The sequence below is a fragment of the Ochotona curzoniae genome, unplaced genomic scaffold, assembly GCF_017591425.1.
Source record: "Ochotona curzoniae isolate NIBS_2020 unplaced genomic scaffold, NIBS_Ocur_1.0 contig_3520, whole genome shotgun sequence".
Classification (NCBI taxonomy): domain Eukaryota; kingdom Metazoa; phylum Chordata; class Mammalia; order Lagomorpha; family Ochotonidae; genus Ochotona; species Ochotona curzoniae.
The window spans coordinates 11,450,643-11,593,503 of NW_024465894.1; the positions used below are offsets into that span (position 1 = coordinate 11,450,643).

Here is a 142,861-nt window from a genome sequence, read left to right on the forward strand (position 1 = left end):
AAAGCTCCTTTTCAGGCCAAGTAATGATGTGATATTTCTATGTGTTTACTTTTTAGCTTGTCCAGTGGTAGTAAGCAGCACACTATCTACAAGTAAATTCCATACCACACTACCCCTCCTGTTGTGGGGAATACCACATAGGTGATATTTTTAAATGCCAATGGTAAGCTGTATGAATATGGCTAGAAAGAATGAACTTGGTCCTGCAATTGGGGTCAGTGGTAGAAGACTCTAGGCTCAGAGTTCACAGTTGATTGGAAACCATCATGGCCCTTTTAGGATGTTTCCGAGATAAACCCCATGCTATGTGCATCCCCAGTTCCCATCTCATGTGCTTGAATGCCTTTTGGGCACTCAGTGCTTTCTGAGAGCTGGAATCCAGCTCCGACCAGTTCCAGAAGCCAGCGAAGCAAATCTGTGCAAGGAGTGACTTAAAGCCAGTCCCATTTGCTTGCTCAGATGAGCCTGTGAGGTGGAAAATGTAGATAATAAAGAGAGTTAATGACCGGCCTCCCCAGCTGCTGGGCTGGCCCTTGGGGAAAAGCAGTCAATGAGCTCTTGCCACTGTGTGCTGGATCCTCGATTTCTTCATCTTCTTGCTCCAGCATAGCTCTTTCCCTGTCTGGCTTGCCACCTGGAATGTGGATTACAGCAGCTCATGCAGTGAAACAAGACCACAAGGCTCTGAGGAGCTATCTCTGGGTCAGAAGGCAGGAGCTACAGGGGAGGTCAAGGCAGCTTGGCTCTCTAGGCAAAGACTTAACAATTCTCCAGGTCTCCCAAAAGGGATTGCTCAGAAATTTCATGGAGGATCCTACTTCCAGAAATGGTTATAATGGCACTAACATCACAGAGGGGTAATGATGTGTCAGCCCTACACCAAGTGCATGACATGCAATGCCCTGATAGATCTTGGCAAACGTCTTTTAAGAATGATATTGCTGTTATTTCCATGTTAGGGAATGAAGAGACTGAACTCACAAAAGTAAATGTTATTTTCCCAAGATCACAAAATTTTGCTTCATAAATTTGGGATTCAAATCCAGGCTAATAGTACTCCAAAGTCCAGGCAGCATCGCCGTCCTCCTTGTAGTTTGTCACATAAGACAGTCAGTTTAATCTATTTACTACTCGTAATTTAGTTAATCTGGCAAGAGAAGTGGTTGCTAAACCGAGTGCTGTTATTTTCTTTGTTGAGGGGGTAGTATTGTGCCTTTATCCATGAAACCTTGGATGGTGAATTCTCTTGATGCTAGATAAATCACATGGTTGGTAGTCTTGAAATTCAAATAGAATTTCCAATTAAAAAAATATGAATGGGGTTCATTCACATAACGACAATGGTTTTAAGAAGTTCTACAGCCTTGAAAGATACTATGTCCCCCATTGAATAGTTCATAATAAAGGTATTGTATATAGAAGGAGTTTCAACTTTTTTTGTTTTTACTTTTTAAAAAATGGTTATACTGATATAATTCAAAGCCATGCACACACACTCACACAGAAACTTCCATTTGCTAGTTTACTACCCAAATGGTCACAACAGCCAGGGCTCGGGCAAGCTGAAGGTAGAAGCCAGGAAGTCAATCCAGGTCCCTGCTACGGATGAGTGGCAGAGGCCCAAATGCCAGAACCATCTTCTGTGGCCCCACCATGAGCACTGGCAGAAAACTGGATTGGAACTGGAGTGGCCAGGACTCAATCCTTGGCATTCCAATGTAAGTTGTAGGCATCCCAAGGTATCTTAACTTGGTATACCACAATATCCACCCTGACTTTCAAATATTAAACATTCACTATTACAAATTATCAATGCAAAATGAGATTTAAAGGTGTAATAGACTCTTTCCCTGTGGGCCAATAAAAGTGTTCATTTGGGGATTCGGGGCGGTGGCCTAGTGGTTAAAGTCATCGCCTTGAACATACCAAGATCCCATATGGGTGCCAGTTCTAAATTCCAGCAGCCCCACTTCCCATCCAGCTCCCTGCTTGTGGTCTAGCAAAGCAGTTGAGGACAGTCCAAAGCCTGTGTGGGAGACCCAGAAGAAGCTCCAGGCTCCTAGCTTCAGATAGGCGCAGTTCCAGCCATTGTGGTGACTTGGGGAGTGAATCATTGGACGGAAGATCTTCTCTGTTTCTCCTCCTCTCTGTTTATCTGACTTTGCAATAAAAAATAAATCCTTTGTTAAAAAGTGTTCACCTGGGCCCAGCATGGTAACCTAGTGGCTAAAGTTCTCGCCTTGCATGCACCAGGCTCCCATATGGGCACCAGTTCATATCCCAGCAGATCTACCTCCCATTTAGCTCCCTGCTTGTGGCCTGGGAAAGCAGTCAAGGACAGCCCAAGGGCTTGGGATCCTGCACCCATGTGGGAGACTTAGAAGAAGCTCCTGGCTCCTGGCTTTGGATTTACTCAGCTCTGTCCATTGCAGCTACTTGGGGAGTGAACCAGTGGATGGAAGATCTTCCTTTCTGTCTCTCCTTATTTCTTAATCTAATTTTCCAATAAGAATAAATAAGTTTTAAGAAAAAAGGTGTTCATCTTTTTTCAGCTGTTTCCAAGTTTTAAAATATTTTTTCCTTCTAAGATTTTATAAATATCCAAGTATTTTCTGTTTTATTTTCTGCTTAAGCAATCTATATACTTGTATTATATACTTCTAAGTATTTTACTAATCTGATCTGATGAATCAGTACCTCTAGCATCTGTCACAGTTTAGGTTCTGACATACAACAGTTGTATTGGGCTCCCAACAGGTGTATTTTCTTCTGTTTCCATTCCAGAGATGTTCCTCAACTTGTGGTTAAAAGACTGCCACTTTGGGAAGATGATCTAATGGTGCAATAAGCAGATCCTGAAAATCAGATGCAGAGCTGGAAGTCAGGTACCCTCTGCTCAGCTCGTTTATATAAAGATTTGTCTCTTTCCTCAAGGCCTGGATCAATGACTCCTAAATGCCATTTTTGAAACTGATGCCAGCTTGTGGTAATATTTCCTGTGATTCCAAGGGAAATGAGAAAAAGAACAAAGAAGTACGTTTTTAATAAAGTCAGTTCAAATCCATTGTTCCTTAGTTGGCCACTATAGTCTTACCCCTCTTTAAAGTTTTTACATATATATTTAAATATTTTGATGAATATTGCATTATTCTGGTGTGATAGATTCATTTATTTCCTTCCATTTTATTTGAAACACACACACACATATACATCTTTTCTCTTCTGATTCACATCCCAACTGAACCTTTCAAAGGCCAGGACTGAGTCAGACCAAAGCTAAAAGCCTGGAATTCAATCCAGGTCTCCCACGTAGGTGGCAGGATCCCAAGTACTTCAGCGATTATCTGCTTTTTAAGAGAATTTTTATTTTTTAAAGGCCTTCCTTGTATTCATGAAAAGTAGAGAACTATCCTCCTGGAAGCTCAAAGTCCATGCATGAGCAGAGGGAGCACTAGACAGTCATACAAGGGTGAGAAAGGCGGTGGCAAAATGGCTTAGTGACCCCCACACCGCTCACCACAGACCCCAACCAGAGAAAGGGGGCGCAAGGCTGATGTGTGGAGACAGCTATCACAGGGGACCTTGTGGACTGTGGCTGTCCTTAAGCCACGATCAAGCCTTTGTGCCAATAGAGGTGGATGTAATGTATCACTTTCTCGCCAGTATAAAGGTGTAAATGTCAATTTCTCCTCCTTTTTGTGAAGATTTGACAAAGCACTTAGAGCAGCACCCATTTTAATCAACAAAGCTGCCACAGAGATCACAGGGCAGCAAGTGTGCCATATCCTATCTGAGCTTTGGATGGATTTGAAAATTGCACTTTTAATTAAAATTGGCATTTCTGAAGCTCAGATTGGGGCTAGTCATTTTGCTAGGGAATTGCAGGCTGCAAGGCAAGCAATCTGAGAGGGAGGTTTAGCAAAGAGGAAAGCCTGTGTGTGAACAGGAGGCACTTGTTTAAATAATGAAGTGGAGAAAAGATAATGTTAAAATGCCTGTGTGTTTAGTCAGGCTTCCTCGGAGACCCTGGTAATGACTGTGGAAGTGTCCGAGGTGCTGACGGCTGGGTGAGAGGAGCTGTTGAGTGGATCCATGACACTCAGGAAAATGTCTGGTCTGCAGTGCTTAGACCAGTCAAGTTTGACCTCCCTTTGGGTTTCTTTCCAGTCAAGGACAAACTCAGTGCCACATGTTTTGTTACAATATTATTCATTCCTGATCAATGAAGACTTTAGATTATACTCAGGAAATTTGTACTAGCAATTCCCAGAAAAACCAACCACAAAGGTCTGGACTATGGAGTGGGGGCACAACGAAGCTTCGTGCTGGGAACCTAGAAGCAAGACCTCGTGCAGTCCTGGCACTGGAATCCTTGCTGTTCTCAGGCCACTTACTTTTCCTCCACGCTACCACTTCTTTATCTTGATACATGAAGGATCATGCAATGGACAACTCTTTAAGGCTCTTAGTAGGCAAATACACTCTGCTAACCAATAACAAAAAGAGAAACCATTTGAAACAAAGATAGATAAATGAACAAACACTTCATGGAAAAGAAAGCATAATGAACAACATTTGAGAAAAGAATCAACCTTAAACACAACCAGATAAGTGAAAGTTTAACCAATAATGTGAAGGGCAGACATTTGGCCTAATGGTTAAGACATGGGTTAGGATGCCTCTGTCCCACGTCCCAGAGCACCTGGGTTCAGTACTCACCTTTACCTCCTGACTCCAGTTTTCTGCTGATGAAGATGCTGGGAGGCGACAGTGATGACTGGAGTGTTAGTTGGTTCCTAACACTCACACAGGACACCTGGATTGCGTACTAGCTCCCAACTTCTGCTCAGCCCAACCCTATTACAGATGTGGGAGAGTGAAACAGCAGGTAGGAACTCTTAATCTCTGTCTTTCAAATAAGTAAGCAATTACAAAATAAAATTCTATGCTTTTGAGGTATTGTTTTCATTTCTGCTTTTTTTTTCTCCTTTCTTTGTCATATTTGGGGAAGAGAATCTTATGAATTGATGACAGCCCATGTTGAGAGGTGATGGAAGCTTGGAATTTCCAATATAGGGAAAGTGAGAATGATGAATGATAGCAACATTCTGAGAGAGTAGCCTGTAAGGATTTGTTCAAATTATAAGTGTACTCTTCTACTCAGCAGTTTGGCTTTGGGAAAGAAATGCAATGGAACATGTGGATATACTGATAATTATTTACAATGGAAAAATTGAACATTACTTTAAGGTCTATTCACAAGGGACTGGTTGAATAAATTCTGCTGCATCCGAACTGACAAATATTCTGCAGCTACTGAGAACAATCTATTAGATCTGGAATGGCTGATCTTGAATGATGTCCACAATACATTATAATGGGAAAATGTCAAATCAGAGTAATGAGTCTAATATGACTCTGTTTTGAAAAAAGAGAACGCTCCATAGTGTGTTTGCATATATGCGTATCAGCTTGCCATGGTATTTCAAAGAAATACCAAGGCTGTTAATATGGGTTTCTCAGAAGATCAGATTATAAGGGGGATGGGAAACAGTGTAAAAACCAAACACTTCCACATTGCATGAACTGTTTTGCAATTATGCATCATCCTTATAAGTGAACAACTTTCATAACAATGACTTGAGACTTAATCAAGAGCCAAAGGATATTAGGACCCAGAACAGGCCTAGATGCCCATGGTGGCATCCATTCCAGTGCACCCACAGCATAGTCCATGTGAGAGGGATACAGGACCCTGAAGTCAGAATCTGTGACCAGATTGCACCTCTATATCCTAACCCACCATGAGGTCTTGCAGATAGAAACAGGCAACATGGGGCCCAAAAGTTAAAAAAAAAACAACCTGTCATTATAAGAGCTACCTACTGAACTTGTGGGCATGCATGCACAAGTTAAACACACACACACACACACACACACACACACACACACACACACACACACAACGATCTTGCTCCAGACTGAGGTCCACCAAAAGCCATCCTATTGCTGTGCCAGGCATCCCATGGTCATGGCTGGAGTAGTGACTCAGAACTGGGGCTAAACGTATGCTTTCATTTCAACCTTTTCAAATAAAAATTTATAAAATATACCACAATTCTGTAGAAATATATACAAGTATACAAATGTAAGTAGTTCAATAATTTTAAAGCAAATGCCTGGGTGGCTACTACTCAGATCCAGAAATAGAACAAGGTCTGAAATGTCCCACACGAGTCTTCCCAATCATACCCTTTGCTTCTCTTAAACCACTATTCTGCCTCCTATCACCAACCACTTTCTTTTATAGTTTTACCACCTTCATATGCACCCGCAAATGACACTGGAATTTCACATTCTTATATTCAGTATAAATAGAACCACCTCATATGCATTTGTCATTGTCAATGTAAGAAAGATTAACCATGTTGCTATGTTGAGCTGTGGCTCCTTTGTTTTCATCGCTACACAGTATCCTGTCGTGTGATTATGCCACAGGTAAGCACTTTGTCTTTGATATGTATTTGGGTGGTTCCCAGTTATTGGTTGTAAAAAATCACACTGCTATGATCACTGTGTTTATGTATCCTAACATATGAACAAGCATTTCTGGAAAGAAGTGGAATTGCTGGGTTACAGAACTTTCATACCATCATCTTTGCTGGACAATGATCAACTGTTTCCCAATAATTTACATGTCCCCTGTCCTAGTGCTGACTTACACTTTTCAGTACCCTATCATCTCACCAGACTTTCATAGATACTTTTCTATTCCTAGAGTCTTTGAACGTACGAATCCTTCTTGCCTGAACACTCCCTTTCCCTCTTGTTTATTTGGCTAGCTCTAGGTCATCACCAAGGACTCTTCCTCCTGGAAGCCCTCCCTACTTCCCATGCCTCCCTGCATTGTGCTCTACATAGTAGGTATCACATCTGTATTGCCTCTGCCTACTCACTTCTCCATCTTGTCACCACCTGAAGGGGAAGGTGGTCTCTGAACTGAAGGGGTGCTTCTTCTTCTTCTTCTTTTTACTAGAAAGTCAGATTTACAGAGAGAATCAGAGAAAGACAGTAAGATCTTCCATCTGTTCATTCGCTCCTTAAGAGACCACAATGGGCTGATCCAGGAGCTTCTTCTGGGTCTCCCATGTGGTTGCAGGGTCCCAAGACTTTGGGCCATCATCGATTGTTTTCCCAGGCCACAAGCAGGGAGCTGGATGGAAAGTGAAGCAGCTGGGATATGAACCAGTGCCTATATGGGAACCCACTAGGCTACTGTGCCAGGCCCAGGAGTGCATCTTGATGAAGTCAATTCCTGGCACACAGCAGGTGCTCAGTCTAGGTCTACTGAACAAACAGGTAAAAATTCATTTCTCTTCTCAACCTTTGGGAAGCCAAGTAAGTATTAAAGCTTTTCAAGAATTGTTGCCAAAACAACAAATAATAACTCCCAGGAAATTAATTGTCAGATCTGGCTCTTTCATTAGTAGCTCATCAAAGGACTGTGAGTCCCCAGGGGAACTCTTAAAAATAAGTAACCGATCAGCATGAAAGGAAAAGCATCCTCTCCCCAACACACAAATAGACACACCTCCTGCGAGTTGCTGGGCCTGGCTATTTAACAGTTATTACCAACTCCCACTTAGTGAATTATGAGCAAGAGCCTCCAGAGAGCTTTCAAAGATCTTCAAATAGATGTTTAAAAGCCTGTGGTTGCTCAGACAGGCTCAGCTAATGACATTTATTACTTGGAGGATAGGGTATTTACATAAAGCTGGATTTTTATTATAACGGTTGGAAGGTTTCTGAGAAGGAGGGGAGAAAGAAGGAGGGGAGAAGATGCAACTATTCCAAATAATCAAATCTGAGTAAATGTCGCATCGTTTCTTCACATCGGTGTCAGCAAAACAGCCAAGTCCCTAGGGTGGGAAAGCTGAATAGGATGTCTTAGAGGCAGGTGCAGAGAATGGCAAAAGATTCAGAACCCTGGACAGCTCACAGCGTCCACCATTGATCTGCTGGTGGATGCCCACTGGGACACTTTTCTCTCACATCACTGATCAAGTACAGGAGTTAATCTGGGGAAACTACGCTCTCCTGGCTTTGCCCAAGTGCATATAGAGCCCCTTACATGCTCCTGTTTGACAACAGGCAAGATGATGGTGAGTTGAAGACAGTTGCTCCTGACCTCAAAAGAATTGTGTTAGCTGTTCACTGTGTAACAAACCATTTCCTAAAACAACAATGATGCATTATTTGGCATGGTTCTTTAGATCGATTGGGCGAGTCTTCTACTGATCTTGCCCAGGAAACTCATGCAACTGCAATCAGCTGGTGGACCAGGAGGGGCTGGAGTGCCAGGTGGTGAGTATGGACTTAGGAAAGAAGATGATCCAAAGGAAGAGGCTGGGAAATGCAACTGTGATTTCCAAAGTGAACAACACTAATGTGATTTTAGGAGAAGAAGCATAATTAGAGCAACGGTATGAAACAGCGGCAGGCTATTGGGAAGCCTGGGGATTGACATGTAGCTCTTAAAAAAAAAGAGATGTATTTAATATTTTTTATTGGAAAGTCAGATTTACCTAGAAACAGAGACAAAGATCCTCTGTCCACAGGTTCACTTCCCAAGTGGCTACATGCCGGAGCTGACCTGATCCAAAGCCAGCAGTAAGGAGCTTCTTCTGGAGCTCCCACGTGGGTGCAGGGCCCCAAGGCTTTGGGCCATTATCAACTGTTTTCCCAGGCCACAAGCAGGGATTTGAATGGGAAATAGAGCAGCTGGGATATGAACCAGCACCCATGTGGGATCCCAGTGCATGCAAGATGAAGACTTTAGTCACTAGACTACCTCACCAGGACCAACATGTGGTTCTAAAGAGGCAGATCATCAGAGAATTGGGGACAATAATTGCAGATGACTGAAGAGGTGAGCAAGGTGTTGATGACTATGTAAGGTACTTGCGATTGTCCTGCAGGCTTCCAGGAGCTTGGAATGATAAGTATTATTTAACTGAGTCATTACTAGATTTGAGGCACAATACGGAGCATTGTAGATTTAGTGTTATTCTGCTTTAACCTTGCCATTGTTCTCATCCTGCTGGCCAAAAGCACCCAATGGAGTTTTTCTGCACGACCCTCACGCTGTCAGTGAAGGACGATCATGAGGACTTACATGGGGATGATCTCCCTGTCTTCTCTGCCATTGTTGCTGCTGAAATGCACGTTGCCCCAGCCCACTTGCTCCCTTGAAGATGGGTACGTGAGGTCTAAATGCCAAGCACTGGGACCTTTTCTGAGGGCTCCTTTGCCTTCCCCAGGTAGAAGACTGGTGTTGGTGCCCAGCTCTCCTCACTCTGTCCATTCCCTCACCCACCAGGTGAGGGACTGTCCCTGGTGAGACAGGCACGGGGCATACAGGGACTGCATTGTCATCAAAGAGCTTCTGAGATAAGTAGAAGACAACCACATGATCACCCTTAGGTTGGCAATACCTGCCTCCCCTCTTCTCTCAGAAGCAAGGCTAGAGGCACAAAAACCAGAGACTTTTTCTTTGCCATTGCACCCTGCCAATGAGCTGATGGCCTTGAGCCAGAATCAAGTCTTTCAGGTTCAATTCTTTGCTCCCCAGAGGTTGGGCAGCCTCCACCTGTTGTATGACGTAATGGCCCAGTCCTTTCCCTGGTTTCTCTAAGGAAGGCTCAGCCCTTTCCTAAGAGAACATGTGGCTGTGTTAAACCTCTTCTACTGCCACAACAGAACATGCAGCACTGGATAATTTATAATGAACAGAAATGTGGCGCCCAAAACCCTGGTGGCTGGCAGATCCAGGAGCATGGCACCAGCATTCATGAGGGTAGCACCAGCCAATGGGAGAAGATGGAGAGGGCCAGGATGAGGAAGCGAGCAGAATGCCAAACTCACCTTGATCCCAAACGCACTCTTGTAACAAACCACTCCCAAGATGCCACTGACCTTATGAATGAGGGCAGAGCCCCTCCTCCCAGCTGTGCTGTCTGGAAGAGGACGTTTCTAGCACATGCACTTTGGGGAATCCCTTCAAACCTTTGCTGTGGAATTCCTCAGCAGTCCCCATTCTGCAGAATGTCACGTGGACCCTTCCTCTTAGGAGACCTTTTAAATGATGTCCTGGAAAACAATCGGTTAAAAGGAAAAAGGCCATTGAAATATTCCTTGCTTTATCAGCCTGTTTCTCCAGCGCAAACTGATCAACCCCTGCAGGCTTCATTCAAATGAAACTCACGTTCTGAGAGCTATAAAAATGACTTTATCACAGTCAAGAAGAAAACGATGAGAAGAAATGAATCCGGGGGTGATTGAGTACAGGATGTCCAGTGGCAGGGATGGAGGACTTGGACGCTATCTTGGCTCAGCCTCAGCTGGGCTGACAAGCCCACCCCTCACTGCGCAGGATGGCCATGCTGTGCCGGTCCCTCCTGGAAACTACTGGAAATGGTCAGCCTGGACTGGACTGGTCTGGCCACTTGCAGCCGGGACAAAGCACAGCAGATAGGCCCTACAGGTGGCAGCCTGGGTGTGGACACCAACTGTCCCCCTGTCAGAGCCACATGGTTCACTTTCCTATGCCTCACTTTCTCTACCCGGAAAATGGGAACAATAATAATGTGGCTGGGGAGGGCTTACTGAGCTTACTGAAGTTGCTGTAAAGATGAAAAGTTCTAACACAGAGTGTTTCACGATTCCCCACAATCAGGCCAGACAGATAAGGTGTTAGGTCCTTAGCTCTGCTCTCCTGCCTATTCCTGCTGCTACTGTATGGACCCGGCCAGGGTAATGTGAGGGGCAGGAGCCACAGCCACCACCTGGTGACAAACACAGCCTGGACAACCAACCAACTTCTTGGGCTCAGATGCTCTCCTTAACCCTTGCTGGCTGAGTGAACTTCGGTAGGTCATCTTGTGTCTCTGGCCCTCAGTTTGCTGATCTTTGAAATGGGGCTACCAACAGTCCTTACTTCCTAGGGTTGATGAGAGGGCTAAATGGAAAAACCTGCCTGTAACAGGTGCCTCAGCCCTGGGGTAAGAGGCACTCAACAAACACCAGCTGTTAAGGGCAGCTATTTGGTCTTGTAGTGTAGGCTCCCCTCTGATTCCAGCTTCCTGCTAACTGGCACCCTGGCAGGCAGAAGTGGTGAACAGTTATGTTCCTGCCTCATGACCCACTCTCTTTCTCTCCCCCAAAGCAAGCCAGAGGGATCTCCCACGTCCCTGGAGGGGGAGGGGAACCCAGGGGCGACAGAAAACAAAAGCAGGGTAGTGGGCGGCTCCTGCCGGAGTCCTGCCCTCTGCTCCCTGTACCTTACAGCTGCCGTGGGCACTGAACCTGCGCTGCGGCTGGAGGGTGCAGAGCTTGGGTCCCGGCTGTGCTTTGCGCACAGGGTCTGGGTGCTGCCCGAAGGAAGTGTCCGATCCCTTGGCCATCGTCGCCTGTCCTGCGCCGTTTGAGGGAGCGGTCCCAGAAAACTGGATCGCGCAGAGAAGCAGTGCTACTGAACAATGTCGGGAAGGGGTGCTGCCTGCGGAGAGCACAGAGCCACGCCCCCGCCCCGCACAGGACCTGCCAGGCAGGTGCTGGCTTCCGATGTGGCCAGACAGGCAGAGTGACCTGTCCTCTCGTCCTGGCTTCGGGCCTTCTTACCGGCTCCCAGGGTACAGGGAAAAACCCAGCCCTCTCCCGCTGTTCTGTCCCAGCCTTATGCCAAGCGACAGCATCTCGCAACGGTCCCCGACACAGTCATAGTCATTTCTGCTCTTCAGAGGAGCCAACCGCTTCCCTAGGTCCTTCTGCCTGGAAAACTGCTGACCTGTGTGCGCCCGCCTCCTCCCAGAGGCCCACCCTGGTCAACTTCCCACCCATCAGGCATTTGCTGTGAAACCTTGCTGGTTTCCTTCCCTTTCCATTTCTAATTCTGCAATTAGATTGTCTTGTAAGTATCATTGAAGCAGGGTCCTCTTTCTTGTTCACATTGTCATTCTCTTTCCCAAGCCCCCTGGCAGAAGCCTGGCACCTCCCCGCCTCTCCCAAGGATGTGTCTTTCTTCCAGCAGGATTTACATGTTAAAAGCCAGAATGTGGGTCACTACCTGGTTCAGGGAATTTTCAACCCAAACTTGGAGGTGGTGGATCTTGCAATCATTTAGGACTGGGCATGATGGGCATGGATGTCATAATGCCAGTCTGTCACCAGTCTGTGTGACCCTCAGGGTCTCTTTTCTATCCGCCCCCATAGCAGGGACCCACCTTGTTCAGGCCTAGAGAGAGGAGGCTGGTACTTGCATCTGCCAGGCAGAAGTTGCTCATATGAGCTTCTGGAAGAGCTGGGAAGGTGCCATGGCTGCCACACTTTCAACCTGGGATTCAAAAGCAGGCTCTGCAGCAAAGGTCAAAGCCCGTCCGTGGGGGATAGGCAGGGCCACCCTTCAACTGGGTCCCTCAAGGCCTTGTGGGATGCTAATATCCATCCTTGTCTCTGCCACTGGCAGACACTTCTGCTAACCCTGATGTGCCCCCAGCCTCGCCTGTGGATGCCTGCCTTCCCAGGGGCTCCAAAGGCAGTAGCCATGAGAATCCCACCATGATTCTCAGGGTGCAGGAGGCAATGGACATGATCCCAGCCAACCTCTGGGCTTGGCTCGCCATCTTTCCTGGGGTTCAGGAGCCTCAGGCCTTATGGGGAGGATGGGGGAGGCCATAGCTCCTCCAGGCAGGGAGAGGAGGAGAGGCAGGACCAGCCGGGGCCCCTTTCCTAGCTATGAATAGTCAATAGGCAATTACCATGCTAATTTGCAACCCTAATGGCTACAACAGCAGTGGAGTGAGGGGGAGCGGGCTGAATGGTGCTGCCAGCCGAGGACCTGCAGGCGAGTCACAGCATAAACACCAGCTCCTGGGAGCTAGAATGCACACCCCTGGGCTTACATGAAGCTCGGCTCTTTCAGAACCATGGGCTCTGAAGCTACTCAGCCAAGCCTCTCCCGCTTTTGTCCCCTTCTCCTCCCTCGCTGCGATAGATTTGTTAGAGGAAATGCTGCCTGCAGCTCACCAGCCATGCCTTTTACTTCTGGTGCCTCTGTCTCCTCATCCGTTGAATGGGCACGAAAGCCATCAGATCCCGTCTCATATGACAGTCATCAGTTTTCAGTGGCACGGGGTTTGCAAGGGAGGAGGAGTATTACATAAGCAGTCAGAGGAGTGTAAGAGGGCGCAATGAGGGGCAAGGCCTACATGGTAGGGGGAGATTAGAGTGAATTTTGGAGTCCTGGTTTCAGCCTGGCTTAGCCTCAGTCATTGCAGGACATTTGGGAAATGTACCAGAAGATTGGAAATCTCTGTCTTCTTTCTCAAATTATCTTAAAAATCCCATTGTCAGAGCCAGCACAATGGCTCAACAGGCTAATCCTCTGCCTGCAATCGCCAACATCCCATATTGGTACCTGCTTGTGTCCTGGCTGCTCCACTTCCTATCAGCTCCCTGCCTGTGGCCTGGAAAAGTTTTAGAGGATGACCCAAAGCCTTGGGCACCTGCACCCATGTGGGAGACCAAAAGGAGGCTCCTGACTTTTGGCTTCAGATTGGTTCATCTCCAGCTATTGTGGCTATTTGGGGAGTAAACCAACAGATGAAAAATCTGTTTCTCCTCTCTGTAGATCTGTCTTTCCAATAAAAAAAGAATTCTTTGAAAAAAGGAAAAGATCCCATTGTCAGGACTAGCAGCAGCTCCCCAGCTCATGCCTTGTGTCCTGGATCCCCGGCCTGGCCAGCTTCCCAATGAACAGTTCCAGGTTGCAGGGGAAGGTGCTGGCTGAATCCGCACTTAGCCTGGCTCATGGTCGTGGTGGTCGGGGAGTGGGGAAGCAATGGGAGGGGGCTAGGGAAGAGGCAGGTGATGTCCTTAGGATAGAGCACCTCAGCGGGGGCTGGGGTGGGGGCTTTCCTGAGGCTGGGCTGCCCCAGGCCCATTTCCATCTCATGATGTGGAATTGGAGAAAATGCTGATTTTTTTTTTTTTTTCTGAGCACTGGAGACAGAGAGCAATCTGGGTTGCTATGCAACCAGCGCCTGTGCCCAGCTGATAACACCAGAGGAATTAACTGTCCTTGTCCTGCCCGGGCTCTAGAGGAGGGGCTGCTGCCTCCTCCCCTGCCCACCTCCTGCAAGCTGGACCCCTGGCCCAATAGGCAGGAGGAGGTCGCCCTGAACTAGGACCACTGCCCCCTCCCCTTGCTTCACAAACACCTCCAGAGGAGCATCCCAGGTCACTTAGGAGGGGGCTGCTTGAGGATGCCTCTGATGTAGGATGCCTCTGTCCCCTCTGATCTGCAAATGAGCTGTGAATTAAAGGCTTGGCGGATGACAAGGCTGGTGAGGGGCCCGGCCTGGGGGAAAGTACAAGATGGGCAGATTGAGGCCAGCTCCTGGGGCAATGGACAAACGCAAGCACTGCCTTGCTGGGGACCTAGCTCAGCGCTGCCCCTACAAGCCCCTGAGGCCCCTGAGGGGAGGGTCAGGAGGAAACAGCAGAGCCAGGACAGAACTGCATGCCTTGGCATCTTCAGGGGTTGAAGAGCTGAGGGTAGCCCCTCTGGGAGCTCGGGAGCTCCTGTCTGGGAGACTCCTACAGGGCAAGGGGCATGTCGCATCTGGATTTTAGGGTGAGATGTGGGTTCAAATTCAGACACTTGCAGCTGTGTAGCCTTGGGTTAGTCATTTCACCTCTGTCCTAACATGAGCAGGATAATAAAGGATGAGAAAGAGATCAGAGACAGCCCTTTCTGTGGGTGGAAACCTAAATTCTCAAGTGCTGAGCGCATCTAAGGTGGTTCCAGCAAGCAGGAGTACCTGTCGGTGTTTCTTGTGTTGGGTGCTGGCACGTGTGTGCACGTGCATGTGGTTGTGTGTGTGTGTGTGTGTGTGTGTTTGGGGAATGAACGAATGAAGACAGCCAGAAGTAGGGCTGAGCACGGGCCAATTTGTCCCAGGTAGCCCGTGTTCTGCCACCTCTCTGCCAAAGGCCCTGTGTGTTTATTTCTCAGTCTTGTCCCACTTACTGAGCAAAACTCTTGTTTTCAAGTTGCCATGGTTACCATTTACTTGCATGTACACTGTGCTGGGCTCCCAGCTAAGCACTTTGCAGGCATCCGCTCATTTCCTCCACAGCAGCTCAACTTTATTTTTAACCCTTAGAGGTAGAGTTTTAAGACACAGCAAAATGCACCCACTGTTTGAGGACACTGCAGTGGCACATGTGTGCACCAGCCCAGGAAGTCCCTTGCACACTCTGCACTCTCCCCAGGGACCCACAGATGTGCTTCTTCGTGTGACCTGGCATCTCGTGGGAATGGGTGTAGATGTCTTGTGACCTGCTGCCATCTTGTCGGCGCAGGTGGCATCGTGTTTACAGCTGGCTTCTTTTGTTCTGCACTTCCTTGTTCCAATTCATCAGTGAGCTGTTGTTATGGACTCAGTGGATCTCTCCCTGCAAATTTGAAGATTAGCCTCCTCACTCCTAAAGTGACTGTCTTCAGAAACAGAACCTTTGCAGGGACAACTGAGGTTGACTGAAGCCAGAAAGGTGGCCCCTAAACAACAGGCGTCCATACAAGAGGAGGAAGAAGAGGCTGGTGTTGCTGCAGAGCAGGTTATGTTAGTGCTAGTGATGCTAGCATCTCCTGCTGTAGCACCAGTTTGAATCCCCGCTGTTCAGCTTCCAACCTAGCTCCCTCCCTACACTCCTAACCACTTGAGTCTTCATCTGCTGCCTAAGAGGATGTGTTAACAGGAAGCTAGATTGGAAGTACAGCGGCCAGGATTCAAACCAGACACTAATGTGGAATGGTAAGTGTCTAAAGCGGTAGCTTCCGTCACAGCACCCCAATGCCCAATGAGAACTGTGTTTTCAAATGAATGAATGAATGATGGAACACACAGATGAGTTGGGTTCCTGTTTGCTCCAGGGTAACTTGCATTTTCCTCTGCCCTTAAGGGCACTTAGGTGGGAAAAACATTCAGAAACACTGTTTTCCACCTGTTGTGGCCTGGGGAATGCCAAGATCTTCTAGAGCAGAGGTCCAGCCCCTGGACTTGGCACAGCCTTGAGTAATGGCGCAGCCCCTTGCCTCCCTGTTCTTGGATCTGGGGGTCCCTTCATGGCAAATCCTGATGTGGTTTTGTCCCACAATTAGAATAACACCAGTGCCCCACCCAGCCCAAACCAGAAACCCCAAGACTCAAGCTTCAGTTCCTGCTGGTGTCTGTAACTAGAAACTGTTTATGGTACACATATTTGTTAATGGTACACACATTTTTTCCGAGATCAGACAAGATCGGGTGTGTTCAGGGTGGTATGGCCATAGACAACCAGTGGTACACACATTTTTAAAGCAAGAAATTATTTCATACCTTCTGAATACTCACTCAAGAGCAGCTTCCATGTCTATACCATACCATGGTTTGATAGAAATACAGTCATACTGTTGACTTCCTAATGGATCTGATTCTCCACTTAAAAGCAATCCAGCCAACCCTGATGCAGCCATTTCTTCCTGGGTATCTGCCCAAGAAAAATGAAAGTGTGCCTACGTAAAAACACAGATTTCCATGGAAACCTTGTTTGGAATAGCCAACAACTGGGAACAACTCAGCGTCATCATGGGATTAGTGGATAGGCTGAGGTACATCCATTCAATGGAACATTACTCAACAAAAAAGCAGCCAGCTCCAACTCCAAGACCCAGTTAACACAGATAACTTCTCAGGTGCACTAGGTGGAGGAAAGAAACCAGAAGAAAACAGAGCACCATTTACATAAGCCTAGAAAACCCATAATCCTAGAAACACCAAACCCACACAAACACAACACACAGCTGTATTGTTAGAGATTATTTTCTCAAGCTAGGAGTCCAGATCTATCATGTGGAAGAGCCTGAATGACTTTATTCCTCAAAGGTGCTGAGATTCTAATAAAATATGGTTGAAAACTAACACATGATCAGGAAAGCTACTAGAGAAACTCTTGGCAAAGCTGAGTCTTGCTTAACCGGACCACTGAGAAGTGGGCGATGGCCAGCATGTAGAATCAAGGTGGCCCGAAACTCAACCACTTTGAAATCACTCCGAGGGGTCCCCTCCTGTCTTACTGAGGTGGGCCTGTTGGTCCCAGCCAAGTGTCCCCTGCTGGGTGACTCCCATGGGAGCACCAGGTGCTACCCGTGTCCAGCCTGGAGTTTGGACAGAGAAGTCATGAAGGGCAGGACAGGATAACGTAGGGACATGAAATGTGAAGTGACTTCTCTTATAATGTTCATTTCTTTCCCATCTTTGAAGTGTGCATCAAGCATGGCTCGCAGGCAGAGCAGAGCTGGGGGGACAGAGGAAAGTAGGCCCTTAGTCTCTACAGTGTCCAGGGCAAGGGGGCATGTGTGCTGGGCACATCTATAAGAGGAGACCAAGCCTGCTAGAGTCAAAAGCTGGGAAACTTGAAAAGTTCTTTGCAGCCTGGCATGGTGACAGGACCAGGGAGATGCTGGCCGTGGTACTGAACCATCAGTTTGGCACTCTCACAGGAGGGGCGAGTCAGGTGGGGCCTCAGGTGTGGAGTTTTGTGAAAGCAGCCAAAGAGAATTGTTACTCTGTCCAGTATTGTTCATCTTCCCGTGAGCCGGGCAAGTGGGGTCCTGTGTACTCATAATCTTTTGGCATCTCACCCCGACCCATCCGGAGCCTGGCTTACGGGCAGCTGCCGCCCCTCCCCCATCCCAGTCCCATGGAGGCACGTGACTCACTCCTCGGAGCCATCAGAGCTTGATTGTTCTCTGAGCCTCCTCAGTCCAAAGCTCTTGATGGATTTGGTAATTGGAGTAATTACGGTAATTTTACCTTAAAGACAGGCAGCTGCAGATACCCTAGTTGTGAGCTCCCTCCCCGGGCCTCCTGCCAGTCAGTGTTCAGGGACAATGAAAAGTGGCTCCCAGTCCCAGTCCCCTCCCCCAGGATGCAAAGTGGCCGGCTGGGGGATGGGGTAGGGAATTCTCAATAGAGGACCCCTCCTACCCTCTGGGTCCTGGGGAGAGGGGGAGAGACACAGGAGGGAGGGTGGTTTTACAGAAATCATCCTTTCTCCTTTCTTCCTTTGGGGACTTGCAAAGTACAGCAGCGACATTCAAAGATGTTTCCCCCCTTCCCCACTCAGGTGTGAAAACCAGAAAGGAGGGATATGTGTGTGTGATGGGGGTCGGGGGTCAAGCACATTCTGTGTACAAAGACCGTAATGGGTCCCACGAAGCCCCAATCACCCACAGGTGTAACAGGAGGTAGGTACGATGGGCCCTTGGACATGGCAGAAGCGTTACCTGCCCACGCCCAGGTACCCGCAGCGCCTTCACCTCCTCTCCCTGAGCGGAAGCCTTGGGCCGGCCTGTCCCCAATGGCAGCTGAAGGAATTCCATCCAGCTGCCCAAGCGTCCATCTGGGAGGACAATCTCCTGGCGTCAGCTCCGAAGGCTTCTCTGGGGTGCCCTGAAGCCAACCAGGACCTCGCAGCAGGAACAGGACCCTGGACAGCCCCTGGGGCACTGAGCGTCCCCAGCCAGCCCAGGGAAGCCTCTTACGGGGACATCTGGGGGCTCTCTGTTCAATAGGGCAGCTGAGGACATTCCCAGGCCAGTGGCTTCCTGTCCTCACAGCGCCCCCTGGCCTTGGTTCCCGATCCCTGCCCATCCGGCACCTCCCTCTCAGGCCTCCTGCTGGAGGCTCCTCTGCAAGGCCGGGGTCCCTCTCACCTGCTCACTGGTCGCTCCCTCTCCCCAGAAAGCTTTTGTGAAACCACAGACCAGGTCTGTTCCCCTCCCTGCTCCCAGTCCCTCTCTCTCCTCTTGATCACAACTCCAAGCTCCAAAAGGAAGGTTTAGGTTGACTCTATTCTTGCCCTGTTGCCCAGCTCACGAAACGGATGCTTGGGATCCTGCTTTGGAGGTTTCCAACAGGGGGCTGGCGCAATGGCTCAACTGGTTGCCCACCAGTTCGTGGTGCAGGGTTTGCTTGCAGGGACTGCCACCCCAGACCCACAGCCTGTCTTCTGACTCAGCACAATGCTGCTACAGTGTGGTCTGTGCACTTCAAGGGGCTCCCCTTCCAGCATTCTTCCTTCCTGGCCCCACTCACAGCCAGGCACCTGGCGGCCCTTGTGATGATGGTCAAATGGCTGTAAAGGCCTTACCTGGTCCCCAGGCCCCTAGGGCAGGGAGTGGGATGATGGAGTCCAGGCCCATGTTGATCCCGCGTGGTCACTGGGAAGTACCACCTCTCTTCTTCTGGGAAGCAGTCACCTGCTGACCTCTGCTGGCCGCCCTTCCTGCCCTTTACAGGACTCAGCACCACCTTGTGAAGACAGCCCCAATTTCCTGAAGCCCTGCCACCTGCTCCCAGCAGGTGGAACACAATTCAGTCCATTAGGAGGGCTTACAAGAAATGTGTCCCCAGCCCAAGCCAGCCCAGAGCGGCCGCCATTCACCCCGCCCTGGGTGGGGCGGGAGCATCAATCGCAGCGATGCCACCGCGAGGCAAAAGATGAGCCCGAGAAAGCTCAGAAGATGAATAGGGAAACTGACAAGTAGTTACACAGGCTTGGCTGCTGGAGGGGCGCTGCGCGCCTGCTCTGAGTGCAAAGTTAGTACAGCTGAGCCTGAGCACGCGCGAAGCCCCCTGCTCCGTCGGCCAAGGATAAGCACCCAGCTCTCAGAACCCCTGCCCTGTGCAGGAGCACGTGAGACCGACCGGGGGCCCAGGGTGAGTGCTGGGGAACGCCCGAAATCATGTCTACCCCACAAAGCGATCCCTGCTTTCCCAAGTCTCAGCCAGGCCCGCAGGACCTGCCTGCAGGAGAGGTGGCTGCGCTCCCAGCATCTGCCCCCCAAGACTGCCTCAAGTCCGCCTCTGCGCTCGCTGTGATGAGGCTGGGGCGACCCCTGGTGGCCGCAATGGCTGCTTCAGCCGTCTAGAGGGGACTGCTGCAAGGGACCGCAAGCTCAGAGGGCAAAAGGGTCACTTATCCTGGCTGCCCCACTGTGAGCAAGTTCCCCAGCCTCCCTGAACCCGCAGCCGACGGAACTGTACCGGAATGTGGGCACTCAGAAGGGCACGCGCCTCGGGGGGCTGGCCACCCTGAGTCATCAACAACCGACATTAAAACATTGGATTTGAATAGCTGCCTGGGTTTTCCACTTCTGATTCAGCTCCCTGCCTGTGGCCTGGGAAAACAACCGAGGATGGACCAAGTCCTTGGGACCCTGCACCCACATGGCTCCTGGCTTCAGACTGGTCCTGCTCCAGTAGCTGTGGCCACTTGGGTAGTGAGCCACTGGATGGAAGATTTCTGTCTCTTCCCCTCTCCCTCTGAAACTTTGAAGTAAAATAAATACATCTTTTGGGGGAGGAAACTACATTAAAAACAACAACAACAACAGTCAACTAACATTGAGGCCACTCAGTAACAGGAGGAAAACAGAAATAAAACGTATTTGAGAGTAAAATGCTTGCCATCCCGTGGCTTCTCACACATGTGCACCACATGCTGATGTGTGTGTGTGTTGGGGGGTTGGTTTAGAACCAGCCACAGCACAGGCCCTTCCCTACTCACTCTCCTTTCTCTCCTATGGCTGGAGCTGCTGGAGGCAGTGTTGGCATCGGAGCCCCGGAATAGGCCCCACCCTGAGCAGAAACAAGGAAGCCGGGGACAGTTCATGAGTCCAACCAAGATCAGGCTGGATCTGGAGCTGGTAAATGACTGGGCATGGCCAGGCCTAGCAGGTGTGTCAGGGGCTCCTGAGCACAGAATCCCCCTTTTAATGCAGACCCCACCCGCTCCCTGACCCAGCTCCATCCTCACACTTTCTCTGAAGCCAGCCGGTCCCCATTTTTTAGCGTGCCTGCACAGCCTGGGAGACCCATGGTGTCAGCTGAGGAGAGCCAGTTCCTTCCAGGGCTTTTGTGTGACCACATGAAGCAGACAAGTCGGGAGTCCCCGGGCAGACCTCTTCCATTCCTGGCAATTCCCATCTATTTAGTCCATTGTTGCAGTGCAGCAGACTCCAGGAAAGCCAAAACGTATGGTAGGCTGGATCTGCAGATGACACGGAAATGACAGTAAGAAAGAGACAAATGCCAGGGTGGGATGGGGTTCTGACAGGGTCTGGACATCCCACTTGATTGTACACACACACGACAGGCTACATAATTTACAGGTCCCATTGACCCATGAACTTCTGGCCCCAGAGCTGTGGCATAGTAGGTAAAACCACTGTCTGCAGTATTGACATTGGGCTATGGTTTGTATTTCAGCTGCTCTACTTCCCATCTAGCTCCCTGCTTGTGGCCTGGGAAAGCAGTAGAGGACGGTCCAAAGCCTTGGAACCATGTGCCCACAAGGGAGACCTAGAAGAAGTTCCTGGCTTTGAATCGGCTCAGGCATTTGGGGAGTGAACCAGCAGATGGACCATCTCTCTCCAGTTTCCAAATAAATAAAACTTAACCTTAAATGAACACCAGAGTACAAACCCAAGTATGTGGCTCTCCTGGTCATGGGAGAACTATGGGGCTGAAGATCATGCCCACAAGAAGATTGCCCTGGGCACCCAGCTCTGGGTGTGTGCACACATGTGGGCCTTTCTGGGGAAAGCGGCCCTCCATGGTCAAGGACGTGACCCAGAAAGACTCAGGCTGATGGTGGCTGAGGTTGAGTGAGAGTCCTGTCTTTCAGCCTCTCTTCCTCCCCGTAGCTAGATGGGCAGGGAATGAATGAGGAGGGACTGGTAAACTGGCTGCCCAGGCTGACATCAGAGGCGGGCAGGCTACGGAGGCCAGGAGATGGAGAGGTGCTGTCCATGAGGGAGGGACATGAGCAGACACCTTGCTCTTGCTGACGGGCAGGGCCTGGAGCGCAAGGGCAGGGCGCAAGGGCTGATTGGCTGGTATATGGCTCCAAGCGGATCCATCCGAGGTGGTGGTGGTGCACGTGGAGGTGAAGAACAGCTGGCCAAGGACCAGGCTGTGGAGTCCAGTGTGTTGGGGATCAGGGGGAATCAAGAACCCCCACTGTGGTCCTGAAAAGATGTCAAGCAGACCACAGATCCTGGAAGGAAGACTACAGCGAGACACACTTAAAGGTCATGGGCAGAGAAGGTGTGGGACCTTGTGGGAGGGGACGGGCCATCCCAGATGTCCAATGGGTGCAGACAGACAGCTGATCCAAATGCCCTGACACCAAGATCCGTAACTGGGTGCGAGAATGACAACTGCCTGCGTCAGGATGAGTCTGGACAGGTGAGATGCTTCGTGTCTCTGTGGTACCTATATCATCCAGCACGCTGGGCGCTCACCAGGGCCATGGCAAAGGAACAGCCAAGCAGAATGAGGGGCGAAGTGGCGGGGTAGGGAGGGGAGGAGGTGAAGCAGCAGCTAGGGCAGGCAGGGTACCCTACTGAAAGGGGGTGCTTGACTGGTAGACCAAGCAGATGTCTGAAGGTTCCTGGCAGACAGAAGAGCTGATGCTAAGCCCAGAGAGTGGCAGCAGGAGGCGAGGTCATCTGGTGAAGGGCCGGGGGTGCTGTGCAAGAACCCCCACTCTCTCAGGGTATCAGTCTGGTGCTTGAGCATGGCTAAGCCAGATCTGACCCACACACTGTTGGCCAGCTCTCTGTCAGGGGTGCCTGGGACCTGTGTTGGGGTCCCCTGGCCCAGCCCGGAACCCCAAAGCTGTCTCACCTGGCAGGGCAGGCTCACCAGGAGATGCTGTGTTCTTCAAGGTCCTGCAGGGTCTCCTCCCAGAGGAACTCGACTGGACCTTGGCTCCAGGGCTCCCAGTCGATGCACAGTTCTGCGGTATTCTCCTCTGGGTCTATGGGGATGCAAGACAAGGTTCTGGGGAGGTCACACCCGCTCCCCTCCCCCACACTCCTCATACCCTCAATCCCCCTCAACCCCAAAGGAGCCACTTGCTGGACCTGAGGCCAGCCCCAAGACTTCACAAGGATGTTGGGGCTTTGGGGGAGAAGGGGGAGTAGGTGACAAGGGTCTAGGAAAGAAGATGAGCACATAATCTACTGCGTGGGGCCTGGTCCTGGCATGGCACTGGAGCCATGCAGCTGGCCCCAGTGGTGGCCCATGCAGGGCCACTCTGGTAAAACACATACCCGGGCAGCAGAACCCAGGAACCGAGGCTTGCCTGCCATGGGAGGCCTGCTTGACTGTACTGTGGCTCAGTCATGGCCAGGGCACCTGGTCCAGCCATCTGACCTCCGGGCCCGTCAGCCTGCAGGCTTCCATGGTGTGGCACTAGCAGACCACAGAGAAAGGTAGGCAGCAAAGCTTCTTCACTTTTTGAAAGATGAAAACTCTTTCGTCCTAGTTGGCTTGGAAAACCAACACGTGGCTTCCCTGGGGGAGGTAGGAGGCGGTGTTGGGGGGCGGGGATCGTGAGGGGAGGACAAAGAAGGAAAGGAAGTGGAACAGAACCTCAGACTGCAGACCAAGAGTAGCAGATACAAAAGGTGGAGCTTCAACTTCCCCAGCTGCTAAATGGACACATCAGCAGAGCCTAGCTCGTGCAGAGTGTGACATGAATATTAGCATGACGGCTGCTGACTGACTGCATATTCTTTAGGTTGGATTTTCTTGGTTCATTCTCTGAATGACCGCCTGATGGCAGTCACGTGTAGGTTTTGTGCATTCAAAACCAGGAAGGCTCCGAGAGGTCCAACATCACAGCCCCAGGAGTGGCGGTCCTGGGCTCCATCGTGGAGCTGCCTGGGAGACAAGTGCTCCAAACCCAGAGAGGTGAGAGGCAGCCCTGAGCGACACATCTGGCCGTGAGCACCAACTGGACCCAGCTCAGGGCAGACAGGACCTATCCCTGGCAAAGCCACTGGGGGACGCCCTTCCTCTGTGCCATCTTCCCATAGTTTCCTTCCTTTTGTAAATCCCTTTTAGGTTCTGGAAGGAGAGTCCCCAGTGTTTCCGGTGCAAGGTAGTGTGGCTCCATCTTGGGTCCCCATGGCGTGGGCAGAGTTTAGCTCCCCTAGAGGTCCAGGGTCAGGCTCAGTAAGTAGCTTCCCTCCTCCTCTGACCGGCTGCTCCTTCCACTCTGCCTCATGGCACTCACTACTCACCACCCCAGCCTGACACTTGCCCTGCCCAGCCAGGAAGAAGCGGGAAGGTAGACAACAGCCCTCAGGGCTGCCCTTGTCTGCTTTCCATGTCAGCTTCTGGGTCAAACTGACCCTAACGCAAGGGGTCCAAGGCAGAACAGAAAAAGCACAGGGCTACACGCTGCAAAAGCAATCTGGGCCTCGCTTGAAGTTGCCGTGGGAGAAGGGCATCCCACGAGCAAGTGGGAGAGGGGCCGAGGTATGGTGGGCTGTGGCTGATTCTAGAGCAGGGCCTTCAAGGGGGTACAGGTCATGGGGCACAGGAGCTGGGAGGAAAGTCAGGCGGACCCCACGGAGCAGCTTTGCAACATCCCCACATTCTCTCCCACTCAGACAAAATTTACCTTGGGTTGCCTCCTTGGCTGCATTACCCCACCGTGTGGTCAGCCAGTGCAGGTGCAGGTGCAGGTGCAGGTGCACGGGGAGCCCAGCTCAAGTGCTGGTCAAGTACCAGCCCTGGGAAGCCTTCCCACAGCCTCCATGGAGTCTGTGCTGCTATTTTCCCCATGAGAAGATGAGGGCTCAGAGAGGAGCGGCCTGAAGTCTCATAGCTGACAGGGGGCAGAACCAGGAGGTTAACCTGGACAGGGGCATTATCAAGTACATCATCAGTGGGTGACCCTGGGAAGGGGGACTTTTCAGGGGACTTTTGAGGATAAAATAAGAGGTCACATGCAGCAGCCATCACTGTGGGTAATGTCCCTAAGGGGACAGATGGTGCGTGCACAAACACTGACTGGTTTACAGCCTCAGAGAACCCACACTTGAATCCTAGGTTAAAAAACTCCAATCCACCAAACCAAACATTTTCGTACACTGTTGACAACTGGTGTGGAAATTAGCATTTTAAGTACTTGAGCAGTAGATAATGCGGTGGCACAGTATGTTAAACCATTGCTTGCCAACACTGGAGTTACACATCAGAGTGCTGCTTTGAGACCTCACTGCTCCACTTCCGACCCAGCTCCCTGCTAAAATACCTGAGAAGGCAGTGCAAGATGGCCCAACTGCTTAGACCTCTGCCACCAATGTGGGTCACTCAGATGCAGTTCCAGGCCTGTGGGTCCTACCTGGCCCCATCCTGGCTGCTGCATTTAGAGATGAACCAGTGGATGGAAGATCTGTTTCTCCCTTTCTGAGTTTCAAATAATTTTTGTTCTTGTTTTTGAAAAATGCTTGGTTAAAATCCCTTCTGTAGTAGTTTCAGGACACTGGGTAATTCAGAACCCTCTCCTTGCTGCAAGATGAGAACCCAGCCTGAATGGGGAAGCAGCTCACCTTGGCTAAGTAAGAAACGTAGCCAGACAATCAACAGGAGCAACAGTAAACTCACGGGCAGGCAGAGCCAGAAAACCAGGAAAGAAAATGTGAAGTTGTTCACCAGTGGCACCAGAGGGTACTTCATGGTCCGTGTGTGCCCGAGCCAAGCCAGCCGGGCTCCTGGGGGCCTGGCCTGCGGGAGTCACACTTGGCTGTCAGCCCAACTGTGATGCAGCAAGGAAGTCACAGTGCGACCCACTCCCCAGTGCTCAGCCAGGGCTCCTGAGGGAGACAGCTGCTGGAGCTGTGCTGGAGCCAGGGCTTGGCATCTTTAGCTCTGCACCTGTTTCAGCTTCCTGCTAATGTGCATGCTGGAACCGGCAGATGATGGACGTGGGTCCTTGCTGGAGAAGGAAACTCTGACCGGGCTGGGGTGGATGTGGGAATGTCAGCCAAAGTGGCTGCTATGTGATTTTCTCCAGTAGGCTCCTTGGACCACTTGCCTCTGTCAGCAGGTGGGTGGAAATATAGTAAAACATGCCAATTCCCAGGCTCAGATTTTGCAGTTAGAGCTTTGGGCAGGAGGGGAACCAGCGGGAAGCCCAACATCTCTACTGCAGGTGGTTTTGAGAGCCAAGGGTGAAGTCAGGCTTGGGGAGCAGCAGCAGCAGCTGCAGCTGCAGCAGGAAGTAGGAGCCTGTGGTTTTGAGGGTCAGTGGTTTAGAGGCAGCCCCGGCCCACTGTCCTCTGAAAGAGGGATGATCTAGGAAAACGGCATTAGAACAGGTATCCGAGAAGCATTGTGCCCCGGTGAGCTGTGCCACACAGAGTCCAGAGGCCAAGGCCAGTGGCAGGTGGATGAGTTTGGGGGTGATTTCTTGGTCTTGGGTCCCGAAGTGATTGGGGTCAGACAGCTGAGGAGCACAGGTGAACAAGGCCTAACACTCATTTTCTGGCTGTGAAAGCTTTGCAGACAACAGGCCATGGTGTACCAGCTTCCCCAGCCAGCTCAACAGGCCCAGCTGGGGGGCCAGAGTCAGCAGTCTGGGCAGGGGTGGACACACACTGCAAGGGGCAGCTCCCAGACCCAAGGGCTGTCCCCTGATGTCATGTGGTCTGTGCTGGGCAGGAAGGACAGCTCTTGGCAGAGGCCTGAACCATAGTGGCTCTCATTCTAGTTTTAAGTGAGTCAAACACCCTCAACCTTGCACCAACATGATCCGGGAACTAATCTGGCCATGGAACCCTTGCCACCTACCCAAAGCAGGGGGAGAGTGGGTGCTACACACTCTTCCTTTTAGACTCGCAGAGGGCAGCTGGCCCTTCCTTCCTCCTGAGCTAGAGGGCCAGCCACTGGGTCCTTGGCACATTGACTCGTCTCCACAGGGGTCTTTCTTACTGGTTTCTTCCAGCATGGCAGCCAACAGATATTCCGCTTTGAGAATTCATTGACTTTTTGAGCTACTTCATGAAACTCCAGAGCCAGGGTAAAATCCACAAATCTAGACCCTAGAGGGAGGGGAGTTCCAGCGTGGAAAGAGTTAACTTAAGGATACTCACTCAGTACCCCAGCCTGTGACCCAAAGCACACACCAAGCTGTTAGATAAGAATCTCCTTAAAATTTAATTGAATAAACGTATTACATTCAATATTCCATGGGTTTCTTCTGGACCAAGGATGGGCATAAGTACAAACACACCTCTGGACCTTCTTCCCTAACTGACGGAGATCAAACACAGGAGGCAAGGGGACGCAGGGACGCCTTTGTATTTACAGTTAAGTGCCGGAAGTACTTACAGAAAATACAACAGGAAAAGGATCATGTCTTGGCAATACACTGGAATTTCATACAAATTGTATATAGGATTTCAAGCAAATAAGGATACTGCTTATTTTTAGCCACAACTGCCAAGCCCTTCAGAGAAGAAAGTATCTTGGTTGCTGCAAGAGGACTTGGGAAACTCGGTTTGCTTCAACAAGTATTTACTGGGCGCCTACTAGATGCAAGGCACTGTGGAATCCCAAATCACACCTCTTCCCTTGCCACTTGAGAGAGAGCGAGCGCAAGCACAGGAGTTGACATCCTGACAAAAACACTATGCAGTGCATGGCTTCTTCAGCTACTGCGAGAACCAGCTCAGCTCCACGGGGTACGGAAGTGTCACCCCTAGTCTCTCCACTCTGACCATCTGACCCCAGGCATCCTTTCATGTAAACACAGAAATCCATTCTCCTTGGGAAGCTTTTGCCTAGAGGGTCTTCAGATGCCACACAGCAGCCTGTGGCCCACAGAGGTACCTGACCACTTCTCATCTGTGTTCACCGCCCACCACACGATGTGTTTTTGAGAAAGGCTGGCTCCGACTTGGGGTCACATGCCACCTTTGACCCCAGCAGTGCAGGGGGAATGCCAACTCCAGAAGGCAGTGCCTCTCTAGAATTCAGTCAGAAGACATTGCCCAGGCAGAAAGGAACTGTTCACTAAGGCCTCCCACGCACAACCTGTAGGCACCTGACACTTCTGGACAAAGGTGTGGGGGGCTTTGTACTTCTCAGTGAGTTCACAGGGGAATGGGTTGCCCTGTACCAGAGGAGCTGGAGTGGGAGGAAAATGCCCATGCGTGTGTGCATGTGTGTAACGGCCAGAAGAGGCAGGTGGACAAGCCACCACATAATTCTGCCGCTCAAAGGGTTGCAAGGACAGGAAGAAGACTTGGCAGGAAGCTCCAGACCAGAGAGCTGGTTAAGCAAGGAAAGTGTGACCGAAGGCCTCCTGGCTGAGCTCAGGGACAGGAATCGGGGGATAAACCCACCACCTGAAAAGGAGACTGAAGAGACCCCTGCCCCACCTCACCTCTGCCACAGACCAAGGGGTCCTGGCCTCCCCTGTAGGACTGGCCCAACTGTCAAGTGGCTATTGAAGATTGTTAGGGATGAAGTATGTTCTCCACGTAGTGGTTCACTCCTCCAAGACAATGCAATGACAGAGTTGCACACACATCACACGTTTCTGACATCAACATGAAGTCGATCTGAAGAATCACATCTACATGGGTTATCTCTAACATCTGGAATGTTCCAAGTTGCACATCAACTTACAGCTTTTTTGATTCACTTGTTTTTCCCCTTAGAATGTCAAGCTGAGATTTTTCTCGGGAGTTATTAACCCTGCCCTTGTTCCTGTGAAGCCAGGAAAACCTTCGTAGGGCACAACTCCTTCATCTTTATTGGACATCCCCCTGTCCCATGGTACCATCTGCAAACATTTGTTTATTGCCTAGCTGGGAATCCATTACTGAGCGGTGCTACACCCTGAATGGTAACGGGAGTCCGAGGAGAAGGAAGAGGTTATCTTTACCTGAGCTTAAAACAAACATGAAGGAAAGCAAGAGTTGCTATGCCCGCATTTCTTGCACACGTGTGTTAAGATACAGACTCTTGGAACAGAGAGATCTGTAGAGGGAATCAGGTCCTACATTAGCTCCCAACTTCTAAATAAATGACCAAAACATCAAATCAGACTATTATGGCCCTGATCTACAGATTACTGACATGACAGTTCAAGTGGGAAGATACTCCTTAGACAATTCTGGTTCATTCCTCTTTGGACTGAAACGTCACTTGATTTCTTAATGTAAAAGAAGTTTGCTAAGGAAGAAAGCACACAGAGACCAGGAGACGTGAGCGGAGGGGGACCCCCGCAGCACGGTAGCAGGAATCCTTGTAGAGCATTCTAAGCCTAGCCACCTCACAAGCTTCGTCCCTGCCAGCAAAGGAGCAGTGAGGTAACAGGAGTGTTTCCAGAGGCCTGGCAGGGGTTCACTGTGCTGTCAGCTGCAAAGTCCAGGAGACCTGGGGACGGCAGCCGTTTCCGACAGCAGCCACTGCAGGAGGCATGTGCTCATGCTGCTTGCACACTCACACCTGCCCTGCCACGTGCCCTCTGGGGGAGGCTGGCAGTCAGCTACTTCCTGAAGCCCAAGGAGCATCCTTCGTCAACTGTGGTAGCTTGCTCCTTGGTGCTGTCACAAGAGACAGTGAGGGAAACCAAGAGATTGCCAACCTTGCTGTCAGTGTACACTTGTTAATGTGTTAACCAAGGAACGCTGACTGCTTACCCTGTCACTTATGTCACTGAACTGCATGACGGGGAGGCATCACTGCTGTACAACAACTTTTAAGCCCGCACACTTCATTTGTGTCTCCACAAAAGGACATGCCTGCAGTTTAGCTCTGACACCTGCAAGCGACACCATCAGACAGACCCACGTAGTAAGGAGAATGACTTCCAAATGAAGAGAGAAAACGATTCTTTTTCTGAGAGGAAACCACCGAGGCTCTTGGCTCTTTTCGTCATTCTGACAGCTGGATGACAGACCTACAGGTGAGCACGGAAGGTTGGGACTTCGTCCTTCTCCTCCACACGATCAACAACAGTCTACACGACCTGGAAGATTCCGAGACAGATTTTAATTTTGAATACAACCTCCTAAAAAGTGAGGTACAAAACTAACTTCAACTTCTAATTTGCACATTTGTTGATCCTACCAATGCATGTGTTTAACTGAGATGCATAAAGCCTTCCTCCTCAAAAGGCTTACAGTTAACTGCCACTTTAAAAAAAAAAATTGGATGGCTAAAGTGTTTACCGTCATTACCAGCAGGAGTATGATTGTGTCTGGGAACCCATCTTACTAGAAAGCCCAAAGTCTTCTGTCAAATGGGTTTATATGTGTTTCTTTTCTTGTGGTGACTAGACGGTGAGCTCTTAAGGGAGTGATTTGTTTTATCTGTACAGTGATCACCTAACAAACTGGCTTGCTTTGTGACAGTCCCCAGACTGGAGTGTAACAGTCCTGGATGCACAGCGGTCTAGGAGCTGCAGTTCTTGAGTCCAACTTCCTGGAAAAGTGAAGTATAAAACTCTGGCTCCAGCTGTTTGTTTCGGTATTTGTTGACAATGTCTGTGATCTTCTGTTTCCGGCGGACGTGCGGTGGGCTGTAGGAGTCGCTCTCCAGTCTCTTTCTTCTACAGATGTTAATGACAGTCTGTCTTACCAGAAATCCTTGAAAACAAAAAGGGTTTCAAAGAACTGTTAACAGTGAGCCAGTCAAATGAACTTGCAAAATCGTTCCTCCATCTGATGAAGCCCACACTATTCCATTTTATTTGCAAAATTTGCCATTCCCATACTAAGATAAAACTGTCAGAAGAAACACAAAATGACAAGAATCAAAACCTAACTGGAAAACCTATTTAATTCTGTCCCGGATTAGGAATGGCTAACTTCATTTCCCAACACCGGCAATGTTGAAATTAACGCATGTACTTATCAGATTAAGAATAATTAAAACCAGAACAAAACGCTCCCTTTTCAACAAAAGCCACAGCATTTTCTACATGTGGAGCTTGATATTTCTTTTTGGTTTATAAAGATGTTGAAGGCAAAGAAAGAGATCTATGTTTTATAGCCCCAGAAGATCTTACCGAGGGCCCGCCTGCTGACTATCATCCCATCCACGAGAGGGATGACCATGTTGAACTTTCCAGTGGCTCCTTGAATTTTTATTCGAAATAATCCAGTGTTTAGAGGGTGGATGAAGATGACAGGAACTTCTTTTTCAAGAGTTGTAGACCTTAAGAAAAGAAAGCTTGGTTTACCCTATGGATAGCAGTGTTGAAATCCTCCACATGGAGGGTAAGAGGGCCAACGGGACCTGCTGCCAGGCAGTGGTTTGAGAAGTGCCAAGAGGCCTGTCCGCTCGGAATTCTCTATTGGAGGGCCCTAAATCTTCCTTACTGGGATCAGGTTTTTTAACTTAAAACAGGAGGCTGAGAAAACACGCTATGGGGCTGGCACTGTAGTGAAGAGGTGACCACTCATCGCTGACATCCCATATCAAAGTACTGGTTTACAATGAAATAACCCATTTGATCAGGATATTCCACCTGCTATTTCTCCACACTGTTGTGACCAATTCAACTCCATTATTTCTGGCATTGCTTTCCTATAGCAGTCTTCACCAAACTTCACCAAACTTCACTGCCGCATATTCTCATTTTCTTCTCTTTACAAACAGCAATTTATTCTACCATGTAAAAATCCTTGATGAAGTGATCTATATTACTTATCTTCAGAAAATACAAATCAAAACCACCATGAGGTATCACTGTAGACCAAGGAAGATGATCACTCTCAAAAACCCTATTTTAATGCTAGAATTCAGAGAAGAGGGAACCCCTGTACATTGTCTATGGGAACAGAAACTGGTGTCACCACTATGGAAAACAGTGGTCCCCAAAATTGAAGACAGAACTATTGTATGATCCAAAAACCCCAATTAACGGAAGTCAGGATCGCAAGGACATACGTACCCTCTCCTACGTTTGCTGCAGCACTATTGGGGCATAACACCCAAACCGGGGAAACAACCTAATATCCACCAGTGGAAGAGCGGATCAAGAAAATGTGTGATAAATGTACACAGTGGAGTACTGAGCTTCAAAAGGAAAGAGATCCTGCCATTTACGAACTATCATGTGATGGATCTGGGGTAGATCCATTCCAAGTGAAATACAGCAAACAACGAATCCTACGTGACGCCAGGATGGGTCTAAGATGATGGAACTCATGCCAGCACAACCGCAGAATGACCGACTCATACCTCCTCTGCTCCAGTAGCAGGACAGAGGAGGACCCAAGGAGGTCCTCATTAGTCAAAGGGTACAAAGCTTTAGTTACACAGGATAAGCCCCAGCGTCATCTGTGTAGCACAGTGGCTACAAGGAATAGTACTGTATTACATACTTAGAAAACTCCTAAGTTGGGACTCTTGCCACCAAACAGTAACGATAGAGTGGGAGGGAGGGGATGTGGAAACGATTGGACCTGTTTGTGGCACAGATGCTGGTGATGGTTCCACAGGTGTATGTTAACCTCTGACCTCAATCACTTGTAAATATTAAACAGATACAATGGTCTGTATGTCAATCACACCTGAAAAAAAGAGTTTAGAAAAAGCAACCCTTGTGGCTGGCATTGTGGTGTAGTGAGTAAAGCCGCCATCTGCAACACTTGCATCTGACCTGGGTGCGGGCTTGTGTGCAGCTGTTCTACATCAAAGCCAGCTCTGGGTTAACGGCCTGGGAAAAGCAGCAGATGCACCCGTGTGGAGATGTAGATGAAGCTCCTGGCTGTAGGCTGGCCTGGCATTTGGGTAGAAAACCAGCAAATGGAAGATCTTGCTGTCCCTCCTAGATTCTCTCTCTTTCAGAAAAATCTGTTTTTAATCCTAATTTGACAATTGTGTACAGTTGTAGATAAATTTGCTCCTTCAGTTCTTTTTCTTTATTGTCTTCCATCTTTTTTGTTTCAGTACAATTTACTTCTTAAGTCACACTCAACACAGACATCAAGAAGACAGAGGAAGCAACACAGACCTCAGCGAGGTGCTGCTGTTTGCAGTGGTTTCTACACCAGTGCTGATCTCCGCCATCAGATCCGAGAGGGGGAAGTTTTCTGGAAAAAATAACATTACGATTAATATCTCCCTGATGTCTCCCACCTCTTTACACATGGATTGTACCACTCTATGACAGGTAATGCTTATGATTAACTACAAGCAGACGTTGCCCCGAAGCTACCTTTTAGCAGAGGGCTTTCAGAGAACATGATCAGTGGACCTTGGCAGGTCTGCTTGGAAAGAAACTGTCACTCTTTGCTACTAACTCTGTGCTAGACATCATTCTAGGCTAGGCACATGTTTCCACGTACTGTATCGCTTACATAAAATGTTGCTCCTATTTTGCTTACATAAAAATCATAAGAAAATTATTCACAGCAGAACTCTTATGGACATGTTTCCTAGTGAAACTAGATAGCAAGACCCAAGGAGACAGGGTGAAGGGCGACACTTCTGGGATGACAGGGACTAACTGATAATGAACCAACTCCAAAGGCTGAAAGCCTGGGGTTTATTAGTCTCATCAAATCTTTCTGACTGAACTAAGAACAGTGACTAGATGAGCGATCTACGGCTCCATGCAACTGAGCAGTGGCGTGGGCATGCAAACACAGACTTGCTGAACTCACACAGCTCTGGGCCATCACACTGTGTCTAAGCCTCCTCTCCCTCTGAACAGTTAGCAAATCGTCATCCTAGGATCACCTGACCCCTGGGGAAGAGCCTCACGCAGTACCTATGTCATCGTAGCGTTCCACCCAGACTACAGAAACTCTTGTTTCAGGTCCGAGGGGAGGCACAGAGCGACCCTGAGGCAGCTTCTTCATTCTGGAACTGGGACTGAGCTATGTGAGGGAGAGAAAGAAAAACACGAAGAACTGGTTTAATAAAACAACACAGTCACAATTTATCAGGCTGAACAGTGATGTATCAACTCATAGGGAATTACTTCAGGGAGGGTGCCACACACATTTACATGCATGCTCTCTGGCTCCCCAGTGTCAACTAGGAAAAGGACAAGAAAGACTGAACAATCACAACTTGCATTAAAAATAATAAAATCTACATGCAATATCTTAATGAGGGCTACCTCTAGTATGGCCAGAAAGCAGTATGCTCTCCCCATCACGACACTGTCACTCCTTTGCCCAGGGAGCTAACCTCCAGAATGCCCCACCAGCAAGTTATTCCTAAGGCCCACTCCCAATGTCTCTACTAAGGTCTATGCCTAATTCCTTTACCAGCACAAAGGGTCGTTTGGACCTCTGCTTACCATGCTGCTGGCTTCTGTCACACATCAACTTTAGCTTTCTTGGCAAGACTAACAGGACTATGTGGCTTCCCTTTGACAAGCTAACAGGCTGGCATTCTGAATTCCACTACTATTACAACATGCATCAGAGCTACATTTGTGCTGAAGCCTGAAGCAAAGGGTGTGTACAAAGCGGAGAATTCCATACAAACTAAAGCAGCTCTATTAAGCACAGAAACATAGGTGTCTTTGCCAAGATGGTCAGGGCCCACGGTAAGTCCTCTAGATTCTTGCTTCTGCATGGTCATTCACAGAAAATTACAGATATCCAACCACATTCAGGGACTTCACAGCCTCATGGCCCTGATCCGGTGTGTATTTTTTTTTTTCCTTTCTTTTTTCCTAATCACTTAGACTGTCCAACTCTACCTCTAGTCTTAAATTTAAGCAGAGTAAGTCTGCTTGAATCATCTCCTTTTGATTAACTGAAAGGAACTTTAATTAAATCCAAAAACCCCTCTGTCACATACTGTGACACAAGTATGGCTTCTCCTTTGTATTCACAGGGCCCACTCAGCTACAAGGGGAAGGCATCACAAAAGACAAAGGTCCCTGAGGACCACCTTGGAATTCTGTTCAACATGCTAACTTTTTCCGCTACAATCTTCCTCAACTCACCCAACAGTCCTTGTGGATTTTAGAAATAGACTCCACAGGGTTTTTAGCATACATGATCATGCCATCTGTAACTGTATACCACCTTACTCCTTGCTGTCCAAACTTCATGGCTTTTACACCTCTCTCCTTGCCTGTTTTACTGTGTTGGACTTGCACTGCTCCGTCCGTCCTTTGTTCTCCACCTCAGGGAGAAAGCAGTGATGACCAAGGTAGAGTGCACGATGCTGCATGTGGGCTGTGAGTGGGTGATCTCTATCAGACTGATGACATTCATTTCTATTTAAAGTGTGCTGACAATTTTTCTCATGAATAAAATGCTGAGTTACTGGAAGCAGGTGCTGCACTGGAGTGGGGTCAAGGTGCCCCTGGCAGTATCAGCACCCCATATGAATGCTGAGGGTGCGAGTCCTGGCTGCTTTACTTCTGACCCAGGTCCCTAATTTCAAAATCAATCTACTTGGAAAAGTCTTAATACAACTTGACAGTTCTTCCTAAAACAGCTCTTTTGCATTCTCTTTTAAGGATGTATATAGATAGATAAAATAATTTTCACTTTGAAGGAGCCAAACTTCACAATGGAGGAATGGATTCAGTGAAGTTTATACTTATTTTGCCTTCCTTACTATTTGTTGTAAATAAATGTTAGACTTACAACTTGATCCTACATTCTTACTATCATTTACTTGGTAAGCAAAAAGGTTTCTCCTTATAGTAGGGGCTATGTGCCTCACTTAGTATAGTTATTCATAAACTGAGATAGTCTCTAGCACGTTTCTTTTTAAGATTTATTTTGATTCAAAGGCACAGCTAAAAAGAGAAGAGCAGGAGAGGTGTTCCATCCACTGGTTTAATCCCCAGGATGGTTGCAATGGCAGCATGGAGCCACATGGAAGCGAGGAACTTCCTCAGACCTTCTCCCAGGTGGAGGGCACCAAGTGCTTCCCCAGGTACTGCAGTCGGCAGCAGGACTGGAGGAGGGACAGCTGTGATTCCACTGGTGTGGAGAAGAGACACTGGCATCACAGGCAGCAGTCCCTAAATGTCCTTTTATATGGACATGCTGTAGGTTGAACACTGCAGGAGACAGAACGGATAGCTGCTGCTGTACTGTGGCTGCCTAGTTCAGATCGAATAAAAATCTAAGACTGAAAAAAAATTAGAGAACTAGGCACGATTCTGGAAAGGTGAAATCAAGGAAAACAACAGTCTTACAAAAGACTGTCTCACAATTAACTACTTGTTGCAAGCTAAAAATAAGACAACCATGAGATTCCAATTTGAAAATGTTAAGTTATTGGGGTCAGCATTTTGGGGTAATGGGCATCAGTTGGTGTTCCAGATGCTCCACTTAAGATCCAGCTCCCAGTTTTTGGCCTGGGAAAGGCAGACTGAGATGGTCCAAGTGTCCGACCTCCTGCCTTCTGCCTGTGAGACCGAGATGAAGCCCCCGGCTCCCAGCTTCGGCCTGGCTCAGCACTGGCTGCTTTGGCCCTCTGCGGAGTGAGCAGGCAGTTGCAGAGCTCTTTCTCTGAAACTCTTTCAAATAAATAAAGAAATCTTAACTGTATGAATATTCCCCTGTAATTTCTCTCCAGGCTTGATTTTACAATGGTCTCCATTTTACTTACAGACTTTTGAAGATAAAGCAATAAAGTGACTTACCCTTTGTGAAGAATTCAGATTGTCTGTATGATTGGGGAAAAGCTCCAGTGTCAGGGAAGGCTGTTTCAGAATTCCTGGCATAAGATCCATGTTGGAATCACTGTCTTGATCTGAAATGTTACTTTCCAAAGAATCAGCTATGAAGTAAAACACAACAAAGCAAAAAGACAAGGAAACAATAAAATCAATGAAAATATCTATTTTAGAGCAAAAGTTCTGAATTAATTCTGCTAATTAATTTAACTTAAAATTTTTTAATGCATGGTTTCTAGAGCAAGGATGGATGAACTCTTTTGGTAAAGTATCAGGCAATTAATATTTTAGGGTTTGGCAGCCGTATTAATCCTTGTATCTTATTTACAACTCTGAAAAACATAAAAATCATTCTTAACATTTGAATTAGATTTTTGTGTGTTATAGTTTGCAAGCCCCAAGGGATAATTAAAACAAAATTAGAAAACATTGGACATTTCTTTTCTTTTCTTTTTTTAAAGATTTATTTGTTTTTATTGCAGTCAGATATACGGAAAGGAGGAGAGACAGAGAGAAGGATCCTCTGTCTGATGATTCACTCCCCCAGGTGACTGCAATGGCCAGTGTTGCGTCGATCCAAAGCCAGGAGCCAGGAACTTCCTCCACGTCTCCCATGTGGGTGCAGGGTCCCAAGGCTTTGGGCTGTCCTTGACTGCATTCCCAGGCCACAAGCAGGGAGGTGGATAGGAAGTAGAGCTGCCGGGATTAGAACCGGCGCCCGTATGGGATCCTGGAGCATTCAAGGCAAGGACTTTAGCTGCTAGGCCATCACGGCAGGCCCAAACATTGGGCATTTCTGCTATGCAATATAATAAAGGGCATCTGTTACTCTCAGGATAATCTTAACTACACATTCAGTTAATAAAGCAGGACCATGATAAGTAGCGCTGGAGCTACACAGTTAAACAAGCAAAAATCAAGGAAACAAATATCAAGAAATATAAGGAAGCTATGCCGAGAGAGGGACACAGTTGGCAAAGAAATTTTTATGATAGGAGTTGGGACAAAGACCCAACTTGGGACCTAGCGTGTAAAAACAAGGCAACTCTGGAAGGACCTGGCTAGGGTAAACAGGCTGGGCAGGAAAACCCAGGCAGATACCCAGCCCAATAGCCAGGGTCTGGGCTCTGAGAACAGGGGGCACACACAGCCCTAAGGCAAATGTCTACAATGCAGACCTAGACCATAAACAGCCCTTCTTGCTGGGAAAACACAGGTTCCAGCACAGGACACAAAGAGGCTCCTACAGTGGAAATTAAGTGTCTAAGTAGAAAAGTTAGGAAGCTGCCAAGGAAGGACACAACAAAGGTCAGCAGCCTGGACATGCAGCAGAGAAGTGTAATACAAACTACGGTCTCATCCTAGGAAAGACCTTGAAGAACACGAAGTCTCCAACCTAGTGCCTGGTCATGCCCGAAGAAATGGGTCTGATTTGCAAAAAGCACAAACTCTAGGTAAAATGAGACTGTGAGTTCAGACTGGGAAGTAACAGTCACTCCCTGTCCTTAGGAGGGACTGTCTCACGGGTGCAGCTTCTCTAAGCTGCACAAGTTTCTCCTGCTCAGTATGGAAGGTCCTCCTTCCTATAGAGACGCACAGACATGCTCTCACCTGAGTGTGGGTGGAGGCGGTGGGGCTCATCGTAAGGAGAGGAGAAATAAACAAACTGGAAAAGAAGCTTCCACACACTAGACTCCTTCACCAGGACTACTAGATCAGCTTGTCTTTACTTCCCATAAAAAAGTTAAAGTGAAAATCAGTCTTACATCTTCAGGTAATATAATGGCTACATCTTAGAAGCTGATGGATGCCTCAGACGACTTTAAAATATCTGCAAATGCAACACGTTACACAAACCACTGAATATAAAAATAGATCCTAAAATTGTGCCATGTAAAAAACAGCTCTTACTTAAGGACTCCACCGGAGACGGAACCACAAAAGCGATTTCTGTAAGGGCATCAGCGTAATACAGCACCTTCTTCTGTCCATTGAAAATGCTGGCGCCAACATCTTCCGAGGATATTACTTCATCTGGGAACAACAAGCACAACAAGCTTCAGAAAGTGGGCAAAAGCAGCATCATTCTGCTTCACAAAATGTCAACTGGGATAAATAAATGACTAATAAATACAAGTTTTATGGAGCAGGCAATGTGGCGCTGTGGGAGAAGCTGCTGCTGGGATACCCCCCATATCTGACCACTGAATCAAGTCCCACTACTTGGCTACAGATGCAGCCTCCTGCTTATGCATGCTGTGAGGCCGTAGACACTGTCTCAAGTGCTCAAGTCTCTTCTGTCCAAATGGAGACTTGGGTGGAATTTCTGGCTCCTGGCTTTAGTCTGGCCCAGGTCTGGCTGTTGCTAGCACTTGGGGGAGTGAATTTGTACACAGGATCTCTATTTAGTTCTGCTTCCCAAGGAGGTGAATATAAATAAAAAGAAAATAGAAATGCTATTTCCAACAAGAAACAATTATTGTCCATAAAGAATGAATTGTAAATGTTCACTAAATGTCTTATGGTAACATTAAATCATAAAACATCAATTCGGTAGCTTCTGAAACTACTCCTACATCAGAGCACTTCTTAGCTGAGCCTTTATTTCATTGCTAGGAGGTAAGTTAAGGGAGTAGTCCTTTTGAAAAAGAACCAAAAGTCAGAGCACTCCACAGTCCCTCTGCAGGGAGCTGGTGTATGTGAAAGTATGAGTGCACATGTGGGGGTCAAGCCCTGCCTTTCAAACGTATTTGACTCAGAAGAAATTTGGAGATCAAATCAAAATTGTATTTAATGGGAAATCTTGAGCATATAATCTTGTCAACACAAGAACTCTGAAAATTCAAAGCAGTGAGTGAATGCAGGCAATACTCACTGCAGAGAGAGAAAGCTAACTTGTCAGACAGCACAAGCCTGGAAATAAAATGCACTAGCAGGGGCCTAGGGAGAGGGAAGCAGGCAAAGGTCTTAGATTTCTACTTCTTCTGAGAATAGCTCAAGAGAACTTGTTGACACTGGCAAGAGTCTCTGAAAGACTGCCTACTATTTACCAGGAGAGCTCTGATACTGTCTCAAAAATGTAGGGCCCATGGCACGATGGCTCCAATCCCTAAACATCCACTTCTAACTGCCAGGATCCCATATGGGCACAGGCTTGTATCCTGGCTGCTCCACCTCCCATCCAGCTCCTTGCTTGTGGCCTGGGAAAGCAGTGGAGGACGGCCCAAAGTCTTGGGGCCCTGCACCCACGTGGGAGACCCGGAGATAAAGAGGCTCTTGGCTCCTGGCTTTGGATCAGCTCATCTCCAGACATTGTGGCCATTTGGGGATTGAACCCGCAGGCGCAAGATGTTTCTCTCTGTCTCTCCTTCTCTCTGTAAATCTGGCTTTCCAATAAAAATAAAATAAAAATCTAATAATAATAATAATAATAATAAAAGGAACGTAGGGCTAAGTGTCCCACTGCAGTGGTGTAGTGGGTAAAGCTGCTGCCTGTGCTGTGTGCATGCCATATGAGCACTAGTTCATGCTCTGGCGGCTCTCCTGAGCTAGCAGCCTGGGAAAAGCAGCGGATGATGGCTTAAGAGTATGGGCCCTGGCCACTGCAGTCCTCTGGTAGGTAAATCAACAGATAAAGAGACCTTGCTCCCTGTTCCTGTCTTTCCTTGTAATTCTTTAAAATGAATAAATTTTAAAAAAAGTAACTTTTCACTGTTACTCCTGATAGTCCCAGGGTCTCAAGAAACACATTTGTTATTAGACAAAACATTAAAGAACTGTAGTATCTTTATTGAAAATGGAGCTTGTTCAGACTATAAAAAAGAACTTGTCAGCATAGTGATATGTAATTAATTTTGTAATGATTACATCTGCCGTTACATATTTATTTTTTAATTAAAAAATTTTTAAAGCAACTAATTATTTTAAAAGATTATTTTTATTTGAAAGGCAGATTTGCAGAGAGGACAGAGAGAGAAGCTTTTGTCTTCTGGTTCATGCCCCAAGTGGCTGCAACAGCGGAGCTGAGCCAATCTGAAGCCAGAAGCCAGGATCTTCCTCTCGGTCTCCCACGCAGGTGTAGGGTCCCAAGGTTTTGGGCTATCCTCTACTGTTTTTCCCGGTCACAAATAGGGAGATGGATGGGAAGTGGAGTAGCCAGAACATGAACCAGTGCTCATATGGGATGTTGGTGCCGCAAGGCAAGTGAGTAGCCTGTTGAGCTACTGCACTGACTCCCATTATATATTTCAATATGCAAAGTATCTGGAAGAATATATGATGCAGAATTTGATACTCTCTAAGGACTGGGATTAGAGAAAGGTAATTGTTCCTTTGTATCTATTTAGTTTAGCTTTTTTTTAAAAAGACCATAAATTCGTAGTAAGAAAGCAAAATAGTAACAAAAAGATACAAATGGCCATTATAAGTTTTACCTTGTTCCGATCCTTCAGTATCATCAAAACTGTTGATTGACCAACTGCTGGAAACATGCCCAGTCCAACCAGGGTGCCTGCCGACATCCACTGACCAGCCAAGGGAGAGTAAAAATTCCAGGAAATGTGGCTGAACATTTCTGGAAGACTCCACATTCTTTAAAATCTAAAAGATACATATCAATCATCAGCTATCATAAAGGAAACAAAAACATACATCAAAATAAACTTGATAAAGATGATTTAGCTCTGAAACCTCCAACAAGTCCAAGTTCCAAGTAAACTTGAGAATTTATCATTGTAACAAAAAAAATGTATGCCTGAGGCAGGCATTTAGCCCAGCAGTTAAAGATGCTGGCTACAACATCTGCGCTCCATTTGGAAGTACCTGGATTCAGTGCCCGACTCCAGCTCCTGCGGAAGAGCTGATGGAGTTCCTGGCTCCCAGCTTCAGCCCGGCCCAGTGCTGGCCACTGTGGGCATTTGGGGAACTCTGACCCTGTCTCTCATGTGAATGAGTAAAAAAATGTTAAGTAAAAAACCAAAAAATGTGTGTTCTGCAGCTAGACAGACTAGATTGGCCGGAACTTGGGTAGGATTCTCAACTCAGTTTCTCCATCTGTAAGGAGATGATTATACAGATTAAAGATGACAACACGAGTAAAACCCTGAGTCCTCGTTCTGGTGAGATGATTCCTGACACAGATAAGCTTCCCAAAAATAAGGCTGATACTTCATCCTCATCTTCACAGACTTTACTGCTGGACAATGAGAAACGTAAGTGTGAGATTATTTACTTACAAACCTATTAAAAATTCAATACACAGTAGGAATAATTAATACAAGAGAGTATAAGCACTCTTTTCTTAGTATAAAGAAGAGATCCCAGCCATTTCAGGAAAAATAAAGGCCAATGTAACGCCTGGGCTCTCTGGTGAGAGAGCTCCTCAGGTGAGCAGCCCCTCATTCCAGAACTGTGGCTCTCATCTGGGACTCAACTCTGCACTCGAGGGGACATTTGGAAATGTCTGGAGACATTTTTTGGTTGTCACAATGGGTAGGACATTATTGATAACTAATGTTGGAAGCTAAATGTGCTAAAATTAACAGAAGTTGAAGTCATTTGAATAGCTTTTTGGGACACCCACATTCCACTGTCACAGTTCTTGAGTTTCAAGGTTTGGCTCTGCTCTGACTACAGCTTCCTGCTACTACCCCAGGATAGCAAAGGACAGCTCAAGTGGTTGAGCCGCTGCCACCCATGCACCCATGTGGGAGACCCAGCTTGAGTTCCAGGCTCCAGCTTTTGCCTTGGCCTAGTCCTGGCTGTTGCAGGAATTCTCTCTCTTTAAGGCAGGCTTAGAGAGGGAGGCACACAGAGAGTCCTTCTATATGCTGGTTCACTCCTCAAATAGCTAAAATAGCTAAGATGGGGCCAAGCTGAAGCCAGGAGTTTCTTAAGGGTTTCCCATGTGAGTGCAAGACCCAAGCACTTGAACCCCACTACTGCTTTCCCGGGTGTATTAGTAGGGAGTGGGATTGGAAGTGAAGCAACTGGGACACAAGCTGTGTCCACATGGGAATGCTGGCACTGCAGGTGACAGCTTAATTTGCTATGCCACAGTGCTGGCCCCTGCTGGCCCCTGGCAGGAATTTGGAGAGCAAATTAACAGATGAGAACTATCTCTCTCTCTCTCTTCTTCTCAAACAAACAAATCAGTAAATAAGAAAATTTTAAATACACAGGAGAGCTCTGACAGCAAAGAATTATCTGGTCCAAGATGGAACTAATGCTATCATTGAAAACTTCAGTTTTTAAGGAAAGAAAATAAGAAATTCTCCGAAAGGAAAGAGGAGGGTAGTATGAGAATCAGTGTATCAAAATAATTTGGAGGAAATTCCTAACAGTAAGAATCCTTTAGCTTGCTCCAGACCTTCTACATCATAATCAATATTCGCAGCATCCTAGAATCACCACTTTCCAAAGCTCTGCCAAATGATTCTGACGCACTGCTGTCACTCACAAATGCTTGTCTACGGAAGTCAAATCATGCCAAGTTATACCCACTGCTTCTCAAGACATTGGGTACCAGTGCCAGGTCATTCTTAGAAATAGAACCAGTCTTTTTATAAGTGTAACCACTTGGTAAACTTTCCTATTCTTACAAATGCTACAGAGCTAATTTGACAGCTAGCTCTAGTTTTTGCAATTAGAATTTTTTAGAATTGAAACTTACCAATGAACAGTTTCTAAAAGTTCAGTCAAGAAACAATAAAGGAACTAAAGTTAGCTTGTGGGGGACTTGCTAGCAGCTGGAAAATCGTGAACAGTGCTCCTTTACTAGGAGAAGGTGGGCCTCAGCTGCCCCAAGGCAACCTCAGGGAGTCTATTACTTCCTAATCACTCTAGGCCCCACAAAGCTAAGGAACCTACACTGGCTTAGGGATTCCTTATGGATCTGTGTCTTTTTTTTTTTTTTGGATAGAAAAATTGTCCTATTATTTTCATATGACCAATTCACTAGACTTCCTTCCAAAACAGATTCCCAATCCCTACTTCATTTGGATCTCCCATGTGTATCAGTAGGGGGCTGGGTCAGAAGTGGAACAGCTGGGACACAAACCCTAGCTATAATGGGATGCCACCATTACAGGTGGCAGCTTTATCTGCTATACAACACTGGCCCCCAGAGTAACACTAGATTAGGGGTTGCTAATGTGGTACTATAACATGCCTTAATGCTCCTATTAGGAACCTTGGTAAATTTCTTTCTTTTTTCCTTCCTTCTTTTATTTTGAATTTAACCTTGGTCAATGTCTTAAGGCATGTTGATTCGATTAATGATTTTACATCGATTACTGTAAAATTCCAAAATCAATACAGCCACAGTGCCATATCATCTAAATGCCTATTTCACATTTTCACCAGAAACCTCAAATTTCTTGCCACCTGCTCAGTTTTCCATTCTCACCCATTTCATATTTGTTGCCATCCCTCTCCTAGTCTCCCTGTTACAAGTATTCAACCGTACTCACTAGCCTTGTCTTTACCCTTTAGTTCAGGACCCGCGTCCTCCACTGCACTCTGTATGCCTCAGCCTGAAGGCTCTGCTTGTGAAGTTATCTGGAAGCTACGTGCCTCAAGAAGAAAGCCTGTCACTTGCACAGCCTGGCACGGTGAAGCCCAAGGGAGCAGGCTTCATATTTGTGGTAGTCGTTTTATTCTTTTCTTTCCATTTTTGTCTAATGAATCTGAACTCCTTAAGGGAAAGACATGTTACATTTCCTCTCTAAATCACACTCACTGAGAGACAAAAAAACTCAGTTCTCCTAGCAACATAGCTTTAATTAATTCAGTTTCTGAACTGGTTCACAGGCAGTCTTCTAGCAATCAAGCATAAAATACTAATTTCTTCTGGACAAGTATAAACCACGTAGTATTATTAAACAAAAGAAAATAAAACTTCAGAATTCTTACCTCTTGGTTTGTTTTCTGACCTGGCTTCATATAGAAAATAAAAACTGTGTCGAAAGGACGACATGGCAAGAGGTCCAGATACCCAATATCATCAAAAAATCCTGGGATCGTGGAATCAAGTGCAATAAGGTGAGGAGGTAGACGACTATTTGCAGGTTCCTACCGCCAAAGGAGGAAAAGGGAATTATTGTTGATTCCTGATTCTAGTGGCAGGAATAAATACAACCATAACCCCAAAGACATTATTTTACATTTTTGTATACTTTCTCTTGGTTCTTTGTTAAAACAACAGAGTTTACACTATATATACATAATTTATATAATTTGTGTCCTCTTTTTTCTATATCAAGCTTCTTACAGCTTTTCTTTTTAAAGATTTACTTGTATTTTCATTTCAAAGAATTTATAGCAGAGCTCGAGAGAGGCCTCCCATTCACTGGCTCACTCCCCAAATGTCAGGAGCTAGGAGTTTCCTTCATACATGGGTACGGTGTTCCAAGGACTTGGGCCCCTGCAACCCACACTTTCAATAATAATATACTGAAAGAAGATTTCAATATTATTTCTCTAATAATCTGTAGATTTCATTTATATGTGTCACATGAGTCCCATATAACTAGGAAAATTTGGGGCTTACATGTTATCGAAGCAGTACCCCTGGGAGCAAGCTCCTGACTCCAGCATCCTGCGGGTGGGCACAGTGGAAGGGAACTTCCAAGGATCAGGTCAGTGGGTTCCTGCTGCCCACATGGGACACCTTAGCTGAGCTGCTGGCTCCTGGCCAGCCTAATTGCAGCCTTTGCAGGCTGGGGATGGAATCAGTGGTTTGAGCTATGTCTCTTCTTCTCTCTGCTTCTCAACATAAGTAAATAAATGGAAGCACACACACAAAATAAAACAATCAGTTCCTTTAGACAGCATTCTGAACTCTCAATCATTGTTGAGCAAACTGTCCTGAAGCTCACACTGTAACCTACAGAAGCACAGAATTTCACTTACTTGTATGCAGGTAAGATTTTCACAAATTGTAAAAGACAATTCCTGTTATTTTCATAAAAAAGTTATGTCAGCTGAACTTTAACTTACGAACATATTTACTGCTAACTGTTCAAGAAAATTACCTTCAGCGCTTCTAAGGACAAAAATCCAAAGTGTGAGAGGAAAAGGCGGGCTGTTTGGAACTCCTGGGCGGGAGGGGGAGGCTTGCAATCCGTGATGGGGTCAGGGAAACTCCTCTTCTGCAATTCCTCCTCACTCTGTTGCTCAAGGTGTATTTCATAAGCAATCTGCTGGGCCATGCCACTCCTCAATTTTTCATGTTTTTCTTCTAACTAAAATAAACCAAATACTTCAATTTTTGGAACTATCATAGAGTCAATCTTAAGATAAAAATGAAACTACAAGCTACAAAGCAGATGACAATAATTTTCAGGAAGCACTATTTCAGTTTAATATAAAGCATGTAATTAAGCACATGGTTCAAAGTTACAATAGCTATTCCCCTCCCAACCCAAATATCTCCTTAGCACCTCATCAAGCACTCACACTTGCCTTCCTTGCTGTAAATGTGCTGGCAGAGATGTCACTCCCCTTCCCATGGCCAGATTTCTGTCTGGACCCACAGCACCCCAGCATGCTTTCAGATCCTTATCTATAAGGATTACTTAACTATACTTTTGAAAATTTTCCCACAACCTTCCACTTCAATCAACCCTGGTTTAAAAATCCCATCCCTTGGCAAATGATGGTTTTGACTCATAGTTCTATGACCACCTCAATCTTCTTGACCCTTGTCATCCCCAAGCACACCTTGAACCCTCAGATGTGGGCAGCTTCAAGGGCTATCACTCTAAAATTCCCTCTCCGTCCTTCTATAGCCTCCCACATTTCACTCTTCGAGCCTCTGCTTTGTGACTGGAGACACTCAATCCATCCCCAGTGTCCGCTTGTCATTAACATCATTCTAGCTTTATCTGTCTCTCAACTACGTCTAAACCTTAACTGAACCACATCCCTCCAAACTCCCACCTCATCAATCTCCACGTTATTTAAATTCTTGATTTCTAAGATTCTAAGAAATTTTGAGGAAAGTTAGCAGAGTGGGATATATACTTCACTATAGATGATGCTACCTAACCTCAGTTGTACTGAGAATTTTTTTTAAAACTTGGAAAAAAAAATGTCTCTAGTTCACTTGAAAGTCACAGAGTTACAGAGATGGGGCAGGTGAGAGTCAAATAGACAGAGATTTTCCATCTGCTGGGTCACTCTCTAAATGGCCGCAAAGGCTGGAGCTGAGTTGACACAAAGCCAGGAGCCAGGAGCTTCTGGGTTTCTCACATGGGTACAGGGTCCCAAGGCTGGGACTCAAGTGGAGTGGCTGGGATTCAAACCAGTGCCTACATGGGATGTCAATGTCACAGGCAGAAGATTAGCCATTTAATCCATTTATCTAAACTAATAAAAAATGTTGCCTTTCTGATCAGAAGCGCACATGGGTGTGCATCCCTCCCAACTATATAAACAGTATAAAAAAATTAATAAAAATTTTAAATTTAAAAAATGCTCCCCATCTTACCAAACCTTACTGCTAATGTCCATTTTTCTATAAATGCCACCAATTATGTTTTTGCCACTGAAACTCAAAGTTTAAAATTCTTTGGCTCTTTCCTTCCTTCACCAGTCCAAGACTGCTTGAATTTACCTTCACAACACATGATACCCTAAACGTCCACTATCAGTGACGCTGTCATGCCTTTTTCTACTTGGAACTGTCATAATATCTGAACTATTTAGTTATTATTTATTCACAATTTCTGAATATTTGTATCCTCCAAATATCCTCCAGTACGAGGGTCAGCTCATGATGAAACTACCAGGAAACAGCTCAGGCAGCGAGTGACACCTCACTCTAGGAGACAGTCAGTACCTTTCAGTCAGTGCCTATTTGTATCCACGCATTATATGGGAATCCCCTTGGATAACAGACTCAAGTCATTTTATGACTGCCCTTCCATTACACTATAGGCAATGATTTGATCATACAAACAGTTAAAAATTCCTTATATTCAACTCCCTTAACAGTTCAAAAATTTTATCTTACTTCTTCGGTGACAATTTCATGCAAATCCGGAATGCTGAGATCTGCTTTCACGAAAGGAATCTTGTCTACCTCTTCAGGAAATGGCCGATGTTTCACAGTATACTTAAGACCAACATCATTTTTAGGGATTGGGCGAGGCTCAGGCACAAAAAGCTATGAAAATAAAACAAGAAACTTCATCATATATGATCCAACACTCACCTATAATGACATGTATTTCTCTAGCCTCTTAAATGCCAGTATCCTCTTCTTTTTTAATAAAGGTTTATTTTTACTTTTATTAGAAAGATTTACACAGAGGAGAGACAGAGAGGAAGATCTTTCATCCGCTGGTTCACTCCCCAAGTGGCCACAATGGCTAGAGCTGAGCAGATCTGAAGCCAGGAGCTTCTTCCATGTCCATCCACGTGGGTGCAGGGACCCAAGGTTTTGAGGTGTCCTGTCCTTGACTGTTTTCCCAGGCCACAAGCAGGGAGCTGGGTGGGAAGTAGAGCAGTCGGCACACAAACCAGCACCCATATAGGATCCTGGCACATGCAAGAGGATTCAGCCATTAGACTATCACGCTGGACCCAAATGCCAGTGTCTACTGTGGAGTAACAAGCCACAAAAACTCATTAACATTCTGATGATGCTTCAGCTAAGAGTACGGGTGAGGAGCCTGTACTGGGGCCAGCGCAATGGCTCAACAGCTGACCCTCCATCTTCAAGCATCGGGATGCAATATGCTTGCTGGTTCATATGCTGGCTGTTCCACTTATTTTGCTAAGAATGTTCACCAATTCATTATAGTTCTCAAGACTGATAAATGGGCTGAGAACATCTACTGCTCCAGAATGGAAACTCCTACATTCAGTGGCAGGTCATTATATAAGGCATTTCAGAGCTTTGAGACTCAGTTCCCTGCCCCCACAAGAAGTACAAGTTTTTGTTCTTTAAGATTAGTGGCTTATAGAGCTGATGACACACTGTAGTCTGCATAGTGCCAAGAAAAACAGTGTAGTCTTCACTGGTTGATAAACACATCTCATCTAATAGAAACATGGGTATGTTAAATGATTTTACGCATATGCTCCAATTTTGTGGATTTCTATTAAAGTGGTAAAATTTTATGAGACTATTGTAAAGAAATTCTTAGCAATATGAGTAAGGTTTACAATGTAACAGGTGATAGCCGCAATAAACATTTACTCATTCTATTGATGGGTTATTACATGTGGGGAAAAAAAAAGAGTGAAAGGAAATTCACTAAAACATCATGAGCAGCTAGTTCCTGCCAGAGGGCGAGTGCAGGTACAAATACTTGCTTTCATTATCTGAATTTACCAACTTCCTCTGCTGAGCAAGTATTAGTACATAATCACAAATATCATAAGGAAAATAAACAAATGTCATATGGAAAAACAAATATCACAAGGAGAGCTGCCACCTCAAAAGATTTCATTAAATTATATACGCATATTAAAACTATGAACAACACAGAAATAAATCCTGTTAAACCATTTGCAACTAAGTCCTGTTGCTAGAAACATCAAGGGTCTGGCCAAGGCATTTTTTTTTTGTCAGGGCATTTGTGATTTTTTTAAAAAAAATTTTATTTGGCAATCTTTACATTGTTAATTAGGGCAAAAAGGTACGAGGACTATGGGAAAGTGGGTAAGACCACCATTTCCCTATTGTTTCCTTCGTATATCCGAGGCAAAGGGAATATTGAGGGAGGAGCCCCACCTAGTCTCCCACCCACCCCAGGTCCCAGATGTAGGGCATGCTCAGAGATCCTTGCTCAAGTGGTTCCGATAGTTCACTAGTCATAAATCACTGCCAATCTCACCACTCCAGGTACGATGAGGCTGTTGAAGAATCCACTGATTGGCATAGTCCATCATAGAGTCTACCCTTGCCCAGTATTTCGCTGCCAACATATAGCTGAGGTGGTTGATTGATCCGCTCCACCTTCCATCTTTTCTTGGTTAATGTTCCGAGTCCACCATTTCGATTGAGGGGATCCCCAAAGAAACTTTGAGGTGTTCCCAGACCAGATTCTTGTATGTACTAGCAAGTACAGGGCCCGCCACAGTACATCACCCCGATCAGCTGGTGGTTGCAACTGCTGGGTTGGTTCTGTTCTCAGCCCCGACCTCCACTGGAACCAATGAGTGTTGCAGTCCATCTTGGCTTTGCCCATCACATACTCTGGCCAAGACATTTTTAATATATGGTGTGTATCTGACTTTGGTTATATTTAAAATTGGGGTCACTGTTCAGAACAGTAGTCCTTATTCCCAAGTCAGGATGTCAGAATCAGCAAGAATGCTTTTTGAAAAAAACATCTGCTTTGAAGATCCCTTCAAAGAGCTAATTTAGATGCCTAAGATGATTCTGATGTGAACCCACTGAAAGAACTGGTAAGGGTTCAAAAATACTCTGATTTTTGCCGGAGAGTGATTTAGCCTTCACAGCACAACACAGCACCGTCCACCATCCTGTCACTTCCCTGGAACATGGGATGCATACCTTCTGGTTTGCTTTTGCTCCTCTCGGTAAAAGGCAAAGCTGTTGTGCCCAAGCAAGTCTTCCAGACATTCCCCGGACCAGCACAGTGACAGAAGGGAAAAAGTCATCTAAAATAAAATGTTTGTGCAAAGTTTTTATTTCAGATATTAGCTATTTAAGACGAGCCTGTTCTCTACTGCAGAACCCTCCCAGCCAGAGCCCTCTCACAGCATCCTCTACACTAACATCTTTTACATGCCACCGCTGTGGTTTCTGACATATCCATGCGCCATATGTATTACTGTTTTTATTTATACTAACCACTTGTTATTTTGAACATTATTTTAAAAGATGAATGCGAGATTACTTTGAATTTTGGTGTGCTAATTACGTGGTTTTTTAGACACAGATTTAAAAACATAATGCTGCCCAATTCACATTATCTCACATGCCTCCCCGGGGGTGTAGTCAGACACCTGTGGGATGGTTCTTAACACTCAATGACAGGAACCACCTAAATTCTAAATGCACTTCTTGAGTGACCCCCAATGCTTCTTTCTGTTGCATGCTTTTGTCTCAAGTGTGGGCATAAAACTTGTACAAATTTTCTCTCCTACCTCTTATTTCTTCTGTTATTGACTATTATAATAAACTATCAAAATATCCTTATAAAATAAGTCTATAAAATTTCAACTGTTTATACATTTGGTAGACTTCCTATGCAATGAGATTACTGAAATGAGAGTAGAACAGTCTTAAAGTACTTGGCAAAAGACCAGGAAGCCCAAGGGAGACACTGAGATTTTGCAGATTCCTGAGCAGGTGGCTTGGGAGTATAGGATGGAGGAATCGTGAATAGTAGGACTAGGCCAGAGAAAACCAAGAGAGCCTAGGTCTGGGGCAGAGGAAGAGGAACCTGCAGAAAAGAATGCAGATCAGCACTTCTGGAGCGGGGAAGTGAAAAAAGGCCTCAATTTATTTTATGTTAAAGCCACTGTACCTCATCACAAGACAGAATCCACATTGTATTCATACATCCTAAACCATAGGGCAACACCTCTCATTTCATAGACTTAGCAGCATCTAACAGACTCAACATTTGCACAGGACTATTAAGACTTGTTCACCTTGTTCAAATGTACATCAAGATAAAAAGAGTGCACTTACTATATAATTTTATTTTCTGATTCTCTATTTTTCAAGGGCTATTATCCAACAACCAGAAGTCTTTTTTTTTTGTCCAAAGTATAATTACTTAGGATTCAGAGCATTCCTTCCCTGATGCTGGCCACAGCTTGACAGTAATGAAAAACCCACTGATTTAGCAGGAGAGCAGGCTCCTGGTGCTGACACTTACTCTGCTCATTTCCAAGAGGTTGCTCCAGCATTGCCAAGATGACACTGTTATCCAAGACAAAGTACCGGAAACTATGCTTGTTTATGGTTGGCAGCCTGGAGTACTTAATCAGAGTGGTCTCATTCACCAGACTACAAGGAGAGGCAGGCCCACTGGGTGAAGGAAAAGCGCCAAGCAACTGCATGATACTATAGAGAATGAAAAAGATAACAGTTAATTTCTAGAGCAAAATCTCAGGTTCACCTCATGCGTCAATGTATACTTTTGCAACTCTGCACTTTAACTGACCCAGGTGTGCTTCCTCAGTACAGGCTGGTTCACTCCCTGTGGGGAATGGCACGGGCAGGCGGACTCTCCCATCCTGGACTGCAAGGGCCTATTCACTCAGATGCAGGGAGAAGGTGGCCACAGCTTTCAGCTGAGTCCCTCTCCAAGACTTGCACTTGGCCAATGAGAATCACCTGAACAAGAAAGACGCCTGCCCACATCCAACCAAGAGTTGCTGCAGGAGCAGAAAATCTCAGGCTAAGAAAGCTCCGAAGAGTCAAGCCAGTTCCAAAGCACATTGCTGCAATCACATTACAGTTTAGCTCTTCACTTCCCCCACTAGAAATGATACTGAAGGCATTTTTCCATAAATTGGCAAGAAAATTTCTCTCCTGCACTTAAAGAACCTAACAAACTATGTTTCCAAATCATGAAGCCCCTAATGATAGTCAAAAGCCTGCCTCAGATTTTAGGATTATGCTAAATAAAGCATTCTAGACTTAGAAGAGGGTTCAAAGATAGAAACCCCATGTTTTCAGATGAGGAAATCCAGATTTAAAAGAAATGGAATTGCAGACACCTGAAACAAGGTCCTGCTGCCTTTTTACTGTGTACCCATGAGTAGATACTATCTCCACTTTACAGATTAGGAACTTACTAATACTTAGATCACACAGAACTGTAGTAATTATAAAGTGAAAATACATTTGAAATAAATGTTTTCTCAACTGAGACTCCATTGGTCACACCAGAATATCAAGAACGTTTATTTCTATATAGATGTCTGTATACGGACATGGCTTGAATGTGTCCCCCGATGTACTAGAAAGCCTAACTCCTGGGGCAGTAGTGTTAAAAGTGGATCCTTCAGGAAGTGATTAGGTCATAAGGATTCTGCTCTCATAAATGGATTAATGCTGTTTCCACAGGCGTGGTTGCTGATCCTGGCAGTGGAGTCCTGACAAAAGGATGGTGGGCTCAACTGATTTCCCATTCTCTTGTTCCCTGGCCATGTGATGAAGGAGAGTCTTCACTACATTCGTCCACACTGTGAACTAACAGGAGGATCTTCATCAAATATGGCCCTTTGATTTTGGACTTCAAGTCTTCAGACCCAAACAATTATCTTCTGCTTATCAATTATCCAGTCTATGGAATTATAGTGGCACAAAACAGACTAAACACTGAAGCAACATTCACTATGCATCAGGCACTGTTCTGCACACCTGACACAGATATTACTTCATGTAGTCTCACTATAACACTATCCAAAAGCTATCATTATTATTCCATTTTATAATGAAGAGGCTGAAGAGAAAAAGCATCCTGAGAGTTTATCTTGTGGTTTTATTGTCACTTGGCCCTTAATTGCGTTTCATTTAGAAAACCATTCCACAACAACACTTTTATAAGCTCAATTGTCAGCTTGCTCGACTTCGCTCCTTTTTTAAATTTAAGGCGTCGGGCCCGGTGCGGTGGCGCAGTGGTTAAGGTCCTCGCCTTGCACGCCCAGGATCCCATATGGGCGCCGGTTCTAATCCCGGCAGCCCCGCTTCCCATCCAGCTCCCCGCTTGTGGCCTGGGAAAGCAGTCGAGGACGGCCCAAAGCTTTGGGACCCTGCACCCGCGTGGGAGACCTAGAAGAGGCTCCTGGCTTCGGATCAGCATAGCATTGGCCGTTGTGCTCACTTGGGGAGTGAACCATCGGATGGAAGATCTTCCTCTCTGTCTCTCCTCTCTGTATATCCGCCTTTCCAATAAAAAAATAATAAAAATAAATCTTCAAAAAAAAACTTTTTTATTGGGAAGGCGGATATACAGAGGAGAGAGGAAGATCTTCTGTCCGATGATTCACTCCCCAAGTGGCTGCAATGACTAGAGCTGAGCCAATCCGAAGCCAGGAACCAGCAGCTCTTCCGGGTCTCCCACGCAAGGCGAGGACTTTAACCACTACGCTATCACGCCAGGCCCTCATCTGCGTCCAAACATTCACTTCCAGGACACGCCAATGCCTTCTTAGCCACCTGGTAACAAGGATTTACAGACAAACTTCGCCATCCTCTCAGACTCATCCGAGATCCGCTACCCCAGGAACGTTAATTTAATTTTCTTAATACTCATTTTCTTTCAACTCCCTTGCACTTTATTTGCACCTGTTCTCTTGTAGTACTTAATTTTCCACCTAACTTTTTAGCTATCTGTATTCAAATTTCATGTGCCCTACTGAATAAGATGTTGGTGGCTATGGCTAAATCCAATTTATTTTTATCATTATACCACGCATGTTCAAGGAGTTCACAAGTCTTGAGCCTATAAATGCAATATAAATTAGTGTGGCAAAGAATAGAGGTTCAGGGGCTATCACCACAGAAAGATGACGGCCATCTCTGGAGTAAGATTCTCCAAGAACCTTTCCAGTTCTAACACAACCAGTACAGAAAAAAACAAGCACCTAATCTTTCAGCTCCAATTTTCTGATCTCTTTCAGTTTAAAATATAGATTAGGAAACAAACAAAAAAGTATTACCATTTTATTTCTGAAGAAAATTTTATCTTTAAGAGGTTAGTAACTTAGTTTTGAACAATCCAGGGGAAGACAGGATAGAAAGAATGGCTAACCATGACCCAGTGCAGTAACTTTCATACCATGTCAGGGTGGCTTCGGCAGCATCCTTTACCCTCATCGAGGCAGGGTTTGGCTCTTTGTCACCTTTGTACTTGACCTCTTGCTCACTGTTCTTAGATTTACTTCCTGAGATGCCCAGTTCCACAATCTCTAGAACTTCTTTTAAGCAGTCCTAGAAGCACAAAAAAGGCAGACCAATTTTTACAATACACCTTTCTCAATCAGATGACAAGGAATTCATCAAAATATTAATAATAGCCATACATTGGTGATAAGACTCTAGTTTCTAATTTAAAAAAAAGTATGTATTAATTTCATAGCAATATAATGAACTTTACAGCCCCCTCCAAGTGTTTAATGAGTTAAAATAAATTTAGTTTTGTAACAATTCTTACAAAAAATTATCATGAAAGAAATGAAAGAACTGTACCAATAATTCAAGTTAAATATGGAAGTGTTAAAATGCTTAAGACATATTAGGCTGTCCAATGGAAAGCTTACCAGTGTGTCACATTTTTAAGCAAGTTCTAATATAGCTAAAGATTCTGGTATTTTTTAAATTTACATTCTGAGTTTTTCAGAATATTGCTTTATAAGATACAGGAAAGGCAGATTAGATTGCTATGTCCACTAGAAAATGAGGAAATAAAATTCTTATTTAGAAGCAACCTTTATAGACAAGCTATGATTTGCAGCCTGATCACCAACTGACCTTGGTTAGGTGACTGTTGACCAAATTCCTACTATCTCAAGGATATCACTAGTTCAAGGCAGAACAGTTTTGATAATCTATTAGTCAAAACTGACTTTGAAAGAAACTTCTCTCAGAAGGACTTCTTTATGGGTTATTTTGTAACCAAGAATAGGCATGATAGAGTATTTTCATTGTATTCGCATAAACAACTGTTTTACTGAAATCTAAAAAGCATATTCAGTTTAAAGTATGCAACCTAGTATTTTAATTTCAATCTTCTCCTTTAAAAGGCATTTTCCTAATATACCTTTTTTCCTCTACTCAATGTCTTAACATTAAGCTCACCTTTTCATCAAGCATGTCAGGGTGTTCTGTCAGCCAGACACAGAGACACTGAAAAGCTGCCACTATCATGGAGTGCAGATCCCGGGAGTGAAGAGGAGCTGGCCGACTACACTGGTACACAATGTAGCTGCACACGGAACTGATGGCTCGCTTCCGGTCTCCTGAGTCAACCATCACTTTCACCTGAAAAGTCAACCATCACTTTCACTTTTCTCTAATATAAGAAAACCATCATACAAATTTTAACTTTAATAACCCGTTCCATGCTGGTTTTGTTGGCTGTACCCCATGTGTTTTGATGTTACTGATTTCATTTCTGTTTCTTCAAAATAATTTTTCTCTTGTCAAATTCATCAGTGGTTCATGGATTACACAGTGGCATCATTTTACCCAAGAGACTTTTGAGTTTTCTTTTTGTCACTCATGCACACTTTTTCTTTTTGACTCCATGGTGCTGTAGTTTTGTTATTGTTGTGCTGATTCACACCAGTTTTTTACCTTATTTCACGGCTTCTAATTTATGAGAATGTATAGTGATGGAGTAATAGAGACTACCATATTCAGATATGGGGACACAATGCAATATGCATCCCTACTTCCAAATAAAATATGTACTTCCCAATGAAACTGTTGGACATATCTAGACAATGGGATGTTGGACTGTCATTGTCCAAGCAATGTCAGAAGACACTTAAATAACAGACTGATGGAACCATGACTCCTTATAAAGGACTGTACTATTGTAGCAAGGTAGGGAAAATCTGTCGGTGGGTATGGGATTTTCAGGGGAGGAGAATCCCAGTGTCTATGGAATTGTAGCATAAAATTAAAAAATCTGGGGCCCGGTGTGATGGTGCGGTGGTTAAGGTCCTCACCTTGCACGCCCAGGATCCCATATGGGCGCCGGTTCTAATCCCGGCAGCCCCGCTTCCCATCCAGCTCCCCGCTTGTGGCCCGGGAAAGCAGTCGAGGATGGCCCAAAGCTTTGGGACTCTGCACCCATGTGGGAGACCCAGAAGAGGCTCCTGGCTTCGGATCAGCATAGCATCGGCTGTTGCGCTCACTTGGGGAGTGTAATCATCAGATGGAAGATCTTCCTCTCTGTCTCTCCTCTCTGTATATCTGCCTTTCCGATAAAAATAAATCTTTAAAAATATTTAAAAATCTGAAATAAAAATTTAACAAAAAAAATAATTTGGTTGTGTTGTGGATTTTGTTGCTGTCATCTATTTAAAAAACTGTATTAAGCATCTTTGCAAAACAACATCTGGTCTCCATATCCAGATGTCAAGAAATCCTATTACATAGTGGTGACTGAGAGCAAGGCAAACACCTTTAGCTTCCTAAACTTCTATCCTGAGATTGGATGATGGATAGCATTCTCTCTTCTGAGGTTCACAACAGTGACATGGTCAAGCAGGGACCATATAAGATCATTCATATGACTTGGTTTCAGTATAGCATAATCTTAGGTTTGATGTTCAGTACACCCTGTCTGAGAAGCACACAGCTGATGGTGATTTCAACACAGTAGCTCATGGGCTGCTTGTTGGGGATCACCAGACCACTGAAAAAGTTCATGGATTTCATTTTTGTCCTGAGTTTTCCTGACACCATAGACTCTGCCTTAAAAATCCAGCACATGTAGGCAGCTCAGCCAGTGCTGCCCTGTGACCTTCCTTCCCTGCAGGAGACCTCTGGTGGATCACTGACTGATTCCCCAGAAACTGGGCAGCAATGAGTGTATGAGAGCATCTCCACAGGCCCACCAGGTGGGAGGTAGGCCAGTATCCAGGACCTTGGGGTCCTCACTCTGCAGAACTGACCCTGAACCCTCAGGCCTCACATTTTTCCAAAGTGTGCAATGAGGAAAGGAGAGTACCTAGAAAGTCTTCAACTTTATATTGGACCTGATTTTTATCTTATTTATTTATTTTTTTAGAGATTTATTTATTTTTATTGGAAAGGCAGATATACAGAGAGGAGGAGAGACAGAGAGGAAGATCTGTTTGTTGATGCAGTGCCCAAGCGGCTGCAATGGCCGGAGCTGAGCTGATCCGAAGCCAGGAGCTTCTTCCATGTCTCCCATGTGGGTGCAGAGTCCCAAGGCTTTAGGCCATTCTCGACTGCTTTCCCAGGCCACAAGCAGGGTGCTGAATGGGAAGTGGGGCCGCTGAGATTAGAACTGACGCCCATATGGGATCCCGGTGCATGCAAGGCAAGGACTTTAGCCACTACACTACTGCACCGGGCTTTTTTTTTTTTTTTTTAATTGGAAAGTCAGATTTACAGAGAGAAACAGAGACATAGAAAGATCTTCTGTCCAAGGGTTCATTCCCCAAATGACTGCAACAGCTGAAGTCATGAGCCAAGAGCTTTTTCCGGGTCGCCCACACAGGTGCAGGGTCCCAAGGCTTTGGACTGTCTTTGACTGCTTTCCCAGTCCACAAGCAGGGAGCTGGAAGCCAAGTGGCGCAGCCTGGACACAAACCAGCACCAACATGTGATCCCAGTGCATGCAAAGAGAGAATCTAGTCACTAGGCTATCATGCCGGGCCTGCCAAAACCAGGAGCCACAAGCTTCATCCAGCTCTCCCACACAGCTGACAGAGGCTCAAATATTTGAACCACCTTCTGCTTTTTCCAGGCCACTACCAGGCATCTGAATTGGAAGTGAAGCAGCCAGTACATAAACTGGCACCTGTATAAGAAGGATATCAGTACTGCCAGTGGTGGTTAATGTACTGTACCACTACGCTGAAACTGTCCTAAGAAATTTTTGTATAACCCAGAGTCAAAACATTTTCTCCTATTACTTTTATCTGGAGCTTTAAGAGTTTGGGTTTTACATTTGGGTTTATCATTCATTTTGAATTAGTTTCTACACATAGTCTAAAGTATACATCACATTTTTTGACCTTTAATAAAATATACAGTCAGCTGTTCTGGCATCAGTAGTTGAAATGATAAGTCTTTCTCCTTTGATTTACCTTTGTCATATTCTCAAATACCAGATGACCACAAATATGTGGATATACTTCTTAGCTCTTTAACTGTCTATTTTAAGTACTCCCCTATTTGTTCAACCTTATTCCAATACCTACTGCTTCAGTCAGTCGTGAAGATCAGGCAGCATTAGCTTGATTTGTTCGGCAGTTCTAGAGCAATACTGCATTTAGGAGTGCTACTAAGATTGCATTAAAGGTTATAGGAAATAGCACCTTGTTCTCAAAAATGCAGTCCTGCCTAGAACAGACATTTCCACTTTCTCTATCAGCAATTGTCCCTCACAAACCTCTGTGGATCTCAGAGGCTAGCTCCAAGCAGCAGTGAGAATAGTCTAGATGCTTTAGCCTGTTTGTCTCTCTAGGTAAGTCACAGCCTGTAACTGAGCATTCCCAAATCTGTTAAATGAGGTTTAGATAAACCACATCACCCCAGACAGTAACAGCTCATATACATGGATTATCTTTCTGTTCACATGGCCATACGGCACTGTATATATTTCGTTCTATTTGAGCCTCACAATATCAGTTACTAAACATAAGATAATTTCGTCCATTTTCCTGATAAAAAAAACACTCATGTATTACTGAGTACACACAGAAATTAGAACCCTTATACACTGTTAGTGGGAATATAAAATTATTCAGTAGCTGGACAAGACAACCTTGTAGCCCCTTAAAATATTAAGATTACCACAGGCGGGCATCATGGTGCAGTACGTTAAGCTGCCACTTGAGATGCCCATATTCCACAGTGGAATGTTAGTTCAAGTCCTAGCCATTTCATCTTCTATATTCCAAATGCACCTGGGAAGACAAGTACTTGGGTCCCTTGCCAATCACATGAGAGACCTGGATGGACTTCTTGACTCATGACTTTAGTATGGACCAACTTGGCTGTTCTGGGCATTGGGGAATCAGAGGTTGAAAGCTCTTTCTCTCTGTCTCTCCTTCTTTCTATATATCTGCCTTTCCAATTAAAAATAAATAAATCGTAAAAAAAAAAAAAAACCAGCCAATATGAAAATGTCTTCTATGATTTGGCAGTAAAAATATCATTCATGCTACTTTAAAGAAGTTCATTTTCTGAAATTTCACTTGAGGGCTCAATTTCATAAACTTTGGATATGAGCTAAGGGCAATCCTGCAATACCCATATCCAGGAGTTCAGGAGACATAGGAAAAGAACCCTAACCCAGGGCTACTGGTTTAAACTAACAGAACTACCTTTCTCACCTTTGCCAGGCCAGAGAGGAGTTCCAGAGCTGCTAGTGATATGCTCATGTCTTGCCGCCACTGAGAGTTGAGTCTTTGGGTGACGAGATGAATGCTGCGAATCAGGAGTCCGGCAGCTGAATCTGTATTAAGAGCTAGGATATAACCCCAATGCCACATCCAACAGGGAGGGAAAACAACTAAGCATTAGTAACAAGAAGCACAGCATTCCACCAGGCACAGACTACAGCAGCCACAGTGAGCACGACGGGCACCCACACAGTGCTACACTCCCCGCCCCACTGGCCTGAGCACAAGCCCACTGAAGAGTGAGTGCACGGGCACACACCTGGACCAGAGTGCCTTCTAGCTCCTGGTCCTCATACTGTCACACGGAAAACCGGGATTTGGCAGTTTCTGTATGATTATTGTAACAATTAAACAAAATTTCTAAATTAAGATCTTATAGAATTACATTTTCAAAAATGGCTAAAAAGTTATTAATTATTGCCTTGGATGTTTACAGGCCAAACAATTAAAATCAAACAGCCTGCAAAAATGCTGGGAATTACATCTGCTATAATTACTCAGAGGGTTTAAACCATCCAAAATCACATGCAATGCCTTTTCAGATATGTTTTCAAATTTAAGTAACCAAGACTACTTTAATACTTGTAATACTATGAATAACCAGGTACTGTGTTTTTAGTTGGCCTCTAAATCTATATTAAAAAATAACTACTACTTAACTTATAAATTAGGAGAAATTAGAACAAATTAAATTGAATTTTAAAAGGAAGCTTAGGGACATTATACCTGTCGATCCTATCAGAAAGAGGGCAGTGACAACAGAAAAAGGAATGATCATTAAAGAGAGACATTCATGCGACACTAACACAAATCTGGATTTCTCAGTAAAAAATATTTTAAGACATTACAAGCAGAGCTCACTAACACAAGTTCAAAATGCTCAAACAAACAATAATCACTTCAAACATTTATATTAGAACACATGCAATAATGCAACAGCTTCTTTAAAGTATTTTCAGAAAGTATGAAAAAAAATCCAATCTATGGTATGCCTAAATCCACATTCAAACTGAATAAAGCAGTAATAAGTTGTTTATAAATGAAATATTTAAATGTACCAAGTAACCACACAATGACTTGATATAGCTAATCTGCTCAATAACAATTATTGTCAATTTAAAGCACAAAAGCATGCCTTAAGATCCTTGAACACGGCTCAAGAACTATTCGAATGATTAGGAAAATAAACTTATTCCAATTTAGTTGGACAAGCATTTACAGATTCAATACACTGTTAGTATCTATGTATAAAGAGAAAGGTACCACAAACTCACATAACACATTTAAGAACTTATCAAGGCAGAGAACATCCCTCAACAGGCTGTTTGCTGGCAAATGTTTGATTTTAAACTTCAGGCTTTAACCTGAAAATGCACTCTTCTCTGGCTGCCCACCTAACGCTTTCCCCTTAATGCTCCTGGCCACCTGTAATAACTAATTTATAGACTTCCCTAACTTTAGACTGTGGGCACCAGCTTTGACTCCATATAATCAACATCTAGTATACAATCCACAAATGTTTCCTGACTGCTCATTATAATCATCTAAAAAAATCTACTGAACTACCTGAATCTAACTGCTGAGAGTTATATAACCAGACTTAAAAGATTTTCTTTCCTTTTCAGCTTTTTAGACTAACACTCTATCGTACTTAAATATGTAAAGAAAGAAAAACCATTAAAATTTTGTTATTTGCTTATTTTGGTTCGTAAATATGAGCATTCACTATGTTCTGTATAATACTGAACTTCAAAAACACAGACAAGGCTTACCATAATCCCGCAGGAGAGCCTGCGCAGGCCTCTCGCTGTCAGGGGTGGTGGGCTCCGTGCTCCCTCCGCTTGTTGAACTAATGCCACTGTTAGTGCGACTGTGGCTCTTCAAATTATTTTCTCCACCACCCTAGTCAAAAGAAAACAAATCAGATAGTTGAGGGCTACCTCCATAGTTTACTACTAAAGGTAGACATGAATCATTAAAAACACACTGATAAAATGGAATGTGCCAACCAAATAATACAAACTGATGATACACAGATGAAAATCAACAAGCACTTGATTCCACCTGTATATCTTTGTAGTTTTACTATTGCCTAATGCTGATTCGAGTCTGTTGTCCATAAGTTACCTGTTATGTTCCTGATAGGTTACAGGTGGAATCAAGAGCGATTCTGACAACCTCTTAACAGGAGGTCATATGCACAAAATGAGGGGGGTCCCAGGGTGAAGCAGGAGGCCTGTATCCCAACCCTGGAGACTCCCGGATCCTCACCAAGGACTATCAGTATGGGCACCAAGGACTACATCCCAACTGCCAAGCAGACAATGGGGAACTGGAATGCCTTCGGAGGCCAAGAACTCTGAGGTCACCCACCCCCGTTTGGATCTACCACATGGGATGGAAGAAGCCCAAACCCTTCCTTGCAGGATCCAAGGTCATCGGAACAGTGAGCTTCCTTCAGGACTAGGGAGAAAGCCTTCTCTGGTCCTCACTGAGTTCCAACTTTGGATCCCCACCCTATAATGCAATGACTATCAGGGTTGCTCCGAAGCCCCCCACCCCAAAATACAACACACACACACACACACACACACACACACACACACACACACACACACACACACACACACACACAAATTGGAATAGACAGAGAACAACAAGGAAAGCTTGGAACCAGACAGGAAACGGTCAGCATGGACTCACACATGCCTTACTAGGTAGGACACAAAGATTAGTTAGTCCTCACTAAGGTATTAAAGATTTCTCTGCACACCCCTCCTAAAACTGTTCTGCACTTCAACTGTTGACATACGCCTTGTTAGAGTCATAAGCCAGTTTAGACTTTCCCAAAATCTGTCAAGTTCAGCAAAATTAAGCTTCAACACTATAAACTACTGAATGCTAAAATGAAAATAGTCACAAGACAGCTGAATAGTTCCCTATAGCCATTTTAAGGTGTATAGCAGCCGGTTCTGTGTATAAACCAAAATTGAAATGTCATTGAAGTAGTCACAGGATGTGGTTAAGAACTTGCATTTTTTAACATATTTGTTACTCAATACCATGTCAATTAATTCCATAATGTTGTAAATTGATGTTGATGTTATATTGTGGCTTTTAATTGATCGGGATGATATTCTGCCAGCTCTGCTTTCAGACTAGAGATGGTCTCCCTCATGAAACTGTTGAATTTATCTAGACAATAAGATGCTGGACTCCATGCTTGCAATGAAAGAATCTTAACTGAACTTGAACTGTAATACTGCAACAAGGTGGAGGAATCCACCATGGAGGGAGGGTATGGAGAGGGGTTGGGTGAATCCCAGAGCCTATGAGACAGTGTCACATAATGCAATGTAATCAATAAAAAAAAAAAAAGAAAGAAAAAAGAAAATCAACAAGCAATTAGAACTGCTGTGGAATTTTTGCATGATACTTTTACGGAGGATATGAAGGGTTTGACATCTTATAGGGACCCAAACTGGATTCATCTCTGCTGCTGTTTAGTAAGGAGACCAGTCTAGGACCTTGCCTACCTCCATCAGACTTCTGGGTCCTTACAGAAAATACCTCAGTGCTTCCCAAGCAAGACTCCAGGGCACACATACAATCTTAAAAAATACAAATAAATGGGCCCAGCATGGTAGCCTCGTGGCTAAAGTCCCCACCCTGCATGTGCCAGGATCCCATACGGGTGCCGGTTCGTATCCAGGTTAATTCACTTCTCATCTAGCTCCCTACTTGTGGCCTGGGAAAGCAGTAGAGGTTGGCCCAAGTCCTTGGGACCCTGCACCTGCATGGGAGGCCCAGAAGAAACTCCTGGCTTCTGGCTTTAGATTGGCTCAGCTCCGGCCATTGCAGCCACCTGGAGAGTGAACTAGCAGATGGAAGAACTGTCTGTCTCTCCTCTCTGTAAATGACTTTCCAAGTAAAAATAAAATCTTTTAAAAAATAAATAAATAAACAAGGGTATCTTTCAAATATAGATAAAAATTACAAATATATATAATACATAGACATACGCATTTTATATAAATATAACTTCTATTGCTTCTTGGCCTTTTGGCTAAGATCAAGTGTTGCATAAACTCTTAAATATTCAGAGGTTAATCAACCTACTAAAGATTTCCCTCCTTTCCCCTCCCCATATAGTTAACTATATCCAGATAAGTAAATGATTATTAGCCATTTGCTCTGAATGCAAAGTTCTTAAGGAGAATCTGATCACACCATGTCTACTCAGACTATGCTCCAGGGTTAGAAATTACATAGCTTACACACAAGAGGAAGGGACAGTGAAGTCTCTGGGAAGCTTCACTGATTTGGAGGCACTGGTGCAACTTTTGGTCTAGCAGGGGCTAGAGGAGGTGATGAGATGGAAAAGAGTATCGACTAACTGCTTACAATCAGCACCAGATCTATTAGAGACAGCAGGAAGTATGCAGTACAGGGCGCTTTCTATATCTTTAAGCAAATCCTCTGGCAGCAAAACAAGCAAGAATTTTAAGCAAACACTGTCCAGAATAAAAACTGGACTTAGCTGGAGCTTCTATCACGCAAAATCCCTCAGGAACTTGATATACAGCAGATGTGGTAAGAAATCTTAAAATATGCAGAATTTTACAATAAGATCCTTCTATTCAGAGTCAAAAGACAGAGTCAAAGACAGACAATGTAATTCACATAAAATCAGAAGTTGATAACTATGAGTAATTTATGGTAAACGATGATAAACTCTCCTTACCATCTCCATTTGGCAACCAATGGCTTCTAAAAGTGCTGAGTCTTGAACAATATTTAGCATTGCCCCTGTAGCAGCAGCAAAACAGATAAATAAACTTTTATATTAAATATATGCTAGGATCCAAAAATGCATACTCATGTAATTAATAGCAGAGAAAAGACATATTTCTCACTGAGCATTCTTGCAATTACTACAAAATTGCTAAAAATCCTGGGGCCAGTGCTATGGTGAAACCTCTGCCTGTGGTGCTGACATCCCACATGGGTGCCAGTTTGAGTCCTAACTCCTTCAGTTCTCATCTAGCCATTGAGACCATCTAGAGAGTGAACCAATGAAAAGAAGACCTCTCTCTCTGTCTCTCCTTTCTGTAACCCTGACTTTCTAATAAATAAATCTTAAAATCGGGGGGCAGGGAGAATGGTACAGTGCCAAAATAGGCTAAGCCACCTATAACGCTGGCATCCTATATGGGTGCCAGTTTGTGTCCCATGCAGCTCCCTGTTTGTGGCTTGGGAGGGCAACAGAGGATGGCCTAAAGCCTTGGGATCCTGCACTCACGTGGGAGGCCTGGAAGAGCCTCCTGGCTCTTGACTTCAGACTGGCCCAGCTTCTACCACTGCACAGTTGCAGCCATTTGGGGAGCCATTTGAACCACCAGGTGGAAGATCTTGATCCTCTTTCTAACTTTACTTTTCAAATTAAAAAAAAAAAAAGTAAATCTTAAAAAAGAACAAGAAATCATCCATCTGTTGGATCACTCTCAAATGACTGAAACAATCAAGGTGGGCCAGGACAAATCTAGTTTAGAAATTCCATCTGGATCTCAAAAGGGTGGCAAAAGTCCAAGTACTTTGACCAGCTTTTACTGCTTTCCTGGGTACATAAGCAGACAGCTGAGTCCAAAGTGGAGCAACCAGGATTTGAACTGGTGCTCTGATGAAGGATGCATCATTAGCTGCAGCTTAACCCTCTACATCATGATACCAGCATCTCCACCCTAAAACTAAAGTATTTCTATATCAGGTAATCTTCATGTGCCAACTGTAAAGTAAAGCTATAAATGGTTATAGATTCTCTTGTTTCCAAATTTTCTCTTTTCCATTTTACTAAGTTTCTAGAACCTAGACAACAATATGAAAGAAAATGTTATAACCTGCTCCTTCAACTAACTTGCCAAAATGAAGGGATTTGCTCTTCTTCATTGATTCTACCTACCCACTTTATAAGTACTGTACTTCCTGAGTATTCACTCCAACTACTACGCCATTAGTAATTTTTGACCTTCTCATTTCCTTTTCTGAAGTTAAGTCCTAGCTTTATTTCTGACTATGCAGATCCTGTCCTCCATTACCCAATTTAATTTCCACTTCCCTCTCAAGTGTTCACCCTTTTGGTTTCTTCTACCGTAACCACAAAGACATTCACCATGATGTGCGATCAACAAGGCCTTCTCCAGAATAACGACTGCTATAAGGGTGAGGAACCATACCGCTCCTGTCTCAGATGTTTGCCTCAGAGGAGGATTGTGCCTCTGGCAAGGATGAAAAGCAGATGTACGAGGACAAGAGCAGCTTTCAAGTTGACAGGCATGAAAATGTAAAATACTACAGTGAGGAACAGCACCATAATGTATCAGGCTAACCTTCCACCTGTAGTCATGGGACTACATATAGGCACTGGTCCCAGCTGCTCTACCTCCTATCCAGTTCTCTGCTAACGGGCCTGGGAAAGCAGCAAAGATACTGGCATAATTGGAAATGTTATGCAAGTGCTGTGGCACAGTAGGTTGATTCTTTATCTGTGGTGCCAGCATCGCATATGGGCATTGGTTTGAGTTCTGGTTACCCCACTTCCAATCCAATTTCCTGTTTATGCACCTGGGAAGGTAGCAGAAGCTGGCTCAAGTGCTTAAGCCTTGTACCCGCTTGTGAGACCCTGATGGTTCATAGTTGGTTCACAGCTTTGGAAGACCAGCCCAGCTCTGGCTAGTGCAGCGATTTGGGGAGTGTAGTAACAGATGGGAGATCACTCTATCTCTTCCTCTCTTTTTGTAACCATGACTTTCAAATTAAAAGTAAATCAATCTTAAAAAAACACAGCAGCAGTCACAAGGATGAGGATACACTTGAGACAGAGATCAGTGAAAGCAGGAGATCAACAGGAAACAGGGAAGAAGCACAAGGGCAGCTTCCCCGTTTCTTCTTGGTCAGATGCTGAAATTACACCGGACTCTGGGTTTTTGTTTGTTTGTTTTACATATAAGTAATAACCAAGAGGATGAGGAAAAGAAAAAGAAGGAAAGAGAAAAGGCAGAAGAAAGAAGAAAATAAGGAAAGAGAGAGAAGATAGGACAAAGGGGAGAAGAAAGAAGAGGAGAGGGAGACCCAACTGCTTCCCTCACATCAGCCCTTCAAGCTTTTCACATGAAAAAGCAAAAAGACTCTGCCTCTGAATCAGAATAACAAGCCGCACTGGGTTTCTGTTCCTGTCCTTCACTGCTGCCTGCTCAACATGTGAAGGCCAACTATTCCTGGCCTTTCACATACGAAAAATAGGTAAACACAAACCTAGTATCATCTGAGTGTTGTTCGGGTCCGTTTCTGTTTGCAAGGCACCTATTAGTATATTCACAAGTCTCAGTTTCAGGGACAGAAAAGTTATTGGTTTATCATAAGAAGAGCTGTCATCATTACTAAATTTTCCTTCCAGGACCACCTAAAGGAAAAAAAAAAGAGATAATACTTGACATCAATGATTACAGTACATTATGCTCACAGGAACATACACAGAGTGGACAAAGTTTACAAAGCTTTCAGTTGAATTTTAGTCACTGTGCTAATAAACCTGTCGTTGATCTATTCAATGAGTGCCATCAGATGTCACCAGTGCTTTTTCCCTCTGACATTAACAGGCCAACACATGCAGAAGAGTGACAGAAGAAATATGACAAATCAGCCTTGTTAACTCATTTGAAATAGCAAGATTTTTTAAAGAAAAACTCCTGTTTATCAAATACAATTTGACTTAAGTTAGCACACGAAACAGAACCGAGTATGAGACGTTCATAAAAATTACCTCAGATTTGACTGTGCCAAAATGATGAGGGAGGGGCAACAAAGAAAGTAGGATATTAATGGAGGATCTTCTCAATTCTGTTGGATTTACATAGCTTTTGAATTTTGAAAGTTCTCTGCCAAAAAATAAAAAGTTATTAGTCTTTTTAAACTGAGGTAAACTTTAAACTATTGTCAAACATATCACAATCCAAGTATTACCTGTATGTGGAGTATGTGTGAGTTTCTATACAAAACTACTACTGAATTAAACTAAAATTGAACTGATTTATTTCCTCTATAAAGATTGGATTACTGGGCTGGAGTTCTTCCTACTAGACCAAGACAAAACAATTCCACAAAGTCCAGGGACAGACAGAATGAAAAGAATCCAGAGATAAGATGGGTTTAGATTTTCTACACCTGTATAATGTGGCTGAGTCCCCTCGAACTATGCAGACAATTGGAAAAGATAAATAAAGGAAGCAAAACTGGGAAGCAAGCACCCAAACAAACCAGGCCAAATCAGACAACTGATACAATAGTAGAGAAAATAGCTTACCTGTCAGGCAAAATGGTTTCAAGAGCTGAAATAAAGTAAGGAACCACAACATCAATCCCTTTCAAGTCACAGCAGAACAAAGGAGGGGAGTTTAGAATAACGCTGGCCAAGACAGGATGGCACACATAATCATTTATCTGCAAACCTTGAATTAAAAGCATGTAAAATCTAGGAAAGCAAGAAAAAGATTTTAAACAAACTGCTAATCAAAACTTGATAATTATTAATATTTTCTACATAGTCATCTGAAAATTTACTTTGATGTTCACTATTTCTATCCTTTAAAAGGAGTTATCAGAATTAAAATAATTAAAATAATTAAAATAATTAAAATAATTAAAATAATTCAGAATCACATATACTAAGAATCAAATTGTATTTCTTAATGTAGAAAAAATTTCATGTCCAGTACACTTAAAAGTTTTAAGACTTAAAAATGAGACATACAACAAACCAAATAAAAAAGGCTTGTTAATTTACACACCACTGTGTGTGCACCTGTTTTTTCTTCACCTGTTTTTACTTCTGGGAAGGCAATGAAAGGAACCTCCTTCAAGTCTTCATTCATTATGAGGGCCACTCCGAAAGACTCTTTTTAGGAATATACCTGAATATACTCCCACTACAACCCCTAATCAACTAAATAAGCATCATTCAAGAGTAACTATACTGATATACTCTTCTACCAATACGAGACACTTTTCCTGTCTTTGCAAACTCTAACCATTTCAATACATCTTCTCTCCCTAGCACTGAAACAAAACCACACTAGCTAATAATCAGTGTACTCCTTGATTGGCAAATCTAGGAGACACGTATAAGCCTTAAGTCTGCGGTCTGAAACCACCCAGCCCTTTGATCGCACCCTTCTACCCTGACCTCTCTGGTTGTTTCCTTGAACAGATCCTCTTCCCTTGCTTTCCCTGACACTCAGAGTGATATTCCCCAGGCTGCAGGCCTCGGTTGCCTGAACGCTCTTTTCTACCAGCCTTATTTAAAACACGTAAGTCACTGGATATAATCTAGCCAGAGTCAAGCTACACCTCTCAACTGAGCTCCAGATCAGCTGATCAGAAGAAAAGTGACAAAATCTGAAGTGCTATGGTGGAAAGAAATGGCAAGAAGCTCGAGCAGCAGAGGGGCAGGAGCTGGCTGATCAACTAGAGATAAAGAGGGAAAAGAGACAAAACTGACCCTCTGGGTTTCTGGCCTGAGTAACTAAGTGAATGACACACCCCTTCATAAACATGACCGAAGTGAGATTTTTGATAAGATGATCTTAAGATACTATCTTAACGTAATCTAAACCCTACCTATCTTCTGTGCATCCAACATATTTCCTTCTGAAGCCTGGGGTAAGCATATTCTGCTTCTCCTGAGTGCACAGAACTTATCTGTGCCTCTCTCTGGCTTTGTTTTCTCCACAAAGTAAGCTCCCCGGAGGCAGGATTTATGACTAATCTGTCTCTAGACTAACTACACCACCGAACACTGCTAAAAATGTATTAAGTTCAAACTGCTGAGGTCCTTCCAGTCTACCGATCATAAACTTCCAATCAAATGGAATAAATAAACAAAAAGAGGAGTCTTTACTGGAAGAAGTAAAGCAAATTTCAAGTACTTACAGACATTTGCTGGTATTTCAGACATTTACTTATCAATTCAGCCTACCACGCCATTCTACCACAGTGTTTCACTACCAAAACTCTATTAAATGGAAAAGAAAATTCTAAGACCTGGATAAATAAGCTGGCAGAATCTCTTCTCCAGTCTTCTTGCTACAAAAAATCCTACAGAGTGTCCCACAAGCCTCAGCTCTTCCTGCTTCATAGTTATCAGGAAATTCACTGGCATCAAACACAGGATTGGAAACCATGGGGTCTGTGGACATTTGTGAACCTTTCCGTCGAAACTCCATGCTAGCTTGTGTTGTAATGGCTGGGGAGAGAAAAGGAGGGTTTTATTACACTTGTCAACATGCCAAATAGGCTCATGGGACCCTGGACACAAAGATCAAATATTGGTGTCATTATAAATAGCTACTTGAATAGAATCCAATAATGCTTTTGTTTAGCAACTAGGTCTTAATTTCTTTAAAAAAGGGCTCTCTGAAGTATCCTTTGAAAATAGGTAGTAACAATTTACAGTGGTGTTGTCACTTTAACAGATTCTACGAAGACACATTTTTCAGCTGAACTTTAGATCACAAGAGCACATTTTATATATCTGTATGCTTATACAGATATATAATATGGAATTTTGCATTACTATGATTTATTTTCTGATTTTCCCTCCCACCACAGAATGATGCTTAAACATTAAGAAAAATAGCTACTGGAATTTACATATTATTCCGGATAGGCAACCCCATGCCAGTCTACATACTTTAGGGAAAGGGCAAGGAAAGGATGAGAAATGGGTAGGAAGAGAGCATTCCCACCACCCACCCAGTTCCAAAACACACACCAAAGAACCGCCCAACCAAGCAAAATGAGAATGAATTTTAACAACCACAGACAGCAGCTAACTTGAGGTTGAAAAATTGGGATTGAATTGGTAAGAAAGATTATCAGTCATTTGTTGTCACTGAAACAGAAGCCCTTGAAAGTTGCTTTGCATTTTAACAGATTTCATAGTGTTGAAAACCACTCTGAAATCTTTTATTATTTTACGCAGAACATTGAAATTATTTTATAAAAATAGATTTAATAGAATGTGAGGATAAGAATAAATCTTTATGCAACTTCCCATGAGCCATTTATAGTCCTGAATAAGCTATCCAGCAATAATACATTTGAAAACACTACATGCAGAATGCATACAAATCAAACACTAAATCTGTATAAAAATAAGCTTAAAGCTTTAAAAAAAAAAAAAAGAAAGAAAAGAAAAGAAAAGAAAAGAAAAGCCAAAACACAGTTAGTGCAAATTCCTGGAATTCATGACATGACCAGACTAGTATACAGAAATAATGGGACTGATTCAGGCAGATTAATTTGCTTTTGCCAACAATCTTCCCCATTCAAAACACAGAAAAGTATTTTTCTTCCCAAGTGCAAAAACTACAAGAGACAATGACAATCAAATTTTTTAATGGAATTATGAAAAAAATAAAAACATGACTGCAATTAAGGAGAAGCTTCTGGTTCCTACTTACAAGATTTATAAGAAAGAAGAATTTGGATAAAAGATGCTGCAAGATAATAGAAATAAATGGAAACAAATCAAAGGACAGCAGTAATTATAAAAATACTTTAAAGATGGTGAAATTTAACAATAAGTTAAGAAGCTCTTTAGCTCTTTAAAAGTTAGGTTTAAAGCTTTACGATATCACAAGCTAGTTCAAAAACACAGGAAATTGTGCATTCAGATCCAAAATTATGATTTTTGTATCATGCAAACAATGAACAAAGAAAATCACACAGCTACAAAAAACTGAGGTTTTGAACTGCCCATACGTGCATTAAAATTTTAGTTCATTAACCCTTCCCAGCTCAATTTTACTTTTTATAAGGCATATATAGTGCACTGAAACATCAATCTAAAGCTAACCAGTTCAAAGAAGCAAACATTTTAATTATAGGTGAACAACGTGGCAGAATTCCTTGATGGCAGCCAGTACTTGCAGAAGAGTTGGCATACTCAAGCCTCCTCCCACCCCCTTGAGACTTGGCACCCTCCAACCTTCAGCTACTGGGACACCTCGTATTTCCTAGGCCATGTAACAGTGTTTATCATCTCTGTACACAATGAGAAGAGGAGCTTCTATTCCTTCTCCAGCAAAAAAAGTTAAAAGTAAGATGCTGTGCAGATCCTACTTATATGATTTAAATGTCAGTGTCTATCTTCTGGAGCAAGAGGGTAAGAAAAGCTCTTACAAACATGCAAGAAAGCAGAAAGATCTGCATGCTCCCTTTAAGCAAACCAATCAATAAACCAGCAAGGTGAACTATTCTATATTCATGGATTGCAGTGTCAAGTTATACCCAAAAGTTATGCTACAAGAGTTACACCTTGATAAAAATGTAAAAATTAAAATATGACCATTCTGGAAAATATAATACAAATGAATAAACATAAGCATGGCTTAGAAAACTCAAAACACACAAACATAAAGAAAAAAGAATATAAAGAAAATATGACATAAAATAATGTTCTAAAGTTTTCACTTAGTTATCAGACATAGAAAAGCATATTTACTTGGCTATAAATAAACACTACTGTTGAACTTGTGAATAAAATTACAATATGGAAATGATAGAATATAAAGTATTTGAATCTCAATGAGAGAAAGTAAGCAAAAGAATATCTAAACTTGACTACACGATCTCTCAAAGTATATTCCTGAAAATCTTCCTGTTTGCAACCTTTCAACAAGGTTCACAGACACGAACACTAGTTCTGAGATAATTCAAAAATTCTTGAAAGAAAGAAGATTCTTAGGGCCATTGCATTAATTTTAGTTTGGAATTAACATTCTCCTTAGAAATGCATAAATTAATGCAACATTTTTATCTCTAGTTCCACATCCAATGGAAAAAATGTTCTGTCTTACCAAGCAACCAAATACTTAACAACGCAAAAATCGCAATGGCTGATATACAACAATAACAGCTCAATAAATGTCAGTCATCATCATCATCATTATTATTTGGCTCTTTAAGGCATATTATAAATGTTCAAAACATTCCGTACTACTCCACCAATCCACTCTGCACCCTATGCTAACATCTCTAAGATGAAAAGAAAGATGACAAAAAGGTTCTCATCAGTTTCAATTCTATAATAAAATCAAAATGAAGATATCAGAGTTTCACTAGTCTTACCATATTACAGAGCAAACATTATTTTTGGAAAGGGTGCTCTTGAAATAAAGTTTTTTTAGATTAAAACCTGAGAGGTTAGAATTTGTTATGAAGCAGAAATGTTTAAATATTTACATGTACTAATGAGTGAATGGCTATCAAATTTTAATAAAATGCTCCTTGTAAGTAAATTTCCATACAAAATATTTAATTCTTGAAAACATTATCCTGGCTGACATGAAGGGAACTTCCAAGTCACCTACTGAAAATCTGAATCACCAAAAAATGGCTAACCTGGTGTGTAATAAAACCAGACAAAAGGCCAAACCTCACAGAACACACATAAACAGACAGATAGGAAAAGTTCCAAAATTCTGGTACTTCAGCTGGAAGGGGTTAAGCACAAGACATCGCTTGGTCAGAAACAGAGAGCTTTTCAAGATACATGTTAATCTTGCAGGTAGGAAAGATTAAAAAAGAAAAAAAGAAAAGAAATGATAACATATTCCTTGAGCAATATTTACCAGTCATGCTGCTGTCTCTGTTTATCCCATTATGAAGTTTACAGTGAACAAATGCTGCATCAAATAACCATGATCCAAAGAGATTCAAGATGCTGTTAACCTTTGGTCTCCGAGGGGCAGGCAGTGGCCGGGGTTCTGAACTAGTCTGATTTGGACTTGAGAGAGGAGAGGTGGAGGATGTCTGGTGCTGAACTTTCGAGGCATGAGCAGTACTAACCTATTAGAAGACATGAATATACCCACACTCATGTCAAGTTTGGGAACATGGCAGGACTTCATCAAAAGCCAGTGTTACACAGCTTAACGATGGTGAGGAGAGCTCTTACTGTGCTTGTCTTCATGGTGGTCTTATTCACAGTAACAGCCCGGTGCCTCCGGTTGTGTGGTGGAGTGGTGTTGACAGCAGTGCTTTGAGGCATACTTAATCTATTCACAGGTGTAGGTGGAGCACTGTCTGGTCGGGGTCTAGAAATGCCTTTTTAAAAAAGACAAAAGTTACTCTTCATTGTTTAGAAAATCTTCCCCAAACAACATTAGTTCAGCAGATTTTAGCAAAGACTGCTAGGTGCCTCCCAATATTCATTTACTCTTTCTTTCAAACTATCAGAAAATTGCTTAGCTGGCCACAGCTACCCAGAATAAGTAACTTCATTTTAAAGTTTTTCATGCAGCTAAATTGTGGCCATGAAGTGGATACCTATTGAATGGATCTTCCAAAAAAAATTCTCCTTGAAAGTACCCACCAGGCATATACTTCCCTTCCTTTTCATTTTTTAAATTAATTATTTTTATGATACAGTTCTATAGGTTCTGGGATTTCCCCTCTCACTTCCTTCTTAATTCCTGGATCAGACTGATGGAACTTGCTCAACCATCACTGGCCCACGAGAGAGTGCACAAAGGATGGAGAGCCACCAGGTGGAAAGGCCACGAAGCTCCCAGTGATGGAACTGCTATGCTATATCCAGCCCTGTACTACCTTGCCCTGGGTCTAATGTATGTGAAAGAAACTATCTTGTTTAAACTATAGGGATTTGGGGCTATTACAGGAAGGACAAACTAATAAAATGAATATATTAAGAAGTATACATAACAAATGTATTTTACAAAATGACATAACACTGGTTTTTAACAGGCTAAAAAAAGTCTTAAATTACGAGATACAAGGGCCAACATTATGGTACATCAGGTCAAGCTGCCAGTGATAGCACCAGCATTCCACACAGGTGCAGATTTGAGTTCTGGCTACTCCACTTCCCATTCAGCTCTCTGCTACTGAGCCTGGGGATGAGGGTCCCTGCGCCCACAGGCTATTGGCTTTGGGCTGACCAAGCACCAGCCAGTGTGGCTATTTGGAGAGTAAACCAGCAGATGGAAGATCTGTCTCTCTCTCTCTCACACACTGTAACTCTGCTTTTCAGATGAACAAAATAGATCTCATAAATATATTTTTAAAATGTGAAACACAGTTTAAAATAGTGGTACCTGGAAGGTAAAATCTGTCTTCTAATGATGAATATGAGAATGAAAAGACAATAATAACCCTCTATCACATTTGTTATAAATACTTTTTCCTAGTTTATTATTGGTCATTGATTTCATTAATCTTTTCCTTTGGCCCTTCCATAATAACTTCTGGGATTAGACTCTATAAAGTTACCTAAATGTAGCTCTTCATATATCTAGCAACATTCACAAAATTCACCTAAGAATGCATCCACCAGACAGCTGATTCCACGCATGGCACGAAAAAATATTTGAGGCAAGTGTTTAAGGCAGGGATACTGATTCAATTCTTGTGGCATTCCGCTCACATTCAAGAACTGTTCCTGAAATTTGGGAGTAGAGCTTATAATGGCTGGGTTACTCAAATCCACGGGATTACTACCAAAAGAGAGAAAAGAATTAATTACACATTTAGAAATTTCTTTAACAATTAAACTGAGTGCAATCTAATGTAAGAACAGGGCTGTTTATTGCTTTGATTGAAAGAGGACATTGATCTGTATTTAGTGGACTACGGGCTTCCAAGTGCAGTGCTGCTTTACACAGATCTGCAGTGCAGGGACTTAGTCTACCTATTCAGAGCATGAGAACCAAAGGTAAGGCTAAAGGCTTTAATTTTTTAAGAGCACAAAGGAGTTTCTTCTTACTGTATTTCAAATTAAATAACGAAATGCTGAAGCTGCAAACAAATCAACGAAAATCCCAAGAAGAAAACTTTACTTCAATACCAACATCTCTAATCTTCCAAGAACATAATCAAGATTAGTGTTACAGTTTTATATTGTGTTCACGCAACAGATACTAAAGACATCTATTTCAAAACATACTTGGACTCAAGCTATATTTGTGTACAAGCAATTACTTTCCATTAAATACTGTAGATCTACTCAAAATGGTCTGTTTAGCTATTAATTAAACAGTTTTCCCAGTGAGAGGATTACTGATAGCCTTTAGCTGATAGAAAAAAAATTCTGTTAGACCAAGGCAAAGAAGTAGACAGACAGAAAGCAGTGGTTTGTAACATCCTGCCCTTTGAAACCTCTTTTCCCATTCACCCAGAAAATCTTAATTTCCACTAACTGTTAAGTGAGAAAGGGAAAATATCTGTGCTTGCATAGAAAGTGGGTTTCTACTAGTAGCACTGGGTCCACAGCACTTAGTCCTTCAGGTGCAGTAAAGCTAAGAAGTCCCAGCAGCAAAGTCTGCAGGGGTTGCAGTTCACCCATTCAGAAATTAGAAAACTAGTAGGAAAGTTGGAATGGACTACACTTTAGCCTAACAGATATCTGTTAAATTCATATCTACTAGATATTGAAAACTGGGAGAAAGGGTTATACCAACTCCTCTAGGCATAAACCAGAATCATTTTACTGGCACCAAACATTCAGAAAACAGATTTAAGAAAATAAAATTGCAATGAGAATGGATAACAAAGGATACAGAACAAATACCAAAATTTATGTTCCTACAGTTATTGCTGTCCAGTATTCCTAACCATTGGGAGAACCTGTTAAAAATTCAGAGTTCTGGGCCAGCATGATAGCCTAGCAGCTAAAGTCCTTGCCTTGAATACGCTAGGATCCCATATGGATGCTGGTTCTAATCCTGGGGCCCCACTTCCCATCCAGTTCCCTGCCTGTGGCCTGGGAAAGCAGTTGAGGACGGCCCAAGGTCTTGGGACCCTGCACCAGTGTGGAAGACCAGGAAGAGGCTCCTGGCTTCGGATTGGCTCAGCTCCATCCATTGCGGTCACCATTGGACAGAGGATCTTCTTCTCTGTCTCTCCTCCTCTCTGTAATTCTGCCTTTCCAATAAAAATAAATAAAATCTTAAAAAAGAAATCAGGGTTCCCCTAATCAGAATGTGTTGAGGAAGGAGGCAAGCAGTCATATACAATTTCAAGGACAAGTTCTTGAGAATAGTTGTAGTCAAATCAATAGAAAACATTCTTTTATTTGTTCTGGAAAAAGATAAAGCATTATCATACTATGCAAACTTCTGGTGCCTATCTCCACATCATATTTAGCCTTTTCCCAGGAAATCTGCCAATGACTGCAGTATCCCCTTCTGCGTAAACCTCCCAACTACCTCCCAATTTCCTACAGCTCATTTACACCAGGAAGTAAAACCATCCAAAGAGAGTCTAAGCAGATGTCTGCCAAAGACCTAAAATTAATTAACATAAATATTTCGATGCAATCAGCACTGTGGCAAAGTTTAAGCCGCCACCTGTTATACCAGTATCCCATATGGGTGCCAGTTCAAGTCCTGGTTATTCCACATTCATTCTAGCTCCCTGCCAATGTACCTGGAAACGCAGCAGAAGATGGGCCAAGTAACTCAGGTAGAGACTTGGATGGCTCCTGGATTACACCTGGGCCAGCCCTGGCCACTATGGTCATTTGGGGAGTGAATGGGTAGATGGAAGATCTCTACCTCAATTTCTCTCTTTGTCTCTCGGGTGCAGAATCCCATGGCGTTGGGCCATCCCCGACTGCTTTCCCAGGCCACAAGCAGGAAGCTAGATGGGATGTGGAGCAGCTGGCACATGAACTGGTGTCCATATGGGTTCCTGGCATGTTCGAGGCAAGGATTTAGCCAGTAGGCTATTGCACCAGGCTCTATATAAATGTACCTTAAAATTTTTGATTCAATAAATACCTTTTGAGAATCTGAGCAAAGAGAAAAGCTCCAGTGGAGTAAATGACTAGAGCTGAAGTTAGGTAGTATCACAGCTGTTTGTGCCAATGGGGAGTTAGCACAGAACTGTGCATTCCCCTCAAAAAAAGAAGGAAACAGGGACTCTGGGGAAAGTACCAGAGAAAGAGAACACTGTGCATGAACAAGAGAAGCAGAAAAGCTAAGACAGACAGCTAGCAGAGGGCCTCGAACCAAGGCTGTCTGGTGGCTTGCTCAATGCTCCCTTGGAGTCATACTGAACTACATGCTTTTCTTCTTCAAATATTTTTTTTGGATATTCACATTTCCTTGTTTTTCTTCTTCTTCTTTTTTTAAGATTTATTTATTTATTTTTATTGGAAATACAGATATACAGAGGAGGAATGCCAGGAAGATCTTTCATCCAATGATTCACTCCCCAAGTGGCTGCAATGGCTGGAACTGAGCCAATCCAAAGCCAGGAGCCAGGAGCCTCCTAGGGGTCTCCCACACAGATGCAGGGTCTCAAGGCTTTGGCTCATCCTCTACCGCTTTCCCAGGCCACAGGCAGGGAACTGGATGGGAAGTGGGGCAGCTGGAATTGGAAAAGGCACACATATGGGATCCGGGTACGTGTTTAGTGAGGACTTCAGCCACTAGGCTACTGTGCTGGGCCTCTTCTTCAACTTTTATGACAGTATAGGTTATACTCTCATCCCCATTATTTGTAAAAAGCACTGAAGTTCTTTTGGAGTAGTGGGACAGAGACGCATGAGATGCCTGCAGCCAATACTGGAGTAGCTAGGCTGGAGTTCCAGTTCTGCTTCTAACACTAGCTTCCTGTCACTGTGCAGTCTGGAAGGCCACAGGTGATGACTCAAGTGCTAGGGTCCCTGTCACCCATGTTGGAGGCCCAGACTGAGTTCCAGGTTCCTGGCTTCAGCACAACTCAGCCATGTTGGAGGCCCAGACTGAGTTCCAGGTTCCTGGCTTCAGCACAACTCAGCCCTGTGCCATTCAAATAAAAAATAATTAAAGAGTTGGGGTGGGCAGGAAGAACTGGGGTAACTGCTTACTGAATTTCAAAGAAAAAATAATCAGCATAAACTCAAGCATGAATTACACTTGAAAATTGGTGGCTATTTCATCTAGTAATTTCAGAAAAAAAAAATTGACATAACCAGAGTTCTTTAAATGCCCACATATAATATACAAAGGTGGCCGGCACTGAGACACAACAGGTTGTATTACTGCCTGTGACACTAACATCCCTCACAGATGTCAGTTTGAGTCCTGGTTGCTCCACTTGGATCAGAGTGAGTCTCGGAAAGCAGTAGGAGAAAGTCCAAGGACACAGGCCCTGCAAGCCGTGTCTGAGACCTAGATGGAGTTCCAGGCTCCTGGCTTCAGCCTGGCCTAGCCCTAGTCACTGCAGCCATTTGGAGAGTGAACCAGCAGATGGAAAATCTCTCTCTGCCTTTCAAATAAAATAAGTCAAACTAACGTCAACCTTTCCTACATATAAATACAGACAACACAGTTCTCACCTTTGACAGAGATTGCCTAGCTGTACACATTTTCTCTTTGCTTCTTATGTTCCCTTGCAATTAAGTGTGTGTGTATTTGAGTTCTGACCAATGAAATATTAGCAGCAATGTCTTACCTCACTTCAAGGGCTGACCCATGGCCCCCCAGGCTGCCTTGTGCTGTCCTTCCCAGGTGCCAACTAGAGGCAAAGGCTACCGTCCACAGTGCTGAGGCTGGCAGACTGCCTGCCGAGCCCCCTCAGTCTCTAGGGAAGTAAAGCCACTCACCACCCCAGATGTTCTGAGATATTTCCGGGTTCATTAACTAAAGCAGCATCCATTCCTTACCCAAATTAATACATATTTCAAACCCAAAAAGATTTTGCAGGGCTTTTCTGTTAGCTAGTGAAGGGCTATCTGATCAAAGAACACAGAAAACACTTTGTAATCTTAAATGAAAAGAAAAAGACTTAAAAAAAATCACTGGGGGCCTGGTGGCATGGCCTAGCAGCTAAAGTCCTTGCCTTGAACGCCCTGGGATCCCATATGGGCACCAGTTCTAATCCCAGCAGCTCCACTTCCCATCCAGCTCCCTGCTTATGGCCCGGGAAGGCAGTTGAGGATGGCCCAAAGCCTTGGGACCCTGCACCCATGTGAGATACCCGGAAGAAGTTCCTGGATCCTGGCTTCGGATGGGCATAGCATCGGCCGTTGTGCTCACTTGGGGAATGAATCATCAGACGGAAGATCTTCCTCTCTGTCTCTCCTCCTCTCTGTATATCTGACTTTCCAATAAACAAATAAAGCTTAAAAAAAATCACTGACTGAAAGTAATAAATACAAATCAACTACAAACTCGGAAGAAATTACTAGAAAATGGGTAATATCCCTAATTTGAAAAAAAGTCACATAGACTATTTCAGAATTAGCAATACATAAATAGAAAAGTGAGGCTAGTCAAACCAGAAAGAGGAGATATGCAAGGAGAAAATCAAGAAGTGGATAGTTTACAACAAAACACAAGTTCCATGGAGCACATGGATGGAGCAGGAAGAAGGAAAGACAGAAAGCAATGAAAATTGAACCCATATAGAATTATTATAAAGAAAAAAGACAGCAGAAGGGAGGGTATCATTCAGGCAAATTGTAACATGTGCCTTTCAGTGAAACTTGAACAGCACTGTTGGAGGAGGGCCCTGAGCGCAGGACTGCCCAGTGAGTGCTGGGCACAGCAAGAAGCCAGCAGTCTCCAGCCCCCACCGACTGTAACAACGTCTCGGGACAGATGTCATCATCCAGGCTGCATATACCACAGAGAAGTTCCTCACTCTGCTGGGACACAGAGAGCAGGAAGCACATGATGTAGGTGTGATTACTGTCCAAATGGGCCCACTTGGCCAACTGGGCACAGCACCCCCTTTGGATTTACCAGTTACATCATGGCTCTCGTCCTCAGCCAGGTGAAGAGCACACTACATAATAAAATGCAGTACCTTAACATATGTAAAAAGCGAAACCATGTCTGTGCAACACACTCATTATCCATTTCTGGAGGGATCAGACTAGCGTCTTCATCGGGAACTTTAAATGGAGGAAATGAGGGACCATATGTAAAGCGTAGCAACCTGAAAAAGAAATGCGCATCACTAAATCCACTTTATAACAATGAGAAATAAATTGAAACAAAAGTAAAAGATAAAAAGTGTGACTCTCTTTAGTGAACAAGATATATAAAAACTCCTGCTTACAAAATAGAAAGGGCAGGTGTATAGCCTATGAGGAACTAGAATGTCTACACTTGAGTCTTAGTTTCACTCCCAAGTTCAGCTTCCTGCTAATGTACACCCTGGGAGGCTGCAGGTAACGGCTCTACTAGCTGCGTCCCTGTCAACCACATGAAAGACACAGACTGAGTTCCTGGCTCCCAGCTTCAGTCTAATCTAGCCTTGTGAGTGCGGCAATTAGGAAGTGAACCAGCAGTGGACCAATCTCTCTTCCACTACCTCTCAAAAAAAGAAAGGACCCGCGCCGGTGGCAGCTAAAGTCCTCACCTTGTACACACAGGGATCTAATCCCAGCAGCCTCACTTTCAATCCAGCTCCGTGCTTGTAGCCTGGGAAATCAGTCAAGGACAGCCCAAAGTTTGGGACCCTACACCCATGTGGGAGATCCAGACGAGCTCCTGGTGCCTGGCTTCAGATTGGCTCAGCTCTGACCATTGCAGTCACTTGGGGAGTGAATCATCAGATGGAAGATCTCCCTGTCTTTCTTTCCTCCTCTCTATCTATCTGACTTTGCAATAAAAAATAGATAAATCTTTAAAAAAAAAAGAAAAACAAGTAAATTAAACATCATTAAAATAGATAAACTACAAGAGGATCCTCAGTTTTTAAGAAAGCTTTTTAGAAAAAGATTTATTTTACTTAAAAGTCAGAAAGACAATGTAGTTTCATCAACAAAAACTATCAAGAGATACAGGAGAGGATGAGTGTACAATTTGTAGCACAGACTTCAGAAACATGTCAGTGACATGCATGTCTGAACTCTGTTTTCTGTTTCAATGATATCAACTGTAAACAGGAGAACAGGGCCAGCATTGTAGCATGGCAGGTAAAGCTGCTGCTTATGACATCAACATCCCACACTGGTGCCAACTCATCTACTGGCTGCTCCACTTCCCATCTAGCTTCTACTAATGACCTGGGAAAAGCAGCAGCAAATGGCCCTACTGCTTTCATCCCTGCCACCCAGGTGGAAGACCTGGAGCTCTTGGCTTATGCTGTCAGCCTGGTCCAGCCCTGACCATCTGGAAAATGAACCAGCAGATGGAAGATTGATCAATTGCTACCTCCCAGTCTCCTTGTAACTCTGACTTTCAAATACGTACATAAGTCTTTAAAAAAATGATTAACTATTTTTGAAACACAGTGAACTTCACTAGCATGATAATGATATTCTGTACCATTAAGTTGAAAAGAAAGCTTTACCTCCTAGAGTATATTAAAACATACAGGGTCGAAATAAAAGAGAGGCATTAAATATAAATGGTAAAAGGTGAATTATCATTAAAAATAGCTTTCTTTGTTTATAAAGTAACAAGTATGTATTATGGTTCCAACTCTACAAAATCATTTGCAAATATATAGAGAGATTTCTGGTGAGTTTCTCTCTTATACCTTTCTATGGTTTGTTTTATATTTTAACATTTAGAGGTAGAATGGGACAATGGAAAGGGTGAATTTATCTACTGTTCTAAATTCCTTGATTACTTTGAAAAGTATTAAATTAAGCATGCCACCAGCCCAACTACTATATCTATTGTTCTTTTTTTCTAAGTTGCTCAACTCTACATCCAGAATAAGCTAATAACAAACCAAAGCTTTTTACAATATGTCCCATAAATCTTCAAAAACACAGACCAAGGAAAAAGCTGCCTAGGTTCCCACAGGTAAAGAAGGAAGACAGCCAAAGATGTGACCTACCTGGAAGTGAGCGCACAGATGACTTTGCTCCACTGCTCCACCACTGCCGGGTGGTGCCTCCAGTTGGCCACCATCTCCTTGGCGGTCTTCCAGTAAGGAGGCGTTGGGAAGCACCGAGTACAAGCTAGTAGCCAAACCTCAAAGAGAACACCAATCAACTTCTCTGCTAGACTCTCGGCAATGCCACCTTACCAACAAGAAGAAAATACATCTTTGACATACTTATTTTTAAAGCAAAATCTTTAAATCAGCAATTCTGAAGACTCGATCAAAAATTTAAGTAAATGCAATGTTAAATCCTGACTTTCAGATAATAATTTAACAGTAAAAATAAGAAGCTTTTCTTAAGAACTTCTATGAAAGAATTTGTGATCATATTAACAAGTTAGAAATTATTATTCTGAGAGTTTCCAAGTTGAGTTTTTACAAGGATTTTAATCTTCTAGCAAGAGAAACAGGAACTCCTGGGAGAAAAGAAAAAGATGAGTGTCTATATTTTTATTCTGCACACATGACCTTAAACAATCCTCATATAAATTTTGTAGGGTAGACATCTGTAACACCTGTTGCCAACTGCTGATTTTACTAATTTTCAAAATTGAAAAAACTTAGGTTCAGGAAAACTTGTCCAAGTTCAAACTGTCAATAGTGAAGGAATTTGAACAAATATTCAAGTCCTTCTACTCCCAAACCTCGCCATAAAATGCTCCAAGTGTTTGAAAGCCCCTTTCAAGGAAAAAAAGAGACTGGTGCTGAGCAGGCCAGAGACCTGATCATGCAAACAGTAGCTGCCCATCCGTTCTGAGCAACAACAGAGCTCTCTATTCTGCACAGCTCTAGAAGATAGAGTGGGGACCACTGGGAAAAGCGATAAGGATGGGTATTCCAAATTAGCAAAACCAAACTTTCAACAACAATCAACTAAAGAAAAGGACGACCTGCCTGCCTCACGTTGTTGAGCTTAAAGCATGGAGAACGTGCAGCAGAGATCTGATGAAATACTGGTTAGACAGCTGTCGTCCACATCAGACAGGATATTCCTAACATGGGGTCCCTTCCCACAATAATTTCTTGATTCCTATTAGGTAGGACCTTGGACACTGCATCTTTATGAGAGCGTAAGGATATTCAATATGTTAGTAAAGACAGTGGACAGATTAATAAGCAATAATGGAACTTGTATTGAAAATACCAACTTAAGCTTTATACACTATCCTATACAAAGCAGGGCTTCTAAAACACAATGTAAACTGTAACAAAACAGGAGGCTCTTTAAATGGCTTTCTAATGAACTGCCTACTGTCATACTTCTGAAGAGTACACCTCAAGACTAGAGGTTTCACTTGCTGAATAAAATATCTTGTTCTGCTATCAAGTTCTCAGATTCTACTACTTGATCTTCTGTACAGCTTTTCTAAAGAAATCAGGTGGTTCATTCCTGTATAGGCTCTATCCTAATATACTGAACAAGCTACTGTTCCTACCATTATCAAACGTGCATAATTCAGAGACTCTCTCCATATTGAAATCACTGCTAAAAGTAAAGTAACATCACTGATCATATTGTGCCCTTTGATGGTAGCCATCTCAAGAGCTGGTAGCCTTGTTAAACTAAAACTCAAATCTCCGTCTACCCCTCATTGAGTTTAAAGGCAAACTGTATTTAGGTCTCAGAAGTAAATTAGAAAAAACAAACAAACCTTGAACAGTTGGCGGGGCCAGTAGTATGTCATTAATCTGCAGAAGAAACAACAGTAAGACTTCCCAGGTTTCTCGGGCCATGATGGGTGACTCCCGGGCCAGTTTCTGAATGGCTCTAAGGACCTGTAAGCATAGTCGGATCTGATTGGAGCCCTGTTCCTGTCTGAAGAAGACAGACAGATATCACTGACAAGCCTGGAGGAGAGATGGCAATGACTTAAGAACAGGCAACTTATGGATGCAGCAAGCACTCATCCAAGAAAGCTCCCTAACAGGATCAGCAGGTAGGAGTAAGCACATCCTTAATTAAGCCTACTTCTTCCTCGTTATACAGCTTGTCACTCTGGGATCTCAACCTGCCAACTTCTATAAGAACCTAGTTTCCAGGACAAAAGAACAGCAGAATGTAATCTTTAACCTCTGGAGTTTCTATGTTGAAAATGTGCCTGGCACATGCTGGCAGGTCTAACATGCTTCTGTTCATAGGATGAATAAACAACCACAGTTGCTCCTGCTGCTCACAGGGAAGCAGCACAGCCCTTGTAATCTGCAAGCTGTCTGTTTTTTTTTTAAATACAAATTCTGGATATGATTTCATAATGTGCACAGTCCCAGCACAGTTCATGAGAAGTGTCTAAGGGCCAAGCCCGGCGCGATAGCGTAATGGTTAAGATCCTTGCCTTGCACATGCCGGGATCCCATCTGGGCGCCAGTTCTAATCCCAGCTCCCCGCTTCCCAACCAGCTCCCTGCTTGTGGCCTGGGACAGCAGTCTAGGGCGGCCCAAAGCCCTGTGACCCAGCACCCACATAGGAGACAAGAAAGAAGTTCCTGGCTCCTGGCTTCAGATTGGTGCAGCACCAGCCATTTCGGCCACTTGGGGAGTGAATCATCAGACGGAAGATTTTTCTGTCTCTCCTTCTCTCTGTACATCTGCCTTTCCAATAAAATAATAAAAGGAAAAAAGAGTCTAAGGGCCTAATGGAATAGCCTAGCAGTCCCTAAAATGACAAGGTATATAGGCACTGCTACAAGAGATGAGCACTCTAATAAAAAAGGCAACTTAATCCCAGATGGGAGCTCCAAAGGTTCCCAAGATTTCCTAGGACAATATTTTTGTCTTCAGCACTATTCTTCTAAAAGAAATCTTATGGTTAGGACTAAAGGCAAGCTAAAGGTTCAAGACCCATATTTTCACTTTGCAAGGAAGACAAGTTTGAGACCATCAGGAGACCTACTACAGTGACCTCCTGATCTCTTACCTGAAACCCAACATACAGAATATTTCTGAAACAAATCTTGAAATAAAGGTTCCATATAGTGTGACTTATCTTCAGACTTATGTCTGAAGCAAAGTAATCTCAGGGCCTCCTCAAGAAATTCAAGACAATGAAGTGCATTTTCCTAGAACCCCAACCCTCAGGAATTCTGAGATTCTAGATCCTAACCCAGAAAACTGGCCACTTACCCTCCAAACAGATGACACTATTAAAGTTGTTAGAAGTTAGACCTATAGCAAAATGATGAGACAATCACCTAGGTAAAGAGCCTCCAAGAGCAGGGAGACGTCTCACATTTAGCTGGAGATAAATCCGGTCCATGTCAAGCCATGTGGCTCAAGCTTTTGTCTGTTGCTTTGGCTTACCTGAAGAAAAATAAATTATATAATGGCCCCAAACCTCACCTAGCCATAGAAGGAGAAGTTCAGAATAAGAAATAAAAACACCACTAGTCGTCCTAGGGCTGCAACTCTTGCAAACTTGCAATAACCCTGCATGCCTCCCAGTGGTAACCCAGGCGTAACCAATATTTCTAGCTTGCCCACTATTACTTTATAGCAGCAAGAAAGGAAACAGCTGTTCCTCTAGCCTCACTCAAAAGGTCTAAATTCAGAGCAGGGACCAAGCTTTCAAAGCTTAGAGAAATAAGTTATCTTCATGTAAAAATAAACAGGATATTTGAACTCCAGAGATATCTTTTATCTTTCCCCTTCAATATTCCAAAAGGTGAACTGTGATCCTCAGAAAAGCTGTTTTTGGAACATGGGCTGTGACCACGGATAACAGGTCAAAGGCAGTTTACTGAGCCACACCCATGTTTTTCATTCATGTATTGTCTATGACTGCTTTCATACCACACTAACAGAATTGTGCTGCAACACCATATGGAGCCTATGGAATATTGCCTATCTGGGTATCTACAAAAACATTTGTTAGCCACTGCTTTAAAATAATGTTTCTTACAGTACATCTGAGCAATTAAAACCCTCATCAGGGGGCCCAGCGGCGTGGTCTAGCGGCTAAAGTCCTCGCCTTGAACGCCCGGGATCCCATATGGGCGCCGGTTCTAATCCCGGCAGCTCCACTTCCCATCCAGCTCCCTGCTCGTGGCCTGGGAAAGCAGTCAAGGACGGCCCAAAACCTTGGGACCCTGCACCCATGTGGGATATGGATCCTGGCTTCGGATCGGCATAGCATCGGCATAGCATCGGCTGTTGCGCTCACTTGGGGAGTGAATATCGGACAGAAGATCTTTCTGTCTCTCCTCCTCTCTGTATATCTGACTTTCCAAAATAAATAAATAAATCTTAAAAAAAAAACCCATCAGGTCGGGCATTGTGCTATAGCTGGTTGAGCTGCTGCTCACAATGCCCACGTCCCATTCCTGAGTGCCAACTCCAGGTCTCTCTATTCCACTCGTGATCCAGCTTTCTGCTAATGAATCCTGGGAGGTAACAGAGAGCTCAAATACTTGGGTCCGTGGGGACAGCATTGTGGTAGAGCAGGTGGTGCAGGAATCCCATATTGGTGCTAGTTTGAGTCCCAGCTGCTTCACTTCCAATCAAGCACCCTGCCGACGGCCTGGGAAATCAGTTGAAGAAGGCACAAGTGCTGGAGCTGCTATATTCATGCTGTTGAAGACCCTGAAGAAACGCCTGGCCCCTGGCTTTGGACCCAGCAGTTGGAAACATTTGGGGAGTGAACCAGTGGATGAAGACCTCTCTCTTTGATTCTGCTCGTCCCAACCCACTCCCCTCTATAACTTTTCCTTTCAAATAAATAAATAAATCTTGGGGTTAAAAAAAAAGTACCTGAGTCCCTGCCACCTATGTTGGGGACCTAGATGGAGTTTCCAGGCTCCTGACCTAGCCTTGGCTATTGCAATTGTTTGGAGAGCTAAGTGCTTGGAAAAAAACATTTCTGTGTGTGTCTGTGTTTGCACACTGTGTGTTGCTTGGCCTTCCAAAGTAGATGAAAATAAACATTGTTTAAGTTAGTTACATTCATTTTAAGATGTCATTTACTTTTCATTCAATTATGCAAAATGACTTAGTCCTTGGTAAAATGGTAAAAGCTATTCTCTCTATTTTGAGGGTCAGTATATACAAAAACAACCAACTGAGTAAACTTCGATGAAAATTTTGTCAACTGTCCGAATAAAAAAAAAATCATTGAAACTTGTAATGCTGAGAAGTGAGATCATTCTCAACATTTAGTGTTCAAAATATTTAGCTAGATCGAGAGATCATTGGCCAGAACTGACACTCAACTTTAGAATCCTCTCAGAATTTACTGATATTTATTACATACACTTAAGAAAATGAGCTAATTTCCAAACAGTAAAACAAACAATATACAGGGTAGTGATGTAACAAAAAGCAAATGCCTAATTAATGCAAACTTAGCACTGAGAGGTGGCAGGAGTACAAAAAGGAAAGGGAAGCACAATGACAGCACTGCTCATGACACTGTCCCACGCACAGAGTTAGGGAACTCAGTCTCCTTTGCAGGACAACAAGAAAGCAATACATCCATTAATGTTAACCATTTCCTGCTATTATTCGCATTTCCTGTTACTATTTCAATAAACAGAAGAAACAAGCATCGAATTCAAACCTAATACCAGTAATATGCCAGGTATTGTGGAAGTAATACAAGTGAATCCTGAAAAAGCTTCCAGGAAAATGCAAATTATGGAAAAACTGCATGGACATCATGAACTTTTAATTTCATTTTCCATGAGCTTTTTGAAATGCTGCTGTGAGCATTTTGGGAATGAACTAACAGATGGATGATTTTCATTTTTCTGAGTCTGTCTTTGTACCTTTCAAATAAAAATTTCAAAATAATAATTTCAAATATATACATTTTAATGTTTTCATCTACTTTTTTCAATGTTCTCACTTGTGGTTTCAGTGTTTTGAATTATTTCCTGTTTTCACCTCACAGGAGAGAGATTTGTTTTAAGGTAAAAGGCTTAGCTGTGGGGCCAGTACCACTGGACAACTGGCTAATCTTTCCCTGCCATGCCAGCATCCCCTACAGGTGACTGTTTGTGTCCTGGCTGCTCCACTTCCCATCCGGTTTCCTGCTAATGGCCTGGAAAAGCAGAGGACCATGACCCAAACCTTGGGACCCTGCACTCCACTGAGACACCTTGTGTCCTGGCTTCAGACCAGCTCAGCTCTAGCCGTTGTGGCCATTTGGGGAAGGAAATAGATGGAAGATCTTTCTCTGTCTCTTTCTCAATAAAAATAGATAAACCTTAAAAAAAAAAAAGGCTTAGCTACCTTTGGCTTAGGTTGAGACAAGATTTACAACAGGCAAAAAAATATTTTTGCATATAAAAGAAAAAACTCACCATCTTTTAATATCTAACAGTTATCATACGATAGAGGTAAAGTCAAAGAAGTATTTAAGATGAACATACACCATGGGTAAAGCCTTGCTTGTAATATAGGCATTCCATATCAAAGCGCCCACTCAGGTTCAGGTCCTGGCTGTTCTGCTTGCAATCCACTTTCCTACTAATTGCATGCAAAGGCAGCAGATGATAGCTCAAGTATATGGGCCATGCCACACAAGTGAAAGATCTGAACAGAGTTCCTGGTTTCTGGCTCCAGCCTGGTCCAGCACTAGCTGTCACAGCCATTTGAGGAGTGAATCAGCAGATGGAAGATCTCCCTCTGTCTCCCTATGATTCTAACACTCCTCCTTTCAAATCAACAAATTTTTAAAAAGAAAGAAACTAGACCAGGCATGACAGCCTAGCGGCTAAATCCCTGCCTTGCAGCCGTCCGGATCCAATATGGGCACCAGTCCATATCCTGACTGTTCAACTTCCCAGCCAGCCTCCTGGCTGTGGCCTGGGAAACCAGCAGAGATGGCCCAAAGCCTTGGGAACCTGTACCCATGTGGGAGATCAGAAAGAAGCTCCTGGCTTCAGATTGGCTTAGCTCCCAACATTGCAGCCATGTGGAGAGTAAACTAGCAGACAGAAGATCTTTCTCTCTGTCTTTCCTTCTCTGTAAATTTGCCTTTCCAATTAAAAAAAAAAAAGAAAGAAAGATACTGCTATGCTTAAGAGTGTAAGTAGATATCTAGTTAAACTATCTGGGAAAGCCAAACAAACCTTAAAAAAGGAAAAAAGACAAACACATACATGCTAAAATATTTTTTTCCTTTACAGAGGCTGGACACAGAAGAAAAACACTGAACCATTTGTCCCACTGACCTTCCTTCATACCTCGATCAACCCCCCCGTAATCAGAGGCCCACGTGGGCATGCAGCCCTCTCAACTACATAAATAATATTAAAAATAAAATTTAAACATTTAAAAAATTCCTAGTAAGACAAAAATCCACTCCTAGTAAGTACTATATAAGCCTTTCTCTTATTCACATTAATACACCCTTTAATTGAACAAGTGCCATTAAGAATTTACACAATGAGCTCTTACAGATGCTTGGGGGACTGGCACCATGGCATACCACGTTAAGCCTCTACTTGCAGTACTGATAAAACACTTGGGTGCCACTTCCAATCTAGCTGTTCCATTTCCAATCTAGCTCCCTGCTAATATGCCTGGGGAAGCAGCTAAAGAATGCCCAAGTGTTTGGGCACCCGTGCCTGTGTGGAAGAACCCCAAGAAGCTCCTGACTCCTTGTTCCAGAATGGCCTAGCACCAGCCATCTGGGAAGTATACCAGCAAACAGATCTCTTTCTTTCCTTTCTCTGTAACTCTACCTTTGAAATAAATATATAAAAAGTAACATTTACAAATAATTTATGAAGATCCTAAAAGCAGGCCAGATACATTGTTATAACTTACCTAGGTACAAAAAGATTTTGTAGATGTTTTAGTATGCTTTGAACATATAGATTAGGCTCTTTAATAATTGGTAATGGAATAGAATCTTTTGGCATCACTAAAGCCATAATCCAGTCTGTATATACATCAACACAATATTTTACAGTCTCTCCATCCAGAGGAAGGGTCAGTCCATAGCAAATGACTTCCATGGTCCATTTTACCTGCACAGGAGAGAATATTCACATATAATTAATATATATCCCTATCTATTTTAATTAATTTAAAATCATAATCGCTGAAAACTTCCAAAAATCTCTAAACTGAGAATATATTCATTTCAACATGTATACTGGGTTTATTCTAGATAATGCCCTTCTCATATACCAGATATATACATCTGTGCAAGTCGCTGCCACCCATCTGAGAGACTAGGAGAGACTAGGAATTCCTGGCTCCTGGCTTCATGTGGCCCAGCCCAAGCTACTACAGCCTTAAGCTAGCAAGCAGAAGACCTTTCTGCCAATCTGCCTTTCAAATAAATCTTTTACTAAAAAAAATAATAATAAAAAAAATCTAATTGTTAATTCATTTTGCCTATACTCATATACCATTATGAAATTCAATCATATTCCATCTCCAAATATGCAACATGAGCAAATGACAGGAAGATTAACTGTTCAACTCTTACTTTACAACTGTTTGTCATGGAATGTATTAGTTAAGATAAATAGGACAGAACAAGAACAGATGAGAAGGCACTGCGCCGTACCAAATGAGTCTCAGGGTCTTGTTCCATTAGAATCACACCGCAAGGACTGAGAAAAACTGCCTATCCCAACCACAGTGTGCAGTCCCAAACGAGTAAGGTTCTCTAAAGAAAGGTAAGAATCTTAACTTGCAGAAGAGGATGAAATTCTATCCCACTCACTAGATTGACAAATTTAAACAAATCCCTTAAAAAACTTTGGGGGAAAATCACGAGGTAAATGATCAATGAATACTTAGAAGTATGATCACTGAGAACCAGCCTATTCAAGTCAAGCCACACTTCACTCCCTCTACACAAGCTTGACTCCTTTGTTAATAAAGCTACTATGAAGAGACCTGACAATTACATAGCACTGCTCCACTTCCAACTCAGCTCCCTGCTAATGGCCTGGGAAAGCAACACAGGATGCTTTCCAAACTCTTGGACCCCTGCACCCATGTGGATGACCTGGAAGAAGCTTCTGGTTCCAAGCTTCAAACTGATTCAGTTCTGGCCGTTACAACCATTTGGGGAATGAACCACAGTTGGGAGATCTCTATCTCTCCTCCTCTCTCTGGAAGTCTGACTTGCAAGTAAATAAATAAATCTTAAAGAGAGAAAGAGAAAGAGAGAGAGGACATACTACTGACCAGCTGTAGCTATCACAAATCACAAAGCCAGAAAGGATGAAGATGGGCCTTCAGTCAGGGGCCATCTAGGGATAGGCTAGAGACCCTCCAAATGCGTGTCAGTAGAAGCCAGGGCCCAAGCCCAGAGCCCAGGGGAGAGTGTGTCCTGAGCACTGAGCTGGTCTAGTATAAATCTTTTGTAACAAAAACACAAACTCACTCCTTGTGTTCCCCTCCCCCACCCCAAACTCCCAGCTCTAATCTTCCCAAATGGTATCAAAATTGAGAAGTCATACTCTTTATGGGCAAAAATCCATCTAAAAGTTGGTAATCAATTTTTCAGTACACAATAGAATAACACGAAGAAACACTTACTTCTTTGTCAGTTTTCAACAAACTTTCACTAGCAGCCACCGAAGGGGTACCTAACGCCTGCCCAAGCGGACGGACCACCGCGTTTGCCACCTCCCGTCCAACGCTCTCTGGATAGCTGTGAAGCACACTGGTATGGCCCTGATCATTCTGAATCACCAGATGCAGGGACCTCCACTCAGAGTACATGGTGCCGCTAAAGTACCAGCCAAATGACACCTGAAAGGCAAAACAGAAAGGTACATCAAATTATACTACTGCAAATTCATCAAAATAAGAAACACAAATTTACATGAAAAGATAAAAGCTATTAACATACTGTCTCTAGGGGGTGGGGGTCCTGACAGCCTCACACTGAGATGGGAATGAAGGCAGAGCTGGCACACAGCAGCCTGAGCACCTGCGCTGGAGGCCTCAGAAGATGATGCCAGGAGCTGGGGCCGGGACAGCCTGAAGGAGCCCTCCCCAACACAGAACTAGTACGCAGAAAATGGCAATGGAGTCTTCTTCAAGATCTAGATTTTTTTTCAGTCAACAGCTTCTTGAGGACAACAGTCACACTTTATCTGTGGTTTTGTTTTCCACAGTTTCAGATACCAGGAGTCAATCGTGGTTCAAAAATATTAAATACAAAACTCCCGGGGAAAAGTCATAAATTTTATTTATTTTTAAAAAATGCTTTATTTATTTTTGTTGGATAGTCAGATATACAAAGAGAAGGAGAGAAAAATAGGAAGATCTTCTCTCTGCTGATTCACTCTCCAAGTGGCTGCAACAGCCAGAGCTGACCCAATTTGAAGCCAGGAGCCAGAAGAGCCTCCTCTGGGTCTCCCACGCAGGTAGAGGGTCCCAAGGCTTTGGGCCGTCACTGACTGCTTTCCCAAGCCACAAGCAGGAAGCTGGATGAGAAGTGGAGCAGCCGGGACATGACCTCGTGCCCATATGGGATCCCAGTGTGTGCAAGGTAAAGGCTTTAGCCACTAGGCTACTGCACTGGGCCCACAAATCATAAATTTTAAACCACACACTGCTCAGAGTAGCGTGATAAAAACCTTAAGCCATCTTACCCCACCAGTATGTGACATCATCCCTTTGTCTAAGGAAGCCATGCTATGTAAGCTACCTGCCCATTGCTTGGTCAATCAGTGCCCATTTCAGCTGTCAGATGACTGTCTAGGTATCACAGCGTTGGTGTCCAAGAAACCCTTAAGCTAGTTAATAACGGCACCAAAGCACAGCAGCAATGCCAAAATGAAGCCATGCAGTGCTTCCTTTAAGTCAAAAGACGATATTCCTCAACCTAGGAAAGAAAATATATATGTTCAAGCTGCTAAGATCTAGAGTAAGAACACTTTTTTAAAGATTTTTTTATTTGAAAGGGATAAGGGAAATCCCAAGGCCTATGGAGCTGTATCATAAAATGACAATAATAATAAAAAGTAAAATTTTAAAAAGAAATAAATGCCAGGAAATGAATACCACAAAAATTAAAATAGTGATTTCCTCTAGTATAGAAGGAATTCAGATTACAAGGGATAAAAAAAGGGAGGTTCTGGGGGCTCAAGAAGTCTTTAAAATTTTATAGAATACGTATATTGTGAAAAACTTATGAAAGGCTTAAAAATTTTATATCAAAATAAATTTTATCCCTTAATTCAATTTTTGATGGAAAAAAATTTTGTTTATTTGAAAAACAGAAAAAGGAAACAGAAAAATACATTCCATTCAGTGGTTTACGCCCCCAAATGGCCACAACAGCCAGGACTACTGGGCCAGGCCAAAGTCAGAAGCCCAGAACCCTACTCGGGTGTCCCGTGTGTATGGCAAGGACCAACTCCTTGGGCCACCTCCCACCGCTTTCCCAGACACACTGGCAGTGAACTGATACACAGGACTCTAACTGGCACTCTGAGAAGAGATGCTGGCATCCCACGTGGCAGCTTCACTATACCACAGCACCAGCCCTAGAACAAATCTTCCATCTGTAAAATTCTGAAGGCAAAAAAATGTATGCCTCTTTTACTGTCACATCTCAAACTGTTAAAGCTATAGCCATAAGCTCTTACTTTAGTTGGAGACAGTGTTAAATTTGTGAATGGAAGAAATAAGCAGAAAATATGTTCTAAGCAAAGACAACATCTTGCAGCAGAAAGCACCGCAGTCTATACGAGCCTGCAGGGTTTAGGTCTCTGTTCCAGGCACCCAATCAGCGTGTGGGAAAGAATACCCCAGGTAGTCCAGGACTTCTCTGTTAGAAACAAATCCCTGTAATTTCCCATCAATGTTCTTAACATTAAACTTACACAATTCCTTAGAATAGTGATTCCTTACAACAGCAATTTTTAAATTTCCAGTGATGGAACACCTAGAAGTCACACTGTTCTTTACAGAACATACCAAAAGCTGCCACTTACTAAGATTTACTGCGTTACTTATGATCATCAAAACAATCCTTGGAATACCCAGTAATACCCTGTTCCACAGATGAAATAAGAGGAATCTGCTTCTCACTTTACCCAACATTTGAGACCTTCACTTTGGCCCATCTCCGTTGGGCTCCACACCCTATGGCCCATGCTACCCTGTACGTTCCCCATGCCAGGCACCGCTGCTGCCTATGCTGTGCCCGCTCTATGAAGATACACCAGCCCACCGTGAAAATGAGGAATTTCAGCCTCAGAAAGCATATCTGTGTGAATGCAACGCAAATACTACAGCCATAAGTGCCTGACTCATAAAGAGAATCAGGGATGGTTAGCCCTTCACAATTCCCTTTCGTCGGATTCCACATTCTATTTCTTCTGAAATCAGTTGCACAGCCAGCAGTTTAAACAAAACACACAGAAACAATCACTCTTTTAAAAGTCCTTCCCCTAAGTAACTTTTTCATCAAACTGAGGAGAGCCTAGCACTGTTTATCCTGGAAAATCTGATTCTAGCTCACCAAACAACAGAGTCTATTGCAGGGGCTGGCACTGTGGCTCAAGAGGCTCATCTTCCTCCTGCCAGCATGGCATCCCGACTGGGCGCTGGTTCGTGTCCCCACTGTTCCACTTCCCATCCAGCTTCCTGCTTGTAGTCTGGGAAAGCCACAAAATATAGCCCAGAGCCTTGGGACCCTGCACTCATGTGGGAGGACAGGAAGAAGGCCCTGGCTCCTAGCTTTGGATCAGCTCAGCTCTGGGGAATGAACCAGTGGATGAAAGATTTCTCCCTGTAAAAACAAACAAAAAAGAAAAACAAACAAAAACACAAACTACCTTTCAAATATATATTCAAAAATAAATTATCTTTTAAAAAAAGAGCCGGGTCCGGTGTGGTAGCCCAGTGGCTGAAGTCATCACCTTGCACATATCGGGATCCCATATGGGCACCGGTTCTAATACTGGCAGCTCCGCTTCCCAACCAGCTCTCTGTCTGTGGTCTGGGAAAGCAGTCAAGGACGGCCCAAAGCCTTGGGATCTTGCACCTGCATGGGAGATCCGGAGGAAGCTCCAGGCTTCTTTTGGAATTGGAAGGACTCTGGGTAAACGGGCTTTCAGATCCTATAAGGATCTGGATCTTTTGCTTTCTGGATCTTTCCATGAAAATGGGAAGGCAGGAGGGATGGTTCACTAGCAGAGTATCTACAATTCACAGAAAGGGGAGAGGTGTCTACTCAAGTTTCCCCACAACTGGTAAGGGATTCCCCCAGGAATATCCTCATGTACTGAATTTAGCTTCCGTAGAGTTAGTCCCACACCACACATTTTTTGGCCTTTAAAGAGTTAACATTCAGGGTCCAGGCACAGGCAATGGTTTTCCCTTTCAGCTGCCTGCTTGTGGACTGGGAAAGCAGTAGAGGATGTCCCTGAGTCTTGGGACCCTCCATCCACACGGCAGACACAGAAGCCGTTCCTGGCTCCTGATTTCAGATCAGCTCAGCTCCGGACACTGCAACCATTTGGGGATGAAAGATCTTTGTCTCTCCTTCTTTCCATAAATCTGTCTCTCAAATAAAAACAAATAAATCTTAAATATGTATGTGTATATAATATATATATATATATATAATGAACACTTTCCAAATTAAAAACGGATTCTTTGAATGGTCAAGTAATATTCCACAGATAACTGTTGCAAAAGGAGTCCTAGTGATGTGCATTCACTTTACTTTTTTTTTTTTTTTTTGGTCACCAGTAAACAAGCTTTTACATACCCATAAATCTTTAGCGTCTCCTCTCCAGGACTGAAACTTTTGGATCAAAGGATGTATGTATTTTTAACATTAATAGATCTTGCCAGACTGCTTCCCCACAAAAAGCTGCAACAACTTTCGTTTACATTAGCTAGGGAGAGCTATTCTCTTTTCATCCTCTACTCCCTGCCAAGATCAGCTTTATTTATCTGTCAATTTAACAGATATGAAAGTGCAATTTCATTGTTCTAGCCAAATACTTCCTTTTATTTTATAGCTTCTGATTTTCAGTCTGGCTTAAAAAGTTCCTCCTCCAATTCCCTAATCGGTAAAACTATGAGTCATGAAATAAATTTAACAGGAAACACTTCTATTTTTTTTTTCTTTTTTTAAAGATGTATTTATTGGAGCTAGAACCATGGCGTAAGCCTCTGTTATCATGCCAACAACAATATGGGTGCTAGTTGGCACCCACTCCAGAAGTGGACTTCACTTCCCACCCAGCTCTCTGCTTGCGGCCTGGGAAAGCAGGGAATGCTGGCCTTAGTTCTTGGGCCCCTACACCCAAGCGGCAAACCCAGATGAAGCTCCTGGCTTCAGTCTTGCCATTTCCAGCTGAGTAGCCATTTGGTGAATGAACTAGCATATGGAAGATTTTGTTTCCTCTCTGTAACTGCCTTTCAAATAAAAACAAATACAGCTTAAAAAAAATTAATTGATTTACTTGAAAGGCAGGTACAAGTTACAGAGTTTGGAAACACTGAGATAACTTCCATTTGTTGGCTCACCTCTGAGATGGCCACCCCAGTCAGAACTGGACTACACCAAAGCCCAGAGCCAGGAACTCTACCTGGGTCTCCACAAAGATGGCCATGCTCACCTTCTACTGCTTCCCTGGGTGTATTAGCAGGAAGCTGGATCAAAAGAGGAGAAGCTGGACTCAAACTGTGCTCATATATGATACCAATGTCCCAGGCAGTGGTTTAACCCACGGGGCTACAACCTCAGACCCCAAACTGTGGAATCAAGAAGTATACTTTTAGTCAGGGTATCTGTATTGGTAGCCAATCAGAAAATCTAGGTATTCTGCAACACAAGACAGCTCCACACAATGAAAAATTATACAATTCCATGCCATCTGAATGTCTTCCAGGAAATTATCCTATTTATTTATTATTTATTGAAATAAATTTATCTATTTATTACATAGAGAGGAGAGTCAGACAGGTCTTCTGCTGGTTCACTTCCCAAATGACTGCAACGGCCAGAACTGGGCTGGTCTGAAGCCATGAGCCAGGAGCTTCTTCCAGGTCTCCACGTGGACACAGGAGTACAAGCATCTGAGCCATCCTCTCCAGGCAGCCAAAATTTAAACCAGTGCCCACATAGGACACTGGCGCTGCAGACAGAGGCTTAACAGGCTACACCATGACATGGCCCAAAAATCATTTTATTCTTGTCTAAAATGAAAAATTAGCTATTTTAATACACATTTTCCAACTAATACAATTGTGGCATTCCTATAAATCAATAAAAAGGGTGAAGCTTATGCTTTAGAATATTGCCTTAAAAGATGGACTCCTGGGCCCAGAGCAGTAGCTCAGCAGCTAAAGTCTTTGCCTTGCATGCACCAGGATCACATATGCATGGCAGTTCTAATCTTGGCAGCCCCGCTTCCCATCCAGCTCCCTGTCTGTGGCCTGAGAAAGCAGTTGAGGATGATCCAAAGCCTTGGGCTCCTGCACCCACATGGAAACCTGGAAGAGGCTCTGGGCCCCTGGCTTCAGATCAGTGTAGCTCTGGCTGTTAAAAAAAAAACAGTGGTCTTGTGACCATTATTGAAGGGCTGCACTGTTGCTATAATATAGGGGTAACAGTGGAGGCAAAGAGGATGTAGAGGGTGGAAGGGGAAATCCCTGAGCCTAAGCTACAGCATTATGAAAAAAAAGGAACCTTGCTTTAGGGGCCACTGTTGTCCTCTGGGGGCTCAGGCACTGCCACTGTTACTGAGAGTGCTGCTTTGAGTCCCAGCTGCTCCACATCTGATCCAATTAACATTGCTAGGAAAGCAGAAGACAGCCTGAGTACCTGGATTCGGACACCCACGTGGGAGACCAGGATGGAGCTCCTGGCTCCTGACTTCTGCCTGACCCAGTCACCACTACTGCAGCCATACGAGGACTGAACCAATGGACAAAAGATGTCCCTGTCCCTCCCTCTCTCACTGTAACTATTTCAAACACATCTTAAGAAAAAAAGAAAAAAAAAATCAGAATCCCATTGTCTGTGGTCATGCTGCTCAGGCTGTGAGCTGCTACCACTAGCACACTGATGTCGGGAGTACAACCACAGAGACTACCTACTCACACTTAGTTCTTCTTTCAAAATGTCAAATACAAGGAAAAGATGTCATATTATGGCATCTGTCTACTTCATTATCCCCTCTAGTATAGCTAAAACTAACTTTTCATTGTGATACTAATTTTATAAGGACAATAATTGATCATTTTCATCTGTGATAGACAGTTTCAATGATTTTGTTCAATGCTTTATGTTGGTAGATTATGTATTAATTTCAGGATCAGAAAGTAGTCATAACTCAGGCAGGCATTGTAGTGCAGCAGTTTAAGCTGCCACCTGTTGACACCAGGATCCCATGTGGGTGCTGGTTTGAGTTCCAGATCTCCTACTTTCAATCTAGTCCCTGCTAATGAGGCTGGGTAAGCACCTAAAGATGGCCCAAGTCCTTCCAGTTCCTTGCTGATGTGCCTGGCAGTGCAGTGGATTATGAGCCAAGTACTTGGGCCGCAGCCACTCATGTGAAAAATATGGAGATCAAGGCTCCTGGATTCAGCCTAGCCCCAACCTGGTCACTGCAGCCGATGGGGAGTGAACCAGCAAAGGATCTCTCCCTCCGTCACTCTTTCAAATAAGAAAGTCTTCACACATACACACGTGCGCACGCACATACAATCCCCCTCTTGATGCTGCAACTCAGGCTGTCCAAAACAATCAGTGTCAGAGACGTCAGAGAGCATCACTACTTCCAGGAGCCAGAGGAGCTGCGTCACACAGACCCTCTTGCCCGAGGATGTGTAGGTCAGCACCAACTCTTGGGACAGCACCATGGTAGACCTTTATCCCTTGCCCACCCTCACCTGTACCACTGGCCATTGGACCACTTCCAGCTCTACCTTGGCACAACAATAGGGCACTTAAGGCTAACAGGCCATTTTTCTAGCCACTCATTCAAAAGTGGCATGAATTTTTGCTAGAACACAGGATACAAAAACAGCACACTAGTCTCACCACTTAATTGATTCTTGTTAAACAACTCCACAGGAAAAATATGGACAAGTTATTCACTCACTAGATTACTGTATCTAAGGGAAATCAGTGCAACTTAATAGCTTATCAAATAGTGCTGCTTTTTAATAACATGCTTCAAGGGCCTTGGAGATAGAAAGTGGAATTTTTTAAATTAATTAGTTAGTTGGAAAGCCAGATTTACAGAGAAGGAGAGAGATTAAAAAAAAAAAGATTTATTTATTTTCATTAGAAAGCTAGATTTACATAGAGAAGGAGAGATCTTCCAGCACTCAGGAGCTTCTTCTGGATCTCCCACGTGGGTGAAGGCTTTGGGCCATCCTCTGCTGTTTTTCCCAGGCCACAAACAGCGAGCTGGATGGGAAATGGAGCAGCTGGGACACAAACCAGGGCCCAAAGGGGATGCTGGTGTTTGAAAGCAGAGGATTAGCTAGTTGAGCCATTAGGTGGCCCCAACAGCTCATGAGTTAGGAGCTAACTTCATAATTAGGGTATATAAACACTACATACATTATGTAGCCATTAAACAGAGAGATTACACGGAGGAATGAGAACACACTTGAGATTAGTTAAAAGCCAGGGCTCTGGAATTAGTCGTCCTACATTCACATCCCAGTTCTATTAACTGCAAGCTAAGTCACCTTGCAAAAGCTACTCTTCCTGTGCTTCAGCATCTCCCTGTGGAACAGCAGCAGAGCAGTAGGGTAACAGACTAAGTCAGTATTGTGCTGACGAAAGAATCGCGTATGTAAGATGTTTGGAAACTGCTATGATCCATGATGAGCAACAGATGAGATTACATGGAGAGAGCAAACACATACAACGGAACCTCAAAAACATCATGGAAAAAATTAAAACATAAATTTACTTTTTTTTTTTTGGTAAAGATTTACTTATTGATATTACAAAGCCAGATATATACAGAGAGGAGGAGAATCAGAGAGGAAGATCTTCCGTCCGATGATTCACTGCCCAAGTGACTGCAACGGCTGGTGCTACGCCGATCCAAAGCCAGGAGCCAGGAGCTTCTTCCAGGTCCTCCCGTGCAGCTGCAGGGTCCCAAGGCTTTGAGCCATCCTCGACTGCTTTCCCAGGTCACAAGCAGGAAGCTGGATGGGAAGCAGGGCGGCCAGGACATGAATCAGTACCCATATGGGATCCTGGTACATGCAAGGTGAGAATTTCAGCCACTAGGCTATTGCACTGGGCCCAGGAATTAGCTTTTTTTTTTTTTTAAGATTTATTTTTATTATTTTTTTCATTGGAAAGGCGGATATACAGAGAGGAGAGACAGAGAGGAAGATCTTCCGTCCGATGATTCACTCCCCAAGTGAGCCCAACGGGCCGATACTATGCCAATCCGAAGCCAGGAGCCTCTTCCGGGTCTCCCACGCGGGTGCAGGTTCCCAAAGCTTTGGGCCGTCCTCGACTGCTTTCCCAGGCCACAGGCAGGGAGCTGGAAGGGAAGCGGAGCTGCCGGGATTAGAACCGGCGCCCATATGGGATCCCGGGCGTGCAAGGCGAGGACCTTTAACCACTTGCGCCACCGCGCCGGGCCCAGGAATTAGCTTTTTAAAATACATACATATGTGCCAATACCTTGCAATTTCCAGGATCCTGCCTTGCAAGTGCCAGGATCTCATTTAGGTACCAGTTCATGTCCCAGCTGCTTTACCTGCCTTCTCGCTCCCTGCCAGGAACTCCATTCTGGTTTCCCATGTAGGTGGTAAGGGCCTAACCACTTGGGCCATCCTCCACTGCTTTCTCAATCATGTGAGCAGTGAGCTAAATCAGAAGCACAGCAGGGCCTGGTGCCGTGGCCTAGCAGCTAAAGTCCTCGCCTTGAATGCACCAGGATCCCATATGGATGCTGGTTCTAGTCCCGGCTGTTCCACTTTCCATCCAGCTTCCTGCTTGTGGCCTGGATTGGAGCTATGTAAATATCAGCAAAAACTGCAGGTAAAGCCTATCACAGGACTAACACACAGAAACCAGATCCCTGGTAAATCTGACGGAAGTGATTAAGACAGTTGAGCAGGAAATCCTAACCATGAAGTGCAGTATGGCTAATACAAGGACAGCAGGGCAGGCATGCCAGGGACACCCCAAGACCTAACTGAGCTCAGAGGATTCAGGTCTTTCTTGCCCACAGGCTGGATGCTGTCAACAGAAAAGTCTCACCTTCAATGCTCAGAAGTAAATACAACAGAAGCAAAGATGAAAAATGGGGCCAGCACAGGAGGGTAGCAGTGGCATTCCACATGGGTGCTGGTTCACATTCTGGCTCTTCTACTTCCCACCCAGCTCCCTGCCTGTGGCCTGGGAAAGCAGTAGAGGATGGTCTAAAGCCTTGGGACCCTGCACCCCTGTGGGTGGCTAGGAAGAAGCTCCTGTCTCCTGGCTTTGAATCGGCCCAGCTCCAGCTGTTGCAGCCATTTGGGATTGAACCAACAGATGGAAGATCTCTCCTCCTTCCAATCGCTCTCACCCTTTTTCAAGTAAAATTTTAAAAAGAAATAAAAACAAAGATAAGGAAATGACAATACTCCCTTACAGATTCTTTAATTTTCTTCCTCCAATTCTATATGTACCCATCTTCAAGGTTTTAAAGGGGTTCTATAACAGGTGATATGTACTGGGTAACAGTTTATAGCTTTTGCAAGCAAAATAACACGCAAGTTTTGTCTAAATAACAAATGAATCAATTTGGTGGTAGACACACTAAGGCCACAGTCTGACATTAATTACATCAGTTGAATCACCCAATATTTATTACATGCCTTCTATGAACCAAACACAAGGACTATGGCACTAAATAAATGTTATACCTGTGCCCAGCACGGTAGCATAGTAGCTAAAAGTCCTCAAGCTTGCAACCACTGGGATCTAATATGGGTGCCAATTTGCACCCCAACTGCTCTACCTCCCATTCAGATCCCTGCTTGTGGCCTGGGAAAGCAGTTTAGGATGGCCCAAAGCCTTGGAATTCTGCACCTGTATGGGAGACGCAGAAGAATCTCCTAACTCCTGGCTTCAGATCGGTTCAGCTCTGGCCATTGTAGCCACTTTGGGAATAGACCAGCAGATGGAAGATCTTTCTCTCTGTCTCTCCTTCTCTCTGTAAACCTCACTTTCCAATAAAAATAAATAATAAATAAATCTTAAAAATAAAATAAACATTACAGCTGTTTCCAAGGAGCAGAACATGTAACTACTGAGAACAACTTTTTAAAACTTTGTAATTCATCAGTCCTTTCATTAAACAGTGTTATTAAAACCTCTGTCATCTACAGGTTATTTTGAGAAGCACAATGAACCACACCAGTTGTGTCTCAGGACTTGGGTATGAGGATATAAACACGACACATGACTTCCCCTGAGAAGGTTTTATAGTAAGGAGGATGGGACATTCGTGAAGACATCATAACACAGTAGTAGTTAGTATAACTGCTGTGATGAGCTTCAAAGACAACATAATACAAGAAAAAAAGTACTGGAGATACTGACTTGATAACAACGGACCATTATGTAAATGATAATTTTTCAAATGGCTTTTTCATTACAATAACAAGACTGGAAGGTTAAGTAAGACAAATGTCGCTAGCCGCTAGGTAAAGAAACAAAGTAAGGCTATAACTTGCTCAGGGTCATATCAAGTAACAGCAGAGCAAGGGCAAGAAATTCTACCTCAAAGTCCCAACGCTTCTTCCCCATATGACCTTGTACTACTCGCTTGGTATTTCTGTCATAGTTTCCTCATTTGAAAAAGGGAGAACACCTGAAGTGCCTTGGCAGAAGGATCAAACAGAACTAAGTCAACATATTTTGAGACATAAAATACAAAGTACACATTACAAGGCAGATCTGCTTCTCTTAGGGAGAACAGGGAACATGGTGCCAGAACACTGAACAAAATGAACCGCACTTCATTTGAAGGCAACACACACACTCGAGCTCACTCATATAATGTCATGACTAATAAAGCCACAGTTCATAATTCTGCCGCAGTACTACTGACCGCACAGGGCAAACAATCACGCCAACCCAAAAAGGAACATACTTATGCACCAGTTCCTAACTGCTCAGGATCTATTTAAACACCTGAACTACAGGAAGTAAAGACAGGTTCTGCCTGCATTTCTCCAAGAAGTAGAAAAGTAGTTTTTGCTGATCTATCCATTTGAATAGCCTACCTGCCCCTGAGCAGCATCTCAATAGTTCTCAACTTCAATGCCACAGACTCCTTCTGTCCAATGCAGCAAAATAACCTGTAACTACTACAATCAAAAAATCAGTTCCTTGCCCTAGCCACACTGAAATGTTCAACAGTCACACAGGGCTAAGAGTAAAACTTATTTGACCAAGAAATTAAAGACTCAGTGCCATCATTATATTCTATTTGACAGAGTTGTATCCAATACTAGACTTGTATTTTTGTGTGTTCTTTTTTGTTTAGTTCTGCTTTGTTTTTATCCTTTTTTTAGGCTTGTATTTTTTTTTAAAGATTTATTTTTATTATTTTTTCATTGGAAAGGCGGATATACAGAGAGGAGAGACAGAGAGGAAGATCTTCCGTCCGATGATTCACTCCCCAAGTGAGCGCAACGGGCCGATGCTATGCCGATCCGAAGCCAGGAGCCTCCTCCAGGTCTCCCACGCGGGTGCAGGTTCCCAAAGCTTTGGGCCGTCCTCGACTGCTTTCCCAGGCCACAGGCAGGGAGCTGGAAGGGAAGCGGGGCTGCCGGGATTAGAACCGGCGCCCATATGGGATCCCGGGCGTGCAAGGCGAGGACCTTTAACCACTTGCGCCACCGCGCCGGGCCCTAGGCTTGTATTTTTATTACAACTCTGACCAGACTACAGGTTTCTTGAGAACAGGGGTCACATCTTCTTTACCTTCACATTCCCTGTGATTCACACAGCGAAGTGTATGTCACACCCACGCACTCACTGTGTGTCTAATTGTGTACATCAAATATAGCAGGCCATTCTTCCCACTTCTCCCCTCCCCAACATACATGTACCTACACACACACACACACACACACACACACACACACAAATAACAAACACGACATCCTCTGACATGAAGGAAAGTAGTATGAAAGAAGATGTTGCATCCAGAGAAAGGGACCTACTTTAAAAATATATATTTATTTATTGAAAAGTCATACTTAGAGAAGAGGTAGCCAAGGCTGGATCAGGCCAAAGCCAGACACTTCATCTACGGAGCCCAGATGGGATACCAGTGGTGCAGGTAGCAGTTTTACCAGCTAGGTCACAACACCGATCTCAGGTGGCCTGGTTTCTAGTCTTGGATGTGCTAGAAAATAACCCTATGACCTATGGCAAGATAGTTAAATTTCTTCATCTTTAAGTTAGAAGCAAATTTCATATACCTTAATTCTAAAACCTGCAGTTCCATTGCACCAAAGGAAATTAGGTATTCTTTCCGAAAGGCCTTTGCACAGGCCAGGAACACCTCTTTCAACGATGTGTACACCCCAAATTACACAGAATCCACTGCTATGTCTCTAGCTATCATGTTCAGTCACTTCTGTTCCTTAAGTGTTAGGATTTTTTTCAACAACTACCTTAAGAGTCAAAAAGAGACTTAAACCTCTGACTTAAACATGGAGTTTCTTCCAAGAGCTCAGGCCAGGCCTGGATATTGTCCATATCCACTCAGAGAAACAAGGATAAGTTTCTTGAGTATCTGAATTTAACAGGAATCTCCCCATTGGTTTCTATATTACCCTTAGTATAAAAACTGGACAAAGAACCAACAAAATATTTCCATAATAATACTGTAGTATAAAGAACATCACGTGAAACTTATATTTTTTATTCCATCTACAGACTTCACTTTTAGCTAGTATTAAAAAAAAATCTTGTTGTCTAAAAACCTCTTCCTGGGCCCAGTGCAGTAGCCTAGTGACTTAGTCAACGTTTTTCACTCATTGGTTCTAAACCCAGCTGTGTGCCGGTTCTAAACTCAGCTGCTCCACACCCGTGCGGAAGACCTGGAAGAAGCTCCTGGCTGCTGACTTTGGATCAGCTCGGCTCTGGCCATTGCAGCCACTTGGGGAGTGAACCAGAGGATGGAAGATCTTTCTTCTGTATCACCTCCTTTCTGTATATCTGCCTATCCAATAAAAATAATACATAAATCTTTGAAAAAAAAAATCCTCTTCCCAATGACTTCCACACTGATAGCAAACTTGACTCTTCATTAAGCACCTATGTCTTCTACCCTGGAAAACAGGCTGAACTATTACTGACAGCAATGGCAACCACCTGAATTCACCAAGCGCAAACAAAGCGACTGCACCTTGTGGCTGACAACTAGGTAGAGAATATGTGCAAAAGCCAAAGAGCAATGAGCGACTTTCTCTACAGAACTGTGATCAAATCAGCCAGCACAAATCAACCAAGGCTGACTGCACATGGTCAGTCCTAAATTGTGTCTCGCCATTGGTAAGAACTCCATGTTTGTTCAAATGCTGTCTGGATAAATAAATGAACTTCAGTGGACTGTTCTCAAACAAAAACCTCTACAGACATAGAACTACCCAACATCTTTTACACAAAAGGAGATGTTGAAACAGCCTATCAACAGCATGATGTGAAGGGCTCGGTAAAGGCTTGGTGAGACTCCTGTATCGAAGCCCTGGGAGGAATACAGAGATGAGGAAGACAAGAGCTCCGCCCTCTGGGTCCTCACAGTCAAGCGCAAGGGCCAAATGGACAGCACAGCCGAACAACATGTAAGTTTCACTGTACAGGTGCTAATTTTAAGCAGACAGGAAGGACCCTAGGTGGGTGAGGCTCAGGGGCAGAGGCAGAGGTGCTGAGAGCTAGGCAGCCAAAACTGAATAGAGTATGTTTTGGGTGGAGGAGGAGGAAAGCTCAGAGGAGACAAAAGGGTTGGCCACGTAACACCCAAAAGCACTGTGATCCAACAGTACCATGCATTTAAAAAGACTGCAAACCAACTGTCCCGTGTGAGATGTATAGATTTCCAAGGACCCAGGTGACTCAGAATTCCCACACTGGAAACTTACTTCCCACCCCAACAGCTTGCCCAGGGCCTAGTAGTCAGAGAGGCTGAGGAAAAGATCTCTTTAACGGGAACATGTGCATTTGTGAACAAGCTCCCAGACCCCTCCTCCTGCACACCTAACCCAGACATGCCTTCGGATATGGATCAATTCCTGCTTAGCTTGAGACCTTAGCTGCACACTGGGATGGCTTAGGGATCTTTTCAAACTTGCTGCCATCTGCCTTCCACCCTCTGCCTCAGTCGACCTGGGTGCTACGTGGCCATCAGCAGTCCCTAAAAGCTCCCCCGAGATGATTCTACCATGTAGTGGAGTGGGAGAGCCACGAGTTGATCACTGAAAACCTGGACAGGGACCGCTTGGGTTCAAATGACCAGCGAAGTGACTCTAGGCCAGCAAGATCTCTCACGCCTGGGCTGCCTGTCGTAGGATGCGGATAACAACCCAATGGAAGGTTGGGGGTTGCGAAGTTAGAGCTGGCACAATGCCTGGCGGAGAGTGTTTCCCAACGGCTGCCTGCTATCTCTCACCATCAACTCTTCCTCCTCTCAACGTCCCCGAGCCATGGGCAGCACTCGACCAACCTTTCCGCTGGACCCAATCTTCCCTGAGTTGCGCTGCGCCTCAGACCCGCCCCCTCCCCCAGGTCGCCAACTACGAGCCGTCCGGCCCCGGTAACTGGCGCAAGGACCAGACCCGGCTAGCGCAGACCCCTCACCGGCCATCGACCCTGCAGCCAAGCCGCCCCCCGCCTCCAAGGACGCCCCCAAAACGAGACGCTGTGCTTCCGAAGGCCGGGCAACTGGAGACGAGAAACAAGCCTCAGTCGTCCCGGGACCGACCGCAGGGAAGGGGAACGGGAAGGGAGGGTTCGGTCGCGACGGGGCCGAAAGCCCGGTTACCTGAGGCGACGGGCGGGGCCCGCATCGCTGGGGCGGGCGCCGCCGCCGCTGCCGGCCGCACTTGGCCTTCCTCCTCACACGACCCGCGCCATAGGGCCTGCGATCTCACTGTCCCGACCAGCCGACCTCAGGCGGTCAGTTCGTCCACCGGTCAGTGACTCTCCCAGGGCGCTCGGGGACGACGAAGGCCAGTAGGGCCGGCCGGCTGGGATCTGCTCAAGCAACTTCCGACTGCTAGGGGCGGCGGCGTCAAATAACTCCCTAGCCGAGCGGGTCAGTGCGCGTGCGCCCTGCGCCTAATCAGCGACTTCCACGGAGCCAAACCGGCAGCGTCAAATAACTCCCGAGCCATGGAGCCGGAAGCTGCGCGTGCGCATCCATCCCAGAGGCCCGCGGGAAGTACACTCCCTCTTCCTTTTCCGGCCCTAGTGCAGCGGGACTAGGGGGGTGTGGGAGAATGAAGTTACGCAGGCACGACGTCACCGCTGTACGGATGACGTTCCAGACTGCTTTCGCGGAGGAGTGAGGGGCTTCTCCGCAACTCCTTGCCCTTTTCCAGGTTCTAGGAATCTCTTACATCCCACCCTGATAGCATGCTTGCTTGGGAATAATACGCATTCACTGCTGCACGCGCTTATTACATGAGCAAGGCCTGAGTTGTGGGTACCACTTCATGCCTGGCCTGGCGTGGGTGACATTGATGATTCAGGCATCAGATTCCGAGGCTCTCGGTAGACACAGGGGATCGGGCATTAACAGTAACAGGAGTGTTAGTCTGGGCACCTGCGATACATCCTACACTTTGTCATTATTTTGGTTTCAACTTCAGTAAAGAAAATAGTGCCATTCAATAGGTGCAACCCTAGGATCTGGAGAGTCCGGAGGGACGGTGGCCTTGACGCTGAATATGGGTATTTGGAAGGAGCCAGGTCCGGGCGCTGTGGGCGGAGCTGTCTGAGAACAGCAGAAAGGAGCTGAGATGGTGGAAGCAGGGGCGACCAGGGAACGAGCTGGTGTCCCTCCAGAGAGGATCAAACATAAAAGTGATTCCTCCAGACCTCAGCCCAGCCCCCAGGAAAGCAGCTACAGGAAGAGGGGATGCAGAGGTGAGTGTAAAGTGTGCTGGGACAGGAACAGGCTACATCCAGGGCATCAACACAATACCTTTGCAGTAGTTGTAGATCAAGTTACCTTTCAACCAGTACAACGAACCCCAAAGGAGGGTCACTCTCTATTGCAGCAGCCTTCCTCTTGGCCTTCTGAGCTAGAGGCTGAAGAGTGAGGCCCACAGTTCCACGCTTCACTGAGTGTGGGGAAGTGGGACAAGGTCCTGACAAAGCAGAAGGGCGGAAGTATCACAGGTGACCTTCCCTTCATGTCAAAATGAAGTCCTTGGAGGAGTATGTGTCCTCACCTTGTGAATCTGTCAAGTGGGACTCCGAGTCGAATGTAGGCCACAAGGACTTGTTGCATGGGATTAGACAACAGGATTTAATATTAGGTGGGGGTTAATGGAAGGAAAATATGAGTCACTCTTTTTTAAAGATTCTTTATTCTTTATGGCTGAAAAAGAAAACGTTTGAGGTTTTCAACTAAATTGACATAAAATGCATGCACATACACCTTGAAGGAAGAATAAAGACTAAAGCATCAAAAAACTGTGCAATGCAAGAGAAAAGCATGTATGTCTTTAATAAACCATAGAGGTACAGGAAGTGCTGTGCTGAGTAAAGCTGCCAGCATCCTCCAAACACAGTCTCAATTTAAACTTGTTCCACAACACAACCTCTAGCCAGAAACAGAACTGGAGAGCATCTTTGGAAACTGTAATGTCGGTGTCAGTCCATACAGTGCACCTGAAAGAGAACAATGGTGTAAGAGTTTGTAACTTTCTGCCTCCAGAAGATCACCACACCAACTCTTATGATCCATCCCACAGTTCTTACAGTGTAACTGACACTCTTGCCCAACATGTGGAGCATTGTCCCTTTTCACTGTCTGTGATGGTTCCAAACAGCTGGAAGGAAGTGGTACTATGTGAGTTCCAGGGTTGGGTCATCAAAAGGAGCCTGCTTCCCCCTGGCTTGCCACATTGCTGCCCACTGGACTCAATTACCCTGTAGGAAGGAAACCCAAGTCACAAAGAGTTCACGTGGAGCTGAGTTTGCATCAATGGTCAGATCCTTGAGTGAGAAAGCCATCAACTAATGCCAGGGTCCAAGCCTTCAGCTGCTGCCCTTCAGCAAGGACAAGTTAATTCTGTTGATACCTGCCCATAGGAAGATTCCAGATTTTAAAAGTGGCACTGCTTCAGGATGAAGCCAGGAGTCAGGAACTTCCTCAAGGTCTCCCTCGTGGGTGCAGGGTTCCAAGGCTTTGGGCCATCCTCGACTGTTCTCCGAGGCCACTGGATGGGAAGTGGAGCAGCTGGGATTAGAACCAGCGCCCATGTGGAATCCTGGCACGTTCAAGATGAGGACCTTAACCACTACGCTATTGCACCAGGCCCAAAGTGAGGATGTAATCACTGAACCATTGTTCCAGGCCCAATGGCAACATTAAAAAAAAAAATTACAAAACTCTTGCCCCATACAAACTAGTGTTGTCTCTAACAGATTTAAATCAAGCAGGTCATAAAACCGGATTTCCTTCAACACCTTTAATGCAGATGAAATTTCACACAGCTAGAATGGAGAAAGATCTCTTTCCTCCTTGTAGAGTCCCATGTCATCTGTTCTGGCCCCTATTTTTGTGGGTTCTGATCCCTCAGGGAGCTGCAAAAATCCTGGAGCTCTGCTAACAGAACCCTTGGGGGACCCCTCGCAGCTCCCATCTGCATCTGGGTAAGAAGCTTCACCAATGGAACATTCTTTTCCACTGAGAAATCATCGTGAAGGCTATACATAGCACACATTTTGATATTTGGCATTTTCATTATCATTCAGGTCAAACATCCTATTCAGTTTGTTTCATTGCTATCCAGACTTTCCATTGTAGTCACATATTGTAGTCTGTATGGTATTGAGGTGTTGGTATTTGAGACTTGCTTTGCAGCTACAGAAGTTACCAGGTTATGTTACAAGTACCAAAGCTTATGGGTAAATATGCAAATACTATTAGTAAGTACTCCAAATGTGCTTTCTCTCTCTCTCTCTCTCTAGACATTTGTCTTCAGAGGACAGAACAAATTGGATAGCTTATCCCAGCGAAGCTTTGAAAGCAAGGTTCCAGGCCAAGTGGAAACTGTAGGGTGGTTGTTAGCTAATGAATCTTGGAAGGATTTCTTCAACCTTGGAGCAATGAAATCAATGATATCTCAGAACTATTGAAACCACTTAAGCAGTACCCTTGGAACATGCTCCACATCAGGGACTCTGGGATGACATCAGGTGGCCATCTCCCATCCCCAGGTACTGATGGTGGTTAGTCCTCTGCCCTACCCCCAGATATAAGGGGAAAAAAATTGGAAACAATTGTCTTACCCACTTTCCCTCATGCCTCGGCCCTTTTGACCCTAATCAGTGGTCCACACGAGTATACATCCTTCTCAACTATGTGAACATCATCAAAAATAAATTTTTATAAAGAAAGAAACTTATTTTTATTTTCCATCAACCTCTCACTTCTGTGTCTGCCTCAGAGACTGAATTAAAGATTAGCTTCTGAGCACTTGGTGGTTGTTCCCACCCATTCAGTGGCCCAAGCTGTGCGAGCTGCAGATCAGTCTTTAGGAGGAAACTGTTGAATGGGCACAGAAGGCACCTGCGCACCTTCATACCAGCCTGCAGCCTCAGGCTGAGTGGCTGTGAACTCAGAAATGGACTTCCATTTACCCTGGAAGTCCTCCTTGGTCACAGACTTTTCAGACTTTTCAGCCTGCTCTTCTTTTTCAACCTCTTCAGACTCTCAGTAAGATAGAGATCAGGCATGACCTCCCGTGGGTGTCCACGGGAAATGGTACCATGCGAACTCACAACCTCCCGGCCAGCATTACCACATCAGACTCATTGGTGGTTCCCATGTTGTTGCATAGAATGGTAATGTCCATGCTCTTCATTCTGAGAGTTAATCTCCCACCAGCTACTTCCCCAGATCCTCTGGTATCAGGTAACCATCTCCTGGTAAGATCATGGCTTTGAAAAACACATTTATTGCAGCCGGCACAGTGGTATGATGGATTAAGCCGCAGCCTCCAGTGCTGGCATCCTTTATGGGTGCCACTTTGAGTCCCAACTGCCCCACTTCTGATCTAGCTCCCTGCTAATCCACTTGTGAAAGCAGTGGAGGATGGCCCAGGTGCTTGAACTACTGGATGGAAATATTTTCTTTCTCTCGCTCTCTTTGTAACTTTGTCTTTAAAATAAATAAATAAATCATTTAAAACAAGATTTATTTATTTGAAACAGTGAGAAAGAAACAGGGGAAATGAGATCTTCCATCCTCTAGTTCACTTCCCAAGCGGTCACAAAACTACTCTGGGCTCTCTATCCCAGGCTCCTACAGGAATGCTGGGGGCCCAAGCACTTAGATCATCTTCTACTACCTTCTAGTTAGTAGGAAACCAGATTGGAAGCAGAGCAGCTGGGACTCATAGAGGATGCCAATGTCACTAGGGGAACCTTGCCACACCACATGCAGGTCCCAACCCAGATGCCATCCTGGGTACTGGGCCACTTCTGTGAGCTTGTCCCAGGTTTCCATAAGCTCTGGGGCCTGGGATAACTGCTGCTTCAAACAAAATAATAGTAAAACGGACACTTGATATGCTGGTGGCTGAACCATGGCTTTTATTCCTGTATATGTTGAGTTCAGAAGTTCAACCCTCAGCCAGCACTGTTGGTTCAGCTGGGTACTATTTTTAAGAAGAGTAGTTAATAGGCAATAATGTGAAGCAGGTGGAAGTGCCAGTGAACTATCCTTCCTGTTCAACAAACATACATCTGACGGCCTAGGGTACTCATGCTGCTTATGAAGTCAGCCTGAAACATCTCTCTCTCTACGCACTCCACCAGCACAAGAAAATTCAGCTGAAGCCCTCCACAGATTTAAGTTCCTTTAGGTCTCTGATCCTTGCTTCTCTTATTTGTAAAAATGGAGGATAAAGAAGTCTACCTCACTGCATTGCTGTGAAGATTAAGTGAGGCAATCATATATAGGGGGCTTAATACAGTGCATGGTGTTTAAAAAACTAAGTCAATGGTAGCCATGATTAACACCAGCCTCACTGCATACAAATTAGCAAACAAGGACAGGACATGGTGTTGTATTATCAGATAAATCTGTCATGATAACATTTTATATTTGTCTTTCCACTGTGAGCATCAACAAGCTATACACGTTCTTCACATAAAAATAACCAACATTTTTTTAAAGATTTATTTTTATTATTTTTTTTTATTGGAAAGGCGGATATACAGAGAGGAGAGACAGAGAGGAAGATCTTCCATCCGATGATTCACTCCCCAAGTGAGCGCAATGGCCGATGCTATGCCGATCCGAAGCCAGGAGCCTCTTCCGGGTCTCCCACGTGGGTGCAGGGTCCCAAAGCTTTGTGCTGTCCTCGACTGCTTTCCCAGGCCACAGGCAGGGAGCTGGAAGGGAAGCGGGGCTGCCGGGATTAGAACCAGCGCCCATATGGGATCCCGGGCGTGCAAGGCGAGGACCTTAACCACTTGCGCCACCACGCCGGGCCCAAAATAACCAACATTTACTGAGCACTCAGCACGACACAGTCCTGTGTTATACGTTTAATATGCATTATCTACTTTAATGCCTGCCGTTTGGGTCAGTGCTATTCACTGATCAAATTAGCTGGAGACAGATTTGGCAAAAGTGAGCATGCCGCAGGGGCTGGCAGGTTAAACCACCCCTTGGCACACACACATCCCATACGGAAGTGCCAAACTGAATCTCACCTTCAGTTCTGATCTAGCTTCCTGCTGATATGCCTGGGAAGCAACAGAAAATGGCTCAAGTACTTGGGTCCCTGCATCCCAAGTGTGAGAAATGGATGAAATTCCTGACTAGTGGGTTTCAGCCTGGCCCAGCCACAAGCTGCTGGAAAGCATCTGGGGAATCAACCAGGGGATGAAAAAGCTCTCTCTCTTTCTGCCTTTCTCTGCCACTCTGCCTTTAAAATAAGAAATAAATCTTAAAAAGAGAGAACATGTTTTAAGTCTCACAGCAATTAAGAAACCTTCAGAATTTGACAAGCCACCTCTAATGCAGAATGAACAGAATCTTCATCTCAGATCAGCCAGCCGACCTGGCCTTGGCAGTAACTCTCGAACAGGCTGCCCCTCCAAGGAATGGGAACCCCAGGCCATTACCCTGAGAGAAAGTATCTCTGTCTCCCGGAGCTTTCTCCCATGAGCTTCGGACCCAAGTCCACATCCCTGGAGTGATAAGGAGGCCACAGACCAGGAGGCCACAGACCTGCCAGCATTTGGTATCCAGTGTTATCTTCCTTTAAGGGGACATCTGTGAGAATACCCCCATCTAATCAGGTATAAGTTGCCCAGTTTTTTTCAGACCAAATTCATCTCAGAAAGGAATTTCAGGGCTCCTGGAGAACCTTAAACAGTGCGGATGTTTGACACGGCAGCTGACACACTGCGTGTGACATCTGCATCTGGTACTGGGAGTGGCTGTATGTAGTCCTGCTGCCACTTGTAATCCCAGCTTCCTGCTGATGCACATCCTGGGAGGCAGCAGGTGATGGCTCAAGTACTTGAGTCCCTTCCACCCACATGGGAGACCTACATCAAGTTCTAGGCTGCTGGTTTTGGCCTGGCCCAGCTAGCTATTGCTGGCAGACAGGAGATCCCTCATTTTCAAATAAGTAAGAATTGAAATAATAGGGGCTGATGCAAGGGCTCAACTGGCTAATCCTCAACCTTGCAGTGCCAGGATCCCATATGAGTACCAGTTTGTGTTCTGGCAGCTTCATTTCCTGTCCAGCTCTATATTTGTGGCCTGGGAAAGCAGTAGAGGACAGCCCAAAGCCTTGGGACTCAGCACCCACGTGGGAGACTGGGGAGAAGCTCCTGACTCCTGGCTTTAAATTGGCCACTGCAGCCATTTGTGGAGTGAACTGGCGGATAGAAGGTCTTTCTCTCTGTTTCTCCTTCTCTGTAAATCTGCCTTACCAATAAAAATTTAAAAACTAACAAAAAGGGCCCGGCAGCGTGGCCTAGCAGCTAAAAAGTCCTCGCCTTGAATGCCGGGATTCCATATGCGCACCGGTTCTAATCCCAGCAACTCCACTTCCCATCCAGCTCCCTGCCTGTGGCCTGGGAAAGCAGTCAAAGACGGCCCAAAGCCTTGGGACCCTGCACCAGCGTGGGAGACCTGAAAGAGGTTCCTGGTTCCCGGCTTCGGATCGGCGAAGTACCGGCCGTTGCGCTCACTTGGGGAGTGAATCATCGGATGGAAGATCTTCCTGTCTGGCTCTCCTCCTCTCTGTATATCTGACTTTGTACTAAAAATAAATAAATTTTTTAAAAAGAAACTAATGGGGCCCGGCGCGGTGGCGCAAGTGGTTAAGGTCCTCGCCTTGCACGCCCGGGATCCCATATGGGCGCCGGTTCTAATCCCGGCAGCCCCGCTTCCCTTCCAGCTCCCTGCCTGTGGCCTGGGAAAGCAGTTGAGGACGGCCCAAAGCTTTGGGACCCTGCACCCATGTGGGAGACCCGGAAGAGGCTCCTGGCTTCGGATCGGCATAGTATCAGCCCGTTGCGGCTCACTTGGGGAGTGAATCATCGGACGGAAGATCTTCCTCTCTGTCTCTCCTCTCTGTATATCCGCCTTTCCAATAAAAAATAATAAAAATAAATCTTTAAAAAAAAAAAAAAAAAAGAAACTAATGAAAAAATAAACAAACATTTTAAGTGTAAAGCAGCTCCCTAGAGGGTAACCAGGCAGGTGTATAACTGGCAGAAACAGCTGGGGCACTTGCTCCTCAGGGCGCGTCCCACTGAAGCTCCCCTTGCCTTGCTGGGGTCCCGTAATGCTGTCTTAACTTGCCCACATGTGTGTCTCCCCAGCAGAACTGTGAGTTCACAGTTACTCCAGCCTCAAAGCCTTATTCAGAGTGCTCGCCCTCCCGTGAATGCCTTCCTGCTGCCCCCTGAAAGGCCTTTCCAGGCCCACAAACTCCCAAAAGCTGCTTGCTTCTCTTGGCAAATTTCAATGAAGACGTACCATCCAACACCGTGCTTCATCTGCACACACATCCCTCTTGACTCCTTCCCCTGCTGAAGCATCTAAACTGTGACACAGATGTAGCGTGGTCTCTGACTGCGAGGGGCCACGCCAGGCCGTCCCCAGGGACTGACTCCCACACTCACTCTCACCCGGCAGCCTGAGAGGCCTGAGCGTGGGGTTGCAGGTGGCGGTGTGTGAAAGCACCAGCATTTGAAAGGGATAGGAGTGGACCCTCCAAACATAGGAAATGGCCTTCAGCACTTCCTCTCCCTGCATTACTGATGACCAAGGCACTGGCAGCCAGGGTCCACGAGAGAACAGAGAGCTCTCAGAAGAGAGGCTCATGCCAGCAGCCCAGAGAACAGGAAAATGAGACATCCACGCACAACAATCCTGACAGTGGTCCTTCTTTCCTGTCCTCCTTGCCATGGGGAACCAAAGCCGCTATGGGCAAAAACCATGAGAAAATACTAGGGCTGGGAATGACAAGAACCACGTGGTGTCAGGGCCAAGTCTCCCTTATCCCTGCTTTGCTGTTCACATGAAGACAACCAGGTTGTGGGGCACTTAATGACAAGACAGTGGCAGACGGGGATTCAAAGTCAGGGACAGGGGTTTCTGGTGGTGAGAGACACCCATGTTCCATCATAGTTTGCTACTGTCCAGAGGGGAGGTGGACCCCAGTGATCTTGTCTGACTTGAGGAGGACTCAGCCTTGGTCCTGAAGCCTTGTGAAGAGCCAGAAGCCACCGTGGGACAGGTAGCGAATCGGCGGACCCAGGAGGTCATCTTCATCTCCCCTTTCATCATCACCTTAGGCCTGGGAACCTGAGCAGGACTGGACTTGATGCAAGAACCACCTCTCTAGAGACAGGGCAGAGATCTTACCTCAAGGAGACTGGAGTCTAGAATGTTCCTGACAGTTCAACTCCCACAATGCCTCTGCATACTGGGGACACATCTGCAACAGACAGAAAGCCTTGAATGAAGAGCAGCTTGTCCCAGCTCACATGCCACAGTAGGCCCCAGGGAAGGGCTCAGCATGAGATAGAGGACAGAAAACACTGCACAGATGAGGGTGTTCACTCTTAATTAAGTTTAATTCTATCAAGCAATGGCCACAATACCTGGGACAAGGCCAGGCAAAAGCCAGGGGCCAGGAGCTTCTTCCAGGTCTCTCACATGGGTGCAGGGGCCAAGCACTTGGGCAATTTTCTGTTGCTTTCCCAGGTACATTAGCAGGGAGTAGGATCAGAGGTGAAGCAGCCAGGACTCAAACAGGTAGCCAAAGGATGTTGGCACTGCAGGCAACAGCTCTATCAGTAATGCCACAACACCAGCCCCGAGAAGTATCTTTTCTGGGGAATAAAAAAAAAGTTTACTTAAAGGGTAGAGAGAAAGAAAAAGAACGAGGGGCCAAAGGAGAGACCTTTCGTCTGTTGGTTCACCACCCATATGGCTATAATAATAGGCAGGGATTGGCCAGGCTGCAGCTAGGAGCCAGGAACTCCAGCAGTGTGGGATCGCGCCACGGTGACAATCATCGAAGGAACACACATAGGCTGGTTCCCAACAGGGGGACCAACAATGGAACACACACATGGCAGCCCCTAACGCTCTGGACACCCAGGGCTTGTGCAGCCTGAGAAGAAGTGTGGGAAGTTCCCAGAGTCGGGAGACAAGGATGTGAGTCCTCCGAACACAGGGTGAGCCCTTCTGCATTTCCTCTGCCTGCACTACCAATGACCAGGACACGGGCAGTCATGGTTACTTACGAATGCAGGGATACAAAAGGCCAGAGGGTTGCTGAGGAAGTCAGCCCATGATCACTTTCAAATACATGGGCAGAACAGCCACAGGGGAAGCTGAGAAGGAAAGCCACAGACACCTTTGCCCGGGGATAGAACAGAACTCGAGGCGATGCCCCGCTGCATAGCCTAGGATCACAGAAGCTGCCCAAGGAGCCCAGGAGCCCATTCACCAACACTGGTTGGAGAGGAAGGGAAGGTGGGCATGTGTGGACAGACTGAGCCAGCCTATGGCACACCACATTAAGTCACAACTTGCCACAATCCACAAAGTACCTGGGAACACAGTGCATTATGGCCCAAGTGCTAGACCCCAGCTGCCACAGTAGAAATCCAGATGAAAGTCCCAGCTCTAGACTTGGGATTGGCCCTAGTACCAGCTGTTATGAACATGTGGGAAGCGAACGAGCAAATGGAAACTCTCTCTGCCTTCCAAATAAAACTTAAATGGTAAGAAAACAAATGTTGTAAATGGCACCAATGCAGACAATCAGGTAGCATTTCAGCTGTCACTGACAACACAAATGAGCAGGTCATAGGAGACAAATGCAGCTTAGATCCAAAACACAGCCCCTTGACCACCCCATTGCTCATAGCCACCCTATGACAGCAGCAGCTTCCGGCAGGGATCTGCAAACTCCGGACCAAGCTCTCAATGCCCCTCTGTGCAGCAGTCCCTTGAGGACACCACAGAACCCAGATCTACCCTGCAGGCTAGCACACCAAGCTGACGACAAAGCAAGCACCCTTCAGCTTTGCTCTCACTTCTCCTGGCCTACACACCTACACACCCCTCCCCTCACAGCTTGCACAAAACTGGTGCACCAGACAAGAGCCACTTACCTGGACTTAACAAGCCACACTTTTCCCGAGGACATCACATCTGCACACCCGCAGCAGCAGGCACACGACACTCCTGCAAGGGATGTGAAGGCAGCATGCGATCAGCTCACGTGGCACTGCTTCCGGCACCTTCAGCAAACCATCTCCTTGATCCACAGAAAACCACTGTGAGAAGCAAGGGCCTGGGAGGCCAAGGCACTGCCACAGGCCCTAGGGCCACATAATCTGAAAGCGACAAAAAGGCCCGAGGGAAATCATGGCTTCCCTGCATCAACAACAAATAGGACACAGGCCTTGATCAAATGACAAAGCACTGTCACTGACTCCTGGCCTCAGCCAGGCTCAGCCCTGCCTATTGGGGTCACTGGGGAAACAGAACAGATAGAAGGTCTTTCCACTGCTCTGCCTTCAAATCCATCAAATTTAACACTGGCAGAGCTCAGAGCACCACTGGGGGAATAGTGGGTGCTCACCAGCCCCACACACCACCTTGCCCCCAAATACTCCCACATGCCCACTGTGCTGGGCCCCGGCACTCAAAACCATGCCTCTTCTTCCTTCCAGTTTCTGCTTTCACTTGTTCCTGAAGGGCTGAACCTGCGGTCTGCTGCACACGCTCCATGGAGTCAGCCAAACACTGCCCTCCAGGGCATAGCATACTAAACCAACAACTGCCATGGGGCACGACTGTGGCACACATTCTTGAGACAGGGACCCACAAAAATTTGGGTCCCACCCCACACTTGGTCATAACCGCACAGGTCCAGCAGCGAGCCCCACAGAGAGAACCCCTAGGCCAGCTGCCAGCAGGCACTGACAAGGTGCTGAGGGACAGGTGTGGGAAAGCTGCAGGGTTTGCAAGGGACGGCACTGGACCCTCCAAACACGGGGAAGCGCTTTCCACAGCTGCTCTCCCTGCACTATCAATGACCAGGGCACGGGCAGCCCATGATCACTTTCGAATACAGGGGCACAAACAGCCACAGGGACAGAGGCCACAGTCAGCAGGTACTGACTGTTCACCCACAAGCCCAGGGCCCAGCGTGCTCCACTGTCCCCACAGACGTCTCACCATGGACTCCCACACTCCACATCAGAGCACCTGGGTTGCAGTCCTCCAGCTTCCTGGGAATGTGTGTCCTCCTGGCAGGCAGCAGGTGACGGCTCCAGCACTGGGTCCCTGGCAGCCCATGGCAGGCCTGCTCTGACTTCCCAGCTCCTGCCTTCAGCTTGGTCTGCTCCTGGTCATTGCACCACTACGGGGGAGTAAACCAGCCAACAGGACACCTCCTCTCTCCACCTGCCTTTCAAAATAAGAAGTATGTCAAAACATTTCAAATTAACTTTTTAGAAAAACTCCATTTGTGCCTCTTACATCCACCAGATTAAATCCACCAAAGAGCAAACACTGCTAAACCCACCGCCTCAGCCAGTCACTGTCCCCTCAAGTCCTGAGGCAATCTAAGTCTGTGCACCCTGGCCTCATACAAGGACACAGCCAGGGCCCTGACCTCAGAGCTCCTGCAGGCTCCCCGCTTTGCAGCAAAGGCACACACAGCTCAAGGAAGGCAGGGGACTTAGCCAAGACCGGACCTCAGCTTCATGCAGTCACCAAAGCCAGCCCCCACCTGCTGCAGTAGACCTCTCCCAGCAGCCCTCTCTGCTGGTGTCATCCCTGGCAGTGACGCCTGCCCGCAAGTACTCCGGAGTAGCACTTACCTGGGTCATCCTAGGTCCTGGACAACAGGAGCCCAGTAGGGAGTGAGTGCCAATATCAAAGGCATGAGGGTAAGAGGGGGTTTTGGCTGTTATAGAACCCATGCCAAGAGCGAGTTTGCATCTGTGCCTGCAGCAACCAAAAGCAGAGCACAGATTAGGCAGTGAAATTTAGCAGGAAACAGGTCTTAGCGCAATGGTAGTTCCTTGACTATTTGCTGTGGTGCCTGAGAACAAGCGTCCCCAGTTGAAATGTTTTTCAACCGCTTTGGAAAACGGAGTTTGTGGTGCTTTTTTTAAAAGCAATGGCAGACAAGCGAGTCAGCGGTCCCGCAGACGTGAGCATTTCATCTGCTACTCTGTAGATAACCCACACTCCGTTTGGGAGTCTTGTCATGTCGTGGCTATAGGATGTCAGGGTGAAAGGGCTCGGGAGTTCAGGATCAGGGACGGAAAGCACACGATTCACAAGAGGTGCATGCCGGCCACGACCCCACGTGCGGGCTGATTTCGGAGTCTCCCGGTGGAAGAGAAGCAGTACCCAGCGTGGTCCCCAGAGGGAAGCCAGCTCAACAGCTTCCTGCAGTGACTCAACCGGATCGACGAGAGCAGAAAGCTGTACGGACTGGCAGGTAGAGCATCACGCAGGACCACACTGCAGCGACGGGAAGCTCCCTGCACCTGCTCGGCGCTGGCGGAAGTGCGTCTGCGGGCTTGGGCTACAGCCTATGGCAGCGCCGCCTAGTGCAGTGGAGCCGCTGAAGTCTTCGCAGCCCCATCGAGCTTTACTCCCGCCAAGGCTGCCTGGCTCCATCCACCTACACATCATTCCATCAGTCCGTGTATCCATCTTCTCATCATTCATCCATCTAGAAAATCTGCTTAAATAGTGCTTCCTATTAAGTATTGGAAAAAGTACTGGAAATGCAGTGCAAAAGACAAATACGATCCGTGATTTTTTTTTTTAAGATTTATTTTATTTGCAGCCAGCATGCTAGCCTAATGGCTAAATTTTCACCTTGCGTCCGCCAGGATCCTATATGAGCGCGATTTGTATTCCTGCTGCTCCACTTCCCATCCAGCTCCCTGCTTGTGGCCTGGGAAACAGTCAAGGATGGCACAAAATCTTGATACCCTGCAACCATATGTGGGACCTGGAAAGGCTCCTGGCTCCTGGCTTCAGACTGGCTCAGCTCTGGCCACTACGGCCACTTGGGGAGTGAACTAGCAGATGGAGGATCTTTCTCTCTGTATCTCCTTCTCTCTGTATATCTGCCTTTCCAATTAAAAATAAATAAATCTTTAAAAATATGTATTTTAGGGCCCGGCGCGGTGGCGCAAGTGGTTAAAGGTCCTCGCCTTGCACGCCCGGGATCCCATATGGGCGCTGGTTCTAGTCCCGGCGGCCCCACTTCCCTTCCAGCTCCCTGCCCGTGGCCCGGGAAGGCAGTCGAGGACGGCCCAAAGCTTTGGGACCCTGCACTCGCGTGGGAGACCCGGAAGAGGCTCCTGGCTTCGGATTGGCATAGTATCAGCCTGTTGCGCTCACTTGGGGAGTGAATCATTGGACAGAAGATCTTCCTCTCTCTCTCTCTCCTCTGTGTATATCCGCCTTTCCAATAAAAAAATAATAAAAATAAATCTAAAAAAAAATATGTATTTTAATTGAAACTGGGGAGTAGGGGGAGATCCTTCATCCACTGGTTCACTCCCCCATAGGTGATGATGTTAATGCATCAAGAATTGTGTATGGCCTAGGATTCACCCTACTTGCAAGCAGACAAGTTAGCCTATTGCTATGTGATGGGCACCGGCAGAGGGCAAGACATTCCTAAGTCATAGTTGAAACCTCTGATGAGTAACTGCAAAAACAGTAGACAGAGTTTCATGTTCTTGTTGGCTCCCCAGGGGAGGGGGTGGGGAGGGCAATGTTCCTGAAGGATGTCTGAACAGTGTGCTACACTGTTAGAAGAACACTGAGCCTGGAGAATTCACAGTTTTTTTTTTTAAAAAAACTAGTATTCATTTTTCTGAAAGGCAGAGACACAGAGAGGGAGAGACGGAGACAGATTTATCCATCTCTATCTTACCCAGCTCATCTATCACTCACCCAAATACACCCCAGCAGCCAGGGCTGGACCAGGCTGAAGCTAGGAGCTCGATTTCAGTCCAGGTCTCCCACAGAGATGGCAGGGGTCCCACAGAGAGACAGCTCGGACCATCACTTGCTGCCTCCCAGGGTGTGCATTAGCAGGAAGCTGGAATTGCCAGTGAAGCCAAGACTCAAACCAAGGCACCTGGAAGCAGGCTGCAGGTGCACCAAGAGGGGTTCTAACCACTGCACCGCAGGACTCACCATTTTCATGGCAAAAGGAATGAACTGGATTTTAGTCTGTGAGGACTCTTCACTTCATCTTCCAGGGTTGGCACAAGCACAACCTCAGCACCAGCCTAGGTGAAGGGCAGGCAGTCGGGGCCTTCTGTTCTTTTATCATCCAGTAAGAGGGCACATGGACACTCTCGTCTGGTCCCAGGCTGTCTCTCCCAAAAGTACGCCTTGAGTCACAATCCAAACCCAGGCAGCAGTTTAACAGCATGCTCAGAAACACATCTAATAATATTTACCTTCTGTTGCTGACAAGAAAAGTTTGCTTGAACTAGAAAACTATGTTCATTATGTGATGCAGATCATCACTAACCAACACTACAGTCAAAGCTTCACAGACAACAGACCGTCTAATATCACATCAATCTGGAAATTAAGTCATTTTGATTCAGCCTTCCTCTGTAATCTTCAGAACAGAACACTGATACAGATGGGATCTTTGTGTCCCTTCCCAAATTTACTTTTTTAAAAAGATTTATTTATTTTATTGGAAAGACATGTTTATAGATAGGAGAGACAGAAAGATCTTTCATCCTCTAGTTCACTCCAGCAACAGCTAGAGCTTAGTCAATCCAAAGCAACGAGCTTCTTCCAGGTCTCATACACAGGTACAAGGTCTCAAGGCTTTAGGCCATTCTCCATTGCTTTTCCAGGCCACAGGTGGGGAGTTGGATGGGAAGTGGAGCAGCTGGGACATGAACTGGTGCCCACATGGGATGCTGGCATTTGCAATGTGGAGGATTAGCCAATCAAGTCATTGTGCCAGGCCCCTTCACCAAATTCCTAATATCCAATTTAATGGTACCCGAAGGAGAGGTCTTTGAGAGGTAATCAGATTTCACGAACCACATTGATGCCCTTATAAAGAGGAGGCTAGAAAACTCCCTTAGCACTTATCTGTGTGAGACACATGGCCAAGCTTGCTTTTGAAAGTGGCCATGGCATCCAGAGTCTTGATCTCTTTTTAGAGATGTGTGTGTGTGTGTGTGTGTGTGTGTGTGTCTGTGTGTTATTGATTCCAGAAACTGATTTACTCCCCAAATGTTTACAACATCCAGGGTGAGGCTGGGCTGAAATTGTGAGCTGGGAACTCAAGTCTACGTCTTCCATGTGGGTGGCAGACTCCACTGGCTGAGCCTTCCCCACTGAGCAGCAGGAAGTTGGAATGTGGTGCCAAGTCACAACCTGACTCCATACACTCTGCATGGGATGCAAGCCAGACACCCATTCCCAGAGTCTTGTGTTTTCATGCTGCAGGCGAAAGAACTGCAGAGGTGCATTCTGTGTTTAAGCTTTGGTGTTTTTCGCATACTTGACTTTTCTGCCAACCCTGCCAGGCCTCTGGCGCATCATGAATGGCTTTGTCACTTGGACATTATGAGTTTGGTTTGTCAGTAAAACCCAGGTTGTGTGCATCAAGGGCTCTGCTCTCCCCAAGTCAGGGTTAAGTGCTGTTGAGGGATGCCTGAGGCTCATACTGGTTGAGAGAGGTGATGGTCCATGAATCAGAATTGTCATTAACAGCAGTGCATGAGGAAGTACATCCATGGGCATGCCAAATCCAAACAGCTTCTTGGAGGTGGTGACTTGCAGAGATTTTTGTGGGATCAAAACATGAAGGGCGATGGGAATAAGTTCAGGGTAAAGGAAGGTTTTGTAACTGAATGGGAGAGGGGAGAAGGTATATGTGAAAAGTGGAGAAGTTTGGTACTGAATGGAGAAACATTTCCATTGCATTGCCTGTTACAGAGGTCTTTAAATGTTGGTACAAGAAAGAGAAATGGTCATAGTGGCTATGGGAGAAGGGCTCACTGCTTCTAATGTGCAAAAAAAGTCCTCGTAGCCCAGTCTCTCCTTGGTTTCCAAGGATTAAAAAAAAAGCAAAGGAATTCTTGACCCAAATGAAATTAACAAAATAACAAGAACAGAGAGTGAAAAGGTAGGAGATGAGCATAAGCCTCATTTATGAAGCTGATGTTCCACCTACTGCCCTAAGGAAACACTCTGGCATAGCATAGTCAGTTCAGACCAACACAGCCAGAGAGTTTTGTGAATGAGAAAAGGGACATGGCACTATCAGAATGAAAATATGAAGAGCCACATTTGATTTTCTGTTAATTTCCAGATAGATAGATAGATGATGATAGATTTGAGAGGTATAGAGATGGAAAGAAAGCTTCTATTATTGGTTTAGCTTTTAAATGTCTACAATGACCACAGCTAGGCTAGGCTAAAGCTGGAACCAGGAACACAAGCTGTGAATAGCAGGAACCCAATTACTTAAGATGTCTCTGCTGCTTCCCACAGTCTGTTAGCAGGAAACCAGACTGAAGAGCCAGAGTTGAGAATAAAATCCAGACACTATAACATGGGGTGTGAGCATTCTACCTTATAGGCTAAATGCCTTCCCATAAAATCTTATATAATTTTTTAATTTTCCTTGAAAAGACAGATTTACAGAGAGAAGGAGACACAGAAATAAAGATATTCCATCTGTTAATTAAACTCCCCAAATGGCAACAAATGCCAAAGCTTTCTCTGAATCTCCCTAGGTACAGGTACAGGATCCTTAGGCTTTAGGCCATCTTCTGCTGCTTTCCCAAACTACAAGCAGGGAGCTGGATGGGAAATGGAGCAGCTGGGACATGAACTGGAGCCCATATGGGATCCTGGCACTTGCAATGTGAGCATTTAGTCACTGAGTCATCGCATTGGACCCTGCCCATACTATTTTACAGGTAGGTAACAGGAACATAGTCCTAGAGTATATTTAATAAAATTATCTTAAAGAAAACTAGAAAGCCAGAAAACTCCTACAGTATTAAATATGGAATCCAATTTTAACCTTTCCACAAAAAAAAAAAAAACATGTGTTTTCTCCAAAGCTTTGGAAAAAAAAGAGCAATTATTTCTGCATTGTGACAAAGACTCAGGGAGTATAATTTGGGTCATGACCCTAATAGCCATAACCCAAATTATGCAAGGTCACAGAGGTGCATCCAATCATACATGTAGACTGAACACCCTGAGCAAGGACTAGTAAAGTTCAGGTGGAGACTGCTTGGCCCCACTGCCTGTGAAGACATGCTGTCGATGACTGCCCAGCAAATGCCATCTCACCCCACTGCCGGGAGTGAGCAGAAATGGAAATCGGTGGAGACAGCTGAAAGCAGGGAACAGCTCAGCTGCAACCCCCTGCAAACTTCCTGATCCCTGCAATCTTTGTTACCATAGCTGCAGTAACACTCACCCCTTCCCTGGCTTTGCAAGGCCCTCCTGGGGAGCTCACCCTGGAAAGTGCCATGATCTAGGGGAGCATCCAGAGCAACAGAGACCACGGTGGGGTGTGACCTGAATACATCCAGCAGCTTCTTCATTCCATCTGCCCTGGAGACAAGGGACTCCAGGAGCTGGGTGACACCTCCTGGATATCGCAGAGCAAGCAGATGCAGACATGTTGGCTCAGAATGAGACGTTGAGAGTTGAGAGCTGGAACCTGAAAGGCCATGGGTTTAGGGCTGCCTTCTCACAGAGGCCCTGTTGCTGATTGGCTCTTGTCTTCCCCTGAGGGTCCCCTGTCCCAGTTGTCATCATCTTTGCTGCATGAAGCCTGAGTGGGGAACACTCACTCTCACAGACAGTCTCACAGGCCTTTTATTAGAAGGTGTAATACAGGGGCACTCTGCTGCACCACAAGGGGCTCCCTGGGAAAATGCCTTCTTTCTCCAAAGTCGAGTGTTTCCTCGGGCATCTACTTAGTCTGGGATCTCTGGTTTGATGTAATTCACACTCCCACTGGCTGTACAGTGCGCTACCTGTACACCTGCAGATGGCAGTCTATGGGGTAGCTCAGGAAGAACTTCCATCAGGCCTTGCAGGCACCTCAGTCTATTGCTGCCGAAACACGCAGTAACAGAGGAGCAATAGGAAGATGAGGAGGGCGATGGATGAAAACAGCAAAACGGTCAGCATGGTGGTGGGGCTGCAACGCCTGCAGGTCTCTGGTGTTCAGCAGCTGACTTCCGGCTTAGACTCAGGTGCCACCCTCCCCTGTGGGAATCTGTGCAGCCAGCCACTCAGGTGGGGCCTGAGGCCATAGGGATCTCTTCCACCACTATGATGTCACAGATTCCCAGGTAGCAGAACACTGTCCGCCCAGTGCCAACCCAGCCCAGTGGTAATGCAATCACTAGGTTGCAGGTAGGACTTGGGGCATAGTGGGGAATGCAGCCACCTGCAGTGCCAGCATCCCACATGGATGCCTGTTCCAGTATGAGCTGCTCCACTTCCCATCCAGCTCACCTTTAATACATCTGGGGAAGCAATGGAGGATGGTTCCTGCACCCACATGTGGGCCCTGGAAGAAATGGAGGCTCCTGCCTTCAAATCGGCTCAGCTCTGGCTGTTGCAGCCATTTGGGAAGTGGACCAGTAGATGGAAAATCTTTCTATGTCTCTCTCTTTGTCAATGTAATTCTGTCTTTCAAATAAATAGATACTTTTTAAAAAAGATTTATTTATGTTTATTACAAAGTCAAATATACTGAGAGGAGGAGAGACAGAGAGGAAGATCTTCCATCTGATGATTCATTCACTCCCCAAGTGACCGCAACAGTGGTTACTTCGCCGATCCGAAGCCTGGAACCAGGAACCTCTTCCAGGTCTCCCACGCAGGTACAGGGTCCCAAAGCTTTGGGCCGTCCTCGACTGCTTTCTCAGGCCACTGGTTGGGAAGTGGAGCTGCTGGGACTAGAACCGGTGCCCATATGGGATCCTGACGCGTTCAAGGCGAGGACTTTAGCAGCTAGGTCATGCCGCTGGGCCCCAATAAATACATTTTTAAAGGAAATCTTCAGTCACCAAAAATGGAAAACCCGGTTTCCATTCGACTATTTAAAATGCTGTCCCATGCATAACTCACACTTTCTCGGATCATCATCTGTGGGTAAGACTTCTCTCTTCTCCCTCAGCTGGGGCCAAGCGCGTGGAAAGCTGCCGTCTCCTGGGAAGACACAGGCCTTTCCTACTGGGGTTTTCTGTCCACTCAGTCCCCAAACCTCCAAAAGATCAAAACGGTACCAAGAAGCTGGAGGGGAGGGTTCTCTATCGTGGGGACTGTTGCAAGAAGCCCAGGCTCTGTTACAAAAGAAAAAAAGAAGAAAAAAAAAAAAAAAGAAAGGAAAGAAAATTGTTCGAAAAACAGATAGAGGGAGAGCCCTCTTTCATTTGGCTTGCTTCTCAAAAGGCTGCAATGGCCGGGGCTGAGGCTGAAGCCAGGAAAGCCTGGAAATCCATCCTGATCTATCTTGTGGGTTGCAGGAAAGGATACTTGGAAAATTCCATAGTACTTTGACGTGAATCCTAGCCTGGCAATCAGAAATTAAGCTCCTCCAGGCCAGGGGGAGCTGCAGGGAAGCTGGCGCGAGTTGCTATCCGCGGAAGTGCCGCTCTGGGCCGCAGCTTGCGCTTTCAGCTGTACTTCCGCTCGCGCTGGGCCGCGTTAGTGCTTTCTGGGCAGGTGGAGTACCTCCATCACAGTTGCTCGCCATCTCCCGGAATCCGCGGACATCGGGCATGCACCTGCGCTGTGCTCCCCCGCGTCCGTCGCGGACGGTGAAGGGACGCTGAGGTGAGCACTGTGGGTGACTTGGCGCGTCTCTGTCGTCTCGGGTAACCAGTGGGGCGCGCGGGTCTGCCTGTTGGAGTGAGCGTCCAGGCCGGGCCGTGGCCCGTGTGACCCTCGTGGATGACTGAAAACTTCCTAGGGAGAGGTGGTGGGGCGAGCATGACTGAGCGCCCGAGCAGGCAGGAACCCCTGACGTCTGCACAGCAGCTAGGGCGCGCCTTCCAGAAACCAAGGAGTGGGGCAGTAGCTTACGCCACTGCTGGTCGTGGGTTTTCCTTCAGATAGCTCTGAGTGAAAGCAAGTGGGAGAAATCCCCATTTTGCAAGCTGGATGAGTTCCCAGGGCATGGGATGAGCAGTGTGGATCGTGTCCTGTCGTTAATGCTTCGTCCCCTTGCTTTTCCAAAGGGACCTCAGAATTCCAGCTATCTGCCACGTGGGTCCATCACACCTACATCCGCCCTGCCGATCCCTTCCCTGAGCGAGACGACTCCTCACCAGAATGGAAGGCTGTCGGAGACGACAACAACCCCCTCAGACAGTGAATATGACTGTACTTCTCACTCTCATTGCAACTGTAAGTTTGACCCAGGTAACGCCGAACCCACATTGGCCATACAGATGGGAATTGAGACGATGGGCGGATGGCACAGTTGTAACCGCCTTCAAGGGGCCCCTGGGAGGAGAGCCTCCTCACTGTATAATCACCTTATGTTCCCTCGTCACCGGCTCGCCCTGTGAGTGTGCACCCCAGCGTGTGTTGAGGAACGCTGCAGATTTCTACATGTGTCCAGCTCAGGGACCTTCTTACTGTAACCGACCTGACCACCACTATTGTGGATATTGGGGTTGCGAAAGGGTGGCAACTGCCTGGCAGCCGCTCCAGGTGGATGCTGACATAGCTGTTGGCTGGTGGCCCCCAGGATGTACAGCGTTGGAGGGCGGCCGATATCCGGCACGAGGAAAGGGAAAACCCTGTCCCGCGAAACCACATGTGACTTGTGTAGACTTGTGTGGACGCATAAGGATAAATATAACCAATCCAAAGGACCCAAAATGGGATTATGGAAAATCATGGGGAATGCTTTATTATGAGGAAGGGACAGACCAGGGAGGCGGAATCATAATCCAAAGGTACCTGGAAAAAGACTCGCCCACTCCCATGGGCCCAGATCGGGTGTTAGCTCCCGCTTCTGGACAAAAATCGACTCAAGCTACGCTGAGTGTCTACCCAGAACTACTGACGCTGCTGATACTGACCGTGAGCCGGGAGGGTTAGATCTTGTATTCCTCCAGCAAGGAGGCTTATGCACAGACTGGGAGAAGGATGCTGTTGCCAAGTTGATTGTTCAGGAGTAGCAAGGAATCGCTAGCAAAGGTACTGGAAGGTCTAGCCAAAAGGAGGTGAGAGTGAGAACAGGCAGAGGGGTGGTTTGAATCTTGGTTTAACACATCCCTCTGGCTTACTACCTAAATTTCCACCTTAATGGATACTAATGTTAACCTTTCGGCCTTGCATCATTAGTAGATTACTTACTTTTATTAAGGAATGCGTTAGTACAGTACAATTGGTGGTTCTGAGATCCCGATTCTGTCCTTGTTCTGAGGCTTATTTGGATATGGAGATCCAGGAGCCATGATTGGCTCCCAGAGTTACTAGCAAGAGGAGGGAATGAGAGACCTTGGAATTCCAACCGTCTGCTTCGCCTAATCTGAAGCTGCACAAGTTTTGTTTTTGGAAATTGCAGCGAGGTCCCCTAGTTGCCTCATAGAGATGAGAATTGTTTGCTTTACAACATGCCATCTGGGCTTCACCAGCCAATTTGCGCTATTTGAAACTTGCTTGCTTTGCCAATAGAAACCTGCCAGCTTGCGCTTTTTGAATGATTAGTCAATCATGAGTGTAGCTGTGTAGTTTTAAAAGTTAAACAATCATAAGTCTCAACCCAGAGCCACTGCCACAGTGACGTTTGAGGCCCAAGCTTGGACTTGAATAAATGGCCCTTGTGCGCTTACATCGATGTCAGACTCCTGGTGATTGATATGGGGAACTCAAGATCTGAGCATAAGAGCAGCAGATGTGACTCAGAAGAGATCTGGGCACAGCCTTCTCTGCCTAGGCCTGGAGGCTCTACGGCTCACTGTTGGACTACCATGCGAGTTCCATATCAGACAGTAACTGCTACAACCCGTGTCCACATGCTGCTGAGCTACCCAGGGTGACGCAGGTAAGTGCTGCGCAAGAGTACCTTGCAGGCAGGCGTCACTGCCAGGGATGACACCAGCAGAGGGGGCTGCTGGGAGAGGTCTACTGCAGCAGGTGGGGGCTGGCTTTGGTGACTGCATGAAGCTGAGGTCCGGTCTTGGCTAAGTCCCCTGCCTTCCTTGAGCTGTGTGTGCCTTTGCTGCAAAGTGGGGAGCCTGCAGGAGCTCTGAGGTCAGGGCCCTGGCTGTGTCCCTGTATGAGGCCAGGGTGCACAGACTTAGATTGCCTCAGGACTTGAGGGGACAGTGACTGGCTGAGGCGGTGGGTTTAGCAGTGTTTGCTCTTTGGTGGATTTAATCTGGTGGATGTAAGAGGCACAAATGGAGTTTTTCTAAAAAGTTAATTTGAAATGTTTTGACATACTTCTTATTTTGAAAGGCAGGTGGAGAGAGGAGGTGTCCTGTTGGCTGGTTTACTCCCCCGTAGTGGTGCAATGGCCAGGAGCGGACCAAGCTGAAGGCAGGAGCTGGGGAGTCAGAGCAGGCCTGCCATGGGCTGCCAGGGATCCAGTGCTGGAGCCGTCACCTGATGCCTGCCAGGAGGACACACATTCCCAGGAAGCTGGAGGACTGCAACCCAGGTGCTCTGATGTGGAGTGTGGGAGTCCATGGTGAGACGTCTGTGGGGACAGTGGAGCATGCTGGGCCCTGGGCTTGTGGGTGAACAGTCAGTACCTGCTGACTGTGGCCTCTGTCCCTGTGTCTGTTTGTGCCCCTGTATTCGAAAGTGATCGTGGGCTGCCCGTGCCCTGGTCATTGATAGTGCAGGGAGAGCAGCTGTGGAAAGCGCTTCCCCGTGTTTGGAGGGTCCAGTGCCGTCCCTTGCAAACCCTGCAGCTTTCCCACACCTGTCCCTCAGCACCTTGTCAGTGCTTGCTGGCAGCTGGCCTAGGGGTTCTCTCTGCGGGGCTCGCTGCTGGACCTGTGCGGTTATGACCAAGTGTGGGGTGGGACCCAAATTTTTGTGGGTCCCTGTCTCAAGAATGTGTGCCACAGTCGTGCCCCATGGCAGTTGTTGGTTTAGTATGCTATGCCCTGGAGGGCAGTGTTTGGCTGACTCCATGGAGCGTGTGCAGCAGACCGCAGGTTCAGCCCTTCAGGAACAAGTGAAAGCAGAAACTGGAAGGAAGAAGAGGCATGGTTTTGAGGGCCGGGGCCCAGCACAGTGGGCATGTGGGAGTATGTGGGGGCAAGGTGGTGTGTGGGGCTGGTGAGCACCCACTATTCCCCCAGTGGTGCTCTGAGCTCTGCCAGTGTTAAATTTGATGGATTTGAAGGCAGAGCAGTGGAAAGACCTTCTATCTGTTCTGTTTCCCCAGTGACCCCAATAGGCAGGGCTGAGCCTGGCTGAGGCCAGGAGTCAGTGACAGTGCTTTGTCATTTGATCAAGGCCTGTGTCCTATTTGTTGTTGATGCAGGGAAGCCATGATTTCCCTTGGGCCTTTTTGTCGCTTTCAGATTATGTGGCCCTAGGGCCTGTGGCAGTGCCTTGGCCTCCCAGGCCCTTGCTTCTCACAGTGGTTTTCTGTGGATCAAGGAGATGGTTTGCTGAAGGTGCCGGAAGCAGTGCCACGTGAGCTGATCGCATGCTGCCTTCACATCCCTTGCAGGAGTGTCGTGTGCCTGCTGCTGCGGGTGTGCAGATGTGATGTCCTCGGGAAAAGTGTGGCTTGTTAAGTCCAGGTAAGTGGCTCTTGTCTGGTGCACCAGTTCTGTGCAAGCTGTGAGGGGAGGGGTGTGTAGGTGTGTAGGCCAGGAGAAGTGAGAGCAAAGCTGAAGGGTGCTTGCTTTGTCCTCAGCTTGGTGTGCTAGCCTGCAGGGTAGATCTGGGTTCTGTGGTGTCCTCAAGGGACTGCTGCACAGAGGGGCATTGAGAGCTTGGTCCGGAGTTTGCAGACCTCTGCATTTGTCTCCTGTCACCTGCTGATTGGTGTCCTGTGAGTGACGTTTGGAGTGCTGCATAATTGTTTAATTGGTGCCACTCAGAACTTGCCTTTCTTTACTTGTGAATTATATGGATCTCCTTTTTGGGTAGCAGGCATCCAAGGATTTGGGGAGTAATGAGTTGTGTTCCCAGATGCATTAGCCACATTATGCCAAGGGTGATCTAATCTGCTGTGTTCTGTCTGGCTAAGTTTGCCTTCCCTTCCTGTCGTAGGGGGGTGGTGAGTGTCTCCCCGCAGATCCCAAGCAGTTTCTGTGATCCCTGGCTATGCAGCAGGGCAGTAATTTCTGTGCTATTCTGTCCCCGGTCAGTGCCAGAAGGCTGGCTATGGCTTCCCTTCTCTTCCTCGCTGTGGCTGTTTGTGCCCCTGTATTCGAAAGTGATCGTGGGCTGCCCGTGCCCTGGTCATTGATAGTGCAGGGAGAGCAGCTGTGGAAAGCGCTTCCCCGTGTTTGGAGGGTCCAGTGCCGTCCCTTGCAAACCCTGCAGCTTTCCCACATCTCTTCGCCTGGCTTTGTTTTCTTGCTGGCAGCTGCCCCGATTGCCGCAGGTTCCTTGGAAACTCACGGGACAGTGTCATCCCAGGGTTTCTACTGGGAACTGTCCCTGCTTCTCTGTGACATTACTCTCCTTGTATCTTTCCTGTGCTGGGAGGGGTGTATTTGCTCAGCAGGGTGAAGTAGAGACCTGCTAGGGGCCTATGGGCTTGTCTCAGGCCACCCCAGGTGTCCAGACTCACAGCATTTCCCATTTTCTTTTCCCAATGAAAGCTGTTTCTCTGAGGATTAGGCTTATTGTGACCTCATCTGTGGCTTGTGGAGAATTCTTGTCCACTGGAGTGGGGGGTTCTATGGCCATAGGTCATGATGATAGGCGCTTGTGCAGCCACTGAGGTGGACAAAGTAAAGTACAGTAGGGTGTTCTGCTAGCTGCTGTGTCAAGTGCTGCGTGTTCACTTTCAGGCGAATCTAAGGTCAGTGACTGGGCACGAGTCTGCATCACTGTGCCAGGCAGCTACACCATGGGTGCTGAGGTGAGTCTTGGGTTGTTCTCCCAGTATTTTCTTCTGTTTCTCATGTAATCCTATGTATGTTCTCTGAAGTTTGGCTGACGATGGGAAGGGAAGCATAAGGTACTTGGCAGCCTGTGAGGTCCCTGTTGTGCCCTCTGTGGGGCAGTCTCGGGCAGCTCAGTCAAGCAGCAACTTACAGGAATTTGTAGTTGGGTCCTGAGAGTTCCCTGTGGCAGTTTCTGGACACTGGTGTGTTAGCAGTGTCCTGGGATAAGTGTGGATTCAGGTACCACAGGACCCACCTTTAAACATGGATGGCTGTAACCTGCTTTAGACCTTCAACACTTGATATATTGCATGTGTGTTTCTGTGTACATGCATGTGGCCAGATGTGGCAGCTGCAAGTGCTGTGCTCCTGCATCCGGAAAGTGATCAAGGCTGCCTGTGCCTTGGTCATTGGTAGTGCAGGGAAAGGAATGTGAAAGACATTCCCCGTGTTTGGGGGGGGACTCCCATCCCCTCCAAACCCTAGAGCTTTCCCACACACTCGCCCTTCTTCCACTAGGCCTTTGCTGGTCCCTGTGTGCTATGGTTAACTCCTCAGCTGGTAGGGGTACATACTGTGTTCTGTGCATTTCATGCTGGAATTTATCTCTGTGCTGACATAACTCCCAGTAGCATTGAAGGCAGGGAAATCCAGGAGAAACCACACAGAACGAACGTTTTAGAGTAGTCGGAGGTCATCCTAGGCATGGCTTGGGTGTTACTCCCTGATAAAGTGGACTACCCTGGACCGTACCTATAAAAGTCATTAGCTGTTTCTAATGACTGCACAAGCCTTATAGGTGGACTTAATTGCCCAGGGGCAGCTCCACAATGAGTTACTTTGTGTTCTCAGCTTCTCCAAGTCTTGGGACCATTTGAGTTTATTCAGCATGCTTAAGATTGTCTGAACCCGGGCCCGGCGCGGTGGCCCAGCAACTAAAGTCTTTGCCTTGAATGCTCTGGGAACCCATATAGGTGCTGGTTCTAATCCCGGCAGCCCCACTTCCCATCCAGCTTCCTGTTGTGAGCTGGGAAAGCAGTCATAGATGACAATTCCCAGCTCTCAGTCCAGTGTTCTTTGCTTATACGGTTTGAAGTACATCAGAGTGTCAGTAAGTATTGTAAAGCATGAGTTCCATTTTTTGAGAGTGGAGGGGAGCCCAGTGGTTGTGAGATCTCCTGTGACTGGCATGCTTGGTGTCCCTGCTGCTGTGCCCTTTCCTGAGTGACATAGTGTGCATTGCTTTTCTTGAGAATGTTGATCAAGACACAGAGAAGGAAAGCCAGGAGAGGCTGTCTGGGAAGGGGAGCTCTGTAACTGAACCTTGAGAAATGCTTGTGTTTTGCATGCATTAGCAGCTCAAGCATTGCCTTAGTGTGTCAGCTCAAGCTTGGGCCTGGTTGGCTGGGGCCTTCCCAGTGATGTCAGCGGGGATGGAGTGTAGGAGTCAGTGGGTAAAGTCTTGTCTTCTTTCTAACCCTTCCAGGTGTCAGCCTTGGAGCCATACTGTTGGAGGAAGTCCCTGGCTGTGGAGTCTGTGTCCTTGGGGTGCCCAAATTTCTGATTTCACTATGGTGAATTGATGCCAAGTGCTGGGACCCCATAGCCTGTGGCTAAGCCAGTTCACATTGATGCAGGTGGAAACCCCAAAGGATTAGTCTTTCACTGGTCCTTTGTTTTACATCTCTTGGTGGTGTTTGTGGATAACTGAGGGACAGATGAACAGAGGCCAACACAAGAAATATCACCAGAGTTGCTACTTGCTGCCGGCTCAGTGCTGCCTGAAACTGTTGTTTGCATGAGAATCGTCTCCAGACCTAGAGCAAGAGATTCCTGGGCCAGATCATGGGTTCACTCAGGCTCTTCCTGTTGGGTACACACACTGCGACTTAGAAAGGGAAATGGGACATTGATTTGTGTGTTTCAGGACTGGGACGTGAACAGTTGCTACTTGGTTTATGTTTATGGCAAAGAGAGTGTGTCCCTCAGCTGGGAGCCCAGAACACAACTCAAGTCACCCATGTGGGTGGCAGGAAGCTAACTGCTTAAGCCATCACCACTGCATCCCAGGGACTCGTTAGCGGGAAACTGGAACCAACAACCAGAGCCTGGGATCCAAACCAGGCAGTGTTGCAGAACCCCGGAACTCAAAATCTGCTCACAGGATCCCAGGAGGTGCTTGCAAGGCATGAAGCAAGAGCTGGGCAACCACTGCCCAACTCCCAGGCTAGCTCCAGGGAGAGGGGGTGAAGGTTCTTCAAAATGAAGTTGGGGTTCAGAAGTATGCATTCAACTCCAACGTAGGTTTTTTGTTTTTACTTTTGTTGTTGTTGTTACTGTCCTTAATGACACTGCAATAAAGTCGCAGGGTTGATGTTTTTGTAAATTGAGACTTGGTTGCCAACCTGGAATGTGAAAAGCCTTTGTCACTGTTTTCTCAGAGCATGAGGAAAAAGCACGAGTGCCTCTCTCACTTGAGGGAAGATTTCCAGCTGTCTGTTAACCATTCATTGCATTATGCAAATCAAATTAAAATTTTTTTTTCTAAATTTTTACTAAAAATTCACCAATACCCCAGAAGTAGAGTGATACCATTTCTAATAAAATCTCTCTTGGGCCACCTATTGCATCTATGGTGCACAAGGCCAACCCTCCCAACAATTGTGATGGAATATTTTTGTTTGTGTTTTTAAAAATTTATTTTTATTGGAAAATCAGTTTTACAGAGGAGAGACAGAAAGATCTTCCATCTACTGGTTCACTCCCCAAGTTGGCTGCAACGGCTGGAACTGAGCCAATCCAAAGCCTGGCGCCAGGAGCTTGTTCTGAGTCTCCCACATGGGTGTAGGGTCCTAAGGCTTTGAGCCATCCTCTACTGCTTTCCCAGGCCACAAGCAGGGAGTTGAATGGGAAGTGGAGCAGCTGGGACACAAATTGCTGCTCATAAGGGACCCTGGTGCGTGCAAGGCAAAGTCTTTAGCTACTAGGTTTTGTGGCATATACTCTGTTCTTGGTGAGCTGTTGTTTTAGACCAGCGGCTGGATTATATGGTATGGTGGTCCAGAGGTCAAATCAGGCCCACTGCACATTTGTAAAAAGTTTTATTGGAGCACAGCCATGCTCAACTCATTTATTGCCTAATGGCTGTTTGTTACTGCCATAGCAAGAGGTGAGTCTACATGGACCTAAAATATGTACCATCTTGTCCTTTATAGAAAAGCCATCTGGGCTTGTGGTTTTGACTGTAAGCTTGAGGAAGGCAGAGACAATGTGTTTCCCCGTTCTCTCTTTGAGCCCATGCAACTGCCTCAGCATCATGCCCAGAGACAAATCAGTAGAGGAAGATAAGGGTAGTGCCATCTAGAGACTGGTCTTGCTCCATCAATATTACCTACTCGCTGGCAAGATGAGCCTTTGCACGCATTTCCGTCTGGGTCTTGTTCCCTTGACCATGATATCAAATTATTTGTACGACTAGGCTGTTCTATGTGTTTAATGTTGAATAGGATGGGCTGCGTGGGGATTGACCAGTGCTCACACAATTTCCTTCGTGGAAGTTGATTCTAGAGGCAGATGAGGCCTGAACCAAGCTGAGCTCAGGTACAAAGAGAATGCAGGGATATGGAAAGGAGAAGGAGGACAACAATGTGGAAGGTGTCCCATGGTCGTCAGGTCTGTCTTCTGTTGTCATTAGTTCTTTGTTGACCTTGTCCATGGGAGAAGAGGCGGATTGGCCTCAGCCGGCAAGGTCAGAGGCAGGTCCGGCTTAGTATCATCCATGCCTGTGGCCTAATCAATGTTGGCTGCTAAGAGCAAGAAGTTCTAGAGAGAAGGTAAAAAGAAGAGACAACAATCATTTGCTGACCCATGCAGGAGCTCCTGTGAGAGGATCCTTGACCTGGAGAGTCTGATTCTCCCTGGAGCAGAAACCCAATTCTGCAGAAACCAAGCCTTTTCCCTTGCAGGCACTTAGCCTATCAGCTGCCAGCCCCAGGAATTCATCTGAATTCTCCGAGCTACTGATACCCACACATGTCACTTTTTCTCTAATATGTTATTCTTGTGGGAGAACTGAGGCACCCTTGGGTGCTGCCTGGGTCTACTCCCCTCACAATAGATTGAGGACATTGTATGGGGTTACCTTGGGGTAAGAATACACTGTGGACAGGGAGGGTATTGGCAAACGAGAACTCCAGGATTTACATCAGGAAGTCTATTCTTACTGTCTCTGCCCTCTGGCCCCAGCTGAGTTCCTTCCTCTGTCCATTTTTCTCCAAGATCATCCCTTGCTGCTGTGGGTGGGAGGGCTGGCCAGGGACCCACTGCTGAAGATTCTAAGTTTGTTTGTGGCCACATCATTCCAGAAGTAGGACATCTCCTCTGGCCCTCTGCACCCCCACCTGCAGTGAAGGCAATTGCCTCTCAAATGCCCAAACAAGGTATCTGAATGGAGTGACTAAGCTTTGAGCTATTTTATGTAGAGCCCCCTTTCCCATGCTGCAGATGGGAGTTGGGCTCCCCCTAGGATCCGCCAGTCCCTGAGGCAGCCTTCCAGCAGGTCTTAGATCCCCTCCTTCAGACCCCACTTCTCACTGACCTTGTGAATTTGCAACTCCAGACTGCTAATGAAGGTGTTGTTTGGAAGAGGGAGAGAGAAGCCCTCCTGAAGTTTTGCTGGAAGGTAAATGGTAGAAAAAGGTGAGCTGGACAAAGAAGTTAGGAGGTGTGGCTCTGGTTTAGGAAATGCAGGCGCCTTCAGCAGACCCACCTGGACAGCTTATCCTGTTAGTCCAGCAAGGGATCATGGCTCCCTCATCATCTAGCAGGCAGTGTTTCTATCCAGGGCATATCACTAAGGACCATTACCTATCTGCCCTGCTTTCTATTTTCCAGAGAACTTCTGCTGTTATTATGTCTTGGTCATAAAAGGTAGGTAGATGGAGCTGGCAGTGGTATGGGTTAAGCCACTGCCTACAATGCTGACATCTCATATGGGTGCCAGTTCAAGTCGTGGCTGCTCCACTTCCCATCTAGTTCCTTGCTGATGTGCCTGGGAAAGCAGTGGAAGATGGCCCAAGTGTTGTGGGTTCCTGTACCCATGTGGGAGACCCGGATGAAGCTTTTAGCTAGTGGCTTCTGCCTGACTTGGCTCTAGCTGTTGTGGCCATTTGGGGAGTGAACTAACAACACATGGATGATAATCTCTCTTTCTATCCCCCTCGCAGGTGACTCTTCCTTCCAAATAAGTAAATATAAAACAAAAGCAAAACAAATGGTGAGACCAGCTGGAGAGGACCCTGGAGGGCAGGAGGCCTGTTGACTCTCAGGCAGCCACTGTTGCAAATATTCTTCAACCAAGGTCACTCAGTAAAGTCATCTCACCCGACCATACACCTGGGTGCCAAGTGCAGGTGGTACTACCTGGAATGGTCCTACTCCATTGGTCTGGCTCCATTACTGTTGAGATTCAGCGTAGTCCTCACCTCCAGCTTCACCTCCAACTTCAGGGTCTCCTCCCCCTCCTCCCAGCTCTCTGGTTGATAACTCTCATGGCATTTATCACACTGATATCACTGCCTTCTCCACAAGGTGTGAACTCCCCAGGGCAGGGCTCAGGGATTATCATACTCCCAGGTGCCAAAGAACAGAGGCTGCCCCTTGTCCGGTGAACGAATGGATGAATGAGTAAATGCATGGTGGGTCTTGCAGCAAGGAGGGAGAATAGGCTTCCTTGCAGGTCAGCCAGGGGCAGCTCTTACCATTGAGAAAGGGTAATACGACCTTGAATACGAAGTGGTTGATGATAACTTCTATCAGCTTCACCTGGTGTGCAGAAACAAGTCATGAATTCAAGTGAGAGTCAAGGGAGGAGCATCTGTCTCCACTCTGGAAACATCTGTCCTATTGAAAATAGGTGTTGGCCATGACCATGGCCACTGCAGAAAAGCACATCCCCAGATCTCTGCTACTGTATTCTCAGAGCATGCAAACTCATTTGACAGTGCAACATGACCTGAACTGTCAGGAACCTGTTTAGTGGTTGTGTGACTATTTCAGCATGTTGTTAGCAAAATATTAGCATGCTTGATTACAGTATGCTTCCCCAGAACCTGTTGGAAGGGCTGAACTCTGCATTATTTCGCAGAAATTCTCATTTCTTAAACCCATCATTAATTCTCCAAGGGCTTAAGATAGAGCACTGTGCACTTGGGCCACTCCCATTCCAATAGTGAACATGTATTGCAGGCCTGCTACGTGAGAGACATTTTGTCAAAGTGTCTTACTTAATCAACTGGTAGATGCAATTGTTATTCCCGTTTTACAGCCAAAGTAACTGAGGCTCAGAAAGGTTATGTGACTTGTCCACCGTCACACAGCCAACAGGTGGCAGAGAAGGTATCTTACTCCACAGTTCATGCCTTTCACCCTGATACCCTCACGGTGACTTTCACCCTGGCTAAGTTTCAGATGTGGTTACCCATTTCCTGTGAGCCTGTGGGCAGTTTCTTAGACCTAATCATATTTCCTGAAACCCCGAAAACCCTGCCTGGGGAAGAGATCCAAGAGATGTTGCAAGAAAGTGACTCACATGGAAATAACTGACGCTGGAGTGCTTCAGCTCGAGCTTCAGGTTACTGTGTGGACAGAGAAACACAGGTCAGTGTTGTTACCCAGGGCACTGTGCAGTGCTGGTGGGCAGGGCCCATGGTCTAGGAGCCTGGTACCTAGGATCCACTCTGCAGTGGGTGACTTGTAAGTCTTGTGGCATTGATAGTGATGCATCATTGGTGTTGGTGAGACTTAAATAACTCACAGGAATTATAATAAATCAGGAGGACTACAAAGAATTGTATGTGCCCTCTATCCCTGATTATGTAATTTTTTTAAGGTTGGAAATGTGGAAATGAAAGCATAAATAGGACTATTAGGCTATTAGGCTTTTTCATTAGTGGGTATTTTGTTGGCTCTTACAGGTAATGGTAATACTTGCAATACATTGTTGTTATTTTAGAAATGAGCAACTGTGCAATGAGCATGTATGATTTTTGAAACGTAGAAGCATGCAATGAGCATAAAAAAGAGGCCCATTTCAATGGGGTCAGGGCATTCCATCGGCAGAAGCCTCTCACCCTGAGGCCAGGAAGTTCCTCTGAGGAGCCCCACTGCACACCTGCAGCTCAGCAGAGAGGACTTCCTGGTGGAGGCCAACCCCAAGAAGGTGCCATAGTCTCTGCTACCCAAAGCCCAGCTCATTGGATACACACCTGCTTTCTGACTTTGTATCTGAGCAGTGGCACAGGAGGGAGAGGCTGGGACACCTTTACCGTTATCCATGACCTTCCTTACTTTGTGATGTGTACAGTTAACTTTTTACCCTCTGAGATGTGAAATCCTTACAAGCACAGCTTTAGGCTCCATCCCCACCCCTACTAGGTAGTCCTGCTTAAATCTCTATTTGTAAAAATTTTGGCTTCTCCACTAATGCCTGAGAGGGGGGAGGTTAGCTGAGAGTCATAGGACCCCAAAGGCAACCTTTGTCTTTCTCAGCTTCCAGCTTTATCCCTGGGGTATGGTTAAGTCTCCTTGCCCAGAGAGCACTGGTGTAGGTAATTTCCTAGCTCCGAAGGTCCCTGGGGCCAGGGTCACCCCAGCTCTATCACTGGACCAGACTGGAGTCTCCAATGGCTATTGAGAAGTCCCCTTCCCACCCACATTCCTCCCCCAGGCCCTGGTCTCTTACCTTCCTGAGGCCACAGAACCAAAGATCCTGCCTGATCTCACACTGATGCTGGCAGAAATGTTGGCTTTCTGGGGTTGGAAAAAAAGCACATTAAGGCATCCTATTGGCTCCTGAGCCAAGGCACAAAGCTCCAGCTATGGACGCCTCAGATGTTATGGACATATGTACCCTGAGGGCAAAGAACAGCTGGCCAAGACTCTGGAAAGAGGGTCGGGCAGACAGGGCAGCTCCACAGCTGACAAAGAAAAGCGAGCTGAGGCTCCAACTGAAAACAGGAAACATTCAAACAGGGAGGAAACGTTCAGTCTGCAAGCACAATGGAAATTTGGAGAAGGCCACAAAGGGGCCTTCGTGGAATGCCTGAACCCTTGGAGAAGTTTAGGGAATGCCACCAATTGGCCCCTGTCTTTAAGAGTGAGGACTGTTTGATCAAACGGTGATTGTATTGGGTTCCTCATCTATAATGGTCAGCTGTTCTACTTGAGGGACTGCCATGGTGGCACAGTAAGCCAATCTTCTGCCTGCAGTGCTGCCATCCCTTGTAGGCACCGGTTCAAGTCCCAGATGCTCCATTTCTGATCCAGGCCCCTGCTAATGGCCTGGGAAAGCAGCAGAGGATGGTCCAAATCCTTGGACCCCTGCTGCTATGTGGGAGACCCAGAAGAAACTCCTGCCTCCCAGCTTTGGATCAGCACAGCTCTGGCCTTTGTGATCATTTGGAGAGTGAACCAGTGATGAACTCTTTCTCCCCATCTCTGTATGACTCCTTTAACTGAAATAAATAATTTGCAATAAATAAATTTCCCTCTCAATAATACTTTATCTGTGTCCTAAAATTTTTGATAATGTTGAAAATGTTCCCCACTGAAGACCTTTATGCTCAGTGAAATAAGCCAGTCCCAAAAGGACAAATGTATGTTCTCTCTAAGATATCTTAGAGAGCCAAGTGCCTCATGGGAGCAAATAGGCTTCAACACACATCACCTGTTCTGTCTGGGGACTCTGTGTTAGCAGAAAGGGACTTCCTTGCATGGTCAGCCAGCCTCTGGATGCCCTGGTCAGAATCGGACTCACCGCCCTAAGATGGAAGAGTGGCCTGTGGGCAGAGGAGTTGCTCTGGAGGGCAGAGATTCGAATGTCCATCACTGGCATGAAGGTCACGTTCCCGGGAGTGAACGTCAGTAATGGCTGTGATTCCGGTGATGCCTCAAACTCTACCTCCATATCAGGGAACAACCTGGCCAACTGGGAACACCCAGGAGAGCAAATATCACAGAATGGAAACAATTGTCTTTTCTAGAATTCATTTCTATGAGGTTAGCTGTCATGATCAGAGAAGGTAATTTGATGGAGTGTCTGGTGGGCAAGACACCCAGTGGACAAGTACAGATGGCAGTAGGTGGCCACCATATTGCCTCTGTGAGGGCTGGTGTGTGTGGACTGGTGGACTATTTGGGCTTGGTGTTGAAGTGTTTATCTTGAGAGAGAGGAGGCCCAGTGCTCCTCCATACTACCCCTTCCACTTATCAACCACGCTTCCACCTAAATGTCCCTATATAGGTAATGACTGGCTTAGCTGCAAATGGCATGTCCAAGCGACCCCTGCTGGCATCCTGGAATGGCTTTGGTGTGTTGGTTGAGTGCTTTCATCTCCCGTATGATTCCTCCAGAAATCCAGTGAGGCAGATAATAATGTCAACCTTGTC

General features: G+C 45.6%; 3 protein-coding genes, 3 long non-coding RNA genes and 6 other non-coding genes across 20 annotated transcripts in view; 5 read left to right on the plus strand and 7 right to left on the minus strand.

Annotated features, from left to right (window-relative positions):
- Nucleotides 1-22,810: 22,810 nt before the first annotated feature.
- Nucleotides 22,811-25,720, minus strand: ADIG (adipogenin). Its single transcript, XM_040981241.1, has 2 exons — nt 25,517-25,720; nt 22,811-22,929 (listed from the first exon to the last, which is right to left on the minus strand). Exons 1-2 carry the CDS (start codon nt 25,641-25,643, stop codon nt 22,811-22,813), a joined length of 246 nt encoding a protein of 81 aa, XP_040837175.1. The 5' UTR covers nt 25,644-25,720.
- A 4,230-nt stretch (nt 25,721-29,950) lies between these two features.
- RALGAPB (Ral GTPase activating protein non-catalytic subunit beta) lies at nt 29,951-107,835 on the minus strand. Of its 3 annotated transcripts, XM_040981478.1 has the most exons (32): nt 107,565-107,835; nt 92,101-92,316; nt 90,367-90,569; nt 84,255-84,418; nt 82,555-82,741; nt 80,566-80,697; nt 75,088-75,266; nt 73,709-73,857; nt 73,383-73,599; nt 71,211-71,246; nt 69,790-69,991; nt 68,054-68,155; nt 67,514-67,628; nt 67,006-67,153; nt 64,439-64,503; nt 61,467-61,596; nt 60,421-60,429; nt 59,626-59,747; nt 55,385-55,567; nt 54,366-54,517; nt 51,453-51,640; nt 50,117-50,223; nt 47,603-47,755; nt 45,621-45,830; nt 44,500-44,658; nt 41,022-41,187; nt 38,500-38,622; nt 36,556-36,692; nt 33,700-33,808; nt 32,941-33,019; nt 30,988-31,136; nt 29,951-30,565 (listed from the first exon to the last, which is right to left on the minus strand). In XM_040981478.1, the coding sequence occupies exons 2-32, from the start codon at nt 92,284-92,286 to the stop codon at nt 30,372-30,374; spliced, it is 4,455 nt and encodes a 1,484-aa protein (XP_040837412.1). In that variant the 5' UTR covers nt 92,287-92,316; nt 107,565-107,835; the 3' UTR covers nt 29,951-30,371. The 3 variants fall into 3 exon arrangements, with proteins under 3 accessions (XP_040837412.1, XP_040837411.1, XP_040837410.1); XM_040981477.1 differs by lacking the exons at nt 60,421-60,429; nt 71,211-71,246 and having other exon boundaries at nt 68,054-68,221; XM_040981476.1 differs by lacking the exons at nt 60,421-60,429; nt 71,211-71,246 and having other exon boundaries at nt 59,626-59,759; nt 68,054-68,221.
- Nucleotides 107,836-109,110: 1,275 nt separating this feature from the next.
- LOC121157340 lies at nt 109,111-120,154 on the minus strand. Of its 2 annotated transcripts, XR_005883999.1 has the most exons (5): nt 120,140-120,154; nt 118,421-118,566; nt 116,658-116,730; nt 109,511-109,581; nt 109,111-109,420 (listed from the first exon to the last, which is right to left on the minus strand). It is a non-coding gene; the product is annotated as an uncharacterized LOC121157340 (long non-coding RNA). The 2 variants fall into 2 exon arrangements; XR_005883998.1 differs by having other exon boundaries at nt 109,111-109,581.
- On the minus strand, nt 115,961-116,092 carry LOC121157541. The gene has a single exon (XR_005884063.1). It is a non-coding gene; the product is annotated as a small nucleolar RNA SNORA71 (small nucleolar RNA).
- LOC121157542 lies at nt 117,423-117,554 on the minus strand. The gene has a single exon (XR_005884064.1). It is a non-coding gene; the product is annotated as a small nucleolar RNA SNORA71 (small nucleolar RNA).
- On the minus strand, nt 119,257-119,390 carry LOC121157537. The gene has a single exon (XR_005884059.1). It is a non-coding gene; the product is annotated as a small nucleolar RNA SNORA71 (small nucleolar RNA).
- Nucleotides 120,155-128,031: 7,877 nt separating the features above from the next.
- Nucleotides 128,032-129,554, plus strand: LOC121157342. Its single transcript, XR_005884006.1, has 2 exons — nt 128,032-128,150; nt 128,564-129,554. It is a non-coding gene; the product is annotated as an uncharacterized LOC121157342 (long non-coding RNA).
- A 1,257-nt stretch (nt 129,555-130,811) lies between these two features.
- Nucleotides 130,812-135,822, plus strand: LOC121157341. Of its 6 annotated transcripts, XR_005884003.1 has the most exons (5): nt 130,812-131,015; nt 131,491-131,497; nt 132,022-132,094; nt 133,319-133,389; nt 134,901-135,822. It is a non-coding gene; the product is annotated as an uncharacterized LOC121157341 (long non-coding RNA). The 6 variants fall into 6 exon arrangements; XR_005884001.1 differs by lacking the exon at nt 131,491-131,497 and having other exon boundaries at nt 130,812-131,022; nt 131,949-132,094; XR_005884002.1 differs by lacking the exon at nt 131,491-131,497 and having other exon boundaries at nt 130,812-131,022; nt 131,952-132,094.
- On the plus strand, nt 131,125-131,258 carry LOC121157538. The gene has a single exon (XR_005884060.1). It is a non-coding gene; the product is annotated as a small nucleolar RNA SNORA71 (small nucleolar RNA).
- On the plus strand, nt 132,722-132,855 carry LOC121157539. Its single transcript, XR_005884061.1, has one exon. It is a non-coding gene; the product is annotated as a small nucleolar RNA SNORA71 (small nucleolar RNA).
- Nucleotides 133,782-133,912, plus strand: LOC121157540. The gene has a single exon (XR_005884062.1). It is a non-coding gene; the product is annotated as a small nucleolar RNA SNORA71 (small nucleolar RNA).
- A 3,214-nt stretch (nt 135,823-139,036) lies between the features above and the next one.
- The window catches only part of LOC121157206 (lipopolysaccharide-binding protein-like), a 7,056-nt gene continuing 3,231 nt past the window's right edge, over nt 139,037-142,861 (minus strand). Inside the window, exons 3-6 of the mRNA XM_040981242.1 lie at nt 142,230-142,400; nt 141,156-141,223; nt 140,004-140,049; nt 139,037-139,237 (exon numbers count right to left, since the gene is read on the minus strand). Of these exons, the coding sequence (XP_040837176.1) occupies nt 139,037-139,237; nt 140,004-140,049; nt 141,156-141,223; nt 142,230-142,400 (486 nt within the window). The remainder of the gene's footprint in view (nt 139,238-140,003; nt 140,050-141,155; nt 141,224-142,229; nt 142,401-142,861) is intronic.

Coding starts and splice junctions, on each gene's coding strand:
- RALGAPB (XM_040981476.1), bottom strand. CDS start 92,286: ATGTACTCTGAGTGGAGGTCCCTGCATCTGGTGATTCAGAATGATCAG. Junction 50,224..51,452: donor ACCTCTTGGAAATGAGCAGA/GTAAGTGTCAGC, acceptor ATTTTATTTTAG/ATGACTTTTTCCCTTCTGTC. Junction 47,756..50,116: donor GAGCAAAAGCAAACCAGAAG/GTATGCATCCCA, acceptor TTATTTTCATAG/CTTTTTGTGCCTGAGCCTCG.
- ADIG (XM_040981241.1), bottom strand. CDS start 25,643: ATGAAGTACCCTCTGGTGCCACTGGTGAACAACTTCACATTTTCTTTC. Junction 22,930..25,516: donor ACGTTTCTTACTTAGCCAAG/GTGAGCTGCTTC, acceptor GCATCCCCATAG/ACCCAGAGGAGAATACCGCA.